The 144,179-nt window shown below is 43.2% G+C and overlaps 2 protein-coding genes across 4 annotated transcripts in view; both read left to right on the top strand.

The window, feature by feature from the left end:
* The window catches only part of DGKG (diacylglycerol kinase gamma), a 226,662-nt gene extending 205,684 nt beyond the window's left edge, over positions 1–20,978 (top strand). For all 3 annotated transcript variants that reach the window (XM_040252643.1, XM_040252652.1, XM_040252636.1), the window contains 3 exons: positions 4,061–4,181; positions 6,493–6,553; positions 17,858–20,978. In XM_040252643.1, coding sequence (XP_040108577.1) covers positions 4,061–4,181; positions 6,493–6,553; positions 17,858–17,956 — 281 coding nt within the window. In that variant the 3' untranslated portion in view covers positions 17,957–20,978. The remainder of the gene's footprint in view (positions 1–4,060; positions 4,182–6,492; positions 6,554–17,857) is intronic.
* Positions 20,979–56,411: 35,433 nt separating this feature from the next.
* Positions 56,412–115,665, top strand: ETV5 (ETS variant transcription factor 5). The gene is made up of 13 exons (XM_040252630.1): positions 56,412–56,565; positions 59,660–59,777; positions 59,899–59,986; positions 60,120–60,167; positions 60,259–60,309; positions 84,087–84,216; positions 85,118–85,408; positions 97,337–97,596; positions 99,876–99,932; positions 104,725–104,793; positions 104,948–105,117; positions 109,736–109,837; positions 113,188–115,665. Exons 2-13 carry the CDS (start codon positions 59,733–59,735, stop codon positions 113,407–113,409), a joined length of 1,533 nt encoding a protein of 510 aa, XP_040108564.1. The 5' UTR covers positions 56,412–56,565; positions 59,660–59,732; the 3' UTR covers positions 113,410–115,665.
* The last annotated feature ends 28,514 nt before the right edge of the window (positions 115,666–144,179 follow it).

Here is a 144,179-nt window from a genome sequence, read left to right as displayed (position 1 = left end):
AGAAAAGTGCTGAAAGACCTAGCTCTATGGTTGCAACAAGTTGATGCCCAGCCCAGAGACCCTCTTTTGATAGTTTTATAGAAAACAAATCTCTAAATAGTAATTCTAACTAGGTAGAAATACCTTTTTATATTTTCCAGTGACACTGCCAAGTGAGTTTATTGCTAAATTAGTTTCCTTGTGCATCCGGTGACTATCCAGTCCTACACGTAATCATCCCTGTCCCTGAAATGTCCTTCTTTCTTCTTAACCCAGCAAATTATCTTGACATTCATCCTTCAAGACCTTCCTTAAGTCTGTGGCACCTTCCTTCCATACCTTGCCCAGAATCAGCTACTCAGGCATCCTTCTTCCTATAGTTTACTCACAACATTTTGTATACCTAACACTTTCTCCCTCTTGGCTAAGAGTCCTTGAAGAGTAGAACATTTTGTATTCCCAGTTCTTAACACAGTGTCTGGCACATGGTTGTCACTCAGTAACTGTTGAATGAGTGAATTAATGCATTCCTGTTTTACTAAGGTACACGGACATTCCATCTTAAATACAAGTGACTTGAGTACAGAAACAATATGGAGATGATATGAATTGCCGAAAACCACTCTCTGAGTCATTCGTACCTGAGGTAAAACAGGGGGCTTCCCGGGTAGCTCAGTTGGTAAAGAATCTACCTGCAATGCTGGAGACCCCGGTTCAATTCCTGGGATGGGAAGTTCCCCTTGGAGAAGGGATCAGCTACCCACTCCAATATTCTTGGGCTTCCCTGGTGGCTCAGATGGTAAAGAATCCACCTGCAATGTGGGAGACCCAGGTTCGATCCCTGGGCTGGGAAGAACCCCTGGAGGAGCTCATGGCAACCCTCTCCAGTATTCTTGCCTGGGGGGCTACAGTCCATGGGGTTGCAAAGAGTCGGACTTGACTGAGCGACTAAGCACAGCACAGCAAGGTAAAACAGGACACCCAGTATAGCAGATGTCCTGATCCTGGATTCTATGTTCTGAACATTAAATGTTCTGTGTACCTGGTCATTGACTTGTAACTCTGTTTCTGTTTCATTTTAACTCCAGATTTAGTTTCTGCATAAGTATCTGTGTGCTAAAGGAAGTACAGGGAATTAAGTGATGCCAGAATTTCCCAAAATGTGTTTCAAAGAAAACGACCATAGATACCTACAAAACTGTTTTATAGATGTCACACAAAAGAGTCTCGTGGTCCAGCAGGTTTGGGAAGCAGAGTTAAATATATTTCTTTATCTCGGAACTTCCTGGTAGGCATTTTAAGCTGAAAGATCAGTCGGGCAAGGGTAGAGAGACAGAAGAGCAGTCAGTCTTCCTGCAGTAGCAGTCAGGAGTCATCCGAGCCTCTTAATGCCAGGAGAGATTCAGAGTCAAAGGCAGAGTGGCCAAAAGTATGACAAGATCCTTGCCCATTCTCCTGCACTCATCCCCTCTCCGCCCCCCAGTCCCACATCTGTGTAAACCCCCTGCCCCCCACCCCCCCACCCACCACACTGATGAGATCAGCCTGGATTACATCTCTTCTAGAGCCAGGAAGCAAGGTAATGTGTGGGAAGTGATAGCTGCAAGGTAATGTGTGGGAAGTGATAACAAGTTTTCGAGTTAAAGCCATTCAACAGGGAAATTTGTTAAAAGACCAAGACATTGTAAAAGCTGAAACACTTGAGTCTAAGTCCCCTGCTTCTTAGAACATTTTGTTACGAGGGAATGTTTCAAGGAGGGAAAACATTGAACTGCCACAGTGCTGTCAGACACCAAAGCCTAGTACAGAGAGCAACATTTTAAAAGACATCCGTCTCTCTGCCAACAGAGAAACTTCTGCCTCTCTGTTCTCCTTTTCCCCACCCCAGTACAACTCCCCCGCCCTCCTCACCCCTAAACACTCTCTCCTCCCTCCTCCCTCTCCTGTTCTTCCTCTCCTCCCCTTTCTTCTCCTCCTTCTCTCATTCACAACCCTTATGGATATCACGGACACTGTAAAATGACACAGTAAGCTAAACTATCCAATGGTTATTCAACACGCTTGGGTAAGAAGGGAATTAATTGACTAGAGGCTTAGACGTTCACTATTTATTGGATCTAAACTCCTGGAGCATTCTCCTAAACAAACTTTGCCCTTTTGTGGCTTGTTAAAGTCCAAACGAGATGGAGGGTTTAAGGAGACTGTATCTTTTCACACATGTGAAAAAAAAGGAGTACCAGAGAAGAAAAATGGGAGTGTCAGTGGGTATAAAAGAGGCAACCTACGTGCCATCACAGAGAAACTAACAGTTTGTGTATCTGTTGGCAGCTGATGTTCATCGGTGATCATCAGTAGGTTAGCAAACTTTAGCAACGTTTACACATTTGTGGGCAGCCCAATAGTTTACCTGTCTTCGTTAGAAGAATATCCATAAAGTCATATACAGGATTTCATTAACTTTGGGAAAGATATATTTAGCTCCTTCCACTCAAGCTTCCATTCTAACAGAACATTTCTCCTATGATCTGTTTATAAGTTTAAATTTATGTACATGACTATTTGTATATACGTCTTATCTCCCATATTAGATCCTACACCTCTTATAAGCTGAGTTCCAAAGAGATAGAAAAGTGTCTTGCACACAGTTTGTATTCAATAAAAATTGGTAGAAAGAATGAAGTGAATGTAAAAAAGAAGTATATTTGTCAAGAGAATGTTTTTTAATCAATAGTCTTCTAAACAAGAAAGACAAACCCAAATATCCCCTTGCCAGTCTTAATAAACAGTATCACGTTATACCAGGAGACACCGTAGAAGACAGGCTTCCCCAGTGGCTCAGCGGTAAGGAATCCGTCTGGAATGCAGGAGACACAGGAGATGTGGGTTTGATCTCTGGTTGGTGAAGATTCCCTGGAGGAGGGCATGGCAACCCACTGCAGTATTCTTGCCTGGAGGACAGAGGAGCCTAGCGGGCTCTAGTCCATGGGGTCACAAAGAGTCAGACACAACTGAAGCAATTGAGCATGGGTGCCTTAGAAGACAGAAGCCATCTGCCAAAGAAGCAAAACATTAACATAGAGCAGTTTTCTACTTTGTGAATATTAATAGGATGTTAGTGATTAGCCACAAACTATGAGAGAATTACACTTGCTTTGGTAGGCAAAGGAGGAATGGAAGCTTTTAAAGAATCTGCCTTTTTATTTTGCTTCTGTTTTAAGTAAATAAAAGTTGTGTTGTAAAAATGAGTCTTTGGGCCAACATCAAACCTTAATCCTGCCGTTGCTTTCCCCAGAAGTTGGACAGGCACAGTCCAAGTCCCAGGAACTTTGGAAAGAAAGGATCTCTTCTAGGTGCTGAATCAGAAGCAACTGCCACTGTGGGAGGCCATGGATCCTATGCAACTCTGAGCCTGAGACTCATATTTTCTGTCCCTCTTTTTGTACTTTGGACCCAGGATAATCTGATGTAGGTGAAATATTCTTTTCCTTGGCTCAGATTAGGCACCTGGTGTCCTGAAAGAGGTCACTGACTTCCCCCAAGGATGTCCAAGGAGGTTGGCTCACCACTGGCTTACCGCAGGCCAAATATGAAGTTAATTAAGCATCAGTCATCATCAGTAGGGCCAAGATGTTATTCAGGCATTCAGGGAAGAGAAACCTGATCCAGCTCTGGATAATGACCTTCATCAGCATTCCTTCCTATCCTAATCCCAAACCACTGTGTCTTTAGCTGCAAGGTGGGGGCGGGGGGCGGGGTATTTCAGAAACAGATGGTTCATCCTTTACATTACTCTGCCTTTGAAGAAACTTCTGGATATGTCACTCTATTCAGTGCATGCATGATCATGCAATCTGGAGCAAAACCTTTTTTCACTGGAACCAGGTTTCTGTTTATGAAAAGGTACATTTATTGACTTCTGGGGAAATGCCCTATTCAGAATGAGAGTGAAATGCTGTTTGGTGGGAGCTGAAAGATACTGACAGTTCTAGGTTGGCCATCTGGGGACTAGCCCTTCTGGGCCAAACCACCCTGGGGAACAGAGACATGTGTACACACTAGTTCTGCTTGTCTCACTCCACAGACCTCAGTGACCAGCTTCTTGAAGTGGTGGGGCTAGAGGGAGCCATGGAAATGGGGCAGATCTACACTGGCCTGAAGAGTGCAGGCAGGAGGCTAGCCCAGTGCTCCTCTGTCTCCATCAGGTATGTTTCCTCGTCACCCAGCAGGCCGTGCCCCCCCACCCCCACCCGGATTCCTACAGATAACATCTTGAAAGCCCTCTTTAGATTTCAGTGCAGCGAGTGTGGGGGCAGGGTGGGGGTAGAAGTTCAATAACATTTATAAAGAATGTTTTTGGAGATCACTTTCCAAACCAGGTATAACAACCATCCAGGACATCAACTGGAGGGTCCCACCACAACCAGTTTGCCGTTCTCTTAAAATGAATTGATGAAATTCTAGAAATACGATTGTAAGATGAGGTCCAGAGAACCAGAGATCCAACTCCTTGCCTTCCTTATCTCCATATTGAAATGCTTAACGCATGCCAGAGGGCAACTTTGACAAAAACCAGGCTCTCTGCTCTGGATGGCATCACCGACTCAATGGACATGAGTTTGAGTGAACTCCGAGAGTTGGTGTTGGACAGGGAGGCCTGGCGTGCTGTGATTCACGGGGTCGCAAAGAGTCGGACACGACTGAGCAACTGAACTGAACTGAGACTCTCTGCTCTATACTGCTCATTCTTGGATAGCGGTCTCAGAAACACTTTTATTAAACAGTCCCATATACCTTTGTAGAGCTAAACTGATGTCAGCAAACCCGTCATAATTGACAAAGAGGATGACAGTTTTTTAGAGTATGGACCACGTAGGTCAGCCAATACAGGCTCCTTACCAGATGGGGTCTAATGGAGGGGATCTTCTGATTTTTGGTTGCTTCTGTTTAATAAATGCAACTAGTCACAGATTTTTCTCCACATTATTATTTCCAGAGTCCTTATTGCTTTCCATTTCCCATTTAATTTCTATAGTGTGTCTTGGGATCTCCTAGAGGGGACTTCCATGTGCAGGTTTCCCAAAGTTATTTAAACACAGAACCCTTTTACCCCTTATCCTGGGTGAAATGTCCTCAGAGTTCTTTGGGGGAATCTCTGTTCTTAGCGCCACCCTGCATCCTTCATAGAGGTCCCCAGAGCTGTTCCCCGATCTATCCCACTAACCCCCTTTCTTCATTCCCTCTGTGTCTCCTGTCCTTTCTATTATTCCCCAGATCTTTGCTTCTCTTTCCTTTTGGTCTATTGTATTGCTGGGACCTGTTTTCCAAGTTCATCTCTTTAATTCCTTTCTCCATGACTCTTAACACCAAGTAGGTCCAGTCTGTTAGAACATCTAAGCCATAACATATGTGGACCAGAGAATTTTGATTCCTGAAGAATTTGGGGGAAAAAAATGTGTAAGAGAGGATATTTTCTGTTTCCACATAAAAATAGGGGTTGAGTCAGGAGCCCTAGCCCCCTGGGCATTCCCTAGATAACCTCCTCACACCACAAAAGCAAAATTCCACTCTTTCCTTTTATTATTTGTTTTATTATTAGGTTTATTGGGTTTTGTTATTAAATATCCTCAGGGTCAGTTGGGGAATCATCTACATCAAAACAGCTTGCCTCCCTCATTTTATAATTTCAGAAACAGGGCAGATGCCAGACCCAGGTGAGGGCTTTCTGGCCAGTGCCCGGCAACTGTTCCTGGCTGGCCCAGACCGGAGACCTCCAAAAGGACCTACCTTTTCTCCATTGTCTCTCACCCTTAACAGTCCATAAGCCAAAGAAGCCTTGACCCAAGAGAGAAAATAAGGCTTTCTCCTCTCCCATAGGGATCACATTCCCAATGACCCAGCTTCCCCAGCTAAGCCAGGCCCACAGTCCGTGCAACCATAATGTCTACGGTTGTTCAGGAGATAAAAGAGGGGATGGTTGAGGACTGGGGGCAAGGCAAGACACACTCAGACCTGAGCTGTACCTCATATAAGTAGGAGACATTACCTCATTGACATTATGCAACTGCTCACTCAACATAGAACCCAGGCCTTCCCCTATTTCATAACCTTTCCCATTTCACAGTGGAGTTTTTGGCACCACGGGCAAGCCCTCTGGCTGGTTGTTTGACTAGGGGTCCACTTAGATATGGTGCTGCCATACTTGTTGGCCACTTCTCCCCAGACTCCTGTGGACTTCACTGCTCACTCGGGACCATGTTTCTCAAAATAGTCTGAGGACCAGAGCAACAGAGATGTCCATAGTGCTTATGAAAACACAGACCCCTAGGCCTGACTCAGACCTGCCACACTGGGACCCCTGAGGTGAGCTCAGAAATCTGTTTTCAACAAGCCCCCCAGGAATTCAGAACCACTCCTAGGTGGCTCCACTTTCAACTTCTGTTTCCCTGGAAAGGACAGCCTTCATTCTCCAACTCCAAGAAGCCCACTGTGCTCTCTCTGTTCTCCGGTCTCCAGGACAAACAAGCTGCTGCCAATGCAAGTGGACGGAGAGCCCTGGATGCAGCCACCATGCTCGGTGAGTTATATCAATCTCTGAGATGAGGGTGAGAAGTTTTATTTGGGATCCCTTTGGAGCACTGACTTAATATGAAATTCTGAATCTCTGAATTACAGGGGCTTTGGGAGATCATCCAGCACAGCTTCTCTTCCACTTAGTTCATCCATCCATTCATTTATCTGCTGAGCTTTTATTGATTAGGTGCTATGAGCCAAGCACTGGGAGGCACCAGTTCCAAAACCAAAGGAGACATAGACCTGTCTTCAAGGAGCTTATAGTTCTAGGTGAACTCTGAGGCTTCATCTACAGTATCCTTGAGAGCCTCCACTTGAATTGCTCTAGTGGCAAGGAACTTACGACCTCAAAAGGAAGACTGTTACACTAATGAACAAGCCTAATTACTAGAAAATGCTTCTTTATGTGGAGCAAAATCTGCACGCTTGACCTTACAATTCCACCTAGTTACTATGACCACCGGGCTCCTGGGGAAGAATTCCCACAATGCACAGGCATGCTGTACCCCAGATGTACCCACAACCCCGAGGAACTACCTGAAAACTCCCCTAAAAGTGTAACCTCATAGGTTATCTATTGCCTCTATGGCATTTCTGTGACCCATATTACCCATCCCCTAGAACTGCGCCTGTTTTGCAATAGTTGCACAATAATATTTGTTGAAAGGTGAATAAAGCATTGAACAAATGAACAAACAAAAATAAAGGGAACAATCCCATTCCCTGCCTTACCAGTTTGTTGGCAGTTTGTTCTCAGAAACCCAACTAGGCTCTCTATGGCGAAGAGAAACCACTGTCCTGGTATTTAGAGCCCAGGGTGTTAACTGGAATATGATGTTAGCAACATCTTTGATACTGTTGTGAGTGTGCGAATTTCAAAAGACAGAACTTGTGTTTCTGAGCTTCCTCACTCTAGTGGAGTATTCAGATACCTCAAGAACCTGCTATTTGGAGCCCTTCAGAACATCAGTTCGTCTTCTACTAGAGAAAGGATTTTCACGAGATAGCTACTGGGCCTGAACTGTAGGTTTATTTCTATAACTCTTTGCTCTGTGTAACTTCTACAAATTGCAAAGTTAGTCCTTAGAGACAAAGACTTTTTAAAATGGCATCTTTTATAAAAGATATCAAAAGTAGAACTTTTTCTGTAAAATCTTACCTCAATCTTTTGGCTTCTATGAAGTCTAAGAAAAGGATGAATACACTATAGCAAAATCTAATAATATCTTACCCTCTTTGGGAAGGATGGAGGGAATTTGTACTATTTTTAATTTTGATAGAATTGAATTAAGAAAACTCTATCCAAAGTCCTCCTGTCTCCTAAAAGGAAAAAAGAAAAAGCTGGAAGAAAGCAAACCCTTGGCTACCCAGCTCAGTGATATCTAGAAACTGAACCGCCATTCCTCCAGATCCAAGTACTCGTTTTAAAGTAGCCAAACATTCCTCCAATCCCTGCTCTCTCTCCATGCCACCCTTCAGACATTACTACTTACTATGAAAAAATAAATAAATAAATAAAACCCAATGATTTTGTGGTGTACAGTCATATGTGAAGGTATGTTAGTCAGCTCAGGCTGCCCTAACAAAATACTACAGACTGGGTGGCATAAACAGCATCGTTTCTCATAAATCTAGAGCCTCCTAGTCCAACATTGAGGTGTCAACAGGGTTGCTTTCTGGTGAGGCCTGTCTTCCTGACTTGCAGATGGAAGCTCTTTCACCATGTCTTCACATGGCCTTTTCTCTGTGTGCATTTACTCCTGATGTCTCTTCCTATTCTCGTACGGACACCAGTCCTATTGGACTAGGGCCCCACCTTTATGATTTCATTTAACCTTATTTACCTCCTTAAAGGGCTTCCCTGTTGGCTTAGTGGTAAAGAACTCGCCTGACAATGCTGGAGGTATGGTTTTGATCCTTGGGTTGGGAAGATCCCTTGGAGAAGGAAATGGTGACCCACTCCAGTATGCTTGCCTGGAGAATCCCATGGACAGAGAAGCCTGGCGGGCTACAGTCAGATATGCCTGAGCATGCAAGCACCTCCTTAAAGGTCGTATCACCAAATGTAGTCACCCTGGGGATTAGGGCTTCAACACATGAATTTGGAAGGGGACACAGTTTAGTCCATAGCAGAAGGTAACAGAAGTCCTTCTTAAACTTCCAAAAGTTAAAACACCCTTTTTGAAACGTTTTCCTGAATGAAGGCACTCACTAACTGTGAAGTGATTCAGAATTGAAGGCTTAATGATAGGACATCACAGCAACAAAAGAATGTTTGATGAAAATTAAAACCAGTTAAATTAGAAAGAAAGCTATGACAAATCTAGACAGTATTAAAAAGCAGAGACATCACTTTGCTGACAAAGGTCCATATAGTCAAAGCTACGGTTTTTCCAGTAGTCATGTATGAATGTGAGAGTTGGACCATGAAGAAGGCTGAGTGTTCAATTGATGCTTTTGAACTGTGGTGTTGGAGAAGACTCTTGAGAGTCCCTTGGACTGCAAGGAGATCCAACCAGTCCATCCTGAAAGAGATCAACCCTGAATATTTATTGGAAGGACTGACGCAGAAGCTGAAGCTCCAATACTTTGGCCACCTGATATGAAGAGCCAACTCATTGGAAATAAGACCCTGATTCTGAGAAAGACTGAAGGTAAAAGGAGAAAAGGGTGACAGAGGATGAGATGGTTAGATAGCATCACTGATTCAATGGACATGAGTTTGTACAAACTTCAGGAGATGGTGAAGGACAGGGAAGTCTGTCATGCTGCAGCCTAATGGGGCTGTAAAGACTCAGACATGATTGAGCAACTGAACAACAACAGCAAATTCGAATGAAGAAAAAAACTGTTGAATATGGTTATGCAACTAAATCAAGATGGCAAAAATCATTTTTTGAAAGAGAAGATAGTGAAACATTCGTAACTTGGATCCCAAACCTAAAGTGATATTCACCAAGACTGAAAGCATGTGGGAGACCTTGTTGAAGGAACAGTAAAAGTATGTTAAATTTGATAATTGATAATTCACTTTGCATTGATAATTAAAAAATGTAAATCTGAAGAAAAATTTAGTAACTAGATAATTACTAGTGAAACTAAAAACAGGGTAGACACCTTCTAAATCTGGGAGCATTTAAATTTTATGAACCCTATCAGTGTAACACAAAAAAGAGAAAAACAAGCAAACATTTTAAATGCTTTAAGATAAAAAAAGTTAGGACTAAATATATCAACAATGACAAAATACCATAAATGTGCTTATGTTCCCTGTTAGAAAAACAAAACTCCCACATTGGGTTAAAATGCATCGATACATTTCTTGTAAAGAGATACATCTAAAGCAAAATAACATAAATTTTTATCTTATCCTTTATCGAGCACAGAGAAATTAAAAGTAAAATATGATAACTTGGGGCAAACTAACCTTCCAACATGCCAAAAGCATAAAGTGGAATAAAGAAGGTCGCTTTTTATTTAGTAAAAAGTACACTCAATTTTGAGATCTAATGGTCATAAAAATTTATTTGTCTGATAATAGAATCAAAATTTATACTGTGAAAAACTGTATAGTGTTCTTAGTAGTAGTAGTGTTAGTCGTTCAGTCGTGCCTGACTCTTTGCGACCCCATGGACTACAGCCCACCAGGCCCCTCTGTCCATGGGATTCTCCAGGCAAGGATACTGGAGTGGGCTACCATTCCCTTCTCCAAGGAGTCTGTCCAACACAGGGATCAAACCTGGGTCTCCCTGCACTGCAGGAAGATTCTTTACCGACTGAGCCATCAGTGAACAGCCGGTGAAAAACTGTATAGATGTAGTATATTCTGAGAATAAATATACATAAGAAACTTACGAAAAGACAGTTATTGAGAGGCTTTAAAATATTTGTTTCTGTCTTTAAGGTCAAGTTGTAAAAAAAAAACATAGATGACATAAAACTTGTATTTTTAAAAAACAAGCTCAGAGATACAGAGAGTAGACTGATGGGTTTTCAGAGGTGGGAGCAGGGAGGGCAAGGTAAGTGAAATGGGTAAATGGGGTAAAAATGTGCAAACTTCTAGTTATAAAATGAAGGAGTCCTGAAGATGTAATATACAGCAGAGTGACTATAGTTGATAATACTGTATTGCATATTTAGAAGTTGCTAACTTTGGCCACCTCATGTGAAGAGTTGACTCACTGGAAAAGACTCTGATGCTGGGAGGGATTGGGGGCAGGAGGAGAAAGGGATGACAGAGGATGAAATGGCTGGATGGCATCACCGACTCGATGCACATGAGTCTGGGTGAACTCCGGGAGTTGGTGATGGACAGGGAGGCCTGGCGTGCTGCGATTCATGGGGTCGCAAAGAGTCAGACACAACTGAGCGACTGAACTGAACTGAACTCAAGTGAGTAAATCTTAAAATTTCCTATCACAAGAAAAAGTAATTTTGTAACTATGGTGACAGATGTTAACTAGACTTATTGTGATGGTCATTTCACATTATATACAAATATCAAATCATTAACCTGTACACCTGAAACTAATATAATGTCATATGTCAATTATATGACATTCATTCAAAAATTAAACTTGGATGAAATAACTGTGCCTTAAACAAATCTAATTTCTTCAAGGTCCACAGGATATTTACTAAAATAGACTATAAACCAGTTAATGAAGAAAAAAACAAAATCCAATAGCAGATATTATAAAGGTTGTTTTATTTGACCACAAAGCAATAAAACTATAAATTAATAATAGATTAAATGATAAATGAAATCCAATCAGATTACTATATTCTCCTAAAGAATAGATTTAAGAGGGTATCAAAGCCAATATTATTGACTATTTAAAAAATAATAAAATTAGAAGGCTCTCATTCAAAAGTTTTAGAATATAGCCTAAACTATATTTGGAAACCTGGTGGGCTGCCATCTCTGGGGTCGCACAGAGTCGGGCACGACTGAAGCGACTTAGCAGCAGCAGCAGCATATTTGGAAATAAATTCAAAGTCTCATATGTTACCATCATTTGAAAAGGGAAAAAATGTAATATATAATCCCCAAATTAAAAGAACAGTAATAAAACAAAGTTAGGAGAAGCAGAAAAAAGAAAACAAAAGATATAATTAGAAATTAAATAATTAAAAAAACAGGAAAATATAGAACTAGTTCTTTAAATGTGAAATGTTTGAAAACATAATTTTAAAAAGAGATTAGAGATAAATATTTAAAATATATATAATATAAATATGAATGTAGTAATGGTTTTATTTAATTATAAGACATTATGTGACATTTATAGTTATCTTGATTCTAATAAACTTGAACATCTGATAAAAATCCTAGGTAACCATTGGGGGAAGAGTGGGAGGAAGGGCTAGTTAGGGAGTTTGGGATGGACCTGTACATACTGGTACATTTAAAATGGATAACCAACAAGGACCTACTGTATAGCACAGAGAACTCTGCTCAATGTTACATGGCAGCCTGGATGGGAGAGAAAACTGGGAGAGAATGGATACATGTATGTTATGGATGAGTTACTTTGCTGTCTACCTGAAACTATGACATTGTTAACTGGCTATGCTCCAATGTAAAATAAAAGTTTTTAAAAAATTCTAGGTAACCCTTAATGAAATGAAAAATATTTGATCTTACTGGTAAGTTCTTCCATACTGTTATGAAATAAATATTTATTTGAAGTCTTTGTTCCATAGAATAGACAAAGATAGAAAGCTATCCAATCCATTTCATAGAATTAAGACAGATAGAAAAATCTAACAAAAGCTGTGCTTAAAACTAGAAAGCTACTGGGACTTCCTTTGTGATCCAATGGTTAAGATTCTGTGCTCCCAATGCAGAGGACATGGGTTCAATCCCTGGTTGGGGAAAGAAAATCCGGCCTGCTGCATGGTGCAGCTGGGAAAAAAAAAAAAGAAAGCTACAGATCAATCTCAAATATGAATGATATAAAAATTGTTAAAGTATTGGTAGATAGAATTGAACAACATATTAAAAGAATCAGTCACTCCTCAAGAAGAATATATCAAAGAAATGTTCAAGAAAGTCTTTTTTAAAGTTTTTTGTTTTTAACAAAACCAATTGCTTTATTTAATATAAAAAGCATTTCCCACCCCAGTGGTCCACTGGATGACTCTGAGCTCCTGATGCAGGGGCCTAGCTTCTATCCCTGGTCAGGGAACTAGATCCTACATACTGTAACTAAGACCTAACTCAGCCAAATAAATAAAGATTGGGCTTCCCTGATGGCTCAGATGGTAAAGAATCCACCTACCATGCAGGACACCTGGCTTCAGTCCCTGGGTCGGGAAGATCCCCTGGAGGAGGGAATGGCAACCCACTCCAATATTCTTGCCTAGTGAATCCCCATGGACAGGGGAGCCTGGTGGGCTACAGTCTATGGGGTCACAAAGAGTCAGACAGGACTGAGTGACTAAGCATAGCACAAAGTTATTAGATACAAAGGATAAAAACTTTTACATTAATAGGCTTGGTGTGTAGCAGGATATGTTAATTCCCTTCCCTAAGGAAGTCTCCTTAATAGAAGTTTAGATAGAAAAATTACATGGTAATATGAATGCTGCTGCTGCTGCTAAGTCACTTCAGTCGTGTCCGACTCTGTGCAACCCCATAGACGGCAGCCCACCAGGCTCCTCCGTCCTTGGGATTCTCCAGGCAAGAACGCTGGAGTGGGTTGCCATTTCCTTCTCCAATGCATGAAAGTGAAAAGTGAAAGGGAAGTCGCTCAGTTGTGTTCGACTCTTAGCGACCCCATGGACTGCAGCCTACCAGGCTCCTCCGTCCATGGGAGTTTCCAGGCAAGAGTACTGGAGTGGGTTGCCATTGCCTTCTCCAGTAATATGAATAGATGACCCAAAATACTCAAACACATTGAACATTTCTGATTTTTAAAGATTAGAAACTCTTGCAAAACTCAGATTAGGAAGACACTTCCTCAAAATAAAAAAATTAGTTATTAAACCAATAACTAATACTTAATGTAAAACAGTAGTACAATTCTCATTAAAATTGTGGATAAGACGTATGCTAATGTTGTTTGGAAATTCTAACCAGCGCAAAACACATGAAGCAGAAAAGAGATATAACTATTTGGAAAAGAATCAAAACTGTCATGATTTGCAGGTAATATATGTAAAAGAAATCTAATAAAATCAACTGAAAACCTCATAGGTTAAATTATTTCAGTGAAGCTATATAGAAAGAGACAAAAGTTAACAGCTTTTGTACATACCAGCAATAACCAATCGGAAGAACATAATAGAAAAAAGCTGAAATATTATATGGCAATAAATTAAAACAAAATACCAAGCCAAATTGTGAAAAATAGATGAAGAAGACTGCAAGACTTAGTTAATATTTTTTTTTAAGATTTGAATTTAGACACATCCCATGTTTCTAAAAGGGACCCCCAAACAAAATTCCAATGCAATTTTTTAACTTGACAAAACAATGCCATAGCTAAGGCATTTTATAAAAGAGCTGTGAAGAACTTCCCACAAGATATTAAAATAGTTATATAGCTACAATAATTGGCCCAATATTGGATAGGTAAATCAATGATACAGAAGAGAGCCCTAAGAAACTCTAGTGTATATAAAAGGTAGTGAAGGAAAAAAGAAAGATCATAAATTAATTTGAAAGTAATGGACTATTTAACATATGGTATCCAAGAAATTGCCTGTTTGGGAAAATGCCATTATACAATCAGACCTCCACATCCATGGGCTTCACATCCTTGGAGTCAACCGACATTGAATAGAAAATATTCAGGAAAAAAAATCCAGAAAGTTCCAAAAAGCAAAACTAGAATTTGCTCTGTGCTGGGAACTATTTACATAACATTAACATTATATTTACAACTATTTACATGGCATTTACATTACATTAGGTATTTACATTGCATTAAGTAATCTAGAGATGACTTAAAGGATACAGGATATGCATAGGTTATACCAAATACTATACCATCTTACATAAGGGGCTTGTATAAAACCAGCATCCATGGATTTTGGTATCCCCAGGGGTCCTAGAAACAATTCCTTATGGATACCAAGGGATGACTATATACTAACCTCTCACCTCTGTAGTACTAGAATCCACAAACCACAAAACCTCACATTGCCCAGCATCTCCAAACTCCTACTTTATCAAGACATTTCTCAAAACTGCTGAAAACCCAAATGGGAGGGATTTGAGTTTCATTTCCTCCTCTTTGCCCAGGAGGTGCTAACAAGCAAATAAATTGGTCAGCTAGGGGGAGAAAAAGGAGAAGCAAAGGTCTTCTATGGTCTTAAAAAAATGGGCTCCATCAGCGGGAAATGTAAGCAGTGCACCAGCTGCCACTCTGCCCCAGGCACATCCAGCTCCACTGACAGGATATCCCTCGTCCTTCTTGGCTGGGCTAACTAGTCAGTACTTCCATAGCAGATACCAGTTCTGTGCTTTCTCAGGGAATACCAAGGTGAATAGGATGAATTTCTTGCCACAAATCACTGCCATCAGCTGGGGCTAAATTGCATGTCACAGATGAGTAGTATCAGGGCCCCCTGTCATCTGCGCCTCACTTCCCTGAATTCTGAGATAAAGATGATGCCATAATCAGGCAAAATGGTGCTTGAAGTGTCCTTGGTGTACTCCCCTGGGGACCACCCCAAAGCAAAGAGACTTACTATTCACCTCCTGTATCTCCAGGCTGGTGGAAACCAACCTAACAGTCATTTAAAGCTTCCTTCCCCCAGGTTAAGCTCATTCTCCACAGCGTCTTTTGGTCCCATCTTTCTCTTTTCATAACCTGCGGCCTTATAAATTTAAATCCAGGTTGCAATAGCACTTCTTAGCCAGACTCTTCCCCCACTCCAGCTCATCCTGACAACAGCTATTGAATAATTCCTTTCAAGGTTTTTTTTCCTAGTGAATTCTCCAGCTTAAAAAGTTGTCATGGTTCCCATTACCTCATATTAAACCCAATCTCTGCCACCTCCCCTTTAAAGCCCTTCACCAGCTTCCCCTCCAGTGTCCCTGATTTCACTTCTCATCCTGTGGTCCACACTCAACCAGTTGGTATGTAGCCCCTCAAACTAGTGCCTTCCCTTTCTCTCTCACCAATACATTTTCTTCCCTTCCTTACAGATCTTAAAATGCTTCCTCAGTTGCTCCATTCAGATTCTTCTCATTCCTTACTGAACTTTCTTTTTGACACCACTTGGTTTATCCTACATTAATTTAAACATGTTGATGAGTCTGTCTCTTCAAGAACTCTTCCGTTGTTCTCTGGGATCACACTTGTCGTTTGAATAGGTGGTAAAAACCATGAGAGTGGGTTCATAGACTGTCTCTTTTTGATAGTTTTTTAAATTAATTTTTTTAGAGTACAGTATAGCTTTCCAGTGTTGTACAGCAAAGTGAATCAGCTGTGTATATACACACAGCCCCCACTTTTTTGGATTTCCTTCCCATTTAGGTCACCACAGAGCTCTTAGTAGAGTTCGCTGTGCTACACAGTAGATTCTCATTAGTTATCTATTTTATACATAGTTCAGTTCAGTTCAGTCGCTCAGTCATGTCCGACTCTTTGCGACCCCATGAATTGCAGCACGCCAGGCCTCCCTGTCCATCACCAACTCCCGGAGTTCACTCAGACTCGTGTCCATCGAGTCCGTGATGCCATCCAGCCATCTCATCCTCTGTCGTCCCCTTCTCCTCCTGCCTCCAACCCCTCCCAGCATCAGAGTCTTTTCCCATGAGTCAACTCTTCGCATGAAGTGGCCAAAATACTGGAATTTCAGCTTTAGCCTCATTCCTTCCAAAGAAATCCCAGGGTTGATCTCCTTCAGAATGGACTGGTTGGATCTCCTTGCAGTCCAAGGGACTCTCAAGAGTCTTCTCCAACACCACAGTTCAAAAGCATCAATTCTTTGGCACTCAGCCTTCTTCACAGTCCAACTCTTAGATCCATACATGACTACTGGAAAAACCATAGCCTTGACTAGACAGACCTTAGTCAGCAAAGTAGTATCTCTGCTTTTGAACATGCTATCTAGGTTGGTCATAACTTTTCTTCCAAGGAGTAAGCGTCTTTTAATTTCATGGCTGCATAGTAGTGTATATATATGTCAGTCCCAATCTCCCAATTCATCCCACCCCTCCTTTTCCCCTCTTGGTGTCCAGATTCTGTTTGACATACATCTTTCTCCTTATCCAGTATAGGGTAAGTTTTTAATTGGTGCATTCCATTGTTTACACTGGGTTTTCATTGACTGTCATTTCATCTTCACAACTTTGTGAGGAAACTAGAACAAATGTTACTATCATTTTACAGTTCAGCAAGCACTGATTATAAAGGCTAAATGATTTGTCCAAACGTCCACAGCAAAGAAGGGGGAGTTCTAAGACCCAAATCCAGGTCTTTGAATCCTAAATGCCTCTTGTTCCCACATCATCTTCCTATTTGATAAATGTTGATAAGACTGAGAGTGCCGATTATCAACGTATCAGTGTCACTAGGCCACATTCAAATAGGTACCAAGCATTTTGAAGCCACACCCTGAAGGTAAGGTTGGCAAGAAAGAGAAAAAAAGACTTCACCAGTGTCTTTCACTTCCAATTGCAAACTTCATATTTGCAGGAGAAAACACTCATTAAACCTAAAAGTGAAAAAAAAAAAAGAAAGAAAGAAAGCTTTATATAAGAAAGTTGGGTCTCCCCTGGAAGACTAAGAAAAGAGGAAATGCCGAAGACTCACTTTTAAACTATCCACATGAGTGGCGATTGGTTCAGAGGTCAGATTCAAGGTCCTAGGTCAGTTTGGAGTTCCTGGTTTATGTCGCTATGCTTGGGCAGGAACGGCCAGGAACTGAAAGAGTGGGACTCTGGCTGTTCTGCCCCTCTCTGTGCAACCTTAGGCTAACCTGAGGCTCAGCAGAGCCTTGGGGGTCTCCATTCCTTTATCTGTCCTACAGAGGGCTTGACTGAGATGGTCCCTGAGGTCTCCTCCGGTTGTGACTTTCTGAGTCTATGAATAGCAAGGACACAAGACAGGTGCGAGCTGATCACCACGTGGGAAGCTCACACCTGTCTCTCCCCAGCGTTTCCGCCCCTTGCTTCCAGCACCATTCAGGGTCCAGTTGCCAATTGTGAAGCTGTTCAAGGACAGTCGTCCTTCTGCGTGGGGCTCCTTCCAGCTCGAAGCTGGCCTCCCTTCCTCTCTCTGCAAGTCACTCTCCCATAGGCTCCTGGGGTTTGCAGGCCACTAATTCACTTCTCCCTCTTTACTTTTAGATTAAAATTACTCACAAGAACCAAGCGCCTATGATGATGGGGCCCCCTCAGAAGAGCAGCTTCTTTTCACTGAGGAGGAAAAGCCGTTCAAAGGACTAGACACTGTGCCCAACGCCAGTTCAACCAAGAGAGAAGACAAGAAACTGAAACACACGCACACACCCACACGCACACACACACAAACTCCATACTCTTCTCCAACCAACGGAAGCCAAGCCACCCTTCAGGAAGAAAGCTTCATCCACTCTGTTTCAACCATGGATGCATCCCCATCAGAGCCAGTGCCACCAGGACATTTTGAGTGGACTTGGGATTCTCCAGGGTGTGGCTGGCTCGTGCAGCAACCTTCACTTTCCCAGAAGGCCTTGAGTGGGACTTTCTGAGACTGAAGGAGAAACCCCCCTTTTTTCCACCAGCCCTGCAAGTTTCCTCACGGCCACTTGCAAGGAGCAGGCTGCAGGTTTCCTGCCTATGCTGAGGTCGGATGTGGCCAAGAAAAAGAGTCTGTGTTCCAGAAAACTCGCACAAAGATCCCTCTGTGCGGAGACAGGACGGCCTCGGACTCTCAGAGCGCAGCCCTTGGCAGGGCTTGGCACCAGCATGCTGGTCTCTCAGTTGTCCTTCAAGCTTCTCCCTGAGCTAGCTGAGGAGGCAGAAAGGCTGTGGAAAGCTGTGTTTCCCTTCTTGGTTCTGCACGTTGTCAGTGGGCACTAGTGGTTCTCCTGAAGCCTTCTGGTGACTGTGTGCTTGTTTAGAGCCGGCTCCAAGATCCCCTAGAGCTGCGTGCGCAGCACACCTTAGATGTGGTATTTATTTTCTTAGTTCTATGAACACCTGGGAGGGAAAGCAGAGAAACTGGGATTTATTTTTTAAATCGGTGTCATAATATTGTGTAAAAAGGGAAGAGGGAAAAAAAAAAAAACACCCCCAGCTTCTTTCTTTTTCAAGCCAAAGCGTGTTTCCTGTTTGAGTTCCAGGGCCTGGTGGCAGACTATTCCTGAAGGCAAAGAAGATGGGAGGGAAGGGCCTTTTGCTGAGGAGACCAGGAGACAAGCCTTCAGGCGGTTCCCTCCTGCCTCTTTGTACTTGCCACTCCCAAAGCACGACCTGAAGACCCTTCTTCAGGTCTTCAGTGTGTGTACATATATGTAGCATATATATATATTTATATATATATAAATATTTATTTACTGATGGATTTTTCCTAATTGAAAAAAAAATGCAGTAAGAATTGAAAGGGAAAGAAAAAGAAAAGCTTGTTTCTGCCATTTCATTGTCAAGACACATTTCTCCCTGGTGATCATAGGATTCAAGGGAAATTGAAGTATCTCCTTATACAGAGATTGAAAATTTCTCTTCTCAGAACAACTATGAAAGCTATGAGGGGCAGGATTTACTTTCTCATTTGTCAAATAAGGAAACTGAGTCCTAGGAAAGTTAAGAGACTTGTCCATGGTATCTTGGCTAAAGTGGTTTGGAACTCGGTGCCACTAAAAAGATACTTAGTAGAGAAAAGAACCTACACATCTTGGAATAGGGTCATTTCTGGTCACTGAGAAGTGATTCCATTTAGATCCAGGTTGCCAGGGAGGAATGAACATGTGGTACACATGTGGATGGGACAAGCCCATGTGAGAAAATAAGGGCCTCCCCCGTGCTTGTGGAGACTCTCTCAGGTCTGAGCGGGTCAGTGTGTGCATGCATGCTCCGTCGTGTCAGACTCTTTGTGACCCTGTGGACTACAGCCCAGCAGGGTCCTCTGTCCATGGGATTTTCCAGGCAAGAATTCTGGAGCGGGTTGCCATGCCCTCCTCTAGGGGATCTTCCTGACCCAGGGTTCAAACCCACATCTTCCGCATCTCCTGCACTGGCAGGCAGATTCTTTACTGCTGAGACACGGGGGAAGCCCTAACCTGGTCAGTAGACCGGTTAAACTCTCCACATGTCACATCGTCATAGCCTCTTAAATCTGGAAACACTCCTGGCTGCAGGAATGACCTCAGCAGAGAGGCGCAAGGAGGACAAAGGCACCTTCAGCAAGGAACTGCCAGCCAGTGACCAGAGGGGTCTTGGCAGAGCTCAGTGAGCTTCATTCTACTGGCACGAGCATCACTGCCTTCCCCAAGGGCAAGCCTGTGGAGAGCTTCGTTGGTAGAAAGAAACGTTCACCTTGTCCCCTATCCCCTCTGAGATTTCTGAAAAGCAAACCTGTACCCACTTGGCATCACCCCACTAAACTCCCTCTCATCTCCTTGCACTGGGTCAGGAACTTTGTGCAAAGAAGGGAAAGTTAAGATTGTATGTACAAACTGTTCATAACTCTGAAGGAAGCAGTCATCTAGGACCGCCTCAGATAAGAGATCTAGAACCATCCTGTTCAACCTAACAGCACAGAACACCAGACAAAGGGAAACCCCTGAAGAATGTCCTGAATGATGGGCTCCTTGCGATGGGACCAACAAGCTCCAGAATGACAGCAGGTACTCTCTTGGAAGCCACTTGCTTCTGAAATGAAGGCAGGTTCAGTTTGGAGGTCACTGATTGTAAGACATTTATAGAAGTTATTGCATGTGCTTCCGCCCCAACCCCCCAAGATTGGGGCTGTTGAGACACTGCACTGCTGTCAACAGATGAGACTTATCCTCAGAGATTCACCCGTCAGAGACTGGCCCCTGCCTGCCCACTCGGATGCACAGGACTGGCAATGTTGCTTGAAAGACACGTCCCATGTCCTCCTCCTTAAAACCACAGAGTATAACAAATGTTGGTGGAATTGTACTTACAGTTTTGTAACCTGAGTCTAGTGATGTTGTTTAATCTGACTTTGCAACTCATCTTTTAACTAGTGGGACTGTAGTTTCCAACTGTGGAGTACCTCATCATAGTGCTCCTCACAGCAACCCCTGAGATTGATGGAGAAGGTATTATTAACCCCATCTAAACAATGAGGAAAACAAGGCTTAATATAACTTAGTGACTTCTCAAAATTAGGCAGTCAGGGGAAAATCCTCCCTTATTCCTCATCTTATCTGATTCTGACCATGCACAGACATGTTCTCACCTGCCCCCACACACTTCTACCCTTCTGGCAATAAAAATGAAACAGGAAATCTTCAATACATTCTGTGTCTCTGGACTAATGGATGAGGTGTTGCATCTTATTATAACTTGGTCTTTGTAGGTTTCCTCCAGTGAGTTGAGAATGGAGATAGACTTGGTAGAACGATTATATTTCAGGTCAGAGACCAGCTCCTCTCAAGAGAGTTCTTTCCACAGATGGAAAAGATATGTTGAAATTGCCAAATAAATTAGGAAATACTTGGCAGAATCTGGAAGAGCCTCCAGACTGGCGTTACATAACATGCATATACATTATACATATGCACATTATATAAGGTGACATAGTACTTAATGTGCTGTATATATTATGTAAATTACATATTTGTGAGTAATCATGATAAATATAGAGACCCACTAATCACTTTTTACACATACCCAGTGACAGATTAGGAAGTTGCCTTGCCAGAGAGTCTTAAAACTTACTCTCTCCTGCTGCTTTGGTTCCAACTCCTGCCAAAAATAATTGCATCAACTTTTCCCATCTCTAGCCCCCTCTCCTCTTGGCCAAAACCCTTAGTTACCTCCTGTCCTAGCTAGGTTGCACCTACCATGGAACACTACCATGACTGGGATCCATAAAAATAGATTCTGGGGATGGGATGGATCTAGACCCCCAGACCCCCTGTATCGATGTTCCCAGGTAGGTGGATGCCTAGTGCTGATATTAAAGGGAGAGGTGAGGAGAGAGAGGAAGAATCTACCAACCATCCAAGGAAGGAAACCGTGTTCCTTGGCCACCAGTTCCAGGATCTGACCACCAATTAGGAAGTTATTCCAAAGTCTAGTCTAAGCTTCTGTAGCACATCTGAAACCATAATTTCCTAAAATGTGTTTCATGCAATACTGGTATCTATGCTCCATGCACAAACAGTTCTGTGATCAAGTACTAGATCCCCTTCTAGAAGAAAGAAGGGGATTTATTTGTCAACATCTGTAAGTTAGAAACTTGCCCTAACCCCACCATTTCTTCTTTTTGTTCTCTAGGGATATGGGAACATGTAAGTTACCATCCTCTGCGATATTCCATAAAGTACTTTTCCAGGACAAGGAGTCTCTACTCTTAAGACACTCTTTCTAGTTTCTTCTGTGATTGTTTAACTGCTTTTATTGTTCCCATCTACATGTCTTCAAGCAAGAATCAAGGATCTGGCCTCCTTGTTTCCTGAATGGAGAAGGGATTGGGGGGAAATTAAGGGAAAAACATGATAAAGGTCAGACTATGTTGGTCCAGAGGAGTGAACCAGGTCTGAAGAACACAGTTGTGGGAAGAGTCAATGTTTATTCAATTGAATGACCACTTTTGAAGCTAGCTGGCAAAACATGGAAAGAGCTGTTTTGTGAGAAGTTGAACAACCACCTGTTCTTATAGAAAGAACCTTGACCTAGTTGGGGAGGAACAAGTAGTGATTGATCTACCTTGTTGAAAAGCTGTTGAAACTATTTTTATAGGCATCAGTGTTAAATCAATAGTTAAATCTGCTACTTCCTTTTGAGGAGCAAACCTCAGTGTCCATCATTTTCTGAAAGAGTGAAAAATGACTCCCAGAGAGGTTTCCGGATCAGTGGGTACTGACCAGTTAGACCACACTGGTACCTGGCGAGACTGACCAAAATTGTTGGTGCCCTCAAGGGCAACTAGTGGTGGTGGTGATCTTTCCTCAGCGGTTCTGAGTTAAAGGAAAGAGTTACAGTGTTAGGCCCAAAAGAGAGCTTGCATTTCTGTTGGTGTTCGTATTAGCAGTTTGGAAATCTCTTAGTCATGAATACCAGACCTGCATCCAACTTGGAATAAATAGCAAGAAAAAAGAAACTATCCCATCTCAAATACCAATCCAGTTTTGCATAAAACAGGTGAATAGAATTGTGTAGAATTTCACATGAGACCATGGTTTTTAGTTCACTTTAACGTCCCACCATACTCAAATACGTCTTTTAACTTTCTACTATAGGGAGAAAACAAGAAAGGGAATTCTCCTTTCTGGCTTGCTTGGTGAAAGTGGAAGTGTTAGTCACTCAGTTGTGTCTGACTCTTTGCAACCCTATGGACTGTAGCCCGTCTGTCCATAGAATTCTCCAGGCAAGAATACTGGAGTGGGTAGCCATTCCCTTCTCCAGGGGATCTTCGCAACCCAGGAATTGAACCTGAGTCCCTTGCATTGCAGGCAGATTCTTTCTATAGGAACCATCTGAGTCACCAGGGATGAGGCACTATGTCAAGGCCTTTTCATGTGCTATCCTATTTAATCCTCAGAACAGCCCATGATCTGGGCATTTTGCTTCTTTCACAGATAAAGGAGTTAGTACATAGAAAGATGAAGTACCTTGTTCAAGGTCAAACAGATACAAGTGGTAGAGCAAAGACTTGACATGGGTCTGACTTATATCAATGTTGATGCTTTTTCTACTGTATTTTCGTGTCTTTAACCTTTATATCTATTTCCAACTCATCCTGGGTGAGATTACACAGATAGTTGATGTTCTATCTGGTCAACCTCTGCATGGCCATCTGCTCATATTTCTACTGAAGAGCTTCCAACACTTGCTCATATTGAAACTCAGCAGCCTCCGTGGGCAGCTAGAACCCAAAGCCTCACCCTTGCAATCAAACTTAATCCTCAGTGTTTCAAATTCCAGCTGAATGAGAATTGTTTCCCAAGGCCCGCCTAATAAATTTTTCTATTCAGCACTGAGTGAGAGCAGCAAGCAGCCTTCTCAGACTCAAATGCTATGGTCAGCAGTGACTGGCCTGCACAGGGAAGGAGAGCTAGGGTTGTGGAAGGGAGCCTCCAGCAAGAAGGCTCTGCATGTGATCATCATTAGTGATAGGCGTGGGCTGGGCCATCTGTGTTCCACAGGAGAACAGAATGGCAGACTGCCTTTCAGATGCCAAACGATGCTATCTAATGGCAAGATCCAGGGAGCTCAAAAAGCAGAGAGGCATTTTCCTCCTGGGCATCTCTGTAGGAAACCAGGGACACACAGAAAACCAAGGGGTTTTGGAAACTAGCAGCTTAATTGCAGGGCATTTTGCCTTTGCTACCACTTCACCCTTCATGTCCATGGTGCAAGACAAGGAGACTCCCAGTCTCATCTGCTAAGTTAACTCCCTTACATGGATCCCAAGCTGAACCTATTATCCTAGAATCTGTAGGTGCAATGGCAGATGCATTATAGCAAGGCACCAGGATTTGGAATTAAGCCTCCAAGTCTCCCAGGGCTCAGGAAACACTATAGGTAGAAGAGACCATTTAACTGGATGTTCAATGCAGATTCTAGGGGAATAATCAGAAAATTTGGAGGACTTGTCTAAATGGGTCAAATTAGAAAATGCAATTTGGAAGCAAAGAGGATAACAACTAATGCTGTATCAAGCACGTAACAGGTAATAAGCAAATATTTACTAAATGAATGAATAGCCAAAGTGGTATCTGTCCTTCTACCCTGGAATGGGTAGGGGAGGAGGGATGGGGTAGAGGGGATGAAAGCTTCTTAACTAACAACTCGGGAACTTGAAACCACAGGATGTAGAGGGAGCTCATAGGGGCCTTTAACTACTCAGACATCTGTTGAATGATGGATACAGCTAAATATGGATCATCAAAGGGCTTTCTAGGTCACATGGAGGGCAGCTTCATGATTCAGAAAATATAAAGTTCAACTTGGACAAAAAGAAATGTTTGCAATCTATTTCTTAGAGATCAGGTCTGAACTGACAAAACCAAAAAGACAGCACAGAAGTGGAATTACAATAGAGTAAGAGATCAGCATGATAAGATACAGACTCATGAGATGAAAAGAGAGAATTCATAGGATAGAGAAGAGATGGATTTTTAGCAGGTTTATCTGGGCAAGGGTGTTAAGCCTGGGCAAAATGGAAGAAAGAACTGAGAAATTAAAAAAGCTTAACATTGAGTTCATGGTAAAACAGAAACGTCCAGGCATTGACATCTATTAAATAACAACGATCATTTATTGTCCAGTCCAAGACCTATAGCTTTTGTGGCCACTTTCAAACTTCACAAGAACCTTTTGAGGTGAGGGCTATATGGTTCCCCACTTCCAGTTCCCCAGATTCCAGAAAGTCTGCCTTTGCTGTTGAAGGACTAAACAACAATACTTTCAAAGTCATGAACTTTATAATTTTTGCCTTTTTAAAAAAATGTATATTATGGGAGTGGTTCTGGTAAGATCTTTCTATTGTTTGTTCTAATCTTGTTTATTTAAGATTGTGGGAGTGGGTCTGAAAAAAGTATATAAGGCCTTGATAAGACCAGCTAGTGGGGCATTCATTCTCTGTTCCACCTTCTGATGTCTATGTCAGAAGCTTTCTCTGTCCCTTTTCTTACTTTAATAAAACTCTACCACACACACGCACGTGCGCATGTGCGCACACACACACACACACACACACACAAACTGGTACCAGTTGGTTACCAGGAAATGGCATGACATGACCTGCAAGAAAAAAAATTTCCTGGTGAATACTTCCTCTCTCCCCCAGAACACTGAGGTAAAAAGATTGAGAACTAGACACACGAAGAAACTCAGAAAGGGAGCAAATCCCATGAGACAGATCTGGGATTCAGGTCTGTCAGAATCTGCCTTTCAGAGTCCATGTTCGTGGCTGCAGTGCCCTGGCTGAGGCCACTGAGCTTCAAGCACGGTGACAGGGATTTACTATTCCCAAACCCACCCCGTGTGCATGGTCACTTCCATCTCAAACTTGAAATCCAAGTCCCCTCCCCTTCCACAGAGCTGGAGTGGGAAACAGCATTCAGCACTGGCTTGGGTGCACTGGCATGCTTGGAAGAGCAGGTCTGGACTCAGCAAGTCCACACATGCCTTGCCCACCTCCTTTCCTAGGCCTTTGCTCCCAGGCATGAGGGGAACCTCCTCAAACACCACTCAGAGAACAGAGTGCCAACGTGAACACCTGGTGAAGAACTCAGCCAGATCAGAGTACTTGCAGGATATTAAAGATCATGTTAAAAAAACACACCAAGAAACCACATCAAAGGTCCAGTGAAATGAGGTTGGTTAGTCAAACATCAAAATTCAGTACCTGATACCTAAAGGTGGGATGGAGACTTGAAGTGTCCTTTTAAAAATGTGTTGAGTGAATCATAATTTGGAGTAAAAAGACTGCTTCTAGAATAATGCAAAAAAATTTTCCTTTCCAAAAATATTATTTTTAAAATGGAATCTTTGCAAGAATTACAAGTGAGGGGTAATAAAAATGGTAATTTCTTTTTATGTTAGATAATACCAAAAAAAAAAAAAAAGAATTTATAAATGTCACAATCTAAGTGGCAATCCAGAAAAAGATTCCAGAGAGTCTGCCTTTGCTGCTGAGGTACTAAACAACAGTACTTTCAAAGTCATTAACTTTATATTTTTTGTATTTTTTTTTTAAGAAAACTAGTACCAGTTGGTTACCAGAAAATGGCATGACCTTCAAGAAAAAAATTTTCCTGTTGAATATTTCCTCTCTCCCCCACAACCTTGAGGTAAAAAGACTGAGAACTAGAGCCTTTAATTTAGAGAAACATCCATGCATGGAAGGCGTTAATGATAGAAGATGTCATTGTATTGCTATATGGAGTCAAACACATCACACTGTACTACTACCCGGCATTAAGGTAATGATCATAAACTTAAGAGGATTAAGCAGTTCCCAATCCCATGCCCCCCTTAGCCTCCTGAAGCTCCCATCCCAGTTATATATGTCCTGAAATTAGAACATCTGGGAATAATTTCTTTCCATTACGACAGTTTTCAACCATACACAAAACTAGAGCCATACATATAACAAGAACCCATAGACCCATCATTGAGATTCAACAGTTGTTATCATTTTGCCATATTTGCTTCATCTTTTTTTCCTGCTGGAATACTTTAAATAATAGGTGTCATGACACCTCACACCAAAATACTACATATACATCATGGTGAGGGTTCCTTTAAGGGTTCAAGTTTGTGCGTATCATCAATGTTGCTGGAGGGAGATTTCAGGGTATTGTACATATGAGCTCAGTCATTTCTCAACTGAATTGAATCCAGTTGCACAAGTAGAAGTTAACCAGGACATCATTTTGTCACTGATAGGAGAAAAGTTTGGGGCTGGAAACCAAGGAAGATCTTAGCTGCATTCAAAGCATACCCAATTGATTTGGAAAGAGGAAAAGAGGAAGATAAACACATTAACTAAATTCTCAAAAGACACTAAACTGGGGAGTATTAAAGCATTAATGATGTCAGAGAAAATGCAAAGCATTTGGAGGACTTGGGAATTTACCTGAAGGATGTGTATCCTTATTTTTGAAATAAATATTGTTTAAAACATTAGGAGTTACAAGAAGACAGGGCACGGCATTAGTTGGGACGAATAAAACAGTGAAACATCATACCTGCAGATTCATTTGATCACATAAAAACCAATTCTAGTTATTGCCCCACCACATGAAAAGGAGGAAGCTAGACTGAGGGACAGGGCAGCTGCTGAGCTGTACAGACAGACCCTCCCCACCACACACACTGGGGCAACTGAACTGGGGTGTGTCGAGCCCTGAGAAACCATCTGGGAGGCCTAGTTGGCAGGGCAAGTTATCATTTTCAATGAGCAAAGGGTAAGGGGAGCAGGCAGCATTCCACATGCTCTGTGTTGGGCTGCTGGTGTCAGGGTGGAATGACCGTAGATGTTCTGGACAAGAGGGTGGGCAATATAGTAGGCTGGCTTGCTCTCAAAAGTGACTCTGCCCAACAAAAGGGAAGATGACAGAGTGAGTGACAGCAGGTTCCTGAATACTCAGCCCACCAATGAGTAAAATGGGTTTGTTATTCAAGAACAGCCTAGGTGCAGCAATACTTGGAAAGCAAGGCCTGATTTTCACCAAGGTGCAATTCCCAGCCTGTGGCCAGTGGACCTGAGCACCCATCTGACTTCCCCACGCATCAGGAGAGAGCACTCTTAGCCACAGTCCCAGCGCACTCTTGCAGACCTCTCACTTATTAAACACCCCAGCCCATCACCCCATGCCCCAAAACCATGGGGCTCATAAGACCACCACCACCTCCTTTCCTGACATAGCTGCCATGAGAAATGAGAGTCAGTGTTGACTAGGATGAGAATGAAAATTGTTTGCATCATCCTGCCAGTGGGGGCATGTTTTCTTCTCAGAGCACCCCGTCTTTAGAAGAACACCATCTCTTCTGAGCTCCCTCCTCTAGCCTAACCCCTGGCACCCTAAAGCCCAGGATCCAGTGATGGAAGTGAAAACATATGAGCTCCCTAGGGCTTAGAGAAGAGTTCTTGGCAGACCTTCCTGCAGACAATGGCAGGCTGCGTTTACTCACCCGTGCTGCCTCCTCTGGGCCACATGACTTTCCTTTCCCCTGTCTTCTCTGAACCAGAGACCTGGCTATACTGCTGCTCATGAGTGGTTTTGGTAGCAGGAAGGAGGAAGGACAGCATCACCTCCTATATCCCAGGGATCAAAATTGACACAGTTTCCTGGGGAGGGGGGAGAATAACAGAGAAAGTTCACTTGCAGCTGTTGAGCCTTCTTCATGGTGGCACTGCCCTTTGCTTGGCTCTTTTCCGTTATCAGCCTGTACTGCTTAGTATGTGGACAGAGGAGCAAGAAAAGAAATAAAATGAAATCAGTGGGAGGGGAGTTTGGGGGAGAATGGATACGTGTGTGTATATGTAAGGCTGAGTCCCTTTGCTGTTCACCTGAAACTATCACAATATTGTTAATCAGCTATACTCCAATAGGAAATACTTTAAAAAAACAAACAGGATCAGAGGACAGGACTTCTTGGTGACTCTAAGGACGCCAGTTCAAATGTTCCTTCTGAGATGCTGGTGAGCAGGGTCGAGGCCAGAGGGAGAGACAACATGGATGGGAATTCTATACTAAGACTGTGGCTATACTATATTCTATTCAGTATTCTTGCCTGGAGAATCCCCACAGACAGAGGAGTCTGGTGGGCTGCAGTCTATGGGGTCCCAAAGTGTCGGACACGACTGTCTAAGAACATCCTAAGTCTGCTGCAGTTTCCCTCCCGTAACTGTTTTCATGGTGGCTCAGACGGTCAAGAATCTGCCTGCAATGAAAGAGACCCAGGTTCAATCCCTAGGTCAGGAAGATCCCCTGGAGAAGCGAATGGCAATCCACTCCAGTCTTCTTGCCTGGAGAATTTCATGGACTGAGGAGCCTGGTGGGCTACAGCCCCGTCCATGGGGTCCCAAAGAGTCTGACACGGCTGAATGACTGACACTATCACTATGACTGCAAAAGGAGATGCTTGTTGTAAAACTTTCAAGTATGCTTGTAGAGAGTGATTCTGAAAACTGACTTCTACAAGGTAAAGCCAAAGGGGCCCTGATTTGACCCCTGTATGGACATTTCTCTAATTTTCCTTTGCTCCCAGACTCCACCACATTGTATCTGTTCTTGTGAGATGTATCTTTATGGAGATCTGTCAGATGTTCTCAGAAGCAGGCTATCTGCAGGAAATTGATCCTGCCTCCACTTGACTTGGGAAGAATTCCCACCCTTGTCCAGATCCTGTTTTTCTTGAGGTAAGAAAGAAACTTGTGGGAACTGTACCCAGGAGGCTCGAAGGGAAGTGAGGAGCCAGAGGAAACAAGGGAAAGCTGGGAGCCCAACCTCCATATCCAGCAGGTGTTTCACATGGCTCCCAAGAGGAGGGTGGAAGATGTTAGGTCAGGGCTTGGTTTTTCTGCTGCCATTTCTTTCTTTCAAGGAAAAGAAAGGAGTGGGGAGGACCCTTGGCAGTAATGAGTTCCATGCCGTGGCCTTGGTTACTCCAGGCCTGGGCAGCTGGAGGCAATGCCGGAGAAGACTGGGGTCTCAGCCTGCCTCCTGCTGACCCAGGGGCACCTCCTCCCCATGCAGCATCACTGGGAGCAAGCACTCCTCGCCCTCTGCTTAGCGCTGTGGTGCTCCTCTCATGGGCCAACGCCCTGTCCTGCCCTGACACCAGTTCATAGGAAGGACTAGGGCAAGTCATGTTATATCTCAAGCTTTCCACCTGTGAAATGGGGCTGGAGAGGATGTTAACGCCTTTATTCATGTACTCAAAGTATTTTGTGATTAACCAATGTCTATTTGCTAAGTATGTACCTTAACCTAACATGTTGCAATGCAATAATCTTACTTTTTCTCATATTCTGCTTCTCTCAACCTCCACCCACCCCCAGAGCCTGTTGCTTCTGCTTTTTCTTCCTCTTTTTAGCCTCATGATATTTCTCTTCATTCCCATGATTCTATTTTTAGTGTTTTTACATAAAATCAGAGGATCAGGGGGATTATAAGGGGATATCTCCCTACTTTGTTATCTCCAGGCAATTCTGTGCTCAAAAGATCCGAGGACATAGTCCAGAGCCCTGTCTCAGGATGCATTCCAACGTCTCAGCTTCTCCCATCAAGAACTTGTCCTCAGTCTCACTTATACACAATGCTACACTCCTTTTTCTCTTTACATTTTGAGTCACTTCTCAGCCTACAGCACCTTTCTGGGTACAGAACTGTTGGGACATTTAGCACAAAATGACATTGTTCAACATCCCAGAACATAAAAATATTAGTTTCAGTGTAAAAACAACAGAATCAGGAACAAAGAAGGAACTAGAGACCGTGACAGTTAAGAGGGTTTGGCTTCTATCAACAAAAACAGAACAAATAAGCCTAACCCTCTGGAGTCACAATTTGATATATGATCTCAACTGATCTGAAAATGTCATTGAACAGGGAGTTCTGGAATCCTAGGCCCCTCCTGTTGGAAAGCCGTTGCACAGAAGTCATCAAGTCCAACCTTTCACACTGAGTCGGTCGCCTGCATGGCGTAATGTTTGTGCTCTGTTGATGGTAGTTGAACGATGGATGGTGGTCATTCAGCCTTAGTTCCTATGTCACCATAAATAGAAATCCTCTCCAAAGCCATTTTCTCAGGCCCTCGGAGAGGGAGCAGCCCAGGTCTACACGTGAATAAGACCCGATGCTCCAGAATGTGCCTCTTTTGGTCCATATGAACCTGCCAAGGTGGCTTATGGTCTTGATAGAGGCAGTGTGGTCTAGTGAGCAGGTCACCGGACAAAGAGGCAGATTTCAAAACCTGTGGCATCTTTCCTCTTTCTTCCCCAAATGAAGAGAAGAGGGCCTGACAATAAGTCACCAACCTAGCCTACAGGACAGCTGCCTTCTCCCATAGAATGGGAAGAAATCCCCTGGTGTGCCTTTCCATGCCATCATCCTCAGCGCTCGGGAGAGATCCCAGGGGAAGGACTGTTGATGGCAAGTAACTATAACTCCAAGAAACCACCTGCTAAGAATGGTTCTTTTAAGGATGGATATTTTCCTCTTTCTGCAGAAAACAAGACCCTTCTCTCTTAGAAAAATCTGGCAAACGTTCCATCAAGGCTGCTGAGGAAGGAAGCCATGCCCTGTCCCATGATGGTGTGAAGAAAGAAGCTCTGCCTGGGAAACAAGAGCAAACTGGGGAGGCCTTGTGGCCTTGGACATGTCCTTTAGCCTTTTGGGAGTCCTCTTGAGTAAACTCCGGGAGTTGGTGATGGACAGGGAGGCCTGGCATGCTGCAGTCCATGGGGTCGCAAAGAGTCAGACACAACTGAGTGACTGAACTGAACTGAACTTTCTCTGTGTATCACACAAGGGGTCTCTGAAGACCTTCCCACTTTACCAATCTTACCTTCACCCGGAACAAACGTTGCTTTGCTTATTCTCGTGGGTCTTCCACAAGCCCTAAGTTCCCCTCCTGCCCTGCCAACCTCAGAGGGCTACTTTAGCCTCTCAGCCAAGAATCTACCTTCCTTCCTTTTGGAGGATTGATAGTGCTCAGAAATCAGCTGATTTGGGGGGCCAAAATGAAAAAAAAAACACTACAAGGAAATTTTTTTGATAATCCCTCCACCTGTACACACACACACACACACATACATACAGATACACATATTCAAACCCTGAAGTGTAAACATTTTCCCTTCTTTGTACCAAGTCTGTATTACTTTTTCTAATTGCCAGTGTGTTAGGAGAGAGTTCAGTCCCACCAACAAAAAGCACTGCTTCCTCTTATGGAACTTAGCCAAACCTCCGTGTTTGGGGGTAACCCTGGGCTCAGGTTGAATGAAGCTAAATGTTCTAACACCCCTCAACTGCAGCCCCTAAATGCAGACTCTACCAGCGGAGACTGGGGCAGCAACCAGCTAGGCAGTGCCAGGGCCCAGATCCCTCCCTCCTGGCTCGTCCACCTCCCCTTCCTCCTCCACCCATAGATATGCTGTTCTGCCATGGCGGGTGCCTGCTCCAGCCTGGCTGTCTGCCAGCCCAGAGTGCCGTGGACTTGTTCTGTAGCGTACCGTGTGTATGTGTGTCTGATTCTGTGGTTTACTGTAAATAAAAATGACAGCTGGCTGGCCTCTGACCTCCTGGTAGGTTTTTTCCATGCCATGGCTTGAGAAATCAGGATTGTCTGGTCAGTGAAGAGCACTGGAGATGCGCATGGTTCTCTAGACTATTCTGTAGCCTCTCCCCAACTACCCACTGCCAGGGGAGGTGGGTACCACTGAAATGCCAGGACCAGGAAGAATGGAAACTCTAGGTGCCACTTTCTTGATACTGAAGGAGGCAAAGAGGAAGCCAAAAATTCTGTTAAATAAGCACCTGTTAGATGTTTCATGTAAGCAAGCTCACTGACATCTGAAGAGTCCCTTATGAATTGGTTAGCATTTTATAGATGAGGAAACAAAGGCACAGAAAAAGGAATGAGCTTGCTCAATAATTAACACATAAGCATCCTGGTTCTGTCTCTTGCATACCCCCAGATTCATGTTCTCTTCTCTAGTGTTTCTCCAAGTATGGACCATGGACTGCTTACAGCAAAAACATTCTCCTGAATCATGATCTCTGAGGCTGAGACCATGAGATCTGATATTTACAACCTGGGGTCATTTGTCTGTTTGTTTGAGAAATATTTTTATTGAAGTGAAATTTGCATAACATAAAGTGAACCATTTTAAGTGTTTTTTGGTGGAATTTGGTATAATGATGATGTTGTACAACCACCACCTCTAGGTCCAATGTGTTTTCATCCTATAACCTGGGACTATTGATAGATCCTTGTGCCCCCGAAAGCTTGAGAACCACCGTACCACACCTGCTAGAGGGCAGGGCCGCTCTAAGAGGAGACTGAAGAGGAGCATTCCTTAGACAGAAGAGTCCTAGAGAGAAAGCCGGTCTGCACCGACAGAGCGAAAGGAAGGGAGGCCCCGGACTTCACATCAGGGTAGGCTGCCCCTCACGCCAGAATTTAGACCCCCAAAACAAGATCTTCAGCTAGGCTCTAGGTGGAGGCCGTCCTGAGCCACAGGGTTCAAGGTCGAACCAGGGTGGGCTGGGCAAGGAGGTGTGGGTCCAACACAGGAGCCTCGGGCCCGGGCCCTGCCAAGCCGTGGGGCAGCAGCCCCGGAGGGCGGGGCCCCGGGCGCTTGGCCACTGCTGGCGGGCTCCTGCGGCCTTCTCAGCCCCACCTCGTGGCCCAGCCCAGCCTGACTGGCCACTCCTTGGTGTTTAAAAAGCCATCAGTGTCTACTCTCTAGGCTCTTTCTGTCACAACTGACCGACAAGGTTCCAACAGCCCCAGAATTCACTCCTGGACCCCTCAAGTCTTCTCTGTGTCCCTGCCATCATCCTCAGCGCTGGGCAAGGACTCCAACCTCAGGGAAACTTCCCAAAATGTTACTCACTCCTACCCATTCCCCTCCCCATCCACCTGGATCTGCCGAGTTCTATTTTGTGCCTCTGAGTCTAGGTAGAGGTTTCTGAAATGTTGGTTGGGATGTTTGAGGTGGGGCCACTGAGACAGATGTGTAATTGCTACTTGAGGGCAGAAGAAAGTTCTGGAAATAGCTCAGCTGCCCACTCAACTTTGGGGAGATTTAGCTCTCACCCTCCCAGCTGAAACACTAACTATGCATGAAAAATATTTTCCTCAAGAAAATGGCTTTTCTAGAGGCAAGAATTCAAGAAAACCCCTCTGGTACAGAATCTAAAGTTACCAAATCAGCAAAACACTGAAATTATGAATATGGAAAGTCGTTTATAATACTGAACTCTTATCGTAGAGTTTTCTTGAATCTCTGTAGCTAACAAAAGAATTGGGTAAACAAAGAAAATGCTGGTCCTTTCAAGAACAAAGGCTTTTGGCAATTGTGTTTGCATTTTCAACAATAGCAAAGAATGAGCCATTTGCTGTAATATTGACAAGATTTTCTAACTCAGGGGACCATGTTCCTACTCCTCCCACCATGCAACAGGTTACTGTGTGCCCTGAAAAGTAACAAAACTGCCTTTGTTTTTAAATGTTCTTCCCTCCCACTTTCCATTAACCCAAACTATCAATTACAGACATATTTCTGAATCTAAAATCCTAAAGCCATTCACAGTGGGAGAAAAAGTCAGAAAGCAGGGCTTCCTGGTGGCTCAGTAGTAAAGAATCTGTCTGCCAGTCCAGGAGACACAGGTTTGCCTGGTCCAAGAAGATCCCACATGCAACAGCGAAACTAAGCCTGTGCATCACAAGTGTTGAGTCTGTGCTCTAGAGCCCGGGAGCCGCAATTATTGAGCTCACGTGCCGTCACTACTGAAGCCCACACACCCTAGAGCCCGCGCTCCACAACAGGAGAAGCCACTGCAATGAGAAACCTAAGCACCGCAACTAGACAGTAGCCCCTGCTCACCCCAACCAGAGAAAAGCCCGCACAGCAACAGAGACCCAGCACAGCCAAAAATAAATAAAATTATAAAAAGTCAGAAAGCAGCAAGAAGTGGTCCTAGGAGCAGCTAGGAAAGAACAGTGAGAGCATATGGATGTGGTCACGGTCTCAGCATCAGAGTACTCTCAGAGAACACTTAGCCTACCCTCCAGCCAGAGCTGGACTCCCCAGGACCATACCTCTCTGTATGCAGCCACCTCTGCTTGAGGACTTCTGCTGATGCGCGGCCCACCACCTTCCCAGGAAGAGTGGTTTTCTGAGCCTTAGTTGCCCCTAGCACCCACATCTGCCTGCCATTCACTCCCGTTGGTGGGCCCTGACTTGGTCACTAGAAACACAAAATAAATCTCTCCTCCCTTCTGCAGGACAGCTTTCAGATGTTTGGAAACATCTGTCCTAATTTTTTTCCCCCTCCAAACTAAACATCTCTAAATCCTTAAATCGTCCCTTATATGGGTCATACCCTTAGGTAGGGTCACCCCTTATACAGGATCATGACTCTCAGACCCTAATCTATTCTTGCAGCTTTCTCTGGAATGACAGCAGCTTGTCCACGTCCCTCCTAAACTGCGGTTCCCAGAACTGAGCACAGCACAGGATCGGGTGGACAAGTACAGAGCCACCTCCTTGCTCTGGATGCCACGCTAGCTTTCTTTGGCACCTGTGCCACCCTGCTAATTCATCTTGCCCTCACAGCCAACCTCTCCTAGCCTCTAACGCGTGCTAATAATGACCACTGGTGCAGTGCTTCACAGATCACAAAGTCCTTTCAGAAACACGGTCTCTTTTACTCTTCACTACAAGCCAGTGAAGTTGATTAAAGATGAAGAAACTAAGGTTTTTCCAAGGCCACATTGCCAGGCTCAAGCCAAATCCATGCTCCTCCAAACACACCCATGTTTGTCTTTTCACTTGAACCTCTGTTAAGCCCAAGAAAGTCTCCCTGACATCATCTGTTAGTGTCTATTTAAAATCATCTTTTCTGTTCCATTTTGTCTTGTTAATTTCTTCCCACCTTCACCCTATCTCCATCTTTTGACTCCCATTTCTACTGCCCCTCAGCTTAAAAGGAAGACACCACACCAGAGAGGAAAGACAGCAGAAAAGGACAAAGTGCCAGTGAGAGCCTTTGGGAGGGCGGAGCTGGAAGAAAGCCTCAGAATGGGCAATGTGAGGTGGCATATGTGTGCTCCACAGGGGGTTTGTGGGAGTGCGTTCCATGTCCCAATCACCTTGTCTGGTCCTGACCCCAAGGCAAGCCACCCAGCCTATCAGAGTCTCACTTTGAGGGGCGGGCATCTCAGTGAGACTAGTCCATTTCCAAGAACTTTCTCAGTTCTGTGAATCTAATAGGTAGAAAAGTTACGTCTGACTCTTTGCAACCCCATGGACTGTAGCCCACCAGGCTCCTCTGTCCATGGAATTTCCCAGGCAAGAATACTAGAGTGGGTTTCCATTTCCTTCTCCGAACCCAAGTCTCACGTTTGGCAGGTGAAGCCCAGGTTGAAAAAATTTTATTGTTAATTCAACAGTTCTTTTATTTCAACTCAATGAAGATATTGAACATCAGATATTGCACATGAATTTCTTTTGCTAAAAGAAAAGCAAATATGGCTAAGGGTTGTGGCAATAAACAATGTTTATTTCACCTGATTTCCAGTCCCGAGTTTTCTGGGGGGAGGAGGAGAAAAGGATTACAACAGCTACCTCTCAAGAAGCAGGACCCCAAGACTAAGGAATCCTCAAGCAGGCTAAACAAGAGGCTCTGCAGCTGTCACCTGACACCCTCTTCACAGTGTACTGAGGGCCCCACAAAGAACAACCCTTCCACTGTGACCACTTAGATGATGTGGGAAAGGAAACCCTTACTGGTTAAGCAACTCTTGTGTGCCTTTCTGGGGCAGTCACATGATAAATGTTCTTAGATCGTTGCATTAAGATAGGAAACATCATCCATGTCTTTATTCTTCCAGAGTAGAGCTGTTCAATAGAATTATAATGTGAGCCACATATGTAAGTTTAAATTTCCTAGTAGGCACACAAAAGGAGTAAAAAGGAACAGGTGAAATTAACTTTAATCAAATATTTAACTCAGCATATTTCAAATGCTATAATTTCAACCTGTACTCATATAAAAATGAGTTACTTAACATTATTTTTTCATACTAAGTCTTCAAAAGCTAGTATTTAATTTACATCAGCAACTAGCCTGGGCTAAATGGCTACCATATCAGACAGAGAAGCTCCCATAGTATCTGGTGCTTCTCCATCACAGCACTTCTCAAACTACACCTCAACTGTCTGCTTCATGGTCTGCACGATCCACCAGACTGGAGTTCTGGGATGCCAGGGACAGTGCAGTTCACTGATACATTCCCAGCTCAGTGCTTGGCGTGAATAAAATAGACCCTTGACGAATATTTGCCAAGAAAGCAACGAAGAGAGGAATTCAAGCTGTCATACCCAGTCAGTAAATGGAAGAGCTTGGGTTTAAAACTATGTCCATCTGATGATAAAATATACCATCCCTTCACTATATCATGCTACCTCCTAAACTTCAGGAAGTGTTATGAAAAAAGCATGGTCTTTAATGCCAAACAGAAAAGCTTCAGCGAGGAGACCAGTAATGGGGAACTCACTACAGAGGTTATCAGAGCAATTTTGTGTTAGTTACCCTGCTTCTCTTAGCCCTAATTTCCTTACCTGTAAAATAAGATGATAATATTTACCTCTCAGAGAACTGTGAAGAGGACATGTATCTTGCAAACATTAGACTCTCTATCAATGTTAGTTTCTTTTCCTTGTCTGATTAAATGGAAATAAAACATTCTTATCTGGCCAAGGTTTAATCACGCAGCAGCTTTGACCCTATCTAGAGAGGGGAAAGTAATGAAAAGCAAACCAAAATTTGAGAAAGGGAGCCAGCTCCTACCATCTGCCTCCTTGTTTGTTCTTTAAAGAGCACCACAAAATGCAGATCTAGCCAGGGCAGCCCTGACTTGTGAGAGTGCTGGAGAGCCCCATGCTCTGCTGGCAGGTAGCTTATACACAGCATGTCCTTCCAACCTTCACTCAGGAGCTCTAGCATTTGCCCAGTGGAATCCACCTTCACCACCCTGAGACCTCGGGAGACTGGAAACTGAGAAGCAGCACAGGTAGAGAAGGGGCCCAGTCAACGCTGAGAGAGTCGGGCAGGAGGCCTGACTTCTTGCTGGGTCTGACCCTCAGGGAAAGAAAAAGCTCCTTTACCCAAGGTCCTGGCAGGAACCTAGGAAGAAGGACAGCTGGTGAATGCCTAACGGCCTTTGTCTTGATCCGAAAACACTTATCAAAGTTAAACACTCCATCCTAGCTTAACTCCTACCACCCAGCCTCCCCTTGTACGTGCCTCCCGCCCCACCCACCCAGAGTTGTCCCACCTGCATGCCTTGCTGGCACAGTCCCTGCCTGCTGTGCCCCCTCCTCCATCTGCACTTGTGTAGGCCTTCGCTCTCCCTCTCCTACAACCACCCTCCACAGGGAACCCTGTCTGCCTATGTGTGCACACACATACGCACACACACACACATATGCACACACACACATATGCACACACACACCATCTTTTTTCTACCCGTCCCCCTTTGCCCAAGTCTTCCCTACCTCATTTCCACCACCACCATAATCAATACACACACTCACTCTACCGCTATCACACACACACACCCTCCACGACCACACTCACACCCACATTTACCACCACCATTTAATATGCTTACTCCTGTTAACATGCACACACTCAGGGTTGCAAAGAACCGGACTTGACTAAGCAACTGAACACCACCACCCCCACACATAGAGGCACATACACATCGCAACTGACTGTACCACACACCTTCTGCTAGTCACCCCCCCCTTACACACACACACAGAATAATGACCCACCTCAGAATGTTTGATCTCCCCAGTTCTGAAGACTTAAGAGTCATTCATACACAAACACCTCTTATCTCCCCTACTTGACTATGAACCCTTGAGGACAGGATCTGTTTCTCTGTTTATTTCTGAAACCTGCACAGTACTTGGTTCATGGCTGAGACTCAGTGATTATTTCTGAATGAATCAGTGAATCAGTGTGGGTCTCTCTGGCCTAAGTGAGCAGATAGGGGAGAACCACCATGTAGGCCCTGGGGGCCAGGGGTTCTGTTTTTGGTGGCCAGTCCTGCCTGATCCTGTTCCGCTGCCTCGGTTTCATTCCAAAGGAAATATTTGCTCTGGGAACACATAAAATGTGAATATGTTCTAATCTGTTGCAAAGATACACAGAGCCTTCAGTCTGACACTTAGCTTTCTGAGGGCACTTCAAAGAACTGTGAAAATAAAATGTCCAAGCAGGGAACAGGAAGAGTGTAACCCTTTCCTCCCCAGAGAGAAGAGAAGATGAAGCCAGGGTGATAAATTCCCCTTGGAATAGCTCTCAGTGAAACCTCTGGAGGGGTGGGGGGTATCAGCATCCTAGACACGACCAGTGATCAACATTTTCTTTCCTATCATTCTACAGATTTCTGTGATCTGAAACCACAACAACATGCTCACACCAGAAACCTCTACTTGATGTCCACGGTGAGCTAATGGAGAAATCTACCTCCCAGGAATGTGTGGGAGTTGACCAAAACTCTCTCCAGCTCTCCGGTCTCCTGGAACTATCCTTCTGCCCACCCAAGCCTCATGTGCCCTGTATCTGGGTACCTATATTTTAGCAAAGATGGAGCACAGTTGGAAACATCAGAAAAATAAAAAATTCCTCCCGGCAGAAAATTCGAAAGAGATCTTTGTAGTTTGTTTGTTTCCTGCTAAGGAATTCTTAGAAGTTCAGAACCTTCCATAATAAGCTGTCATAGGATACAGTTGTTTCCGAATACGGCCTCAGGTTTGATTGCAGGGTTTTAAAGTGTCTGACCGAGGAATGCGATGTTTCAGTGTTTAGCCAGCCCTGTCCCTATTACAGGCTGGGAGGTGGGGGTGGGGAAGCACAGCATTGAACTAACAGTTATGGAAACCTAGTGTGTGCAAATTAAACCATTTATTAAACACCTGAAGAGAAATCATTTAAGATCCCTGCAGTGGACTCTGAAACTATAACCCAGGATGCCCACTTCATTTCCATGTCTTGTAAGTGTGAACCTTTTAGATTGGGCTATCCTGGGGGGACAGGCATATCTATTTAGAATTCTGGGCTGATCACGCCTCAGCCCCTCCTTAGGGCACAACTCAGCCACCATTTCCCTCTCCTTACTTGGTGTTCAAATCCTCTCAACAAACTGCAGGTGAGCCTTGATGGTGTCCTCATCTACCTCATTTTGTAAGTGGAGAATCTGAGACTCAGAGAGGTCAAGCAACTTGCCTGAGATAGAAGTCAGAAGTCCAATTTGCTGACTTTAAAGCTCCTTCCCAGGGGATCACTTCACCAAGGGAGCCAGTCTGCACAAAAGCCAAGGTCTGCCTATTCCTACCAGTTGTTTTTCAAAGCAACTGTTATTCTCTACTCATTAAATTCTCTGTCTTTTAATATATGTAATGCAATTTAAAAGGTACACAATAATAACCTGATCAATTCAAACTGAATTTCAAAAATTCAGACATTTTTTTAAAATCTCTATATTTCTTTTGAAAACTGCCTTTTACATTCCCCCATTACAAAGTGATGTGTTGACAACACCCCAATGCTCTGAGTCTTACTGCCTCTCCCAGGAGCCAGATGGATGCCTCTGACGCAGTCCTCCCTTTGCCTGACAGCTGTCATTCACAATGAAAGGGAGCCTTTGACCCTCATCTGAAATAAGCAATGAAGTCTAGCCAGATCTCCAACAGTCTGATCTACACTAATGCACACACACATAGTGTTCATGGTAGTGCTGTTCTTAACTTCAAAAAACTGGAAACAGCCTAATATCCAACAGCAGGGAACTAAGTAAGTGTTATAGCTGTAAGAAGGTGTATTAGACAAACCTTAAAAATGGAACTCATGGAGAGTGTTTAATGCCCTAGGGGGACATGTCTAGGATATAATGCTAGGCAAATGAAAAGTTATGTTTAAAAAATATCTCTAATATACAAAACAGACCTCCCCCCCCCAAAAAAAAAAGACAGGGAAGAAGAAAAAGACAGTATTCATTTATAGAATTATGGGTGCCTGTTCATTTTGGGGTTTTGTATTTTCTTAACTGTACACTATTGGAGAAGGAAAGGGCAACCCACTCCAGTATTCTTGCCCGGAGAGTCCCATGGACAGCGGAGCCTGGAGGGCTACAGTCCATGGGCTCACGAAGATTCGGACACGACTGAAGTGACTTAGCACACTTGCATGCAATTGTACACTATGCATATATAATGATTTTATAATCTGAAATATTTTTAAAATTTTAATGTCTGATTTTAAAAATTAAAAACTTGGGGGAAACTACAAAAATGTATTAAATATCTGAAAATTCTGATTGGAATTAGGCCATAAATTTAAAAAATTTTTTTGAGTATCAAGATAGATATGAATGCTTGCCTGTTAGAAAGAACAACTTCTACTTCCGATCCTACTCCCTTACAAGTAAAAATGTACCAAGTCTTTTAAAATAACAAATGTAACAACGTGCAGGATTCTGTTACTTGTCAACCACGGACTTGGGTGGAAAATAGCTTGAACTGACCTCTACCATTCGTGGTCAGGCTTGATGAAGGGCACCTGGAAGAAATCCCTGGTGTGTGGGGGGTGGAAAGGAGGCAAGGGCAAGCAAGCCTGCACCTCCTCCCCAGCCTACTGTGAGCTTAGTCACTCACTCACTGAAAAAATTTACACCGGTTCTCCCCCTTCTCTGCCAGCCAGCAGAGGCAGAAAGCCGCAGCAGCAGCAGCAGGGCGTGCTGGGTTGACACCAATCATTCCGAAGCTCTCGGAACACTAGCAGCCCATAGACAGCCTTCCCCATCCTGCCTGTGGACTTGGTCCTGTTTATTTGCACTTTGGGGTGATCTGACCTAGGATGAGAAGGCACCTAACAGATGCTTTGCTGACCTTATCTTTTCATCTAGAAGCCGCACAGTTTTTCTCTCACCTCTCTGCTCTGAGGCACTTAAAGCCACCCTTCACCCATTTTGATTGATCTTCTGCAGCTCTTTCCACTTGTCCCTCCCTTACTCCAGAACTTCCCCTGGTTCCCTCTTGCTCAAGGAATCAGATCCAGACTCCTCAGATTTCCAAGACACAATCCCTACTCAACCCTCTCCAAACCCATCTTCCTCTGACCTCCACCTCCCCCACCCGCCCTACCACCCACCCTAGCATCCAGCTCAGCCCTCCCATCTGGCAGGCTGCACATCAATGGCCTTCCAAAGTCCCAACCAGTGGAAAGAAATGTTCCTTTACTAAAATAGAATAATGGAGTCTTGTCCAAACTGTGCTCAAAGATACAATTTTCCCCAATGTTAAGTTTTCTCCCATCAACTTCTGTTAAACCTTTGGCATCAGCAGCTCTGCCTAGCGCTAGTGAGAGCCTACAGATGGCAAAATGAAAAAACAAGTCCCTGGTGAAAATTCATGGAAAAGCCTCAGGAACAGCCCATCACGTGTCTTTAACAGCTTGTTTATTTCACAGACATGTGCTCACGCTTGTGGTTTTATATGTACACATAAAATAAATTTCCATTTTCTGCTAATAAAATTGTCATTGGTTCATGTTATAGAATTATGTCTCACATACTTTTATGATGGTCTTTTTTTTTAATCTACATGGTCTGCTAAGAAAATTATGTTTGCTGTGAGCCAGGACACTGGGTGATTTTACAAACCACTGCTTTGAACACACGATGCCCCTTTTCCAACATATCACACACACAGACCCATTTGTGCCTTTGTCATCTATGATCTTTGAACCCCTCTGCATTCTGCAAGGTCTCATTGCGCAGCCTTCATGAAGGCTTTCTGCCCTGTCCTGAGATCCAACAGAAGTCCTTTAGTTCCTCTAGAAATCCATGAAGAAAAAACACTAGACGTCAGAGAAAAGTAGTTAAGAAAATACTAAGTGAAATCTACAAAAGAGGAAATAATACTGAGAAGCAAAATGTTGGGAACTCTTTAATTTACTGAGGTCGTGGTGTAGGGGGGCGGATACTAAAAGCATCAGTAATGGTCACGAAAGGTTAGCACCTAGTGCCTGTATTCATACAGAGAAGAGGGGAGGGAGAAGATGTATGTTTTCACTCTATGTCAGACATTGTTAGGTGCTTTTTGAATATTTATCCCTCCTCAGAAATCTTAAGATTTGCATGATCCTCTTTATTCTACAAATGATATGACTGTGTCTCAGCTAGGTTGAGGTTGCTCAAAGTCACCCACTTAGCAAGTGGCAGAGCCAGGAGGGACACCCAGGTCCACTGCCCACACCTACTAGGCACTGGATATTCACTCATGCTCTCCCTGAACAATCCAACAGCTCTGTGAGTCAGGAGTTGTGATTCCCATTTTTTCAAGGAGACTAGAGTACAGAGAATTGAAATGGTCTGATGACAGTCACATAGTTATGATGGCGACCAGGGTTCTTGGCCTTTCCTAATCAACAGAAATTGACTAGCAGTCAGACATGGAGAAGGAAATGGCAACCCACTCCAGTATATTTGCCCAGGGAATCACATGGACAGAATCCCTGGTGGGCTAAAGTCCACGGGGTTCCAAAGAGTCAGACACAACTGAGCAACTAATATTACTTCTACTAGAGGTCAGACGAGAAATTCAGACGAGGCTTGACTGGGGCCCCTGCTGCAGCAGAAGAGGAGCAAAAACAAGTAGAAGGTTCCCTTGCTCATTCCCTAACAGGGGCAAGCTGTTTCCTTACATAGGGTGAGGGTAGGAGTGGATTCAGGGGTCAGGCCAGAGGTGTGGCCTAGGTATTTTGTCCATAAAGCCTCTGCTTGCATTGCGGGAGACCTGGGTTCAATCCCTGGGTCGGGAAGATCCCCTGGAGAAGGAAATGGCAACCCACTCCAGTATTCTTGCCTGGAAAATCCCATGGACAGAAAAGCCTGGTAGGCTACAGTCCATGGGGTTGCAAAGAACAGGACACGACTAAGCGACTTCACTTCACTTTGGTGATATTGAGTGCAGGGGGCATGCACAGCACCCTGCTTTTTTGCTCCCGACATCCTATTTTTGCTCCCAGCTCTTCAGAAGTGGCAAGTGGGGCGGGGAGGTGGTCTTTTTGTATCTTGCTCTCCAAAATTTGCCCCAACCTCGCATGCACGTAATTATTTTTTATCCTTTATGGTTTCTTTGTATGTTGTTGCTGTAGAAGACATTTGTCCAAGTGCAAGCATGGCAGCAAAGGGTCCCGGGTCCCAGCCTGTGTCAGTTAGCAGTGATGGAGGTGAGCTAGGAAATGGACATTTAACTTCATGTCCACCCTTGATTCACCAGGCAAAGAATACAGGTATAATTTAGTAACTGCAAGTGAAGGCAATGAATCTGGGGAGCAGGGGGAGCTAATTTAACCCACTGAAAATCTTTGAATAAATAAAAAACTGCTTCCAGACAGGAGTCTATAGAGCTATTACCATATGGATTACCTAGTTACCATTTACATTTGCAAGGTGTACACACAGTTGTAAATGAATGCTGCCCGCATTCCAGTCAGGATGCGTGGGTTGGAAAGGGTAAAACATGGATTCCGTAAGGAGAAATTACATCTTATCTTTGAAGGAAATTTAACATACAGGGCGGAAGAGGAAAACCATATTTAGTTTTGATATTCTGCTGCAGCTGAGACTACCTTGTCGGGACAGGCCCTGAGGTCAGTTTCCAGTTCAAGATGAATATTCCTAGGTGGGAAGGTCCAGATGAAACCCAGATAAATATCCAAAGCAATTAGGTTATGGAGAAAGGAGCAAGGAGAGTGAGGAAAAGATTTTAAAAGCAGTTCAAGTCAAAGGGTACATGAAATCCTCCCAACTAGGATGCTACCTGGTAAAGGAAATTCCTCAGTGGTCAGGCTGAAATGTTTATCATTCTTGGCTGCCTAAAGGAGACAGACAAGGTGCCCTGGGGGTTTATCCCAGGAAGCTGGCCACCTGAGGCCCGAGGAGAAAAGGAATGTGGTTCTTCTAAGCTGTTCAAGATTGCCCGCCCAGTGGGCAAGGGGGCGCCTGTCGGGTAGCATCTGGGTTGAATAAGTTGATAAGGATGCCGATTCCCCTCCTTCTAAACAAGGTCTGGACTTTCAAAATACAAATGGGAGATTGGGGCATTCAGGAACATGGTTTGCTCTGGGTTGCTAAGGGCCAAGATAAGGTTCCCACCACGCTCCATGCCACCCCAGATCTGGATAAAAGGAAACCCAGTGTCCCAGGCCCAGGTGCTGCTGCTAAGAAAATGCAGCGCCTCCCTCAGCCCACACCCTGAGCTATCACAGAGCCCAGGTCATCCACTCCTTGTTCCTTACCACCAAGTGGGCAGGCTGAAGCTGGCCATGCATGAAACAAATCCATGAAGAGAGGGTAACTCAGCACCCCCTTTCTTGAGCACAGGGTTTTGCTCTGCAGTAGAGGTGGCTCAGTGGTAAAGAATCCAACTGCCAGCACTATTTACAATAGCTAGAACATGGAAGAAACCTAGTTGTCCATTTACAGATGAAGGATAAAGAAGTTGTGGTACATATACACAACAGAATATTACTCAGCCATAAAAAGGAACACATTCGAGTCAGTTCTAATGAGGTGGATGAACCTAGAGCCTATTATACAGAGTGAAGTAAGTCAGAAAGAGAAAAACAAATATCATATACTAACACATATATACGAAATATATGAAAGATGGTACCAAAGAATGTATTTGCAGGGCAGCAATGGAGAAAGACATAGAGAACAGACTTATGGACATGGGGAGAGGGGTAGAGAGTGTGAGATGTATGGAGAGAGTAACATGGAAACTTACATTACCATATATAAAAGAGATAGCCAACAGGAATTTGCTGTATGTCTCAGGAAACTCAAACAGGGACTCCACATCAACCTAGAGAGGTGGAAGATGGGAGGGAAATTCGAGAGAGAGAGAATATATGTATACCTATGGCTGATTCATGCTGAGGTTTGAAAGAAAACAACGAAATTCTGTAAAGCAATTATCCTTCCATTAAAAAGTTAATTGATTAAAAAAAGAATCCACCTGCCAACTCAGGAGCTGCAGGTTCGATCCCTGAGTTGGGAAGATCCCCTGGAGAAGGAAATGGCAACCCACTCCAGTATTCTTGCCTAGAATATAGTATGGACAGAGGAGTCTGGCAGGCTACAGTCCAGGGGGTCGCAAAGAGTCGGACATGGCTGAGCACACTTACACAAGAAGTCACTCGCACCTTCACATGTTCATTCATTTTTAGTGACCGCCTGCTAAGCCACAGGTGCTGTGTTTGGGGCTGGGTAATTCACAGGCATCCAGGAGGGTCCCTATTAGAGGAATTTCTCCCTTGGGCAACACAGCCACACAGACAATGTGATTGATACACACTCTCCTGGAGGACAACACAGGAGAAGTCGTCTTTGTGTGTCTTTTGGTTGATGTCTAAAAGCACCTGTGTGTATCCTGTGATTTCAAAATGTGAATGATCCCTCTTTAATGACTATATAGGGTCCTTGATGCCCTGTCCCCAAGTACTCAACTAGCTCCCCTCCTAGTCACCTCTCCTCCCAGACCAACCATCTACAGTTTAGCTGCACCCCCCAGAGACCACCAGGCCTCCGTGTCTGTGCCCTGTTCTCTCTGCCTGGAAGGCTCTTCCCTCCTCGCTCAGCCCAGCAAAGTTCTAGTAATTAATCACTCAAGGGTTGGCCCAAATGTCAAGCCCTCTAGTTCTTCCTTAACCCTAACAGGAAGTACTCACTGCTCCTTCGTTTGTACTCCCAGAATCCATTTACAGGCCTCAGTTATGACACCTGTAAATACTGTATAATGGCTATTTGTTCCTGTGCCTTTCACCCACCTCCCACCAGACTGGGAGCTCTTCTCAGCAGACAAGCCCCACGCGGAGGACACTGGTCAGTCAATAAATGTTTATGGACGTGGAAATGAAGTTTACGGCTGGGTAAACCCCCCTGTGTCTTACCTTAATAAGGTAAGGGCCTATTAAAAGTGATAGCCCAGCCTTGTCTAACAGATGGGAAGTGCCGTTCACCTTCCACGGCCAAACACTCTGACCTCCTTATTGCTGAGCCTCCATAGTGCTGGGGTCAGGGGGAGGGTATAGTGGGGTGGGAAAGGGCAGGGGGCAGAAATACAGGGTGGTAAAGTCCAACTTGTATTTTTTAAAGGCTAAAATGCATATACTTAGGTATGATTGTCTAGGCAATAGAGCATATCTAGAAAGTGTTACTAGTGTAGGATTTTGGAGAAGGAGTACAGGCTAGGAGATGACGTGGGGAGTTTTCCATTCTGTACCTTTCTGTGATTTGAGATTTGTCATGAGTCTCTGTCACTTTTCAAACAAATAAGACATGAAAATGAATCCTGTGACTATATCTTAAATGAACAATGAAACTTAGGTGGCGGTTTACCAAAGAACATACACTAGAGTCTCACTGGAGTGTTCATGGGCTTCCCTGGTGGCTCAGAAGGTTAAAAAAAAAAAAAAAAATCTGCCTGCAATGCAGGAGACCTGGGTTTGATCCCTGGATCAGAAAGATCCCCTGGAAAAAAAGAATGGCAATCCACTTCAGTATTCTTGCCTAGAGAATTCCACAGATAGAAAATCCTGGCAGGCTATACAGTCAGTCCATGGGGTTGCAAAGAGTTAGATAAACAGCTGAGTGACTAACACACAGAGTGTTCACAGCAACGTCATTAATAGCAAAAAAAAAAAAAAAAAAATCTGGAAACCACTCAAGTGTCCATTAACAGTTATATGGAAAAATCAGTTATAATGTATTCATACAATGGAATACTATACAGCAAAGAGAATGAGCAAAGCACAGGTACGCACTACGAAATGGATGACTTTTCCAAACATGATGTTGAAGAAGTCAGATACAAAAGAGTATGTACTGTAGGATTCCACTTATATAATGTACAAACCAGGCAAAATTGATCTGTGATGATGGAAGCCAGGACAGTAGCTACCCTTGTTGGGGGCGGGGTTAAGTTAGTGACTAGAAGGGGGATTGAGGGGCCCTTTTGGGAGGGGTGAGCTGAAATGTTTTGTAGTCTGGGTCCTAGATGCACAGAAGTGTTTGCTTTGTGAAAATTCATTAAGTTCCACACTTACGATCTGTGTACTTTCCTATATGTACATTATACATCAGTGAAAAGCAAACAAACGCATGAAATAGGCTGCAAATGAGATGCCTGAGCATTCCATTACACCAAGCTGACAGCCCCCTTGAGAGTCAGACGCCAAACTTCCAGCTTCCTAGATGGCCAGTTGATGGCATAGCAGTGGGAAATGGGATCTAAACCGTGGTTCCCTAATGGTTTTATGAGCACCTGTGCACCACGCAAGGGAAAGCCTGAGTGCAGAGCACCTGAGCACCTCCAAGACACACAGCAGCCCGAGTTTCCTGGAAGGAGATGCTGTTCTCATACTTCGCCTTTCTAACCCAGTAGTTTGGCTTTTTAAGGGCTTCCCAGGCTGCACTAGTGGTAAAGAACCCGCCTGCCAGTGCAGGAGACTCGAGAGACAGAGGTTCAATCCCTGGGCCGGAAAGAGAAGACCCAAGTGACTTAGCATGCAAGCACAGGGTTTTTGATGGGCAAAAAGGGAGAGGAGCAGGGGTAAAGAGAGGTTTTCAGGTGGGCTCTGCTTTAAATGGAAGCTGTCTTACATCCCAGAGATTAGGTGTCAGAGACAGACAGTAAGAATCAAGAAGGGGAAACATTAGCAGAGGCCATCTGTTATTTGTGCAGTCACTAAATCGTGCCTGAATCTTTTACAAATCCAGAGCCCATGGACTCTAGCCTGCCAGGCTCCTGTGTCCATTGGATTTCCCAGGCAAGAACACTGGAGTGGGTTTCCATTTCCTCTTCCAGGGGATCTTCCCGACCCAGGGATTGAACCCATGTCTCCTGCACTGCAGGAGGGGTCTTCACCACTGAGCCACCTGGGAAACCCGAGAGGCCACCTACGTGGTGTTTTTTTTTTTTTTCCACCTACGTGTTTTTACACACTCTGTTTGGCTTCAGGTGACAACAGGCAGGAAGACTGCTGGACGCCTGATTTGAAGCTTGGGATGGAATCCACACTGGGGGATTATTTCACCTGCAGGCTCTATTACCAGTCAGGCACAGTTGATCTCTTTGTCTAACTCAAAATAAATACAACCCCTCCCTCCACAGGCCTGACAGAGCCAGGGCGGGCACTCACAAAACAAGCCAAGAGCCGAAAAAGACTGCCCTCCTCACCACCCGCTCTCCGCTGCCATGGTGAAGCAAGTCCATGAGAGGATGTGCCTCTCAGCCCACCATTCGCTCAGCCTGCTCACCCAGCTCGGCCGGAGCAGACTTCAGAGCCTAAAGTCTGAGCCTGCCCAAGCAAGGGTTAACCTTTGGCCAAGGGAAACTCTCCATTAAGGGTGCAGAAAGAAGCAAAAGGCAGACTCCGAAAGGTCAAAATAGTTTTTGTCAAGTCTACACATTCAAGTTCATTCACTTCCTCATTGGAGGGGGCCTTTTTACTCTCACTCAGAACCCACGGGCACAGTTTCAAACTCCCTTGGGTTGTGGGTTTCCAAGGTCATGGTCCATCTGAGGCTGAAAATCCTGGCAAATATGAAGAGTTGCTGGAAAAGGATATTCTTAATGTACTGACAAGTTCTGATTGACAACCTATCATGGAAAAGGAGCAGGAAGACGCTAAAGATCAGACACGGGATTCCCCAGAAGCCCATCAACCTGAGGCTGCTTCACACAGGAACCCTTCACAGGCCTCAGAGGTACAGTAGGATGCTGATAGGTGACTGGCAGCTGTGTCCTGCATGGCCAGACCCAAGGGCCCAGGAGCCTCAGGAGTGACTGCAGGGCCTCCAGGGTGCAGTAAAGATCCTGCTGCTGGGCTGGACTCCTTTCTGAAGGCAACAGGAAGCCACAGGAAAGCTTCCAAAGATTGACACCCACTGTTTTGAGAAGGTTTGAGGCTTAAGGAAGAAATTCCCCAGTCATCAGACAATCTAAATATGACATGTGCCCCCAGGTTTTCTTGATAGTGGATGTTTTATAAAGTCCAAGAATTGACAGTTGAGAGAAGGAGTTAGGAGAGAGGGTGTCCTTGAGCTCAGAAAACGAGCCAGGAGAGGAACGAGGGGCCACTAGGCCATGAGTCACAGGGTCAACCTGTTGGGTCAGAGACCCTGCTTGCTCCTAAGAGTGAAGACTCAGACATCAGCTTTTAACTTCTTGCTTTGTTTTCACATCTGCAAATTGGGTACGATCACCACCTTTGAGGAGGAACGGGAGCACTAAGTGACCATGTATGTGAAGGGTCTTAGCACAGAGCCTGGCATCTAGGGCATCCTTAGTACAGGGGATTTCCAGTCTTTCTTCTGTGACTGATAAAGACAAATTCTAGCTGGCCCGGAATAACAGTGCAGAAGTCTGCCTGGGATTGCTGGAGCACGTTCCTAGGAAGCAGAGCAACTCTCGTGGGAGAGGCCAGGAAGCAGCCAGAGCCCCAAAGGCAAGAGGAGGAAAACCGACAGAGTGGGAGATGGCTGGAGTGAAGACCGTATGGTAAAGTAGCTCCTAGCAAGGGCTGCTCACGATCTGAATAGGGCTCCTGACTACAACTCTTCCTGGCTGTGTGATCTTCAGCAAGTTACCTCTCTGTGTTTTGTCATGTATGAAATAAGGACAATAATGGTTATCTACATCACAGGGTGGTTAGGGGGTGAGTATAGGCAAAGCCTCTAAATGGCCTGGCACAGAAAAAGATCTTTCTGTGTCAGCTATTGTCACTAAGCATACGTGCCTTCCCTGGAGCTGAGATGGCCGGGCTCCAGAGGGGGCCCTGTGGGTACCCTCACCCTCTGAACATGTGCTAGCCACATAGCAATTTATGTAACCTTCCTGTACCTAACCTTCCTCCTCTGTGAAAAGTGGAGGTGATAATAATAGTACCTCCCTCAGAAGGTTGTTGTTGGGACTAAATGTGCTAATACGTGTGAAGTGTTTAGAAGTGTCTGGCTCAAAAAAAAAAAAAAGAAGTGTCTGGCTCATATGAAGCACTCAGTAAATGTCAGCTATTATTATTCCCTGACTACAAAGAACCCTGAAGACAATATGGCACCTGGCTGTTTAAAGAGACATTAAAAATCTAAAAGATTTTCTTTTCTTGCCTCAGTTTTTAGGGTATTTATATCTGAATTCTACAGAGGAAGGTGTGCCAGCCAGATAGAATTCTTTATGCCGTGAGGACAAGAAACACATTGCTGTACCCTTTAGATGTAGTCCTCAAGTTCCTTCGATCATCCTGAACAAAAATGGAAAAGGACTCCCCGCAACCCAGGGTCATGAAGCCCACACCGTCACATTCAGACAGGGTTACACTCCTCACAGCATTTTTTAAGGTTGTTTTTTTTCCCCATGTGGACCGTATTTACAGTCTTTATTGAATGTGTTGTAATATTGTTTCTGTTTTACGCTTTGGTATTTTGGCCACAAGGCGTGTGAGATCTTAGTTCCCCCACCAGAGATCAAACCCTTCCCCCCTGCACTGGAAGCTGGGTTCTTAACCACTGGACCACCTGGGGACTCCCTTGACACTACTTGCAAGAGAGGAAAGGGAGGCACTGTCCCCTGTGAGGGGCGGACATCGCCCCTCTGCCACAGTTCCCACTGCCATCTTGGTGATCAGCTCAAGGCAGGGTTACCTGCCTTATACTTAAACATGCTTTGGGGGGGTTTAGAGGAAGACTTTAAAACCAGTCCTCTAATGGGAAACAGAAGCTTTCAGGCTGGGGGCAAAGGACTCGATTTTCTATCCTTCCATGTTGTTTCTCTGAAGACATACTGCAAATTGAAGAACAAGGGGCTAGTTATCCTACCGTGACTGAGTTTTGCTGCTGCCAGAGAACAAAGGCTAGATTGACACGACATGAATGTTTCTGAGGGCTGGTGTCTTTTTGTTATCTTTCCCAGCCCTGTTTCTCTCCTGAAGAGAGAGTATGTTACATCAGAACACAGGCTAGAAAAATCCTCCAATGTAAGTGATGTTCTTAGGAAGACACACTCAGTGTACTAAACAAATAACTTCAAAATATTGACCCATATTAACTCTTTCAAAGGGCTTCCCAGGTGGCACAGTGTTAAAGAATCACCTGCCAATGCAGGAGATGCCAAGTGACACAGGTTCGATCCCTGGGTCTGGAAGATCCCCCAGAGTAGGAGATGGCAACCCATTCCATTGTTCTTCTGGGAAATCTCATGGACAGAGGAGCCTGGTGGGCTACAGTCCATAGAGTCAGACACATCTGAGCGTGCACACAGCTCTTTTTAAAGCAAAGTTCATTCAAGCAGATGGGGGTGGGATGGGGATGGGAGTCATTAAGAAGGAGAAGCAGGAGAAAGAGGTGAAGACAAGAGACATGATAAACGCTTATCAGTGAGGAACCAACTCGGCCCAGGAGCCAGTCGGGCAAGTGCATCACGAGTAATACCCTCACATTTCACAGCAGAGCCAAGATGCCTGAGCCCAGGGCCTGATCCCCATCTAACACAAGCTCCTAATCCTCAGAGTCATATTCTTTGATCTGGAGCAATCTTCTAAGTTCATCTAGCCCACCCAGTGTAATAGTCCCTCTGCACTGAATCTTTCTACCCTAATGCCTCTCGTGATAGAAGACTCATTACTAGCAGCAGCATTCCTTTTGGACCCACTGCACACATTCCAAAGTCCTTCCTAACCCTATACTGAGTTAAAAATCTGACTCCTTATGACTTCAACCAGTTCTGCCCTCTACGATTTGGGGTTCAAATTATATTTCCTGGTGGTTTTCTGAGCAGAGATACATGCTATGTCTGCCACACATGGGGTCTGAAGCCTACTTGCCTTAGTCCTATCCAGGTTCACAAACCTACAAACTGTGCAACTACTGGCAGATTACTTAATCTGTGCCTTTGTTTGTTGTCTATTGTTAATATCTGTACTTTATAGAGACCAGTTCTATTCTTACGAGGATTAAATGAGAGACTCTATAGAGAATGGTACATGGCGTGCACAAGTTTCACAGTAGGTAAACTCAAGTCGTTGAACGGTACAATAGATGGTGGGCTCCTCCAAGACAAGGACTGGATCTTACTCATTGCTAACATTTTTGCTGCACACAGGGTTTGGCTGAGTATTGGGTACAAAATAAATGTTTACTGAATGACTAATTAGTTGGCAAGAGCTCTGCTCTGGTGCAAATCCCTCCATGATCTTCTGTCAATGACAATCTTCTCCTAAAAATCGATCCTCCAACTCCTTCCCTGCCCCCAATCTAGCTGCTGTTACCACCTGGGCTTCCCAGATGGTACAGTGGTAAAGAAGCCACCTGCCAAAGCAGGAGACTCAGATCCCCTGAAGGAGGAAACGGCAACCCACTCCAGTATTTCTGCCAGGATGGGCTACAGCCCATGGGGGTCACAAAGAGTTAGATATGACTAAGCTCGCATGCATCATTACCACTTAAACACCCAGCTTTCCTTCCCAAGGTGGGATGGAGAGCCTTGGCTTGAGGCATAGGTCATCCAAGTTATACTTTAGGCTTCAAGTCCAACCCCATGGAGGAATTCACTGAAGTGTCCTGTATATAGTTTCCCTGTAGCCAGTGTGATTGATGTGCCAAGGCTTATATGGTAAAGGACATGTGGCCCCATGGGCTGCAGGCCTACCCAAAGGCTGGGGCCTGAAGACAGATTGAAGAGGAGTTCTGAAGGTCTTCTGGAGAAACTAGATCAAAGGGCAGTACAAGACGGGATGAAATGGGGCAGGAGGAGGGCAGACAAGCTGGGGAGGAGGAGGACTGGAACCTGGAACTATCTGGGCCTTGAGTCTAGGGAGGGAGACAGCCCTCAGCAAAACATAGGGAGCACAACTGCTCTAGGGCTGTGCTCTCTAGGGGAAAACTTCACTGCAGCTGGGGTGGGTAGCATATTGCTCTCCTGCTACTGCTAAGTCATTTCAGTTGTGTCCGACTCTGCGCGACCCCATAGACAGCAGCCCACCAGGCTCCCCCATCCCTGGGATTCTCCAGGCAAGAACACTGGAGTGGGTTGCCATTTCCTTCTCCAATGCATGAAAGTGAAAAGTGAAAGGGAAGTCTCTCAGTCATATCCGACTCTTAGCGACCCCATGGACTGCAGCCCACCAGGCTCCTTCGTTCATAGGATTTTCCAGGCAAGAGTACTGGAGTGGGGTGCCATTGCCTTCTCCGATTGCTCTCGTAGGACACTAGATATCATGGAAGTGAAGTGAAAGTCACTCAGTGGTGTCCAACTCTTTGCAACCCCATGGACTATACAGTCCATGGAATTCTCCAGGCCAGAATACTAGAGTGGGTAGCCTTTCCCTTCTCCAGGGGATCTTTCCAACTTAGGGGTTGAACTCAGGTCTTCCACATAGCAGGCAGATTCTTTACCAACTGAGCCACAAGGAAAGCCCAAGAATACTAGAGTGGGTAGCCTATCTCTTCTTCCCAACCCAGGAATCTTCCAGCAGATCTTCCCGACCCAGGAATCAAACCAGGGTCTCCTGCATTGCAGGTGGATTCTTTACAAACCAAGCTATCAGGGAATCCCTAGATATCATGGAACTGCTTGCTAAAAGTTCAGAGCACTTTCCCACCCACCCAGCCATGTCCATCCCATTCTTTTGCAAAGGTTCATGCCTTGTCAGCACTGGGCCTAGGAATTACAGGTTTCCTTTGGTGAATTCAGATCTTTCTTGGCTATAAACGACAGACGAAGGCTTCCCTGGTGGTTTGGATGCTAAAGAATCTGCCTGCAATGCAGGAGACCCAGGTTTGGTCCCTGGGTCAGGAAAATCCCCTAGAGGAAAGCATGGCAACCCACTCCAGTGTTCTTTTGTGGAGAATCCCATGGACAGCAGAGCCTGGCGGGCTACAGTCCACAGGACCTCAAAAAGTGGGACATGACTGAGTGACTAACAAGAACCTTAAGTGGAAGCAGAAAAGAAAGTGGGAAAATTTTGACTTAAAAAAATTTTTTTTCTCTAAAATCCACACTCCGGCCCATGGTGGTAGGAGGCAGCCCCAGAGTTGGCTAGGGCCCCCTTTTATTAGGGGCTCTCTCTTGATATTTGGTTTCTTTCCTCTCCACCCCTGGCACATGGGGTGAATGGCAGGGCACACAAACCAGAACAGAACTCCCTCACAAGCCCCAGGATCCTGGGAGAGTAGAGAGCCGCCCCACGGCCTTCACAGGAGGGGACAGAGGGGGCGGAGAGGGGAGAGGACTGCTTATTTGTTTCCTGGAACACTGTGTTAAGAATCTCAGCAATTGCAGTTAGTGCCCGGTCGTTTGGCAAGCAGAGTAGCTTCTCATCGTTCCCAGCTGCACGGGATCTAATTCGCAAATACACCATCTTGCATTCAACACTTAAATGGAAAACAGCAGCCCCAGGAGAGAGGCAGGCGATCTACCTCTGTAAGCCCCTTTCGGAGGGATTTATGTTTCTAGGTCGGCTGACTGACTGGCGTCGTCTCTGGAGAGGATTTCTTTGAGCGCCGACCCTCTCTCATCTCGGGTCCTAAAACCCACCCTGGCGGTTATAAACTACAATTAAACGTGAGGAGAAATCGAGATTTGGTTGGGCCTTGGCCTGCCAGTATAAAATAGTAACTAAAATCTGTTTGAGAGCTCAGATTTTAAAAGGAAGATACTGCTTATTCTTCCCCCACTGGAAACCTAGTTAAAGGAAATTAAGGCCTCTCTTAAAGGTAACTAAGATTAGAGAGCTCGGTTTCCGTTTTCTGTGTTTCTGTGGGCCGAACGCCCAGGTCGGTCAGCGAGTTTCTTTCTGGGTGGAATGACGGATTCCTCTCGTCTGAATCCTAAAATGATAGCTTCTTTTGGTTCTGCAGCTGCGAACGACTGGCGCCCAGTAGCCCTATCCTGGCGGGGGTGTTGCTGGGAGTGGGAGGTTTGGGGGGAGAGAAGCAGCAGTGAATGGGAAAGAGGAAAGAGCCAAACCTCGGTAAAAAGTTGAGAGAGCTGCGAGGAAGGAACGGCAGCTCCTCGAGGTTCTCTGCCCCTTTAAGTGCTTCTCTGACTCAGCTAAGCTTCCCCCTCAGGTCGCGTTTTTTATGAATGAAAAACGTCCTTATATTCATTATATAAACAAGCCTTAGCTGATTGGTCAATGGTCCCCCACTGCATAAATTATGCAAAACAGACCCCTGGGGGGTAGGGAGGGACGCGCTGTTGACCAATGGGAATCGGAGTTGATGGGGCGGCTTGGCTGGATTTGCCCGCAGACAGGGTAAACAAGAAGCGATGGACAGCCGCTGGAGCGGCCTCGGGCCAATGGGAACGCGGCTGGGCTACAGCCGCGGGCCAATAGCAGAGGGCGGAGCGGCAGGCCGCTGGGGGCCGGGCCAGCGCTCCAGCCTGGTTGGCAGCTGCGGCGCAGAGTCCAGCCGCTGGTGCGCGGAGCGGTTCAGTGTTCTCGGAGCGGTTCAGCCCAGCCATTAGCCTAGGCTCCCAGGCCCGGTGCGCGCGTGCGTGAGCGCGCCTGCGCCCCGGGGCCGCTGCAAGGGGAGGAGAGCCACCGCCTCAGGTGAGGGGGCGTCAAGTGGACAACGGGGGCTTCTGAGTGCGGTGTCCAGGAAGGGCCCAGCTGGCTAGAGTTCACTGGCTGATTCAGAATCTTCAAAGTCGGGGTGCACTTTTTAAATCGAGGTTGGGCCACCCCTCCCTCGCGGAGCTCACCGCTCCCCTCTCCTCCCGGGGCCCGGTCCGGTTCGGTTCCTGGGAGGCGTCGGACGGGGGCGGCTAACGGTTCCGGAGCGCGAGGAGAACGGGTTTCCGCACGTCGCGGGGGAGGCCGGCGGGAACGCGAGGTGCGGGGGCTCCTGGGTGGGGATGGAAGGGTGCGGAGTTGCGGTCTTTACAGTCTCTGGAGATCTGAGAACCTCGAGGGGACTTGGAGGCTCGCGAGAAGAGGCACTCCGCCGATCTTTGCAGTGGGGAGGAGGCGGCAGAAAGCAGCTTAGGGAGAAGATTTGAGAGGTGATGCGCCCCCACCCCAGTACCAGGAGGGGTAAAGTGACATAGGCATGTGCAGCGTGTGGCGTTGGGGGTCGGCCAGGAACTTATGCAGGCCTTGCAAGTTTCAGGTTGTGGAAACCGGACACCCAATCCCCCCATCCCACCCCCAGCAGACAGGGCGTCAGGTTGCCGGCGATTCTGGAGAAATCGGGGAACATAAGAACCGCGGCCTGGGGATGGTGGAAAAGAAAAAGATGGGTGCGGAGGGGGATGGAGAGACGTTGGAGCTTCGAGCTGGATTTGGGATCTGACCGAATTTTCAGAGGGGAGGGGACCTCTAGGGGGGAGCCGAACTCCTGATTGAGGAGGGGTGCCAAAGAGAGATGTTTGGAAGAGGTTTTGGGGTGGGGGAAGGATTGCAGGCGGTTGGTAGCTCCCGGCGCCGCAGCTCGTTTTTATGAATGTGGGTGACTTTATGAATGAAGCGGGTTTCTTTCGTTGGCTCGCTGCTCCCTGCGGCTTTTTTTTTTTTTTTTTCTTTTCCTTTTTTTGTGAATGAAGCATTGAGCTTTCTTCCTAAAACGCTGGGGTGAGGGGCCTGCGTCGGAGGCAGGGCTTGCGTTGGGAGTGGGGGCGGGGGCTCATCTGAAGGAGTTTTCATGAATGGAGAAGGCTGGGAATTGGGTGGAAGTGTGTCTTGTTTTGTGAATGGGGCCCAGTGCGAGGGATCCAGTTACAGCCTTTACCTGATGTGGCGGCTGCGGCTCGCTCTCTCATTCATAAAACCGGGCCCGCTGCGCGCCGCGGGGGAGGGGCCTCGATCGCGCCGCTAAGCTGTGTTAAAGTTTTTCCTGGGGGTACCGGGGTGGGGGGGGGGCACAAAGGAAGTGGTCTAAACTCCTGGATGAATTCGAGCTTTCCCTTCAAGCTTAAAAAAATATGTATACTTTGAACGCGATTTTTCTAGCCCTTGAACTTTGAGAGCTGCTTTAAAGAACTTTGTTACCTCTTCTTTTGGGTTTGCTTATAACAGCTTCTTTAATTTTTTAAAAACTATTTTTGCTTTTCATGGTGAAGTATTTTTGCGTCGTATTTCATTGTGAATCTCTGAAAGTATCTACCCCTCCGATCTCCTACCCGTTGTCCACTTCTGCTATAGACGTTTACAGACTTTCTAAGGCCATGACTTATTTAAACTGACAAATTTTTGAAGGCTACAGAGAACTCGTTTTCTTGCCCTTCAACTCGCTGCTGATGCCCTCTCTGATTTTGTTTACGGGTTGGTGACATTTGGGAAGAAAACTTTATGTTGAACTTTTTAGCGCTTGTTTGGAAGGCATGCAGGCAAGCTACCTGGAGTGTTTTTCTAGGAAGTTACGAAGTGTGTAGTTTTGCTCCTCTCCCTCTGACTTTGAAAATATTTTATTACCTGGACTAAGGTGCGGAGGGGAGGCTGGCGGTGAAGGGTTTCCTTGTATACTAACATACAAAAATTTGATATGCTTCACACAGTATGAAAAACAAATTGGATGCCATTGCCCACTGAGAAAAGGTTCCCTATTTAAAATTTGTATACTAGTTAAAAAGATTTATCCTTAATTATTTTGAATTGCTTAGAGCTGGGGTGAGTGAAATTAATATTTCTCCCATTTTATTGACCTAACTGAATTTTTATTTGAAGAATGGTACCTTCCTGACATTGTTACTTTATACCTTCCAAATTAGAAACAGTTCCCTCCTGTCCATTTGGATCCCCAGCCTCTCTTTCCAAAACCCAATACTTGACAGTACTGAAACAGTTTAATTTTCTAAATCATGTAAGAAAAATTGATTTCACTATAATAAACAGATTTTTCTTTCCATGAAACTTTTACTTTTAATGATTTTTAAAGATCTGTGGTAGAGATGCATTTAAACTATGTGTAATGGAATTTAGTTAACTTTATGCATTAGTTTTCTTAGCTATTTTATTCTTTTAAAAGTTGGAAATGTTATAGCTTTCTTTGTGAGTTGCCATGGAGATATCTGTGACATTATCAACACTATACCTGTTTGGACAAAAGATTTAAGTTTTAATGAAGAGTTGTATCTGAAGATAAGTATATCTCTGGATCCTTATATTCTTGGAACTATATATAGTTTTTTACCACTGACCTACAAAATACTTTTAGAAGCACTATGTATGTCAGATTCTTAATTGCAAATAATTTGGAATGCTTAAACCCAGTTTCTCTACTTCCTGTCACTGTACTATCAAAAATTAAATTGTCTAAAAAAAAAAAAACCTAACACTACAAACACGGTGGGGAATCTTCTTACAGAAAGAATCTTGAAATCATCTTTTTAGATGAAAATAAGGTCTTTTTTTTTTTTTGGTAGGAGACAGACGGTAGTAAACCTATAATCTTAGTGATTAAATAAAAAAGATTAAAAGAATGACTAGGTGAATGGATTTGGCACTAAGTGTTCCATGAATCTTTGATGCCCTTAATCAAGCCCAGGTTAGTCTATAAAGCTTACACCTTGAGTGGTGGTCTTTAAGTACCTCAGAGTAAGTGAGTGATTTCCCACAGAAAAGAACATTGCTAAAAGAACAAGCAATATAAAATCACTTCACTTCTTTCCCCTCACCTGGGTTAAAATCTCCCAAATTCCTGTTACAGGAGGACCCCTTCCCCCTAGAAATTGCTCAATGCTGAAACCTTCCAAAGTGATATTAGAGACGTTGGAAGCACCATGGATGGGTTTTATGATCAACAAGTCCCGTTTATGGTCCCAGGGGTAAGTTTATGTGGCTTTTGGTTTGTTTTGTCTTCCTTCTTTGAACGTGAGTCTTATGGCACAGCCCCCTTTGGACCCCTTTACTACACTTACGTCTTAACTGTCTATTGGCCTCTTTCAGAAATCTCGGTCAGAGGAGAGTAGAGGGCGGCCTGTGATTGACAGAAAGAGGAAGTTTTTGGACACAGATCTGGCTCATGATTCTGAAGGTAGTGCAGCTCTTCCCTCTGTTGTGGCTTGTTCATATGGCTCCCTGTGAAAACTGCAGCACACAGCCAGCTTCTTCCCTCTTCCCCCTAGGAGAATTCTCCTCATTCTGGTGTCTTCTGTTTTCAATTCCAGAGTTGTTTCAGGATCTCAGTCAACTTCAAGAGGCTTGGTTAGCTGAAGGCAAGTTTCTTGGCTGTTGTTTTCCACATAAAACATTTTACTGTGCTTTTTAATAAAACTTAAAGATCTAAAATAAAAATCTCTTTTCTAGCACAAGTTCCTGATGACGAACAGTTTGTCCCAGATTTTCAGTCTGATAACTGTAAGTACCTCTCTGGTGGTGGCACATGTGTTCTGGGAGTGTTTGGTCCTCGATCATCCATGTCTAGAATACTTTTCAGCTGTAGCCAGCCTCTTTGGACAGTGGTATGTGTTTGGTTTCTTTTAATAATTCAAAATTAACCCCCTCCCCAAACTCTCGTTCTGTTCCTTACTGAAGTTATTTCTAAAGTACTTTTATTACAGGTAAGGTTTACCAAATATGATTTTATCTTAAAATTTTTGCCTAAAGAATTTTGCAAAACTTCAAGCTCAAAAAATCCTAAATTCTTAAGTTAACTAAAGTTATATATAAGTTACTGGACCAAGCATCCATTAATCAGACATTCTCTTCCAGTGGTTTTTGGGGGTTTTTATAAATTAAGTCCTTGACAGAAATCATGAGCCTGACGTTTTTTTTTCTTTTAAAGGTGCAGAAAATAGTTAATGAAAGATTCCAGTTAATTTGTGGCTTCACCCAACATGTTAATTTCTTTTCTAGCTCAAAGTTGACCAAAAAATGGTCACAGAGTGACCTGGTTTACACTTATTTTTCATGTAGTTGTCAAGACTATCATTCAGAGAAGAGTAAAAACCTTTACTTAAAATGGTTTTTAAGTGCTCATATCACTGAGATAACAAATGCCATGGAAGCTCAGAAGACGGCTCTAGGGTGCTGGCAAGGGCACAGTTAGCTTTGCACTGATCTTTTGGGGGCTGTCCTCAACAGGTCTGGGAGCTTTTATGGTCCAGTCAGAGCTATCAAGGACAAAGCTGGCTGATGAAATTTGAGCAGCACAGGGCAGCTCTAGAGAGCATTAGTCACTGGCGAATGAGCAGGTTTAGAAGAGAGGCCTGGAGAAAATGCTGCCTCTTGAGAGTTGCATCATAGAAAAATTTGTGTCTTAGTCATAGTTTATAATAGCAAGCACCTGAGCCAGGCAAGGATTTGATTTCTCATTTTGCACCAACACATTTTCCCCAGCTTTGTCTTATCTTGTGTGTGTGTGTGTGTAAAAATGCCACTGGGAGAGAGGATATCTTTGGATCTAAGTAAAAGCTGCATATTCTAAATCAATACATGAAAGGCCAGAGGTACTAGCTAAACATTCTTTAATGATAGGCCTCATATTCCTGGGGAGATGCTAGGAAATGTGAAAAGGGAACAAACTGTAACTCACAGATGCAGGGTTACCTTAGCTTTGTCACAGCTTGGTGTGGATGTTTTCTATCGGAAAGTAAATGCATGTTAATTATTGCCCTCTGATTGCTTTCAAATGATTGGGAAACTTGCCACTGAAGGGCTAAAGAAAGATAACCTAAAGAGAGAGAGAGAGAGAGAGAGTGTGTGTGTGTGTGTGTGTGTGTGTGTGTGCACGCGCGCGCGCGCACAAGATAAAAGACAGGATTGTAATTCGACTTTGTTCTGTGTTGACAGTTTGGCCCAGCCTTTCCAGTTCTTGCTCAGAGCAGCATAAACTGCAGTCTGTTTGGGAGGCTTTCTTGGCAGAGGTTCTTTGAAATGCTTTTATGACACTTTTGTTTGTTTCTCTATAACCCAAAAGAGTTAGAAGGGAGGTGAGATGACTGCATTCAGATAGATTTCATGTGCTGAAGCAGAGGTAGGTTCCTTAGAGAAAGATGTCAGCAGACAGGATATTTGGATAGATATTTATCTGCAGGAAGAGGCTTCAGTAAAGGAATCAATAAATGTGTTCTGGCTCCTTAGAAATAATTCCAGCTCGGCAGATAGAATGTGCTAAGTTCTTTAAAGTGCCATACCTAAAATGGAGCTGCTTTGGGAGATGTTTCTGCTTACCAAGTGTGATGTGTTTCTTTGTTTGCTTTTTGCTTTAACTTAAGGTTGGGGTTTTCTGTCTGTTTGAGTAGCCTCAGAGAGTCTTTGAGAATTTTCCCCCCTTCTCTGACTCTTCTTTCTAGAGATGCAGCCAAAAGAAGGATAGATTCAGACAGAGGTTAGGCAGGAACACGGATGTGGGGAGGTGTATTCTTGAACTATGTCTCCTTGCTGTTATATGTGTGACTTTTCACTGCAGTTGAGACAGACAGTATAGACTCATGGGAGCTGGCAGAGCCCAGGGCTGGGCAGATCCTTTCTCTGTGAGTGCATTTCACAATCTCCTATTGAGGATCAGCTTCCACTCCAGCCCCCTTCTGGAAGAGCCCTGACTGTTCCAGGGAAGGAGGAGAAGCTCATGCAACTTTAATAAAATCTTTCGAACCAGTTTAAATCACTGGATCAATGAACTGGAAACCAAACTTGCACTTGCCGGGTAAAGCAAATCCCTCCCCTAGGGTGGCTGAAACATTTGTAACAAATACTCTTATGTGACCTGCCATGAGCAGTAGTCTACCTTTCCTGTTACTGTTGACTTGACTAGTTTTCCATGTTGTATGTGAGAGTTTTGGTATGTATGTGAGAGAAAAAGAAATACCAAGTAATGTGGGTAACTTATTTTAGAAGGTCAGGTTTGAAGATGATGGCTTACTTTTTTTGGTAAACGCTGTCAACTCAGCTTCTAAAGATGTTTTTTATATTTTCCAGATTTGGGTTCCTACCCATAGGCATCCATTCATAAGTTTTTTTTTTAATAAATGAAACCACTGTTCTTAAGAGTTAAAAGAGAGGTGAGACATTTAAGTCTTATAGAAATGCCCAGCCTACTTCTAGTTGTATAGGTTTCCCCTTACTTCACAAATACAGAAGTTGGTTAAGTATCCCGCCCAGAATCTCTTAAAAGGTTATGTTCAAGGGAATAAAAAGTGCCACCTATAGACATAGGGGTTCTGCCTTTGCCACCCATTGTCCCTTGATCCTGATAAATAACCCTGAAGATCCCAGATAGTTTGAGCTACAAGTCCCTTTTAGAGATGGTCTTGCCTAACCCTTTGATTTTATTAAGAGGATAATATAAGGTCCAGACAGCTGGAGACACACCGGTGATTAGGGGCAAATGGGAGGGGTTAAGTGAAACGAGGGAGGAAAAGTATATAAAATCCTATCCTTAAAGAAGCTCTCACAAAGCTGCAGAGCCAAGGGCACTGTCACACTCAGAGGCTCCCTCATGATTTCAGATGCCTGGAGCTGGCCCTTAGGAAAGCCTGGTTGAGAGTGGGCTGCCCAGTCTAACCCATAGTTCTCTTCATTCTACAGTCCCAAGAAACTTATTCAGTACCTTGGTGCTTTGAGTTTTGTGCATAGGATTTGGAAGAAAGAGAAATGATAAAACAGAAAAATCAGAAAACTGGCATGTTTTCCAAAAGACGTTTGTGTGTGTACACACCGTGTATCCTGTGTGTTATAAATGTGTTTAGCTATGTGTGCAGTAACACACAGAGCTACCAAGCCACGGAATCTGGGCCAGTAAATAAGTGTGTACTACATTTTACAGAATCAGCTGCAAATCGAAACCAAGGATAACAATCAAAGTGCTTAGTGTTGGGTTAGGGGTGGGAGTTGATCATTCAGTTTTCTGAACTGTTTGTTTGAACACCTTAATATTCATTCAGTTTTCTGAACTGATTGTTCGGGCATCTTAGGGTATTACTCTCTTTTCTCAGTCTGATTCTTTAGGAACCATGGACTATAGCCCACCAGTCTCCTCTGTCCCTAGAATTTCCCAGGCAAAAATACTGAAGTGGGTTGCCATTTCCTCCTCCAGGGAGTCTTCCTGACCCAGGGATTGAACCTGTGTCTTCTGCATTGCAGGTGGATTCTTTACCGCTGAGCCCTCAGGGAAACCTAGGGTATTACTAGGTTCTAGCATATATACATAGCGTTTTTAAATGCAGATTTAAGTTTTGATTTTTTAAAATTTCACTCATTTCACTGTGATATTGTGACTGTTATACCTGTCAGCATTTTGAAGAACTAAAATATTTTACATTGAGGAAAAGACACGGTAAAATCTTATTTTAAAACATGATCTTAAACAAATATAGTTTAAAGAATGGTTTTAAAATCCAAATGGCCGTGTTTTCCCCTTGAAGTGTTCTTAGATCTGTGCTTCAAAAAGAATGGACTTACTGGAGGAAGTAAGGGTAATTTCCTAAGACTGGCTAATTAACTGATAAAATCAACTTTTCATAAAGGCATTTGCAATAGATGGCTGGGAAACAGGATTAACTGTTATGGCAGCCCTTGAACCTAAAGTATATTGATCTTAATCCCATTTCAATATGAGATTATTCATCTGGATTTTTTTTTTTTAACTGCTCAGGAGGTTGATATGGTGGGGGAGGAGTGACTTCCTCTGGGAGAAGGCCCCAGAAGTACTGTAGCAAACTCTCCGTTTACTTGCTTTCTGTTCTTGGGCCATTTCTATATGAAAGGAGCATCCTAAAGCCTTTCTTAACACAAGGTGAAAAAGACAACAGTAGGCACTTTAAAAATAAGAGGCTTGAGGGAGTTGAGGCTCTTATTTAATCCTTTTCCAGAGCCTATAGCTCTGAAGGTAGAGAGGAGAAACAAGAGAGCTAAAGCAAGAGCAGGAAAGCTAGAGGTTATTTGACTCCAATTTTTACAAACCTTTCAATGTCTTTGTTAGCTAGCCCACTCCCTACCTTACCACTGAGAAAGGGCTACATGATTTGAAATCCTATCCTTGATAGCATCCAAAATCCGTATAATGCAGGACTCCTAAGAACCAAAGCCCTAGCATTCCCATTTATTGAACAGAGCCATGTGTTTACACAAAATCTGTTTTCATCTAACTTTAATTCAGTTAGGCTTATTAAAAACAACAGACTTTTTCTCTTCCTCTTCTATGTCTCTCTGCTCTCAATCCTCTAATAAAACCCAGTAACCCTTCCAGTCTTCCATGTTTGGTGCAAAAGACTTAGGATAGAAAATTATACCTGTGTCTGCTGGGCAGATCACTTTTGTAGATTCCAGAGGTAACAAAATCCCAGCATCATGAAATTACAGTCTATACCCTGTTTTTCAGCATTCTTCTGCCTTAAGATTAAGATGTGGGTAGTCTGATAAAGCTGAGAATTTCTATTATCTGCCATTTCACCCATCTAGTATCACTGTTTTAACTTCAGTCCTAGAAAAAACATTACCACTGGTGGGGTGGGGTAGGGTCGGATGTGTAATCCTCTACCCAGAGACTGTTCCTCCACATGTTTCTGGGGTTTTAATTGTGATAAAGCTCATGTGGGCTCAGAGGCTGACAGCCCCCCCTCGGGCACATGGCTGCCCTTGAGGCAGCCTGGGCCCCATCTGTGCCCTGGCACATAGCGCTTCTCCACTTGCAGTCCAAGGAGCTTGGAGTCTTGTCATGTTGCAGCTCCCAGCTCTTGGACAAGTGCCAGGCATGAGGATGCCAGTACCGGATTAGGTTTCTTTTTTAAAAATTCATTTTGTGAACTCATCAAGCTCTTTTGACAGAGGCTTTGGTCGTCAGTTTTTATCATTGTCCCATTCCTGTAAAAGACTCAGCTTAAAATAAAGGAGACACAAAGACACTAGGCCCCTAGTGTGCCTGGGTGGGTGCACACATGAGTGTGCAGGTGTGTAACCAAAAGGTTAAGTCCACCTTTGAGTGTGGCAGGTAAATGACAGTGGACTAGCAACTCAGAAACTCGGATGTTACAGTTGAGAAGAGTCCCTTCATAAAGGGGCCCTGCCTAGCAAAGAGGCACCCCTGCCTAACAGGAGGAGCATCTAGACGAAAGCTGCAGCTGAGGGTGAAGATTCCAGGGAGCAGGATAAGATCTAGCCAGCAGTTTCAGGCTGTTCTGCAGAGCAGCCAAGGCACTGAATGGAGAGTCTGGTTAGTTGGATTCAGAGAAATGCTTCCAGCGGTCAACCATCTGAGTTCACTGGCTTGTGGCAGTGGGGGCAGGCAGTGAGAAGTGGTCCACATAAGACATTTGAAAATAGTCAAATATGTTTTGAAAAAGAAGGAAAACCCACGTGCTAACATTTATCCCCTGGATCTGGTTTTCCTGCCGCAGCATATTCTTCCCTTGAAACGAAGTCTACACTAGACTGGCTTCATAACATCTTCCTTAGGGTGATTATTGAAGGTTTGAAAAGAATAGAAACCCAATCAGTTTTTAGCCTTGTACTTTGTGTTGCCCTTGGAGTAGGTTTCACTCACAGACTATAGATCTCTTCTCTTTTGATGTCTCATGAGCATTCAGGGGGAGTATTATAAACCTTTCAGGCCGGATGCAAATCCAGGAAAAGGAACTGTGAAACTGTTCATAATAGGTAGCTTGACCCCTCCCCCCTTTGCAGCCAGACTCCTGTAGTGTCTCCAGAGACCCACTCCCTTGGGGAGGAAACCAGGTGGCTCCCAATACTGTTATTGGAATGGAAAAGCTAGGAGTCTGGAAAGGCTGAGCTTCCATGGAGAGCTGTCCTCTAATGCAAACCAGCTCACCCCTGGGGGCAGGAGAAATACCACTGAAGTCTGTTTCAGCTGGTAGCTACAATCAGTTTCTGAAGTGGGCAGCGCAAGATAGATTCTTTTTGCCAGAGGGCACTTGCCGACCTCACTTAGAGCTGACTTGCACACCCTTGCAGATTTCAGCCAGGGACTCGGCCATCTGAGTCTTAGGGAGAGTGTGGAGCAGGCAGGCGCCTGCAGTGTCTGAATTTCTTACATAAACACTGCGCGCTGGGCGAGCAAGCGTCCCTGCAGCGACAGCTGGGCTCTGCTCCGTCTGCCCCAGCGAGCTGAGCTGCCGAGTTCCCCACCCCCCTTGCCTGAATGGAGCATTCCAAATTGGTTGTGAATGGAGGGCGGGGCTCCCTTGCAGACTTTTTCAATGAATAACCAGACCCCATTGTGCAGCCTGTGGAAAAACAACCAACTCAAACAACACTGGGACTGTTAGAAATATGCTTGTGATTGGCAGTTTGGAGAACCTCCAAAATTAGTTTCCTTTGGCTTCCCTGCTGCTCCCTGTTCTCCAAGCCTGGGCTTAATAGGGTTTGAGTTTTCTTTTAAGTGCTGATTTTTAACCCTCCAACTACCAGGCTGGTGGCCTGGGTTTAGGCCGAAGGGCTGCTACTGACCCTCCGATCTGCCCCCACCGCTTTGTCTCTCATTTTAGACTGAAGTTGTCTAGAGGAGTGATAATAGAAGAGGGTGGTTTAGCTTCCCTGGAGAGAGAGGTGTTGAGACTTGATCTGAGGATATTAGCCTTTTATCTCTTGGTTCCCTTGGGGCTGTGGCTTTATCTCTCCACTGAAGATTCCTGCCTCCTCTTCTCCAGTCTTTATTCCAGTCCTGAAGAACTGGTGGGGTGTTTGCCTGCCACAGCACTCACATGTATCTTTTAACATGGGAGGACTCAGCTACAACTTCTCCACTCCTTGGCAGTCTCTCTCCCATTTAGTTTCCCATTGTGGCCAGAAACATATCATTTTAAAGTGACCCTTCCCAGACTGCTCCTCAGGTAAACTCTCCCACTGGGCACTCAAATGCCTTACCTCATCAAATGAACATCTCAGGAAGTGCTAGAATGAACCCAGCCTCTGATGAACCCCCAAATCAGAGTGGCCTCCTCACTCCAAAACTAGGCCAGCTTCTAGGGGTACACTTGCCTCAATATTGCCCACCCTAAACATCTCCCGGGCTCTTGGCTAACAGCTCACAGACAACCCCCAACCCCAAAAGGTCTGTGTGGGCTAGACCATGGCTGTCTTGATAAGCATAAAGGACAGTCCATTAAAAACCAAAACAAAACTTGATAGTAATGATACAGTGCCATTTTCTCAGGGTTTTCAACTAAGATCTCTTAGTTTCTGCTCTTCATCCTCACAACCTAACGAGGCTATTTGCGTTTGTGTTTTGCTGTAAGGATTTTTTTTTCTGAAATATTTCCCTTGCTATAAATTGGTTTTCCAAGGATGTCTTCCTTTCCCTATAAAAAAAAAGAACAGGCCTGGGCTGATTGTCCTTTTGTGAGAGTTTGAAACCTCTCAGGAGGTAACCCTAGATATCTGCTGTGTAAGAGGATGCTGATGTTTGTGCTGCTTCTCCAGAGGGGCTGAGGAGGACTTAGCTTACATAAACACTTTTCAGCCGAGTGCCTGGAAATGCTTTGTAATTGCCTGAAAGGGCACTTAATGAGGGTCTCTTATACTTTTCCCATAGAAAAGGTAGAATAGAAGGAGAGGGGGGATGTCTCCTCTACTCAGCTGCCCACAGTAAAGACCAGATCCTGGAAGGCCTACCCCCACGTTTCCTAATCTGAGTTTTAGTAGAGAATAACTCAGTGATGATCATGTCACTGTGCTGGGGGTACCCTCAGAGTCAGAACATTTCTGCTCCTCTCCAGCTTCCTTTTCTTTTCTTCCCCACCAGCCTTGAAATCTTTATTTCTTGGGGAATAAGGAGATAGCAGCATAGGGCTTTAATGTAGTCTGTATTTTGACAAATTAAACATAATCCCTGCTTCTCAATTTCCATTCTTGTTGAAGCAAGAAGCAACCAGTTTCTCTTAGGCTCTCAGTGTCCAAAAGCAGAGAACCCCCGTCTTTTGTTTCTTCACCCCTGCCTGAGCCACAGCGTCCTTCTCTTTGCACACCACCACTCCGTTCTGTTCCCTCCCTACCCTGTTGTTCAGCAGCCCCCAACACCAGCCTCCAGCCTGCACGGAGGTAAGTCTGTAACATTAGTTCTAAGAGTCCTTGGGGTGACCTTAGGAGTGAATAGAAAAAAAATGAGCTAGGGCCATTTTTCATTTTCTGATTCTTCTTTTAAAATGCAAACTCTACCCAAGTCTTTCCAGGCTGCCTCTAGATTTTGTGCATCTAACGCTGTACCCCAGTAAGACTCTGTGCGAGGGGTCAAGTCACGGTGTAGGCACTCCTCACACACTTGACACATTTCTGCCTTTAGGAGCAGCAGAGCTGTAGATAGAGGGGAATGATTCTCTCGGAGGGGAAGCCACTTTCCTTAGGGTTTGAGTTTCCTCCTGTTACATTTTTAAGATGAATTTTAAACTTGAAGGTAAAATTTTCCACAGTGATTAAATCCCACTTCAAGTATTGTTGCTGCTTTAATGCCAGTTTGGATGAGAATCAAATGAATTGGGAATAAATTACAGAAGGGCTGTTAAAGAAGGCTTGTTTTGCATTTTTTCTTTATTCAGGAGGATTGCCCTGTTTCCCCCTTTCCTGACGGTGTGTTCCATCGTGAGCAGCCCCTCATGCTAGAGTCTGCTGTGGCTGACGAAAAGCCTACAGTGCGGGAGGCCAGCCCTGCGCCTCCAACAGAGCTGGGAGGACAGGGCTCTCTCTAGGCCTCTCTCTTGATGGTGAAAGATAAAGAAGTTGTCTATCATATTGGTTTCTCCACAGCCCAGAGTGTAGGGATGTGACCCTGATGCAATTAGAATACACGTGCTGTGCAACATTCTCTGATGGCAGAGCCCCGAACCTACTAACACGCAAGCCGTACTTCAGTCAGAGTTGGGCCTCTTCTTTTCTAAGCTCCTTTTTCTCCCTTTCATTTCTAACTCTTCAAGGCCTCTGGGTTTCCATTTTCGGAATTCTAAAATAACAGCCCTAAATTGTTAGGATAAATGAGTCGCTGGAAGAAAAGAAACTACACAAATCCAAGCTGTTTCAAGGATAATGCTGAAGTGTGGCAAGAGTGTGAACTTGAAGGAAGTCAATCTGAAACCAGTTCATCTGGGTCAAAAAAATCAACCTGTCTACTACCATTGGCATTAGATTATCTTCCCTGTTTGAGAACACCCGTTTTCTGTTTGGAAATGACGATTTGAAAGATGCAGTTTTGTGCTGAGGACATGTAGCTGTTCAGTAATACGTCTTCTTTCTGACCTGCAGTTCCCTTCTGTGAGTCAGGACATTCCTGACTTACTACATTCATCCAAGGTGGGTCCCTCTTACTAACATGACCACTTCTTTGGGGAGGAGAAAAAAGTATTAAAGAGTCTTTTTCCGTCTATTTTAGCCATACTTAGAATAGAAACCCTTTAAAAAAGAAAATCACCTGTCATTACTGTTAGTACTAGTAGAGGTGAAGAAAGGATAAGGCCAATATCCTAAATTCCAGTTAGAAACTAGTCCTCCTAGTCAATAACCAAGGACATGAGCAGTAACCTCTTTACCCTGGCAGACTCGCCCCTGGCCCACAGGTCCCCCTTGAGGACTCCTTGGCCATTCAGGCTTCCCTGTGCTTAGCCCACCACTTTGACCTCTTCCCAGCCTCTCCCAGCGTTTTCAGCCCCCTTGCAGAAGAAGAGGTAAATGGACGGCCTTGAGGCCCCCTTCTCTTCCTAGCCAAAGCTATGCCCCCTGCCCACCCTTAAGGACTTGGGCATCTTCCTTGACTTGGGTCATGATTTTTCCTCTCTGGAGGGGGGAATAAAGAGGTAGGGGGAACCTGGAGCACCCCCTGGAGACTAGAGGACCCCACACACATTTTGAGTGGTCAGCCTGGGTGGTGCAATTCTACCTTTTGGGTTGCAAGTGTACATTAATACCTGCCAAACTGACTTCCATAGGCGAAATTTAGTTTTTCATCTTTGCCCAATGGTATTTCAGCCAGCGGCTGCTGTTGCTGGAAGAGGCAGTGGAAGAGGAAGGAAACTTGGTGGGATGATGTAATTAGTCATCGAGCTGGGCCTAACAGAAGCAAACCTCCAAATCACCCACCTCTCCTCCCCATTATATGAATTTACTAGAAAACATAAACGTGCGTGCATACTAAGTCGCTTCAGTCTTGTCTGACTCTTTGCAACTCCTTGAACTGTAGCCCACCAGACTCCTCTGTCCATGGGATTCTCCAGGCAAGAATACTGGAGTGGGTTGCCATGCCCTCCTCTGGGGAATCTTCCAGACCCAACCCATGTCTCTCATGTCTCCTGCATTGGTAGGCGAGTTCTTTACCACTAGGGCCACCTGGGAAGCCTCTAGAAAAATATAAACATTCTAGTTCAAATAAGATCCCAACCTAATAAAAATACCCCCAATATAAAGTATAACCCCCTTGTTCAGTCAGTTCCTCTTTTCCACAGAGAAATTAAAATCCCTTTATAAGTAAAACTGCCACTTATCTTTTCCTGCTTTTACCCTAGCCTCAGGGCTTTGTTTGGAGGTCTAACAGAAGCTACAACCTGGGGGCCCCTGAAGCTGGAGCTTTGGTATCTTCAGAGCTGGAGTTCTCCATTGAGAACTCCAATATATTAATATCTAATATCTCCGAGATATTAATATCTTGTGTCATATATTTCACATTCCAGGAAACAGTAAGAGCGTAAAATACTGTAACATCAGTCCCACCCAAACACAATTTAGCACCACGTTACTCTCCAGAGAAGGCAATGGTACCCCACTCCAGTACTCTTGCCTGGAAAATCCCATGGGCGGAGGAGCCTGGTGGGCTGCAGTCCATGGGGTCTCTAAGAGTCGGACACGACTGAGCGACTTCCCTTTCACTTTTCACTTTCATGCATTGGAGAAGGAAATGGCAACCCACTCCAGTGTTCTTGCCTGGAGAGTCCCAGGGATGGGGGAGCCTGGTGGGCTGCTGTCTATGGGGTCGCACTGAGTCGGACACGACTGAAGCGACTTAGCAGTAGCAGTACTCTCCAGAGCCAGTATGAGCATCGCAGCTTCTTGTCACTGAAGCACAACCCAATGTGAACCCTTTCCCTGAGAGACAGCAGCGTTTGGCAAGCCCAGTGATTGTCTAGGACACAACCTAGACCCGTATCACTCTTTGTCAGCTTGAGTCCATAGCAGAGATTTAGGGTCATCCCTGGTAAACAAAATGGAAGAGGGGCTTACAGAGCATGGTTTTAACTTCTTCGTGGTATCAATTTTGTTGTCTAATTTAAAACCCAGGTGGGAGACATTCTATCAATAACCCTTAATTCCTGTCTCTCAGGAGAAATTCCACCGCCTTTGCAGGTGACCTCTCAGGAGTTTCAGATACTGCTCTCTACTGATGCTATTTATACCTTTTCAAAGTTGGGCCATTTTTTTCTTTTTGAGCTCCTTTTCCTCCCTTTCATTTCTAAACTTGTATTCAAGACCTCTAGGTTTCCATTTTCAGAATTCTGAAGTAATCTCATGTCCCTGCTAACCCTGTTTTTCTGCCCATCCCATTTGTGAACTGATAGGGGTCTCTCTGGAGACAGTCTCCATACCTTTGTTAAAAACTTTTTATTTTATATTGGAGCATAATTGACTAACAATGTAATGTTAGTTTCAGGTGTACAGCAGAGGGATTCCATTAGACATATACATGTATCTATTCTTTTTAAAATTCTTTGCCCATTTAGTTTATTACAGAATACTGAGCAGAGTTCCCTGTGCTATATGGTAGGGTCTTGTTGGTTATCTGTATTAAATATAGCAGTATATACACATCCAATCCTCAGTTTCTCCAGTGGCTTAGCAGGTAAAGAATCTGCCCACAATGCAGGAGACGTAGGAGACTCAGGTTTGTTCCCTGGGTTGAGAAGATTTCCCTGGAGGTAGAAATAGCAAGCCACTTCAGTATTCTTGCCTGGAGAAACCCATGGACAGAGGAACCTGGCAGCTACAGTCCCATGGGGTCGCAAAGAATCAGACATGACTGAGCGACTACTCATGCGTGCACACACACATGCATTAATCCCAAATTCCCAATGCATACCATCTTTCAAAGATCATTTTTTATATAAACTCACCAACAAAGTATTCCTGGACTTAAATTCCCCCAAAGATTCCTGCCCTAGAATTTCCAACTATTGATACTTGGTATAACCTCATTTACTCTTACGAGTAAGAGAATTGTCTTCTTCCCTCACCTCTTTTTCCACTGTAACAAAACCTAGCTCTACTTCTGCAGGTTATTATTTCGCTCTGGTATTCCCTAGCCATCTTCATGCAGAGTTGTCAAGATTCAAATCTTGCTCTTGGGTTGTTCCTGTTCCAGTACTGTGTAATTCTAACCCTATTTGTTGAGATCTGATAGCCTTTTCCCGATGTTCATACCACGATGATAAGTTCAAAGACGTTTTTCTCAAGCTGACCATATTATCCCAAATTTCTAGCTCTAAATCATGAAAAGTAGAGTGGGTTTTTTTTTTTTTCGTCCACACCCCAATTCCCAAAGCCTGTCTTATGCTGACTGTAGGTTTTTTCCGCAGCATGGAAGAAATCTGATTCCTGGCACCAGATGTTCTAGGAACTAGCTTTATCAGTTTCTAATTTGGCTCTTGTGTTATTTATTGTACAGAAGATTGTATTGACCATATAGGGAGGACTTCCATAGTTGTTAATTGATGAATTCTGCTACTTTAGGGTTGATTCTTTACCCTAGGGTCCCAAGATATACCACCAGGGTAATTAATATCCAGTCCTTTGGTCCTCACTGAGAAACAAGGAAGTAATAAACTGGAATAATCAACACCATAATTCCTACCACCATGATTAATCTCTAGTCTAAAACCCTGAATATTATTGCTACTTACCATAAACCTTGTAGTTGTATTTGATTTCTTAAACTATGTAAATTTATTAGTATGATGGAAAACAGATTACTTAAAATCATGAATACCATTGCTATGACAATCATGAAGAGATCTTTTCCTATACCTACTGATACTAAATTCTATCCCAGAAGAGAAACCTTGCTTTCTCCATGTAGGACTTTGCCCAGGACAAATAGAGCTGTTCTTGCTGTTTGAGATTCAGAATGAACCTACCCGGAAACCTCAGCCCCTAGATGTGGTCTGCTCACCCAGACGTTGGCTGCACCAGACGTTTGTCATATTTCCCATGAGTTACATGGAGAGCCTTGTTTCCAGCCCAGAGTCCTGCTGCCATTCTTGATTCCCAAGACAAATGCACAGAGGATTCTCCAAGCCAACAGACTTAACACAATTTAGGTCTTAAGCTCCACTCTTTTCTGATCCCTTATCCTAATAAGCTAGGTTGGGCCAGTTGGAGCCCCCAGAAACTCTTGTGCCTTTCTCCCCACCCCCAAGTACTCAGGGCCCCAAAAGACCAGGTCACCCGTTTCCAACCTCCTCTCTGGGCCCTGGCCATGCTTAACCTCTTTGGGCAGAAGGAGCCAAACCAGCTGCTTAGAGGGAAGTGTGAAGGAGAGCATTGGGGAAGAGAACTTTCATTCCTTCTGTCACCAGCACAGGTTGGTGATGGCTGCAGGGTGCCCTCCTGAGGACTCAGGCGACGAAATCTGAGTTGTCCTGTCTTCTGGTTGTGTTCTAAACCAGTCATGCACAGACATTCACAAGGAGTGGACATTCTCCATTTTATTGTTTCCAAAAATGCTTTGTGATCTTGAGTTGAGCTTCTGTTTTAGTTCCTGTTGAATGTGTTATTAATGTGTATACGGAACTACTGGTCGATTTTACTTTTGTTACTATTTTGTACTCGTGTAATTGCGGCCTTTTTACCCAGCAGCTGTAGAAGTGGCATGGACCGTCGTCATGGTGATAACAGTGGCAGTTTATTTTTCCCTCTCCGGTGTTCCCTTCTCCTTTCTAAGTGGGCCAGGGCCAAAAAAATATTTGAAAACCACTGGCTTAGATGTTAGAGTGTGACAACATTTGTCCTTGTGTAATTTTAGATTCCTGGGGCTGTATTATCCAAACATGGTAAAAGGTACAGATAAACAGGACAGTCTTCTTCAGGTTTGGTAATAGGCCAGGGGTGACTTCCTTCATGTGTAAGGGCATGGTTTTGAAGTTGTTAGCACGTTTGCTGACCTGTTTAGTCAACCATAAGATAGGTTTTTTTTCTCCCAAGTATCTCAGAGGAGATGATATAATAGCCGTTTTATTGATTTTTTTTTCAAGACATATTGCTACATTTACTTCATTTCTCTATATATTCTTTCCAAGTTATTGGAAAGTTGCAAGCTTTATCACATTTCGCCCCCAGATACTTCAGTGTGCATCTCAAAAGACTGAGGACATTCTTCTACATAGTCTAAGAAAATTAACTTTTATTCAGTAATACTCAGAATTCCCCAGCTGTCTTTTATAACTGATATCAATATTGTTTTTGATCTAGGATTGAAGAATCGTACATCAAGCTTATTGTTACATCTCTTATCTCGGACAAGAATCTGCCCACCTTGCCCTCCTTCCCCCAGTAACACTGACTTTTTTTTTTTTGAAGAGTCCTGGCCAGGTGTTTTGTAGTTGACTTTTTAGGGTACATATTTAAAGGATATGTAGAAACACAAACATACAGAAATGCTGACCTTAGGCATGGAAATTCCCTATGTTGAGGGTTTTCTCACCTCATATCCATGTTATTTTGTTGACCTTAAAACACTGGTGAAAGAACAGAGTGAGTCAAATGGAGAGGTTTGTGCATGTTTGAAGAGAAGGCTTTTGAGGGACTTACAGTCTTTAGCACAGCTTACTAAATAGTTGATTTTTTACTATTTATGGATGATTTTTGCTACGTTCAATTTTTAAATTTATGCTTAACAAAGGTTAGCACTGTCAGATATTAGAGAAAATGGCAGTCCCCTGTATCTCCACCAATTCTACTTTTAGAACTTGTGCCCCTAAATTTGATAACATTTCAAATTTTTATTTTTAGAAACTGTTGCCAGGCAGAAACAGTGCTAACCATCCATTCAAACGGGTTTGAGCATGTCTCTTATTTGGTTTAGAAATCCAAAAGGCATCCAGATATTTTTCCAGATATTCTTTAAGTGCCAGAACCTGTCCACTTAATCTCCCTTGAACCTCTTTTGGTTCCCAGAACAGGGAATTATAGCCTGTCCTTGTCATTTGCTATAGCAATTACAAGAAATACCAAGATTAGGAATATGTTTTATGTTTGAAATGGTTTCTAATCTACTCAAAGTAGTAGTAAACTAAAATAAAGACTTATTTCAAACTTCCAGTAATATAGTAGAACTTAAATAAACCTCAGCCTGCCTATCCTTTTCTTACTAACTGGCTGACTATGCTTTGTCTCAGAGTTTGTCCAAGGAAGGCCAGCACTAAGGAAAGTCAGCAGTATGTTGGAAAGTAGGTCTTTTGGGGTTTCTTTGTGTGCAGAACTCAAGGGACACCACATCTAGTGACTTAAAGCCCCCTCTGGTCTTTGCCAGTGGGCACCCTGACAAGTTAGGAGTAATCAGGGGAGTAGAGACCACACGTGCTCTATTTTGCCAACATCATTTTTAAGTTGACATGTCCCTCTGTCTTCTTTCCTGGTATTCTACTCGCCACCACAACCAAAGAGCAGAATAGGCAGATATATCGGGCTCCCCCTGCCACCATTCTTGGAACTACACTGTGTGTATCTCTTCCTCCAGAGGAAAAGGAGGTGAGGTGGTAGTGGTCTGAGAAAGGAACAGTGACCCAATGTTGGTGGCAGAGAGAACAGTAAGCTGAGGGATGACGCTTCTTTGTAGGATTATGGCTCTGGGAATCCTGAAAAGTCTCTCAACCATGGCCGTGTACATCCGCACCACATTTGTTTACAAGTGCTATGAGAGGCTCTAGAGACATGGGCTGGCACTGGGACATAGCCGCAAGGATGTGCCACGTGGAGGCAGATGTTAGTGTTCTGGTCAACTTGCATCATGAGACACAACCTTCCATGTACAGTAAGATCATGGCTGTCAGGCCTAACCAAATAAGGTCTGCCCTGAGGTCAGGCCTGCTCGCTGATTTGGGACAGATGAGTCTGCTCTAGAGGAAGGGAATGAAAATGAAACTGAAGAAGGTGGAGAGGAAAACCCAAAACAAAACCTTAACACCACACCTAAGAGAAGCACGCAGAGCCTCTGTGTGAAGCCAAAGACGCAGGACTGGCTTAGTCTCTCCCTGGTCAGACCGCGCTGTAACTGATTGGCAGTTTCTTTAACACTCAGTGTCTATTACATAAATGCTGTATTACATAAACGTATGTATTCACAACAAAGGCTGTGGCGAATTGAAACTTTGACGATCATGAGGCACCAAAGGAAAGGCTTATTAGACAAGGTGGGTTTTGTCTTTCTGAAAAAATTCCTTTTGACTCCAACTGTCATTTATCGTAACATTCAACAAAAGTGTTTTCCTTTGTTTTGCTCCTCTGCGCTGAAATAGTGAAGTTCACTGCCAGCACTGGCATCGTAGCTGCCTTGGACAGAATCCACAGGCCTGTACTTGTGGGCAGGAAACAGATTTTGTCAGACGGAATTATTATTTCTCTTGAATGGGTTAGTTTGTCTACTTTTTTCTATTTTGAAACAATTGGGTTATTTCTTGAAAGGCTGCTTCTGCACCATCACAGAAGAAAGATTTTCCAAAGCTTGAAGAAATCTTAGTGTTAACTCAGTGGTGCTGTTTGACCAGGACAGGAGCTGCCTTCTTTGGCGGCCGGGCCCCAAGGCATGTAGGATCCTAGGTCCGCAACTAGGGATCAAACGTAGTGTGGAGTCCTGACCACTGGGCCACCAGGGAAGTCTCAGGGCTGTTTAAATAGAAACAACTGAAATGCATAACAAGAGTAGCTTGATAAATTTTCACAAATGGTACAGGCATTTAGATCAAGACCTAGAATTTATGAGAGTGAGGAGACTCTGCTACTGCTACTGCTAAGTCGCTTCAGTCGTGTCTGACTCTGTGCGACCCCATAGATGGCAGCCCACCAGGCTCCCCCATCCCTGGGATTCTCCAGGCAAGAACACGGGAGTGGGTTGCCATTTCCTTCTCCAATGCATGAAAGTGAAAAGTGAAAGGGAAGTCGCTCGGTCGGGTCTGACTTCGAGACTCCATGGACTGCAGCCTACCAGGCTCCTCCATCCATGGGATTTTCCAGGCAAGAGTACTGGAGTGGGTTGCCGTTGCCTTCTCCAAGGAGACTCTACGTGCCCCCTAAAGAGGCACCACCCCTAGAGACAGGAGTAACCACCATCCTGACTTGAAACACCATAGAATAATTCTGTTTCCTTTTGAATGTTATTGTAAATGGGGTCATGTAGTATCTGGCTTTTTTTATTTTTGTGAGACTCCCTGGTAAAGCTTGATTGTAATTTCTTCCTTCTCATTTCTGAGTACTGAGATTTAGTTTGGGATTATACTGAGCCTATAGATAAATTTGAGAAGAATTAATATCTTTGTAGTATCAAGCCTTCCAGCCTGTGAACTGATGTATTCTTCTATTTATTTAGAATTCTTTGATTTTCCTCCGGGTTTTATAGTTCAGTTTAGCTACCTTGCATGTCTTTTATTGGATGTGTTCCTGGGTATTTGATGCTATCTGTTGCTATTTCAATTTCACATTGTTTAGGTTACTGTGTATGTAAGTCATTCTTTTTATGTACTTGCCTTGTAGCCAGTGATCTTGGTAAGTTAGCTTATTGATTCTCATACTTGGTGGATACTTTCATATTTTCTATGTACCCACCTTGGCAATAAGTGATTGAGTTATTTTTCCTTCTTGTTTTTCCTTTTATTCATTTTTCTTAACTTACTGCACTGGCTAGGATCAGGCTTGATTTTTGATCATGGTGTCAGATAGAAAAATCTTCCAAGGAGTTTCCTAGTAAGAAAAGAAACTATGAAATTAAGTTGGTTGATTTGTGAACATCCTATCTAAAATTTAAAAGGTGTTATGGTGGTCTACAGAGCAACACATTGTACTTTGTAGTGCATGCCCACGGATATAGACATATCTTATCAGCCAGCCAACCCGTCTTTCCTGCCCCTGACAAGTGGAGACTCTCATTTGTGTATGGATCCTTAACAGAGTTCTGATAGTCAAGTAGAGGTCCAGAGAGCTCACTCACAGTGTTTTTGTCTCAGAGGTAGCATTTAGGAGGGAATTGTCAAGCAGCAGCTTCAGGAGGGGCAGGGCATATGGGGGTGCACGAGGGTATCCACAGCAACAGTGTGGCATCTAACTGGTCAGTGACTGGCTGTAGATCAGCTCTTCCACGGTGCCTTCAGCTGTCTGAAAAGATTTTGATTAGCTGGACAATAGAAGGGGGAATGAGATCTTATTAGATGGAATACTAGGATGGGAGGCAAGGACTAAGAAGTAGGAACCACTAGAATCAAGAGATGTTTGTTGCTAGTAGGAGTGAGGGAGGGAACCTGAGCATTTGGGGGACCTAGAAACAGGAGGAAGTGTAAGTCCTTGAGTGGCTTCAGATGTGGCAGGCATGTCAGCAGCTAGAGAGCACAGAGTACTCGAGGACACAGACCCCGAGAACTGGCAAGTAGCATTCTTCTGCTTCTCTGCAGTTGTCTTCTTTCTCCATCTCTTTCCCTATTTGTTTTAATCCCTTTTTGATTTAGTCCTTTTTGCTCAGATTCCATTTGGGAGGCAATATAATGGAATGACTGACAACTGATTGGTATACTGACCACTTAGAGCTAGGAGACTTTGCCAGATTACCTTTTGAGCCTTGATTTTTCTCATCTCTAAAATGGAGACAATGAAAGCAGCTTTCTCACTGGGTTCGGAAGATTGGATAAAATACTGTTAAGTAAACTAGCCACGGCCAATAAGGGATCCGTCTGGTTGCCTCTTTCTTGGTCTACCTGGTTCTTTTCCAGAGGTATTAGTTATCCATTGTTCTTTTGTTCTAGAACACTTTCTCTCAATCAGGTGTAATGTGGTATTTTTGTTGTTTTCCTTGAAAACAGGGTTTATGTCCTCTTTTTGATGAGCATAGTGGGTGAGTGCATTATCGCCCATTTCTGTCAGTGTGGTAGATGACTGAGATGACAGGTGGGGGCGCTCTTCCTTCCTTTCCTCCCCAGTATCAGCAGCTTCAAGACCTTAAGCCATTCCTTTAACTCCTCTGGGCCTCAGGGTCCTTATCCATAACCTAAATTAAGTGGACTATCAGACAGACTCTAGTCCAACTCTGATTACATTTATCGGAAGATGCTAAAAGTCAGATCCCTCACTAAATTATGCATGCCATGAGGAAAAGGACCACTGTGTCTATTTTGTTTACCAGCGTATCCCTAGCACCTTCAGGAACCTGACCCATGGAAGATACTCAACAAATGAATCAATGGACGCTTGAATGAAAGAAACCTTTGCAATAAGGAAGGTGGCCCATATTTGCCAGCAATTGGTCATAGGACATCGTTGGCTTTATGGGTCCATCTTCTGTAACTGAGCTTAATTAAACTCAAGTTTTCTGTTGTAGAAAATGTTTATCAATTCAAATAGTCAAACAGCTTTTTTTTTTCCTTAAACTTCTTCAGGAGTTCATGCTCCTCTTTTATTTGGGATTCATTGCCATGGTTTATAGTCCTCAGTCTCTGTCATGGTTTAGTAAGTCATCTGTGTGAAGGTAAGTACTCTATTTTTGAAACCATAGTGTATGATTATACAACATCATAGCACCATCTGCAAGGTGCTGTGCCATCTTATTTCTCAAGGCAGCATGATATATCTCATTTTACAAAGAGGGAGCAGGTTAAAAGTTACAAGCATTCCTTGGCTTCTACTTTCCTGCTTAAAACACATGCACATGACTGTCAGGCTCTTTCATACATCCTCTGACCCAGCAACCTCTCTGTGGAGACTGAGCCTCCTTCCTTACCCCTCACACGGCCCCCTCCTGGCTTTCCTGTCCATTATCTGTGAAACTTCCAAATCTCATTCCTGCCACATTCCACTCTCTTCTCCCTGCTTTGAATGGTTGACTCCCAAGGGGCGGGACCGGGGGGGGGGGGGGGGGGGGCGGGCGGAAATATGACTAACATCACATCTAGCCTTGAAAGGTAAATGTGGACCCTGCCATCAAATTTTAAAAATTAATTGGGAATATAACCCCTGAATCTTAGTAGAGCTTGAAGGGGAAAATTGAAGGCAAAAGAAGACAGCAGAGGATGAGATGGTTGGATAGCGTCACTGACTCACTAGACATGAGTTTGAGCAAACTCCAGGAGGTAATGAAGGTCAGGGAAACCTGGCAGGCTACAGTCCATGGGGTTGCAGAGAGTCAGATGCAACTTAGCGACTAAACAATGATACTACAAACTGGGGAGTTAATAGACAACATAAATTTATTTCTCACTGTTCTGGAAGCTAGAAGTTTGAGACCATGGTACCGAGGGCTCCCCTTCATAGACTTGTGTCCTCAGATACCTCTGCCCTCATGATCTAATCATCTTCCAAAGGCCCCTCCCCCTAATATCACATAGGACATTAGAATTTCAACATATGAATTTGGGAGGTTACAACAATTCAAACCACAGCACTCAGTTACTTCTCGAATTCCTCCTTTGGATAGAGAACATAAGAGTCCAGGTATAGGACAGTTATGGTATAATAGAAGGTACCATATAATGTGGAGCCAAAATGGTGTGGTACACACAAGGAATGCCATGTAGATTTGAGGAAATTAAGACATCAGAATTGGGCTTCCCAGGTGGCAGGAGATGCAAGAAACATGGCTTTCTTCCCTGGGTTGGGAAGATCTTCTGGAGAAGAGAATGACAACCCACTCCAATATTCTTGCCTGGAGAATTCCATGGGCTGAGGCACCTCATGGGCTTTTATATAGTCCATGGGGCCTCAAAGAGTCAGACACAACTGAGCGCTCACAGGTATCAGAATTAGCCAAAACTTAAAACTTTCAAAATGGGTGTATGGTATTTCTGAAGACATTATAAAAGTTTGCTTTCTGGAAAACTCTGGTTTACCCTCTGGTATTAATCTTATCAGTAGAACTGATAACTTTTATAATACCATGAAAATGTCAAAACGTTTCTGAAGCCTGAAATGAGAAAACTGAACAATGCCATTACTGTTTACTCTCCAAACTTAGGAGAAACAGTGATTATAAATGATTTTCTTTAAATAAAGTCAGAAAAGTACTTTCTAGAACATGTAACTGCTGCTTACGTAGGGTCATCACCACCAGTCCAGAACTTTTATGGCAGAAAATGGGTAAGAGGAGAAGCAATGACCCAGGAGCAGTGCCGAGAACCGGAACATCCCCTGCATACCCCACTCTCCCTTCTCGTTTACCAGCAACATTCTAACGAGAGCAAGCTTAGCCATTTTCTGTGTCTGAATGTCTGAAAACATTTGATAGCAATTGAGGGTTGGCTGCCATGATGTCACCATCAAAAAAATCACGAGAGAGACTCTAATGACTTCTAAATATAATCTGCCAGTTCCGAACTTATTTTGTGTGTTTGGGAAAAGCAGTTGGCGTTTTGTAGGAAAGGAATTATGAAAACCTGCCCTTGCCAGTCAGTCACTGGCAGGACTTTGCTTTATAAACTTGTCGTCTGTGATCAAGTCTCCAGTCTCATTTGTTCACTTCTGAGTCCAGAATTCAGGGTTGGAGGAAGCACCTGAGAAACCAGTTGGCGGGAAGATCGTTCAGTCGTAGAAAAGAATTGTCATTTCACTAATTCTGCCTAATATAAATCACTAAGAAAACCAAGCTTCTGGAAGATGGCTCAGGAGTAAACATTGAGTGCAACAGAAAAACTCGGTGGGTCACCAGAGCACTAAGCACTGTTAGCCATTTAATGAGAACTTCAATCCAGTGGGTAACAGCTGGTAGAGAAGCTTAACTCGTCCCTTTCCCTCTCCCTCCCAGACACCCGGCAGAAAGTAGCAATTCTAGCCCACAGCCAGAAAACAGTCCTTACAGTACAGCGTCTTCTAAGAGTTTGCTCTTCTACTTTGGGTAAAGCACCCTCTTTAAAATGAGTTAGCCCCTAGATACATTTGAAAAACTCTTAACTCCTCTGCCATCTCAGCATCACATATGGAATGTTCGATCGACTTCCAGACAAAGCAGCAGCTCTGTATACTATCAATTTAGGAAGAGTAATTGGCACCATCTGTGAAAGGATTGGTTATGAGTGCCTGCCCTTCCTGGAAGGACACTGGAAAGGCATGAAGCAGACACAAGCATGGAGGTTTTCCAGGCCTCCCGTATGCAGCTAGCCTCTCATTTGTGGTTTGGGGTCCATTGTTGTATTCCTTTGCTTTTGAAAATTTGAGATTGACATGTACACACTGCTGTATTTAAAGTGGATAACCAATAAGGACCTACTGTGTAGCACCGGGAAGTCTGCTCAATGTTATGTGGCAGTCTGGATGGGAGGGAAGTTTGGGGGAGAATGGATGAATGTATATGTATGGCTGAGTCCCTTTGCTGTGCACTTGAAATGATCACAACATTGTGAATCTGCTGTATTCCAAGATAAAGTTTAAAAGTTTTTGAAGTGCCCCTAAAGATTGGGTATTTCTTACTCAGAGCTAATATTGAGTTGCTTGAGGAAGGACTTTAAAATCATAGTTTTTAAGTCATATTTAATTTGTATATACCTCTCTTTTTTTTCTTTTTTTTTTTGCCATGGCAATTTTAAGCCTTAGATAAGCTAACGTGTAATGTAATGTCTACCAGTATATTTTTGGGTGTTTTGTCCTTTTCAGAAACAGAATTGTTCTTGTCTGCAATCCTTAGTATTCTTATCACACCTGTGTTTTTCTTGAAGCACCGTCACCTGCAGGATCTTTAAGGGCTTCAGAGCCTCCAGGCAGTGGACCCAACACAGAAAGAGTTTGTGGGGGGGGTTGGGGGGAACATTGGCTAATTCAAAGCGTCAGATGATGATTTCTGACTTTAAAGAACTTTTCATTGGTTATAGATGGAAGGCTCTGTGTTAAGTGTTTGGCTTCCTCTGGCGTGTGACTGGACATGAGTTCCAAGAACAATCAGCTAGTATAGGGTTTGCAGAAGGAAGCATTGTGCTCCCTGTTAATCACTGTTCTCTCTGTCCCTCCCCTCATCCCTCTTCTGATTTCAGTGGTGCTTCATGCCCCACCTCCAACCAAGATCAAACGGGAGCTGCACAGCCCCTCCTCTGAGCTGTCGTCCTGTAGCCACGAGCAGGCTCTCGGTGCTAATTATGGAGAAAAGTGCCTCTACAACTATTGGTAAGTGGAGCCAGAGAAAGGCTGGCCAGGAAGTGGCCAGCACGTTGATTGTTTCCAGTATTATTCAGCAGACGCTCAGTGTAGCGCACCCGTCTCTGGTGGCAGTATAATGATCCTCTAGCTGTAGCCAGTCCAAATGGGCTTTGTCTGCATGTAACGTGCAGAACTGTTAAATCAGCCCTTCAGGGGACTGATTTCATGGAGCCCTGAGCCCTCCCAAGGGAAAGAACCCTGAATGCTGGGCTATTTTATCTGTGGCTTTAGGGGAGGGACTATATGCTCCTTTGTGTCTATCATATGTTAATGTGAACTTTAAGCACCAAAGAAGTAATCTTCACATCAGAATATATGAAGAAAATCCCCATGCCAGTGCCCTTTACTTAAGAATATCCATGCCCCAGGAATGAAGCTTTAATTTTAAATCATTCTTTGCTCTAGAAGATAAACATAGATCTGCCTGAAAAGGGGAGGAGAAGCTTTGTTAAGTGACGTTACAGCAGAAATTTGTCTTTCAAAGGTTCTTGTTCCTGGGAACCCTGGAATTCTTGGGAGAGGGGGCCAGAAAACTCCCCCAGGACCTAATTTCTCCCCTCATCCATCCACCCCTGCACGCGCATACATGGAGAATTCTTTTAGAAAAGGGGAAAAAGGAAACCGGAAGCTGAGGCTAAAATTATCTTTGAGAAGAATCACTAGAAGTGTTAAACAAGTCCCTGTGACGCAGTGTGTTTGTCACTTTTCAGAGGTACAAATATTCCCTCGGGGCTGCCAGCAATTTAACTATGTTAATGCTGTCATTTCCTGGCAACCGTGGGCTGCAACCTCGAGTTCTGCTGGACCTGGTGACCACGCTAATGGCTTCATTGCGGCTAAATGGTTCCTTCTCTTTTTCTGTTTACAGTGCCTATGATAGGAAGCCTCCCTCTGGGTTCAAGCCATTAACCCCTCCCACCACCCCCCTGTCTCCCACCCATCAGAATTCCCTATTTCCCCCACCTCAGGCAACTCTGCCCACCTCAGCGGCACATGCCCCTGCAGCTGGCCCAGTCCCAGGTGTGGGCCCCACCCCCACCCCTCATTCGCTTCCGGAACCTGGACCACAGCAGCAAACCTTTGCGGTCCCCCGGCCGCCACATCAGCCCTTGCAGATGCCAAAGATGATGCCTGAAAACCAGTATCCATCAGAACAGAGGTGGGTGCTGATCTGGGCTTCCTTTACCACCTCCTCCCACCCCTCCATCTCCCAGGGAGAGGGGAAGTAGTAGTCACTTACCAGGTACCTATAAAGTTCTCATTCCACTGAGGCATCTTTTGAGGTAGGACTACTAATAATATGAATATGACCTCTTTATATTATCACCCTGGGGCTTCTCTGGTGGCTCAGTGGTAAAGAATCCCCCTGCAATGCAGGAGACTAGGTTCGATCCCTGGGTCAGGAAGATGCCCCAGAGGAGGGCATGGCAACTCACTCCAGTATTCTTGCCTGGCGAAGTCCATAGACAGAGGAGCCTGATGGGGTCGCACAGAGTCAGACATGACTGAGCGACTAAACAACGATCACCCTGCTCCTAAGGTACTGCAGAGGGGATAGAGGCCTTGCAACACCCTTATGAAGTAGGAAAGGGAGAGGTGGCTGGTACTCTTCCCCACTGTAGAAGCAGAGGAAGACGGACCTGCTCAGGATGTTGACCCTGTCTGTTGACCTTGGCTGAGGGCAGCTTTGCTGGTTCCTCATTGGATACCGCCTGCTAGAATCATGCCTTGGTTTATGCTACCCATTAATACTTTATTACCGTTTTACTTACGTATTAGGGAAGATTGCTGAGTTTTCAGAGGTGTTATTACTCATTTGATTTTAATACATTTTCAGAATAGGGGATTACCTGAGGACTGTTTTTTTTTTTTTTTTTAGGACTTTATTTTAATTTTCTACTTTTGAGATAGAGATCTGGATTTCACTCCAGGTATTTCTGCATTCTTAATAAGGAAATAGAGGCATCAGAATAACTTGTCCAAAGTGATTCACTCTCAGAAAAAACTAAGATGTAAAAGGAATCTACTCTGCAAGCACCAAACTTAACCTCTTAGGTCCCGGCCTTTGAAGTTCATTATCTGTGGTATTCTAGAACTTTGCATGCTTGTGGCCTTCCCTTAATACAAGATATTCTGGGGGCCTTTTTTATTTCGGTCCCTCTGGAATGAAGTGATAACGTAGGCAGGTAGTTATCTGTGGTTACCAATGGCTGCAAGGTGGTGACCGTTGTTTGTCCTTTCTTGCTCTGCTTGGGGGAGAGGAAGAATATATAAGTTATCTTCCTCTGGCCTGGTCCAACCCAGATGCCTGCTGGTATTTAATTGGAGGTCACTATTTCTAGATGAAATGCAGAAAAAAGCAAGTGCTCTTGTCTGGTTCCAGTTCCCTTCCCCCTTTGCGGTGAAAGTCACCGTAAAGAACCACATAATTTGTCTGATTAGTGTTTATCCCCCTACTGATCCAGGGGCCATGAACACCAATGGTAGACAGGGCCTGAGAGGGGAGAGTGTTAACTGTGGGCTGGCTTGGTGGTGGGCCTCAGTTGCCACAGAAAGTCACTTCATCTGAAGGAGGCAGGTACCTCAAAGTGTTGGCTAGTCACTAGCTTGTAATAACAGTTGTACTTCTTTAAGAGAATTTGGAAATTTGGAATTTTAGTGTAGAAATTCCAGGGGTTTTGTTTTTTAAAGCTGGCAACTAATTCAAATTTAAAACAGCAGTAATACTTTGCAGACTAAACAAAATCTGTGGGCAGAATCACCCCCGAGGCCTGCCAGTTTGTAAACTCAGGCCTGGATACCATTTTTATTTCAATAATTTTGGTTTTGTGTTTTTAAACTGTCTTTTCTGATTGTATGCAGAGATTAGTAATTGAAGGGGTGGGTTGGGGTGGGGTATATATTTTGTATTTGAAATAATTAGCCAACTTTAATTTGTTATACCATATGTAAAGGAAAATCACTTTGTGTTAAATCTCTTATTCATATTTTCCCTTAATCTGTTTCATGTCCAGGGAGCCTGTGTAAACAGGTTGTGTCAATGGCTCACTGAACTGGGGGAGAATCTCCTATTACTAATGCTGCTAGTAGTTATTCATCTTCCTACAGCCCTAGAAGATAGGATGCCTTAGTCTCAGTGATGGAGTAGGTTTGTCTCCAGGCTACCCAGCCTCCTCCCAAAAAGAGGACATTTGATCCCTGTGATTTGAGTGTCTGTCCTCAGGTATCCAAAGGCAGGAGCCAGAAAGTAGATATTTCTTTTAGGGGGCGATTCTTCCCTGAAATCTACCTTCCTCTTGCACTCACCTCCCCTTACCCTCCGCCTTTAGGAGTGGTGGGTCTGAAATCAAGACCTCACCCACACACGGAGTGATACTGAGATCCTTGAGAGAACTGAGGTGAAGGGCAGGTGCCTGCATAGATAAAACACAAACAAACATGGGCTCTTGGGCTTCTGTACCAGAGCACTGTATTATCAAATCTGAAGGTGTACTAGAGGAGTCCTCAGTAGGGGATTATTAGTAGTATAGGCTTCTTGCTCTACTCCAGAGATGGAGCTGTGGGTCTGGGGCAGGACCTGGAAATATTACTGTCGTACTTTGAGAAATCATGGTGCACCCCTGTCCTCTACCCCCACACCTATTCAACTTTTTTTTTTTCCTAAGAATCAAGTGCCCAGTACTCAAAATTTTGTTCTTACTGTGCTTGTCTATTATTGAGATAATGATATCTGTGTGATGCAAAATACACCAAAAACATGACAAGCGATTATGCTTGTAGATATAGGATTGCACAGAAAATGAGACAAACTAAAATCCCTAGTCCGATCCTGGCTCATACTGTAAAGAATCTGCCTGCGCTGTGGGAGACGCAGGTTCAGTCCCTGGGTTGGGAAGACCCCCTGGAAGAGGGCATGGCTACCTACTCCGGTGTTCTGGCCTAGGGAATTCCACGAACAGAGGAGCCTGGCAGTCTATAATCCATAGGGTCACAAAGAGTCGGGCACAACTGAGCCACTAACAACACAATAGAAATTGTAGTCAGGTATGATAAGCTTAGTAACTACACATTTAATAACTTATGCCTGCTTGAAAGTGGAGTAGACTAGTTAGAAACTAGAGTTTTTCTTGTGATTTTAAGTTAGAGGAACTTCAAAATTAGCCTCATAACAAAAATGTGGTATTTTGCAGGATAGAAGGAAATCAGTCTTATCTGAGATTCTCTAAATACCTCTGTAACAAAGGCAAGATAAAAACAAACAAACAAACAAAAACCCTATCTAACATGTTAAAAAAAAAAAAATCAGACCTCAGAGCATCTAAAGGACTTCCTAAAAGTCACATAGCCAAATACCAGGTCCTACCTTTAGAAACCAAAAACATAAGTACCCCACTTTGGTTATGCTTACAGGAGAGGGGTTGCTGACAATGTACTAAAAGCTAAGTAAGAGACCTTGAAAAATCCATTTCAACCTTGAATTTTATCCATCTGTTTCTTTAAACTATCAGGACTTTCTCTTAAAACTACAAAATCCTACTTAATTCCTACATCATTTATCTAAACCCATGTTGTCACACCTTTATTTTTTGTTTTGCTGAGTGCCTTATTCCTTCAGTTGAGTAGAACAAGCTCTTTTGAGGTTTAAAAACCATGATGTATACCCCTTTCTTTAGACCATATTTCGCTCAATATCTTGTCTTCAATGTGTTTACTGACAGTGATTGTTTGCTAAGACTATATAATCTAGTCAGTTGTATTCTTAATGTTTTATATAATCAGTATATAATTCTTTACAACTCAAAATTTGTTTTAGGAGATAAATACTAAAAAGCCATGATTTATATTCATGATTTCCTCCCCCCAAAGAGGAAAAAATGCCATGTAATTTGGCATGTTCAGACATGTTTCATTTACCCTTAAAGACCAGCTACTCCTGGAAAAAGAGCACTGCTTCTCATTCAACCTTCCCACTCTCATAGGAGTTTATTGTGCTTTTTATAATGTGTACAAAAATCTTCCTATGTTATGCCCATAGTACTGGCCAGATATGGAATAAAGAAAAACTGTTATTCCATCTCGTGTTGAGTTCCCCACAGTTCAACTGAAGAGACTCCACTAAGAAATGCAGCATCTAGAAATTTTGGGAAAGATTGAAGGCAGGAGGAGGACGGGGAAACAGAGGATGAGATGGTTGGATAGCATCACCAACTCAATGGACATGGGTTTGCGCAAACTTCGGGAGATAGTGAAGAACAGGGAAGCCTGGTGTACTGTAGTCCATGGGATCGCAAAAAGTTAGACATGACTTAGCGATTCAACAGGAATTTTGAAATCCACTGCACACTCACATGACAGCAAGAAGCAAAAAATCAAAAAGCAAAATCTAAGAAGATACCCCTGATGGGGAAATCGTCTGCTTCGGGCTTCCATGGTGGCTCAATGGTAAATTCACCCGCCAGTGCAGGGGACATGGATTCGATCCCTGGTCCTGGGGAGGTCCCACACGCCTCGGAGCAGCTCAGCCCCATGCACCACAACTACCGCAGCCCACGTGCCTAGAAGCCTGTGCTCTGCAGTGAGAAAAACCACTGAAATAAGAAGCCCATGCACTGCAAGAGAGTAGCCCCTGCTCACTTACAACTGGAGAAGGTTCTCGCACAACAATAATTTTTTTTTTTAACTCCCTTTTAAAAAATCCTCTACTTCTTGATGCTCCCTACGGGCATTAGTGTTGCAGTAGGCTATCACACTGAAATTGATAGTCAGAACCCAGTCCCCAGAGTCATCAAGAAAGGGTCTGTTGTGTGAATGGCCTATTTGAGAAGGTTCTCTCTATGGTTGTGATCAAAACTGTAGAGCTTAGAGGATGAGCTTACATTTTCTAGAATTGTGATTTAATAGAAAACAACTTATTCCCTAAAGATGCTAAAGAGACATAATATAGGTTTTTGTCTTCTCCTTCCTCTCAAGTCTACCCCTAATTGTTCATTTTTGTCCTTCACAGTTTGTAGTTTTTAGACAGGGCAGAACCTGACAGTGAGTCACACTTGTAGCCTGTCAGACACATGCCTTTCCAGGCACTCCTGTTAATAGTGTGTTACGTGTGACAGCACAGATTCACTTTACTGTCCGAAACCGAGTTTCATAGATGCTTAATGGAACCTTCATCAGACTGAGCTGTGTGCTTCTAGTCAGACATGACTTAGCAACGGTTCAAGTATGAGAGGTTTTTTGGGTTCTGCATCTTAAGAGGGCTCATTTTCTGCATTTCCTTATGTTTAAAATAGGGTTGTTTTTGTTTTACCTTTTATCAAGCTGAAGAAAATTTCCTTCTATCCATAGTATGCTGGGTTTTGTTGTTTTTCTTTTTTAATATGAATACATGTTGAATCTTATCAAATGCTTCTTCTGTCTCTATTGAGATCAAATGAATAGCTCTCCTTTAATTTTTCTATGTGGTGAATTATACTGTTTTTATATGAAACCAATCTTATATTTTTGTGATAAACTAAACTTTGTTATGTATAATTATTTATACATTGCTGGGCTAGGAGTATTTAGGACTCCTGCATCTGTATTTATGATTGAGAATGATATATAATTTCCCTTTCTTATATTATCCCTGTTGGGTTTTAGCATTGAGGTTATTCTCACCAGATGAGTAGTGATATTTTCCTTTCTATATATTCCAAAATAGCTTGTGTGAAATTGGGGTTTTTTTACGACTTGAAATTTTGGAAGAATTTACCAGTACAGCCATTGGGGCCTGATATTTTCTTTGTGGGAAGATGCTTAATTACTGGTTCAGTACCCTCACCTTTTATGGTTTTACTCTGGATTTCTGTTTAGTTGAGTGAATTTAACAAATTTTTCTAGGAATTTGTTTCACAAGTTTTAGAAATTGGCATATGGTGTACCCTGGTGGCTCACTGGTAAAGAATCCGCCTGCCAGTGCAGGAGACGTGGGTTCGATCCCTAATCTGGGAAGATCCCACATGCCACAGAGCAACTAAGACCATGTGCATTAAAAATAAAGAAGTGAAAATTGGCGTAAAGCTGTTCCTAATGTCAGCATGCTGCCATCCATGGGGTCACAAAGAACCAGATGTGACTGAGCAACTGAACAAAAGTGCCCTTTTAACAATCTCTATAGCTTCGCCTCTTTATCCATCTTTCGTTTTTTATTCTATTTATCTAGACTGTTAGTCTTAGCAGGTTATATCACTTGTCTTTTCAGTAAATCAACTCTAGATTTGCTTATTCTATTGGGTATTTTCTATTTCATTGGTTTCTGCTCCTACTGAAATTTTCTATATTTTTTATTTATTCTGTTTTAGCTTCTTTGGTTGGCTAACTTGTAGCTTCTTTATACTCTAAATACATGACCAAATAAGATTTCTCCTAAGGCTGGGGTGACCATACCTTCAGTTTTTCCTGGGTCACATAGCTTGTGAAAGTAATTCCTGATAGCTTTTCTTTTTACTCCCCAAAATACCCTGGTTACAAGTAATCGATTATTTGATCTCCCTATACCCAAGTCCTGCTTTAGCTATACCCCACAAGTTCTGGCCTGTGGGATTTTAAAAATTCAGTTTCAAGTATTTATTATTTCTTCAGTCCTAGAGTTCTTCAAATGTATATTTCTGAATTTCCAAACTTAAGTATTCTAGTTGCCTGGACTGTATGATATTTAAATGTCATCAAGAAGGTATTTAAAAGTAATTATAGAAACAATTGTATGAATAATGTAGGCTCTGGAGTTGAACGGATTAACAGATCTGGAATTGAATCCCAACTCTGCTGCTTCCTATCTGTATGACCTCAAGGAGGCATTTAACTTTCCCAAGCTTTGGTTTCTTTATCTGAAAATGGGAGACTACTATATACTTACCACATAGAATCATTGGATGACTTAATCACATTGGCATAGGGAAAGTACTCAAATGTTAGCTTCCATGACAATCTTGTTTGAAAAATCACTTTTATGTTCCATAAAGAAAACTACTAAAGGAATCTTCCTAAAATGATATAGATACTATTACCTAGAAACTTACTTTTAGTTCTTTGTTTAAAGTTTTAAAAATGTAAAGTTCTCTACCCCTAATCTTTTCATCTTTAGACTCATTAATGTTGTATACATAAAAAAACTAATACTTTTACTATCTAATCTCCTGGGAAGATCTTGTATTTACATCACCTTCCATATTTGATCTTGAAAAATCAAATATCTAGGCCTTTAAAAGGCATACTTGGTTCCTCATCTCTGTGTTCTATCACAGTTTGGATGGGTCAATTTGAGTTTAATTGCCAACAAGGCCTCACACAAAGTTCTGAGAGCTGTTTCAGAGCTCTTTGGTGGGCTTTTAGGGACAACGTTTGGGTTTTCTTTTGCAGCAGTGCCTGGCTCTTGGTATATGGCAGGAAAATAAATATTAATTGAAATTGAGTGGCACAATGCCACCTGGAATAAAAATCAGTATTCTCTTTCTGAGAAAGGAGACTAGAGGCTGTCTAGGTAGCAAGGGAACTCTTGTGTGTTTGAAGGTCTCCCAGTTCCTTAAGATCTTCTCTATCATTTTGCATAATTTCTGAAAATAGCTTGTGGCAGGCTGTGGAGAGGAGGTTGGATAGTTGATGTTTGAGGGTAATGGTATCTAAGAACCTAGCAGTGTGCTGGGACCTTTTACATGGGTTGTCTTATGTAACCTTTACAACAGATCTTTGGGACAAGTAACCTGATTGTTCTTACTTTCCTGATGAGGAAACTGAGGCTCAGAGCAGTTATGTAACTAGCTCTGTGACCTTGGGTCAGTAAGTGATAAAGATTGGATTTCAGCCCAGGATGCGCCAACTTCGCAGCCAGAGCCTCTTTTACCGAGCTGTGCTGCTTTGCTATTTTTGATTTTTCCTTTGCTCTAATGGGAATATTAAGTACGTGGTGGTTGTTTCTTGGCCAGTTTTCCATATCATTTCAGCTGGCCTCTGAACCGCTCACTCCTTCACTGGGCACCCAGAGCCACTGTGTAGCCTTCGTTGAATCCACACTTCTCTCCTTTTTCTCTCTAAGTATTGTGTTTACTCTGTGTTGGCAGCAGAAACCAAAAAGGAAATGCAGAAAAAGCATCTAGCGGTTTTCATAACGTAAACCAAATGTTGGTAGCGTGGCTGAGCTCTTGGGAGGAAAGGCGCTATACAAATCTGACAAATAAATAAATAACCGGTTCTTTAAATAAACTGGCACTGAGGAAGCCTTAATCTGTAACCTATTGAATATAGGCTTGCTCAGTAGTCAGAAGTGTCCTTTGGCTCACCAACTATGAGTTCATGATGGCCTGAGCTCTGTTGGGATAACGGATGGGGGTGGAGGGTGGGGTGGCTAGTCAGGGGAGGAAGAGGTCTGTTAGGAACCAAGCCTTCCCTCCTTGGAAAATGATTGCCTGCCTCAGTAAACAACAGGCATCTCTGTCGTAGCTGTACTATGTATACAACACATTCTCAGCTACTTCAAAAGGATTGGGGGAAGGGGGTTCAAATGAAGGTCAGTGGTTGAAGTGCACAGAGTGTATTTTGAGGACAAGAACTGAATTACTTTACTAATCTCTGCAAATAAAAGCTGTTATCGGCAGCAAGCTCGGAGAGAAATCTTTCTTCCAAATATGCTGGTTTTATGACCTACCCCCTTAAGCTGCCCTTTGCCACTCCTGCTCTCTCAAAACAAACCAGGACAAGCCAATCCCAGTTGTAGAATGTGTTCCACAGATCCCAAGCCTGTAAGCTTCATACATCCTTAAAGTTATGCTGCAGGGAGGGGATGAAGGTTGCTGGCTGGTACCCACATGGAAGCACCTTTTCCTGAGGGCATCGGACTAGGCCAACTCTAGAGTTTCATTCTGGAAAGTGAGAAGATGAGCGCTGAGCGGAAGTGAAGTGATGGGCCGCCAGCTGCCCTGGCTCTGGTTACAGAGCGGAATTGGTTCCGTGCCATCTCAGAGCCATCAAGGAAGCGATTTGGGGAGGTCACCTTGGAAGGTGCTAGGAAGCCTGCAGAGGCAGGAGGGGAGAAAACATGGACAGTGGGTGCCCTTGTTACTGTTCTTGCTGGCATAAGCTCTGGGTACTTCAGTAAAAATAAGCCTAAAGAATATCTTTACTTTCCTGCCCATTTCAGAATTTTCCTTACAAAATCAGGTTTGCAGCCTGTTGCTGGTGCCTGTATTCTAAATATCAAGCCTAAACACAAGTTCCAGATTTATACTTCAAAGACCATGCGCAAGGAATGGTAACCTTGAAACTCAGCATTCCTGATTGACAGTCCACTGTCACAGCATTCAGTACCCCCTGGTCCTTAGAGTTCATAAAACTTGTTTCAGTAATTTCATCAGGCAGATCCTGATGCTTTTGGTATAAAGGGATAAATGTATGTAAAATAGTTTGGGGATCTTCCTGTTATAAAGGATCTTGTAGTACTGCTACTGGTAAGATAGTAAAGACTCAGAGAGCGAGCCCTGATTTAAAATGTTTTATTCTGCACACGAATCTCTTCACTAAAATTTTAAATCTTGATGTTCTAAAAATCTGTTGGCCCTTCAGTTCAGTTCAGTCGCTCAGTCGTGTCTGACTCTTTGCGACCCCATGAATTACAGCACACCAGGCCTCCCTGTCCACCACCATCTCCCGGAGTTCACTCAGACTCAGTCCATCGAGTCGGTGATGCCATCCAGCCATCTCATCCTCTGTCATCCCCTTTTCTTCCTGCCCCCAATCCCTCCCAACATCAGGGTCTTTTCAAATGAGTCAGCTCTTCGCATCAGGTGGCCAAAGTACTGGAGTTTCAGCTTCAGCATCAGTCCTTCCAAAGAACACCCAGGGCTGATCTCCTTCAGAATGGACTGGTTGGATCTCCTTGCAGTCCAAGGGACTCTCAAGAGTCTTCTCCAACACCACAGTTCAAAAGCATCAATTCTTCGGCACTCAGCTTTCTTCACAGTCCAACTCTCGCATCCATACATGACCACTGGAAAAAGCCTTGGCAAAGTAACGTCTCTGCTTTTTAATATGCTGTCTAGGTTGCTCATAACTTTTCTTCCAAGGAGTAAGTGTCTTTTAATTTCATGGCTGCAGTCACCATCTGCAGTGATTTTGGAGCCCCCCAAAATAAAGTCTGACACTGTTTTCCACTATTTCCCCATCTATTTGCCATGAAGTGATGGGACCAGATGCCATGATCTTCGTTTTCTGAATGTTGAGCTTTAAGCCAACTTTTTCACTCTCCTCTTTCACTTTCATCAAGAGGCTTTTTAGTTCCTCTTCACTTTCTGCCATAGAGTGGTGTCATCTGCATATCTGAGGTTATCGATATTTCTCCTGGCAATCTTGATTCCATCTTGTGCTTCTTCCAGCCCAGCATTTCTCATGATGTTCTCTGCATAGAAGTTAAATAAGCAGGGTGACAATATACAGCCTTGACATACTCCTACTCCTATTTGGAACCAGTCTGTTATTCTAGGTCCAATTCTAACTGTTGCTTCCTGACCTGCATACAGGTTTCTCAAGAGGCAGGTCAGGTGGTCTGCTATTCCCATCTCTTTCAGAATTTCCCACAGTTTATTGTGATCCACACAGTCAAAGTCCCTTAGATGTCACAGATTGATTCAGATCAAGTTATTTGCTTCAAGCTATTGATAGGATTCAAACTAAAAGTAGAGAGTAAGACCTTATAGGCTTACATTGTTGATTTTTAGACTTATTTTGATTACTGATGAAGTTGAACTTTATGACCATTTGCATTTCTTTAGTGATTTCCCTATTTGTGTTCTTTATCCATTTTTTTCTGTTGGCATGTCCATCTTTTATTAATTTCCCCCACTGCAATCTGTATTCTTTTATTCTCTTGCTTTGCAACATTCTTGAATTGGGAGTAGGTTTTCTTTCTATAAGCTACTAAGAATACAAAGCATGGCCCTTATATCAAACCGTATGAACATTGCTATAGCTGCTAGAGATTTTCTGTTTAATTTGGGGTCTTATTTCTCGTATTTTCTATTACAGAATTATTCCCACAGTTTGTTTTTCTTTAGGTTTTGTTTCTGGTGTTTGACTTACAGAAATTTATGCAAGGATACATACCTATGTTTATCTTGATTTCTGCTATTGGTATGATATGTAGAAAGGTTTTTCCTCTGCCCCCCCCCAAGATTATTTTTTCTTCATAAATGTTTACTATCATGGTTTCACATTGAAATCTTTATATAAAATTTATTTTGGCATATGGTATAAAACAGGGATCTTTCCCCAAACTTATTTGAAATGCTAACCTTGACAAGTAGAAAATTTTGGAATATTCTTGACTTATTCTAAGTTTGTGACTTAGTCGATCCTTTGACATACATTTCATTCTTTGTATTCCAATTGTTGTGGCTTAATATTTGTCAATATCTAGTAGAGCATTATTTCACAATTAATCATTTAAATAAAATTTAGAATCATTTGTTGAATTGGTTGGGAAGGCATTGCTTTTATAGAATAATTTTCAGTGAGTGAAAACTTTCCAAGTCCTAAACATTTTATCTTTAATTAGATCTGTTGCTCAGAAAAGTTTTAAGTTTTGTTGTATAGCCTACACATTTTGTGATTTTTCTTAGGGATTTTGTTTTTGATTGCTATTACATATGGCTTTTTTTTTTTTAGAACTTTTTTTTCTAACTGGATATTTCTGGTTAAATGTTCTTTGGTCTTTAAAAATTAATTCTGTCTACAGATGAGTGAATGAATCAATGAACAAACAATCTAATGTTAGTGATATTTGCAAATAGTTGTTTTATATATTCAGATACATAATTTGGCTCAACTATACACATAGACTATGCATGAAGTAAACACGCACGGAAAATAAACCATGATGTAGTAATTTTTTTTTTTTTTTGCTGGTCCCTGACTCATGATGTTTAAAATGTGTGATATAATTTTGGGGAAAAGGATGAAATATCCAGAAATAAGCATTAATGAGTACTTTGAATTTGTAATCCTCAATGCTAAAATCATAGTAGGTATTCATCCTATTCTTAAACAGTGTAACTTCTTCTTGCAGATTTCAGAGACAGCTGTCTGAACCCTGCCACCCCTTCCCTCCTCAGTCAGGAGTTCCTGGAGATAATCGCCCTAATTACCACCGGCAAATGTCAGAACCTATTGTTCCTGCAGCTCCCCCACCCCCTCAGGGATTCAAACAAGAATACCATGACCCACTCTATGAACATGGGGTCCCAGGCATGCCTGGTCCCCCAGCACATGGGTTCCAGTCACCAATGGGAATCAAGCAGGAGCCCCGGGATTACTGCGTTGATTCAGGTGAGCATAACATCATACGATTCCTTTCTTCATCATTTCATTCATTTGTCTGGTTGTTACTGAGTGCCTTCTGTGTGCAGGGCTTTGGGGACTAGTTTTCTAAAATTTGCCCTCAAAGAAGTTAGGAGCTACTAAAGCAAATATGTTTATGCATAACTTAATACAAAACAGAAAAGTCATGCAAATGGTAGAAAGCACAGTAGACATTCAGATGTCAGGCAGAGTATACCTGAGTCCATACCTGAAGATTGCTGGCACCCAGCCTTCAGTTCAGTCACTCAGTGGTGTATGACTCTGCAACCCCATGAACTGCAGCACGCCAGGCCTCCCTATCCATCATCAACTCCCGGAGTCCACCCAAACCCATATCCATTGAATTGGTGATGCCATCCGACCATCTCATCCTCTGTCATCCCCTTCTCCTTCTGCCCTCAATCTTTCCCAGCTTCAAGGTCTTTTCAAATGAGTCAGCTCTTCGCATCAGGTGGCCAAAATATTGGAGTTTCAGCTTCAACATCAGTCCTTCCAATGAACACCCAGGACTCATCTCCTTTAGGATGGACTGTTTGGATCTCTTTGCAGTCCAAGGGACTCTCAAGAGTCTTCTCCAACACCACAGTTCAAAAGCATCAATTCTTCTGTGCTCAGCTTTCTTTATAGTCCAACTCTCGCATCCATACATGACCACTGGAAAAACCATAGCCTTGACTAGACGGACCTTTGTTGGCAAAGTAATGTCTCTGCTTTTTAATATGCTATCTAGGTTGGTCATAACTTTCCTTCCAAGGAGTAAGCGTCTTTTAATTTCATGGCTGCAATCACCATCTGCAGTGATTTTGGAGCCCCGAAAAATAACGTCAGCCACTGTTTCCCCATCTATTTGCTATGAAGTGATGGGACCGGATGCCATGATCTTAGTTTTCTGAATGTTGAGCTTTAAGCCAACTTTTTCACTCTCCTCTTTCACTTTCATCAAGAGGCTCTTTAGTTCCTCTTCACTTTCTGCCATAAGGGTGGTGTTATCTGCATATCTGAGGCTATTGATATTTCTCCCAGCAATCTTGATTCCAGCTTGTGCTTCCTCCAGCCCAGCGTTTCTCAGGATGCCCTTTAAGGCCTGTTATCTTAAAGTCCCTGAACAAAGGATATTTCTGCATGTTAGTCCTGCCTCTAGTTTTGTGACCTTTTTTGAATACAATGACCCATTGAACTCCCAATGTAAGTATAGGAGAGTCCACAGGTAGGACGGGACTCTATTGTTGAATAGTGTTCTGAGAAAGTATCTGGTTTGTCACGGCTGTATGGGATCTGGGTATGCCATGGAAAAGTTTGTCCTGTTGGTTGCTTCATAGGAGTCACTACTCTGTTGCGATACTTTCATCTGGGAAAATTCCTGTGTCCTTCAGCTGCCAGTATACACAGGGAGAGATGTAACATCTTGAAACACCTATTGTTTGCTTTTGGGCTTCTTGTCTAGAAAGTTAAACACAAAGTTCCAGCTGTCTTTGGGGGTCCTCTTTACCCCCACTCACACATTTACTGATTACCCATCTTGTAGGCCAAGCTTATCAAATGAGATCATTAATGGAAAGAGTGGGAATTTTGCAGCTTGCACGTTTAGAAACTCTTTCCTCTTCTTTCAGTTCAGTCGCTCAGTGGTGTCCGACTCTTTGTGACCCCATGAATTGCAGCACGCCAGGCCTCCCTGTGCATCACCAACTCCCAGAGTTCACTCAAACTCATGTCCATCGAGTTGGTGATGCCATCCAGCCATCTCATTCTCTGTCATCCCCTTCTCCTCCTGCCCCCAATCCCTCCCAGCAGCCAACTCTTCACATGAGGTGGCCAAAGTATTGGAGTTTCAGCTTTAGCATCATTCCTTCCAAAGAACACCCAGGACTGATCTCCTTTAGAATGAACTGGTTGGATCTCCTTGCAGTCCAAGGACTCTCAAGAGTCTTCTCCAACACCACAGTTCAAAAGCGTCAATTCTTCGGCGCTCAGCCTTCTTCACAGTCCAACTCTCACATCCATACATGACCACTGGAAAAACCATAGCCTTGACTAGATGGACCTTTGTTAGCAAAGTAATGTCTCTGCTTCCTTATCTTTATTTCCCCTTATTTTAGATTTTTTTTAGTGGGGGGCACAAAAAGGGATGCTACCCCTTTACCAAGACAAAGCCAGAAGGACATGATCTTGGAGCTGGAGGTTTAAGGGCTTTCCCTCTGCCACTTTCAGCTGCAGAGACCATTGACAGGAGTGTGTTTCTCTTTCAGAAGTGCCTAACTGCCAGTCCTACATGAGAGGAGGCTACTTCTCCGGTAGCCATGAAGGTAAGTAGCTCTTTAAGAGATTATAATATTCAAGGAAGCCCAAAGTGGCTCAGTTTCCAAGCTAAGATTTGAGATCATAGTTCAAACCTTCCTTAGCTCGTGAACATGAGCGCTCACTGATTGTGATCCCCAGTCATCTTGCACACAGAGTTTGAGGCACACTCCTGACCTGTGAGGGTTGCCATCCTTTTTGGTAGTAATGACCCCAACTTTTGAGAAAGAAAGTGAACTGCCTGGTTTCTACTTTTCCATGCAAGGAGGACCTACAGCTGTAGATAACACTATCTAAACTGGAACTTAGGAACCACGTCATGATCTTCAGGACTTCTTTCAAACATTGAAACAGGGAAGGATTTCTTTCTTAGAATGGTTCCTCAGAAGTATGTCTTATTTTCTGTCATGCACATCTCTGTAAGTTGTCTAGAGCAGTGTGATTCTCCAAACCTGCAGCATCAGCTTCACCTGGGACTTGCTAGACATACAGATTTTCAGGCCCCACTCCAGACCTACTGAATCAGTCTCCAGGGGTAGGGCCCAGCTCTGTATTCCAACAGGCCCTCCAGGCAACCATGATGCACCCTCACATTCAGTTCAGTTCAGTCGCTCAGTCATGTCCGACTCTTTGCGACCCCATGAATCGCAGCACACCAGGCCTCCCTGTCCATCACCAACTCCCGGAGTTTACGCAAACTCATGTCCATCGAGTTGGTGATGCCATCCAGCCATCTCATCCTCTGTCGTCCCCTTCTCCTCCTGCCCCCAATCCCTCCCAGCATCAGGGTCTTTTCCAGTGAGTCAACTCTTCGCATCAGGTAGCCAAAGTATTGGAGTTTCAGCTTCAGCATCATTCCTTCCAAAGAACACCCAGGACTGATCTTCAGAATGGATTGGTTGGATCTCCTTGCAGTGCAAGGGACTCTCAAGAGTCTTCTCCAACACCACACTTCAAAAGCATCAATTCTTCGGCACTCAGCCTTCTTCACAGTCCAACTCTCACATCCATACATGACCACTGGAAAAACCATAGCCTTGACTAGATGGACCTTTGTTGGCAAACTAATGTCTCTGCTTTTTAATATGCTGTCTAGGTTGCTCATAACTTTCCTTCCAGGAGTAAGCGCCTTTTAGTTTCATGAGAGAGCTACTAGAGCTGTAAGGCTTAGGTATGGCTGCACGTTAGGATCACCTGCATGCATGTGCACTCGGTCCCTCAGTTATGTCCGACTCTGCAACCCCATGGACTCTAGCCTGCCAGACTCCTCTGTCCAACGAATTTTCCTGGCAAGAATACTGGAGTGGGTTGCTATTTCCTCCTTTAGGGGATCTTCCCGAGCCAGGGATCAAACCCACGTCTCTTGCATCTTCTACTTTGATAGGTGGGTTCTTTACTGCTGCACTACCTGGGAATCCCTAGAATCACCCGGGGAGCTGTTAAAACTTCTGGTGTCCAGGCTTCACCCAGAGCAACTAAATCAGAAATTCTAGGATGGAGCTTGGGCATTAGTAATTTGTGAAGCTCCCTGGGCGATTCTGTTGTGTCCAGGGATGACAACCACTGTTCTAGAGTTTTGAAAGAGCTAGTTTGAAAGAGCTGGTAAGTAAGCACTGGCTGGTTATTATGAGTGATTTGGTTCACAAGAGTGATTTCTATGGGTGGCTGCCTCCCAGTGACTTGGTTGGAAGGGAGACCAAGTGTGGCTGCCATGGGCACCCAGGGATATTCTGAGTGGGTGTCCAGCCCTGGGAAGGAAGGGCTGTCTACTGGACCTCTGTGATGGGCACACATGTGTAGTAGGGCTCTCTTCCAGGTTCCCAAATGTGTCTGCAGCAGGTGAACTAGGAAAGAGGAAAACACTTTGCATAATTACATTTAAAGAGGCTCATGCTCTTAAAGGAAATACTTTTAGTAAGGCATTGGGGCTGCTACTACACACAATATCTGGCGAGCTTGTGTTTTCCCCCACTTCTTCCCTGACCCCACACACATCGAAGAAGTTAGTTTCAAAGATATCTGCATTCTTAATTGCTCTAAATTACCCTGACACAGTTTTTCTCTCCTTATACAGGCTTGACCACAGGTGCCTGTGAAAGTTAGTGAGACAAGTGTTTCTGATTGGCATCTGTGATTACTAAGATAGCCATCCTGCCTTAGCATTCACCTGGAATCTTTACGTACTATTTTGAATCTTTCATTTCCACTTTGCCCCTCAAACAGGTTCTTCCTTCCTGCCACCTTTGAGTGATTAGATGGTTGTGACCACAACTGATGCAACTGCTGTGCAAATTCAACTGACAAATTCACTTAAACCAACAGCATCTTCCAGATGTTTTAGAGAACCACATGTGGCAATGACTAGAAACCACAAAATATACCAGAACGATACTCATGGGCAGGGCTTCATCTGATTAGTTTGAAACCAAACCTAGAATTTAATCTAGGTTTACATTTTTCCCCCTATATACTGTGAGTGTATTATGCTCTAAATATAACATAGCAATTTTGGCAGGTGTGTAAACTTTGTAGTTTACTTTTGACTTTATATTAAGGCTGTTAAAACATCAGAGTAGCAAAATTCATGTAGAAAGTCGGGAAATACATAGCTTCCCAACAGCCAAGGCAGAAAATATGAAGCATGATGGATTATGCAATTCTTAATATAAATTATGACAGTTTGTTGTAAGTCAGTTTCCTAGTACCAAACTGGAAAATTATAGGTGCCCCTGAGAAGTTAGCATTGCATTCTTAAATCTTTTAATGGAAAACTGTAGATTCCTTCATATTTATTTCAATAGTTATAGAGCAACTTATGTAGTAGGTGCTATAAGGATGCTAAGATATTCAGAATATGGTCCTTACCCTCTAGAAACTTAGAATTCCATGACAGAATAAGGTAAGTGCTGTTAAGAGATTAACTAGAGAGATTTATCATAATGTTCAAGTCCTTACTGTCTTGATTTCTTTTAACTGTCCTGCATTGCACACCTATGTACTGGGAGCTATTCTTAAGCTCTCTGTTGTAAGAATAAATCAGTCAATGAACAGAATATACATCAACTCATTAAATTCTCACTAACAAGCCTGTAAGATAGGAATTATCTTCCACAATCCTTAGATGAGAAAAATGGAGCACTGAGAGATTAATTTGTTCTAGGCCACACAGTTAACCTAGGTCCAATCAGTCTGGCTTCAGGGCCCATGCTCTTCACATTACATCATGTTTGTTTGTTTTTGTTTTTTTTTTTTTTGCCTACTTTGTCATCTGTCTCCACCAGTTGGGATGCAAGCTCCATTAGAGCAAGCACCGAGTCTACCCTCTTCTCTAGCACAAACGTGTGCCCAGCATAAATATCTATTGGATTATATAAAAATATACTTCTTTGTAGTTAAGCAGAGAAAAAAATGCTTGGGGCTGAGGAAACAAAATGAATAATACGAAACCTGAAAAGTCTGTTTCCAAGTTGGGCAGTGTTTTCCCAACCCCAGGCCTCTTTTAAAATTGTGCTGATCCTGCCAAGAAGAACTTGATCCAAGCTGATTGTGATGAACAGATTATTTCTTGGAGCCTTTACTCAGGGAGTTTAAGTCATAGAAAATCCCTCTCAAAAATCTAGTGCTCATTCTTCACTGCAAATGACCTCCCCTGCCTGCCGGGACCACATACTTGACACTCATAAGCCTGGTCCACATGCCAGACGAGTTGACCGGAGAACTGAGCGTGGGGAGTACCGCTGTGCAAACAGGAGCTCCTGGTGCTTCCTCTGGAGAAGCATGTGGTTAGAAGGGAGTACACAGGGATGCTCACCCCTGAAATAGGCTGGACCCCAAGCAAGGGTGTGGTCCCACCATGCCTGTCTATTAACTGGCTTTGCTTTGAGCTGCAGGCCTCATCAGGGTGCCTGCTGACCTGGTAGTCAGCACTGAACCTTTATTAGGGGTTAGTGGGTTTACTTTTTCGGCCCTATCATGTGGCATAGTTCCCCAATGAGATTGAACCGGTGTCCCCTGCATTGGAAGCCTGGAGTCCTAACCACAGGACCACCAGGAAAGTCCCAGATTAGTGGGTTTAGAATGCCAAGCCATCATCCTTCCCTCTCCTGGACACCTTCTTCTTTTTGCCCTGCCTTCCTTTCATTTCCACTTACATATGTTGTTGGTCCAGTCAGTTCTCCTGTTTTCTTAACAATGCAATAAGTGCTACTGCTGGAATATCTCTTCATATTCCTTCCACAGTGTCTGGAGAAGATGATACCTCCAACTTATCTTTCAAATTATTGTTTGTCACAGTCTTTACTCATTTGGCATCGTTTTCTACCTTCCAAGCTCTTTCATAATTGAATGAAGTGTGTGGGCAGCATGGACAAGCTGTATGAAAGATTGAAATTAATATTTGCTAAAAGGGAAATGGCAAGACCATGTATAGATCAATTAGATCCCCCCCAGTGAGGCCAGCTGAAATAGGTGAGATGTCATTTCAGATATAAAGGCTTAGTCACTGACCCATGCAGACCTCAGGAGTAAGATGTGCAGGAACGTTCTGGTGATTCAGTGCCTCCCTGCAGTCTCGGCTCTAATAGCAGGAATCGATGCTGTTCTGACTGCAGAGCGGGCAGTTGCATCAGAACACAAACACCTAGGTTCTTGTGAAGTTCTCTCCCAAATTCAATCTGGCATAGATACAGCAGTTCATTGGACTGAGGACCTGAAATGGTAGCAAATTCTGTTTTAGTCCTTCAGAGTTTTCATAGAAGAGATCCATGTTAAGCAACATGTTCTTTCTAAATTCTCCTTCAGGTTTTTCATATGAGAAGGATCCCCGGTTGTACTTTGACGACACTTGTGTCGTTCCTGAGAGACTGGAAGGTAAGTAGCCCCATCTGGTTTGGTGCAAAGCTGGAATTCTTACCATGTCAGAGCACCTTCGTCAGTCATCTTGATGCCAGGTTGGCAACATTTGCCCAAATCAGGTAAGAAAATTGAAACTAAAGTACCAAATATGTATCTTTATCTGGAACAGGCAAAGTGAAACAAGAGCCCACCATGTATCGGGAGGGGCCCCCTTACCAGAGGCGAGGTTCCCTTCAGCTGTGGCAGTTCCTGGTTACCCTTCTTGACGACCCAGCCAACGCCCACTTCATTGCCTGGACAGGCCGAGGCATGGAATTCAAGCTGATAGAACCCGAAGAGGTAAGCACTGGGTGCTAATTTTTTATTTGCTGATGTTTGTTCCTATTTAGTTCTCCATCTAGCCTTTTTACTGTGTCAGATATGCTCTTCTCATTCAGATTCTGGCCTGGCCAATGGGCTTGACAGTGCTTTTTTTTATTAATGCGACAGGCAAAGTTCTCCACTGCAAAACATGTAAAAAGTATTAGTAACCCTTCTGCAAACTGTAGAGAGGGAGACCACAAAGACTTACATTCTAAAAGGGTCTGCTTTCTCTCTTAGAAAGTCTTTCAAGTGTTCTTTCAGTGATACCAACTCTTTTTTGGTGTAAGCCCTCATATGTCATAGCCTGTATCAGAGATTATGTGAACAGATTGTAAGACATTTTTAGTAATATAGGTTGCAACTGTCCTATGGTGTATTTAAAATGGCTCTAGAGAAATAACATTATCAGAGATGAGTCAATCTCAATCTCAGAAACCTAGTGTTTTGTGTTGTTTTAATGTAATATCACAGGAGCTTCCCTGGCTTGGTGGTAAAGAATCTACCTGCCAATGCAGGAGACACAGGTTCAATACCTGGTCTGGGAAATCCCCACATGCCACAGAGCAACTAAGCTCTGTGCACAACAAGTACTGAGCCTGTACTCGAGAGTCAGCCATAACTGCTGAGCCCACAGGCCGAAACTACTGATGCCTGAACAGTCTAGAGCCTGTACTACACAAAAGAGAAGCCCCTGCAGTGAGAGGCCCAAGCACTGTAACTAGAGTAGCCCCTGCTCACCTCAACTAGAGCAAAACTGGCACAGCAATGAAGACCCAGGACAGCAAAAACAAAAAAGTTAATGTCAAGTTCTTACTGTTTTTTAAAGTACCACAATGAGATAGCAAACCTTCCTTATTTTGTTAATAGAAAAAACCTCCCTTATTTTGTTAATAGAAAAAAACATTGTTACCATCTTTTTGCCAGATTGACAGAAAGGCCAGTGGACAGAACCAATGCCATTTCTTCAGAGGAGAGGACACATCATAGAATCTCCCCTTTCCTAAATATCACAAAGCAAATTAAGTCAGGCTCTGGGCTTGCCATGATTTCAAAGGGGTTGATTTTTGTTTGATTTAGAATCTAGAGGTTAGAAATGGAAAAGAAATCACTTCCCTGAAAGTCTGACATATGCTTCTTTGGGTAGCGTATACTTGAGCGTTACACATTAAGCCAGCAGAAGAAAAAGGTATCTTTGGGTTGGTGTGATTAGAATGAGAACAGTGCTCTTGAAGGCCTCTGAATAGGAGCTGCAGTTGTAGATGTTATTCAATCAGTTGGAGGCTCACTTTAGTACACCCAAGGGGACAGGTGGGCACGGGGGTTGATGGCAGGAAATTGGAGGAAGAAAATGGCCTGAAAGTTAAGATGAGCAAAGGAAAATGTGTGAATTGGAGGCTTAAGGAGAATCCTGACTGGTAGAGGAAGGCAGGTTTCCTTAAAGGCCGTTAGAGAAGATATAGTTACCAGTCAGTTCAGTCGCTCAGTCGTGTCCGACTCTTTGCGACCCCATGAATCGCAGCACGTCAGGCCTCCCTGTCCATCACCATACATATACAATTTCTGTTAAGACTTGTTCTACCTTCAAAGCCAAAGTTTGGTACTGCTGTGTTCTCCTGAGGGTGTCTTTTGGCTAAGTCGTGTAGAAATGGAGCCATGTTTCCAGCCACACTGAAAAGCATCCACCCCACATTCTTTTCCTCATAATGTGGCCTGGTTTGTATGAGGCTGGAGGAAAGCATGTCGCCCAGACTCACTGAGGCTTTTTGAAAGTCAAGTCTGTCATGTGAGCAGCCCTTTTTGATTTATCTCATTTCACAAAAAGGAGCTTTTACGACTTTTTTGCCACTGCCTCGGGCCTAAGCAGAGGCTGTACAGCTGCAGGTAAACCTGGTTATGACCCTTTGTAAAGCCATTATTGAATCTGTTGCTCCCCAACCAATGGTAAAGAAAATGATGAACAGATGGCAAAGGACCCCGGCTTTCTTAAAGAAACTAATGTTAATCCAGAATGCTCACATAAATGCCAAGCTGCCCAGTCACAGGGGAGTCTCCTAGTGGCCTTGCACCTCTCTCAGCTGATTAAACAGCTCTATTTCTTCAGAAAGTACTTCTTGCCACCGCAGCTTGAAATCCCCGAGCATTCCATGAACTCTGAAATGTTCCATTCCCTTAACCCCAGGATCAGCTCTGCTCCAGTGTGCACTTTGGCCCCAGGACATGCAGCACTTTTTTCCCCACTCTCTAATCCTTGTATAACTTGGCAGGCCCTCCTCTTGGTAGTGTCAGGAAGATACCAACTCCTCGAAAAATGCTATAAGAAGTTGTCATGGGGGGAGCTTGAAGGGTGAAGCGGAGGAGGAAGCTGTTTGGGACGTAATTGTAGGCAGCTGTGTGGCTGAGTAGTGCACTCTGGGTAATTATCCATAATATCCATTACACTGTGCATGGAAATTGTGGTTTTAGAACTGCGTTTTGGCAGGCCCCCTAATCAAATGTCTTTTGATAGTCATCCAGCTTAGCACCCTCTCAATTATGACTGACTCGGCTTTAATCTGGAGCCATTTTAACTGTGAATCTGCATTAATGAATATTTTGGGGGGTAGGGTTGTTTGTTGAACATGTGGCAGATAACTGATGCCATGGGGAGGTTTAAAAGGACGTGCTGCTTAGAAAGAGCCGCTCCCTGTGCTGTGGCTGCGCTCTTACAAAGAGAGGGAGAGAGATGTGAGCTTTGGTTTTTGTTTTGTTTTTAACTCCTTCAGCCTCTATCCTCAAGATGCTATCAAAGTAACAAATGTGAAAGATGAAGGAAAGGAGGAGCTGGCAGCGAGCTATTGCCTGCTCCCTCCACCCCCAAAAAATGGGGCAGCCGTTCTTCCCAGCTGCTTTGCAGTTGTGCCGCGTCATGGTTACTGCATTAAGACCAGCCCCAGTGAGGGCTACTGAGTCACAGGGCCCTGGCCCAAGAGATGAGTCAGTAACTATGGCTACCAGAGCTGCTCTGAAGTCTACGCATATACAAAACCTCTCTCCAGTACAGCTACTGCATATGCAAGTGACAGCAAAGAAAGGTCATGGCTGAAGTTAAATAGTCAAGAACTGTTTTCCACTACTGCAGGCCTCTTTTAAGGGTTCTTGCATTACTTGTGGCCAACAGCAGTTCAATAATACCTTCACGGTATTATTTCTTTTGGGAAAAAAAAAAAAAAGGACATGTATTGATTTACCAGCTTTTCTTTCTTAGCACTATTTCTATTGGCTTAAACTGTTTTTCTCTAAACAGGGGATGTGTTTTTGCTTAATTTTGCCTTTTTGGTCATTGTAAAGAGTTGAATGGGTGCAATATGGAGAAAGGCGGAGAACCAGGGTATCATGTGCTATGGGGCACAAAGCAAATGAATGGAAATTTAACTTTCACATAGTTTCTTACAAGGGAAAATAGAATCATGGCTGTTGAATTTTTGTAATATAATTAGGACAGATACATTTCTTCCTTATCAGATCATTTCTGATATTTATTAAAGGTCATCTTGAATCCTGAGTTGAGATGTTGCTTTCATTCTGCCTCAAATACTTTTGAATAATACTTTAAGTGAAACGTGGCTTTATGATCCACTTTTTCACTTGCAGTCTCCCTACTTCTCATTCCATGTTTACCTTTTTTTTTTAAATGAATGTAGTTATTTTGGTTACGTTTCCAAAACTGACCCAGAATGTTCCAAGTACGATCGCTGGTTTGCATGCATTTAAAGGCCTCATATTTCCAAGGTTAATCTACCTTGACAGTCATCCTAATACATAGGGTTTGGGATGTTGAGATAGATACTTGAGCAGAATTGCTTGACTGTCTTTGCTGAACTCCACTAGTAAGTGTTCTTGCTTTAAGGCTTCTTTGCCCAGAGTTCCAATTACATCCCCCCATCACTGCACCTCAGGTGGATCGGGTTTAGATATAATGCACTTCACAACTGTTTGGGAAGCCATGTTAATTTTTCATTAAATGGATAATGGTGCTACATGTTTTAATGTCCATTCTGCAAGTCCACTGGGAACAGGGGATTGGATGGCAGCAGGCTGAAATGATCTGATTCCCTTTTACTCCATGAGCTGCAATACGTAAACATCTCCCAGCCCCTCTCCAATCTTATTAGAATTGAACTTTTGCTCTGCTGGCCCATTAGCAACTCACTAGTGTGTTTCTAATGTTTCAGGAATGACCATTCTAATTATTCCTTATTGACTGCTACAGAAACCATAGCACTTAATGGCAACATGTTAATGGTCTATGGGTATTGGTCAATAATTCATATGTGGAGAAACAGTAGAGAGCCTGCTTCCTCTGGGATGCTAGCCAAGCCCTCTGCAATCTTAAAATGCTAGGATTCTTCCACCTCCAGGTCTCACCTCTTAGCATCTATGACTAAATCATCACCTTTGTTGAATGTTGGTCTTAAGGGAATTAAGTGCTTTTCCATTCAAGTCAGAGAAATGGATCACTGACCAGAGCAGTTGGGTTCTAGAATGCTCTCCTGGGATTGGGAAGAAACCCACTAGACCCAAGGAATGAGTTTCCATTGCTTTCCTGTCTCTTCAGGTTGCTCGGCGTTGGGGCATTCAGAAGAACCGGCCAGCCATGAACTATGACAAGCTCAGCCGATCTCTACGCTATTACTATGAAAAGGGCATCATGCAGAAGGTGAACAATTATGAGAGACAATTAAGATCACTCTCAGAGAAACTGTCCAGGGCTTCTATACTAAGACTAATGGCTTCAAGGAAATGTTAGCTTCGTGATTCTGTGGTAGGAAAAAATCTTGGGAAAATGAGTTAAAATGAGATACAAAGAGCACCTTTAATACTCTCAGGTACCTCAAAACCAGAGGTTGTGGAAGATTCTGTAGGAAAATTAGCCTCCTCTGCTTTAGAGAAATAAATAAACTGTCTCTACTTATAGAAATGTCCAGATAGGACTTCCCTGATGGTCCAGTGGTTAAGAATCCACCTGTCAATGCAGGAGACAAGGGCTCGATCCCTGATTCAGGAAGATTCCACATGCTGTGGGGCAACTAAGCCCTTCCGCCTATAGCCCATGCTCTTCAGTAATGAGAAGCCACCACAATGAGTAGCCGCCGCCCCCCCAACCCCACCCTGCCGCAACTAGATAAAACCTGCATACAGCAACAGAGACCCAATGCAGCCAAAGAAAAAATTTTTTAAATTGTCCAGATACTTAGGCCAACTATTATATCCATAAAGGAGCCAGGGAGAGAATCAACTTAAAGGTCTCTGCTCCCACAAGAGCTTAGTTGAAGTCTTTAGTTGTTAAGACACCAAGACCTCCAAATATGTTGGTTTAATACTCGTAAGTGTTAGGACTAAGAAAATCTTTTTCAAAAACTGGAAACTACAAGTTAAAAAGCCAAGATTTGCAAAATGGGAGCAGAATAGCCTGATGACAAGTTGCAGAATAAAGGATGAAGCATATTTTGAGGAAGCCAGAACAAAATCCTTATTGTGATAGGTGGTGAAAGACCAAAATCTTAAAAGCCGTGTATAAGCAGAAGATGAAGATGGCAAATCTTTGGTTTTTCTTAACCAGATTTTATACTGTACTGTTACCCAGATTCTAGCATTTATACATTTAGGCAGTCTTTACATGGTAGATGCACTCAGAATTATATGGTCATTGTTGCTGAGAACTTGTCTTGTGCTAAAACCAGGCTTATCTTCTCATAGGCAGGTGGTAATATGACCCCATATTCCTCTCATCTCCTTAAATTATTAAAACTTTTCATGGATGGTCTTCTGGATAAAACTCAGACTTTAACCCTTCATACAGGCTCTAAGGCACCATCTAACCCTCATTTCCTCACTTGCACTTGTCTGCTTCCACTACCACAGCCATCTGTCTCTTAATATGTATTGTTTGTAAACAAACACTATCAGTCATGTAAGTTATCGAGCATATTATAAAATGAAAAAACACCTATTAAACTACCATCCTACTTAAGAACATTCCTAACACCTTCATTACCTAGCCAGCTCCTTCTTGTTTCTCAGTCACCTGTTTACTCCAAGAATCTGAAGTTCTCAAGCTGAGTTACGTGGTCTCATCTGCTTCTGAGAGCACCTGCGTTCATCTCCATCACTCCATCTCCCTACTCTCTATATTGTAAATCACTCCCTGGCTTGTCAGTATCTGCCACAGGAATATCAGCTTCTTTGGGGCAAAATTGAGAACTTGACTTCAGTGCTTGGCATAGTTAATAGATACTCTAAAATGGGTTATCACCCCACCCTACCTATTTCCTCCCCCCCCCCGTTTTTAAAGGTACAGTTCAGTGGGGTTTTAATATGTATGCAGAGTAGTACAACTGTCACTCAAAACCAGTTTTAGAACATTTTGTTGTTCAGTTGCTAAGTCGTGTCTGACTCTGCAACCCCATGGACTCTATGTAGTCTACAAGGCTCCTCTGTCCATATGGTTTTCCAGGGAAGAATACTGGAGTGGGTTGCCATTTCCCTCTTCAGAGGATCTTCCCAGATCAGGGATTTCACCCATGTCTCCTGCACTGGCAGGCAGATTCCTGACCACTAAGCCATCAGGGAAGCCCATTAGAACAATTTATCACCCTAAAAAGAAACCCTGAACCCATTGGCAGTCACTACCCCTTTCCCACTGCAAGCTTCACACACTCTCCCCATTCAGTGTTAACACTACCAGGTAGAATTCTAAACTTAGGAAGGAGGGCCAGTAGAAAACAAAACACTGGCTTTGTGGTTCCCAACTAAAGACCCAATCCAAGGGAATGTAACCAAGACAGTTAACTTGAACTAATGGCAATGAATTACGCCTATGAACTTGTTCCTAGGTTTTCTAAGAAAGAAGAGAACTCTGAGAATTAAGCATAAAATAGTACAGAGGAAGGCATAGGAATGAGACTTGGGTGGGCTCAGATCCTAACACTGTTATTTATTTATGCTTTAAGGAAAGTCAACCTTTCAAAGCTTGTTTCCAATGAAAGTGTAGCTAATAATTCTTGATCTAATCTCAAAAGGGTAATATATATGTGAAAATGTCCTAGAAATAGTAACATGCTTTCCAGTGTAAGAGATCCTTGCTTTATTATGTGACCTATGAGTAAATGAAAACTAAATGAAAGAGGAGTGGTAGCATACTGATCTGGGCAGGGACTCAGAAAAGCATTAGTTCCATACCCTCAGGTTTTGAAAGGGAACACTGAGATTCATGGAGATTGAGACTTGCTAGTGACCAAGCCAGGGCCAGAAGCCGTTCGCTCAACTTTCGGAGCTAGTATTATCATCACCGTATCCTCCTGCCTAGCTCTTCCACATGTGAGCTGACTCTGGCTGGGGAACCAGAGATTTAACAGTAAACTGGCTTTTAAAAAACCCAAATAGGAATGAGTGATTGTATACACCTGCCACCCTTGATCAAGACTAGTTGGTTCAAGTAATGTTATAATGCATAAAATTCATATAAAGGTAGTTTGCAGTTTGTTCAGTGTAGCAAAACCATGATATTAGTCATTTTCAACTGCAGGTAAGCCAAAAAGCAGTTCTTTCTGGTTTTGGAACAAGCTTATAAAATCCCACATAGCTTCTGAATTCCTAGCCCTGTGGGACAACAAAGCTGTCCTGTGAAGACTGTAAACTTGAGGAAACTGAACACATGGGCTGACTCCTGCATCTTTCAATCCTTATATCTCATAACACCAGCCTCAGCATAACCGTTGTTTCTAGACTGATTTTAACAGTGAGGATGTTCTTTTAAGAAGAACCTGAGTTTGATATTCATATATTCTTTTCAGCTGTTAAGCTGTGGTGTCAAAACATTCAGCAGGTAACAGGTCCCCATGGTTTATCAAAATAAATTGAAGGATTTGGATAATCAACTACCATTGAGCCTCTTGGCCCCAGGCTGCCCAAGAGCTTGGTGGCTTAACAGATATCTCATTCTTCCCTTGGTGCCCACACCCCATGCCCTGGTCCAACCGGGCCTCATAAGGTGCATTTTCTCTCTAGGTGGCCGGGGAACGATATGTCTACAAGTTCGTCTGCGACCCCGATGCGCTTTTCTCCATGGCCTTCCCCGACAACCAGCGTCCGTTCCTGAAAGCAGAGTCTGAGTGCCACCTCAGCGAGGAGGACACCCTGCCACTGACCCACTTTGAGGACAACCCTGCTTATCTTCTGGATGTGGACCGCTGCGGCAGCCTCCCCTATGCCGAAGGCTTTGCTTACTAAGTTTCTGAGCAGCTGAGCGGCCAAACCTTAGAGCTAGCAGTTCCCATTCAGGCAAACGAGAACAGTGGTTTTGTTTGTGTTTCTGGCTGTTCCTAAAGCTTGCCCTTTGAGTATTATCTGTCTCCGGAGAAAGAGAATCCAATCTGTCTCCGGATTGGCACCCTTAAGGACAGAAACTTTGACGGGGGAGTGGGAACAGGGAGGGGTAGAAAAACCACCCAAAAGCTGGTGCCTCAGCTCTTGATCCTGACAAGGTTTCTGGGAAGCGATTGAAATGGAGCCTCCTTCCCATGGACAATATATATGCAAAGCAATACCTTGTTCAGGTTGGTACCCGCAAACCAGGACAGAGTATGTGACAATCTGCATTGATCAAGGACTACTAAATGCCTTTACATAGAAGGGCTCTGATTTGCACAATTTGTTGAAAAAGTGAGTCACAAAACCCATAGAACAGGAGGTAGGCTAAGTTGGGGAGGCTCAAACCACGAAGGGTTGCCAAGTATTACCTTAAAACTTGGACAGCTCTTGCAGCTCGCTGAAATGTTTCCCCTTGGTCTACAAAGAAGGGGAAAAGGATGAATAGCTATTACCCACTCCACGGTTCTCAAATAAACCATTGCTACTCTTGGGAACCTTCTGGCCATGTGGTCACCAAGTAGAGCAAGCCCCCTCTCTCTTCCCAGTCACATGGCTGTGTGTGGATGGCTTTAATTTTAGGAGAAGGTGATTAACACTTTTGACAGTATTTTGTTTTGCTTTGATTCGGGAGATTGTTTTGTTTTGGAAAACCAGTTTATAAACTGATTTTTGTAGTTTTGGTATTTAAAGCAAAAAAAAAAACAAACCTTTTGGTAACTGAGCACTGTGCCCTATAAACAGGACAGTGCCGACTTCTGAAGACGCTGCAGCTTGAAAGGGGCTTTGCTGGGGGCATCCCCTTGGCTGAGTGCAAGCCCTCTTTATTGCCTGCTTTGTGCTTTCTGCACCAGACAGCCTGACGGAACATTTGCACCTGAGTTGTACATTTTTGAGGTGTGCAGGGCAGCCTGGACACACCGTTTAGATTCTATGTGTATAGTCCCCAATGTTCCCTCTCATGCCCTCTCTGGAAAGCATATGTACATAATACATGTCATGTCCATTTGAAACCTGGTCACCTGATGGAAACCCTAGGGCGTCTTCCCTGGGCATGACTGATGACAATTTCCATTTCATCCATTTTTGTTTTTCCTTTTTCTTTAAATCCTCGGACTTTAAACCCTGCATATGATTCAATAGGGTTTGAGACGTGTGCGCGACACCAACAGGTAAAACTGTACTAGCGCCTTAGTTTCCTGCCACTTTACAAAAGAGTTCTGATCGCTGAATTTTATTGGAAAAGTTTTCAACAACCCAGCTAAAGCTACATGAAAGCTCAAAGTAGAGGAAAAGGCGTTAGAAAGTGGTAGCACCTTGGTGCCTGCTGTTGAGAGAGTTCTGTGCTTCCCCTGACACTGAGCACGGAAACGATGATGACGCTACTCTTCATACACAAAGGACAGTGCTTTGTTTTTCTACTGATGGAATGCTCTGCAGTCTCAAACAGTCCCCCAGGTGACCAGGAACACATTTGTGAAGAGGGTCACAGATAAGGGGTGCATTTCATAGCTGTGGAAATACAAGGATTCCCTCTTGGAAGCTAATTAGCCCACAAAGGTATTGCACCTATAGCTTGGGCCTTAATTAGCATTGTATTCTAATCAAAGGACTCTTTCCAAATGGTATTTATAGCTTTCTAACCTACACATAGTCTATACATAGATGCATATTTTACCCCAAGCTGGCTAGAGGTTAATTTGTTGTAAATGCTGTATAGGATTTTTTTTTTCCTTTCTTATCTGGGTTTGGGTTTTGTTGGGATTTTTTTTTTTTTTTTTTTGATGGATTTATGCTGTCTTAGCAAGTATGAAAAGAACCGTCTGTAGCCTGAGCTCCCCTCCCCCGCTATGGCCACGTGGCCCGTGCGGTCTCGGGACACAGGATGGCGGCGTCACCCTTGCATTCCCATCGGACTCATGCACCTCCCTGATGATTTGGGGTTTTTCGGTTTTTTGTTTTTGCTTCTTTTCCAGAGTGTGGAAAATCTACAGTGCAGAAAGGCTTTAACCTGCCAGTTGATTTGAAATACTTTTCCCCTGCGCAGGGCTGTTTGCATCCTGCCAAGCTGCGTTATATTCTGTACTGTGTACAATAAAGAAGTTTGCTTTCAGTTTACCAAGTGCCTGAAACCCGCATCTTTCTTGCCCCCATCTTAAAGTAAGCAGAAGTCACCTGGCACCTTCCTCTCCCTCTCTGTCTCTCTCCCTCTTAGCTATCTAGCCTTACGACTGTAGAATTGAGAGTCAACTTGCGCACAGCTTCTCTCTTCTAATCTCTCAAACTCTGGCTAAACATTTTATCCAAAAGAGTAGAAGGAAAGTAGAAAACAGAGAGGTTTTCCCAGCCAGTGGGGAGCTGACACCATCCTATCCCTCCTGTCGAACCCACCTACTCGCCAACTCAGGTTTTTTTTTTTTAAAGCATAGCTCACTTTCCTTAGGCCCTGGGTTCATTGTGAGAAGATCACTAACTAGGCTAGGACTATTGAGTTCCAGGATGTCTGGCTCAGCCCCTTAGATGAATTCTTGGAAAACCAGACAGAAGACGACTACCTCTTTTCCTAGTTTCTCCCCAAATTTTGACCTTAAGTAAAAATTTTACTAGTAGTTCCCTCAAAAATGATAGCTTAGGAAGGTCGTGGCTCTTTTGTTTTTTCCAGCCATAGAGAAGCAAAAACCTTTCTTCTGAGTTTGAATCCTGTTACCGAACTAGGTTCATTTTGCCTGATGCTCAGCAAGCCAAAATGCCAAAATGCAGCAAAAAGAGGAGATAGGAAAACAAGCCTGAAAACTGCCTCCTGGAAGGCTTAGGAATAAAACATCAGGGTGGAGTGAGATGTGGGGCGCCTGGGGAAAGGTGATTGGGGAAAGATGTGGGATGGAAATTCTGCACAGGTGTAACCAGGATGCAGGCACATTGTGAGGGGGGAGTTTGCAGCCTTCTGAAGTCAAAAGGTCACCCACTTGCACATGCCCAGTGGGAAGGCAAACATGTTTAAGCCACATGCTGCTCGGGGACATTCAGGTCTTTAAACAACCTTGATTAGGGAAGGCAGATGAAATGAGTTGAACCCACAATTTTAGGTGCATATATATCACTTGGAAAAAGTTTGCAGGACTCCGTGTAGTAGTAAGCTTTCAGTGCTCTTATTTCACCCTTTTTCTGCACCTTAATTTGGGCTTTTAAAGGCTCCTTTTACAGTAGAGAAACAAGTAGATCCTTTTTTCTAGTCTATAACAGAAGGCTTTCTGTGAGTTATCTGCATCTTTCTTTCACTGTTTTACAAGCCCTAAGTGTAGAAACACCTGAGCCTGAATCAGTGCACAGCCGCTTGAATCGGAGCTCATGAGGAATGAATGCCTGCCACATAAACCCATTGGCTTTGACAGCTTAAGAGATGCTTGGGGAGAAGGCTGGGGAGCCAGGACAAAGTAAGCCCTGCCACTCAGCTTCACTATGATTAGACGTTAACAATCGGCTCCCCATTCTTCACGGGATCATGATCCTCCTGGGCCCAGATCCCGATTGTTAACCTAATGCAAAAGGTCACCAAACACTGGGCCGCCCTTCTGTAGAGTGCTAGGATAAGAAAGCCTAGAAAACAGGAAGTTTACTCTTCATCGATGTCCCCTTTCTTGAGCCAGGCCAGTAAAACAATGCTTTTTCAGTGGTTAGATGACAGAGAAGTAGTGTGAGGGCAAAAGAATGTGGTTTTGAGAGCCAGGGTTTGCACAGAATCTAAATTCTAGTGCAGCTGGGACCAATGTAAACTAATGTGGCAGAAAAACATGCACACAGACAGTTGGAAATCTTGGAGCGCCGGTCCATGCCCAGTGGTACAGGTGGCTGGAGCTTAGTGTATGGCTTCTAAAACACAAGAAAAAGGGGAAAAAATCAAAGTCATCATCATGTGTTAAAATCATCTGTTTTAACACATCCATAATGTAAGCATCCATCTATCTTACTCAGCAAGAGTATATTATACTTGGGGAGGGGGTGAGAGACAAGCCCCTGTGTCCTGGTCCCAGCAAAGACACCAGTGTCCCATTTGGAAGGGGCCCTTGAATGACCAACTTTTGTTTTGCTCCTCTGATTTAAGAACTGGCCCTACACCCAGGTCTTGTTGACCTTGGCAGTGGACCTCAGATAACTAACCTTTGGATAGCACTTCACAGTTTACACAGTACGTTTTCATCTGCATTATCTTTCTGGCAGGCTTTCTTAAATGGTAACACTTTGCTGAAATTAAATCTGAAAATATCCATGGCTGTTAGCCTCCAAAATTATGTTCTTGGAATGTTCTCAGTGGCTACTATGGAAAGAGAGCTAGACACTGGGAGGCGGAACATAGGGGTTCTGGTTCCAGCTCAGAGATTGATTGGATTTGACAAGATGATCTCAGAGGGCCATCCTGGCCTAACCTCCTACATCAATGAGGCCACTGGTGAATTGTTATTTCCCAGATCCCTTAGGAGATAAAGGAGAAAGGAGTTCCTTGGGAACTCAAAGCAGGGGTTGGGGGTTGGGGGGATGGGTGTGTGTGTGTTGGCAGATTTAACAGATATCTCATCTTTGAACAAACCCTGAAAGTTGCTCAGCCCCACCATTAAAGGCATATATTTGTTCATTCCCTAAGGCAATGGCACCCCACTCCAGTACTCTTGCCTGGAAAATCCCATGGACGGAGGAGAGCCTAGTGGGCTACAGTCCATGGGGTCACTGAGAGTTGGACACGACTCAGTGACTTCACTTTCAGTTTTCACTTCCATGCATTGGAGAAGGAAATGGAAACCCACTCCAGTGTTCTTGCCTGGAGAATCCCAGGGACCGCAGAGCCTGGTGGGCTGCCATCTATGGGGTCGCACATAGTTGGACACGACTGAAGCGACTTAGCAGCAGCAGCAGCAGTAAGCATCCCCTGAACACCTACTAGATGCCAGGCACCGCTGGATACGGAAAATGAAAGGTTTGGGATGACATGCTGGCATAAATCCCTGTTCTTGACCTTATAAATGTTTAAGTGCTCTACTCACTAGCTGCTATTGCAGCACTACTGGCATCACCTTATCCAGAGGCTGAGGAGGCTGGGACATTTACCCAGCAACTCCTGCCCTTACTGGTTAAGGGTCACCCCCGGGGAGGCCAAGGAGAGGTGAGGTGAGGTGAAGTCGCTCAGTCATGTCCGACTCTTTGCGACCCTGTGGACTGTAACCTACTAGGCTTCTCCGTCCATAGGATTCTCCAGGCAAGAATACTGGAGTGGATTGCCATTTCCTTCTCCAGAGGATCTCGAACCCGGGTCTCCCACATTGGAGGCAGACGCCTTAACCTCTGAGCCACCAGGGAAGCCTCCGGGAGGCCAAACCTTCAATTAATTCCTACAGGAAGGGAAGAAGAGCAAGTATTCAGTGTGGTGGGCAGTGATGGCGGGTGCAGTAACTCAGGTGGGCTGAGGAGCAGGCATCAAGATCTGTGACACTTAACACTAGTATGTCCTGGTTTCGTCATCCTTAAGGTGGGTGGGTGATTCTTTGCTTCCATTATTCCATTAATAAACATATATTAAGTGTCTATTGTGCAGGGACCACCCAGTGGGTAGGGACTACCCAGTGAAACCCCCCACCCCCCTAAAGAGCTCACAGGCTAGTGGGGAAACATTTGTCCACCTGAGAGTAGAATACTTTGGAGAAGGAAATGGCAACCCACTCCAGTATTCTTGCCTGGAGAATCCCATGGACAGAGGAGCCCTACAGTCCATGGGATCACAAGAGTCAGACACAACTTAGCCACCAAACCACCACCATCCGATACATAGTGCCTATTCTATGCCAGGTACTGCTCTAGGATTACTGGAGGGGGAAAAAATAGATAGAAATCTGTGTTCTCAAGGATCTTACATCTGGGGAAGGGAGGAAAAAAATGAAACAAATAAATGATAGCATTTTTTAGATAATGTTGAGTAACTTATGGAGAGAAATTAAGCAGAGAGGGGATGTGATGAGTGGTGGGGATGGGGGGTTGCAATTTTAAATAGGAAGATCATGGAAGACCTCACAGTTGAGCAAAGACTTGACAATAGATAAAGAGCCAGATGGTTATCTGAAGGAAAATCATGTAGACAGAGGGAAGAACAAAACCCTGAAACTTTAAACATGCTTGGACTATTTATGGAATAGCAAGGCCTGTGAAACAGGGTCAGAAGGAGTGAGACAGGGCACAGTAAGAAAGCTGAAAAAGTAACTGGGGGTGGTGGGTATCATCTGGGGTCCTGTGGGTTTTTTTAAGGACTCTGGCATTTACTCAGTTAACGTTTAGCTGTTAGAAATTTTAAGCAGAGAAGTGACATGATCTGACTTATATTTAAAAGGATCACTGGCTGCTGAGTTGAAATCAATTGCAGGAGAGTGAAGAAATAAGCAAGACCAAGGAATAGGCTGTTGCAATAATCCAGGTGGGGCGAGATAATGTTCTGGATCACAGCACATGGAGGGCATAATCTGGATTTATTTTTAAGATAGAGCCAATAGGTTTTGAATGGGTAGAGTGAGAAGAATGGAGTCAGTTACGACTCCAAAGTTCTGGGCCTGAGCACAAGGAAGTGTGAGGCGCCATTCACTGAGATAGGAAAGCCTGGGGAGGACAAATGCAGGGTGGGATAGGGGGAGGAGAGGCACTCTGTTTGGCACATAATAACTTTTGAGATGCCTATTAGAAATCCAAATGGGAATGTCGACTTGGATATACAAGTCTGGAGTCCAGGGGAGAGATCCAGACTGGAACGAGAAATTAAGTGCCATCATTGTGGAGAGAGTATTTAAAACAGACTGGATGAGATCACTAAGGCAATAAGTCTAGATAGAAAAAAGAAAGCCCGGAGACACTCCAAGATTAAGAGGTTGGGGAAATGAAGAACCATCAGAAGAGACTGCGAAAGAGTGGCTGGTGAAGTAGGGATAACCAGGAGGGTATTTCCAGGAGGCAGGAGATCAGCTACAGCAGGTGCTTCTGATGTGTCAGGCACGGTGAGGATGGGGACTCAGTTGACAACTCGGAGGTCATGGGTCACTTGCACAGGCCTTTTCTATGGAGTAAGAGAGATAATAGAGAGAGCTGATTGATGCTACTAGAGAGCCAAAGGAGGCTTGCATTTAGTCTCCGTTGGGGGCAGAGATCTAAAAAAGCTCCATTGATTGCAAAATCCTGGGTTTGAGTTCAGCCCGGTCTCTCTCACTGCTGCTGCTGCTAAGTCACTTCAGTCGTGTCTGACTCTATGCAACCCCATAGACGGCAGCCCACCAGGCTCCCCCATCCCTGGGATTCTCCAGGCAAGAACACTGGAGTGGGTTGCCATTTCCTTCTCCAGTCTCTCTCACTAAGCCCTTCCATTCTCAAACTCTCAAAATCTGAGAGGCTTAGGAATCCTGGCCAGTATCCTGCTCAGAAGGTTTAGGGTGAGCCATTTGAGGATAAAAGAGAAGAGATGAAGATGCTGTTACCAACACCTTTCCCATCCCAATGGGACTCTATTCTTGTTTTGTGCTCTTAAATTTCTTTTTCTGAAATGTTAAGTGTTTTTTTAAATAACTTTTTTCATATTACACAATTAGCATATGTTCCTTGTAGAAAAACAGAAAAAAACCATAGCCCAAATTTAAAACTACTCTGAAAACTCAACATGGAGACCATAGCTAACACTTTACATCTTTTCAGAAGGCTTTTCTCTGTAATGTTATTCAAATGGAAAATGTGGCTATACCATATATTGTACATAGTTTTGAAATTTATTTTTAACCATATATTTTAAACATCCTTCCATATCATGAAATATTCTCTTATAATTCCTGACCACATCCTATCCCTAACTTCACAAGTCTTATGACATATGTAAGCAATCCCCTTCATTGGAGATTAAGGCACCACAAATATATATCCAAAATCAAGCCAAGTGATGTCCAAATTGGACATCAAAATCAAATTGACAAAAAATAATAATTTGAGCTTTTCCTAGTGTTCCCAATTAGCAGCCAACTCCTATTAATTTTATCTTCTATTAAGAACTACTTCTCAAGCCCATCTCCATCGTCACTGTCATAATCACTTCCCCATCACCTCTCACCTGCACTTTTGCTGGCACCCCTTAACAGGTCTTACCACATCTACTCCTATCCCATTGCCACTCTTCTCCATATTGTAATCAGAGTGATTTTTTTTTTAGCCCAACTCATTCCCTTTCTTGAGACTTTAATGACACCCATTGGAATACCTAAAATTTAAAAGACTAACCATATAAAATGTTGGCAAGTATGCAATGCTGGTAGGACTGTAAAATGGTACAGCCACTCTGAATATCTGTTTGATAATTCCTTTTTTTCTAGAAACAAGTAATATTTTGAGTTGGTAAAATGCTTTTTTGAACACACATTTCTGGTATCTGGGACAGAGAACAATATCCATTTTTGTGCAACTCCTGCAGCACTGGTTTCATCTACACCACCTCTCTTACCTAAGTATTAAAAACATTTGACATTGTTCTTCTATGTCTTCACAACACACCCCTGTGCGGTAAGTAGTATTGACCCCATTCTACAGAAGGGGAAGTCGAGGTACAGAAAGATTTAGTGCCTCCTCGAAAGCCGCGTGGCATGGCGTGATGTGGCAGCACTTCAATGTTTGGCAATTTCTTATCAAAATAAACATGCATCTACTCTGTGATCCAGCAATTTCAACTTAAAGTATTTATGCAAGAGAGAGATAAATGTGTTCACAAAAAGACCTCTGCAAGAACATTTGTGTAAGCTTTATTCCCAATTACCAAAATAACCCAAAAGTCTACCAACAGGAGTGGTATCCATATCCATACCACAAAATACTACTCAACAATTAGAAAGAAAGAATGAACCATGATATTCTTAGTTGTAGCAAGGTAGCAAGGGATGGGTGGGCATTTTATTTTATGCTAATTTCCCCCCCAAAAAATATCTCTAGTCATTTCTTGGGATAAAACCAAAATCCTTAACTTGGCCTTACAAGACAAGTCCTTGCCTATCTCTTCAGCTTCACCCTACACAATTCACTCCATTATGTTCTATGCTCCAGTGCCCCAGCCTTCTTCTGTACCTTGCTCCTTCTTGCTCTAGCCTTGATACAAACTGTTCCCTGGACCTGAAATGTTACACTATCTCTGCATGCTCAGTCCTTTGCGACCCCGGGGACTGTAGCCTGCCAAGCTACATTTCCTCCTCAAGGGTATTTTCCTGACCTAGGGATCAAGCCCACGTTTCCTGCATTAGCAGGCAGATTCTTTACCACTGAGACACCTGGGAAGCCACACTGCCTCTGCATCCATCCCTAACCTCCACCTAGCTCAATCTCCACACATACTTTAATCTCACTTCTGAGGTCTCCCCAGAGGCAGACAATCAGCTAATCCTGCAAACAAATAAATAAGTTTAATTTCCTTGCCTTCCTAGATGTGTTCTTTTCTCCCATTATATACCTTCCAGCACTCATTATCTTTTTTTCACAGCACATCTCACAATTCTTAATTATTCACTTATTTGAAAAATTAGTTAATCTTCTCCAATAGGCTGTAAATTTCATGAAGGCAGGACGATACAGTTTTGCTGCTTTCTCTCCAACATAGGTGATTTTAAAACATCTGTTAAACAAGTAAGCACTGTAAGGTATATATTTATTCATTTATGACTTTCAGGACAATTTCTTAGATGGATTGTTTGGGCAAAGGGTAGAAACAGTTTAAGGATTTTCATACGTACTGCAAAAGGCTCACCAAAAAAAAAAAATTATTAATTTGTATCTGTATCAGTAGGAGACTACTTGGTTCTCACAACCTTTGTCCACACTGGGCATTATTTACGTTCACATGTCTATTTGCCATTCCTATCTATTCATTATTTATTCAAACGTTATTTATTGAGTACCTATTACATATCAGGTACCAAGCTGAGTGAATTAGATCAGTAGTTTTTATATTTTTTGTTTATACATCCTATAAAAGAATTTTGAAAAGCAAGGTAGCCTTTAGCATTACTTTAAGTTAACATTTAAAATTTCCATCATATTATTAAAAGTTGAAAATACATAATTTCCAGTATATTGTAAGTTCTGACATTTTGAAGTGTAATTATTTGCATTTAACCACAGCCTTGTCTAACTCAATGAAACTATGAGCCATGCTGTGTAGGGCCACCCAAGACAGACAGGTCATGGTGGAGAGGCCTGACAGAATGTGGTCCACTGGAGAAGGGAAAGGCAAACCACTTCAGTATTCTTGCCTTGAGAACCCCATGAACAGTATGAAAAGGCAAGAAGATTCGACACTGAAAGAGGAATTCCCCAGGTCAGTAGGTGCCCAATATGCTACTGGAGATCAGTGGAGAAATAACTCCAGAAAGAATGAAGGAATGGAGCCAAAACAAAAACAACACCCAGTTGTGGATGTGACTGGTGATGGAAGTAAGGTCCAATGCTGTAAAGAACAATATTGTATAGGAACCTGGAATGTCAGGTCCATGAATCAAGGCAAACTGGAAGTGATCAAACAGGAGATGGCAAGAGTGAACGTTGACATTCTAGGAATCAGTGAACTAAAATGGACTGGAATGGGTGAATTTAATTCAGATGACCATTATATCTACTACTGTGGGCAAGAATCCCTTAGAAGAAATGGAGTAGCCATCATAGTCAAGAAAAGATTCCGAAATGCAGTACTTGGATGCAGTCTCAAAAACGACAGAATGATCTCTGTTCATTTCCAAGGCAAACCATTCAATATCACAGTAATCCAAGTCTATGCCCCGATCAGTAATGCTGAAGAAGCTGAAGTTGAATGGTTCTATGAAGACCTATAAGACCTTCTAGAATTAACACCCAAAAAAGATATCCTTTTCATTATAGGGGATTGGAATACAAATGTAGGAAGTCAAAAAACACCTGGAGTAACAGACAAATTTGGCCTTAGAGTACAGAAAGAAGCAGGGCAAAGGCTAATAGAGTTCTGCCAAGAGAATGCACTGGTCATAGCAAACACCCTCTTCCAACAACACAAGGGAAGACTCTACACATGGACATCACTTTGCAGCCAAAGATGGAGAAGTTCTATACAGTCAGCTAAAACAAGACCAGGAGCTGACTGTGGCTCAGATCATGAACTCCTTATTGCCATATCCAGACTGAAATTGAAGAAAGTAGGGAAAACCAATAGACCATTCAGGTATGACCTAACAAATCCCTAACAATTATACAGTGGAAGTGATAAATAGATTTAAGGGACTAGATCTGATAGACAGGGTGCCTGATGAACTATGGACAGAGGTTCATGACATTGTACGGGAGACAGGGAGTAAGACCATCTCCAAGAAAAAGAAATGCAAAAAAGCAAAATAGCAGTCTGGGGAGGCCTTACAAGTAGCTGTGAGTAGAAGAGAAGCTAAAAGCAAAGGAGAAAAGGAAAGATATAAGCATCTGAATGCAGAGTTCCAAAGAATAGATAGCAAGGAGAGATGAGAAAGCCTTCCTCAGTCATCAGTGCAAAAAAATAGAGGAAAACAATAAAATGGGAAAGACTAGAGATCTCTTCAAGAACATTAGAGACACCAAGGGAACATTTTATGCAAAGATGGGCACAATAAAGGACAGAAATGGTATGGACCTAACAGAAGCAGAAGATATTAAGAAGAGGTGGCAAGAATACACAGAAGAACTGTACAAAAAAGATCTTCACGACCCAGCTAATCACGCACAATGGTGCGATCACTCACCTAGAGCCAGACATCCTGGAATGTGAAGTCAAGTGGGCCTTAGGAAGCATCACTACAAACAAAGCTAGTGGAGGTGATGGAATTCAGTTGAGCTATTTCAAATCCTGAAAGATGATGCTGTGAAAGTGCTGCACTCAATATGCCAACAAATTTGGAAAACTCAGCAGTGGCCACAGGACTGGAAAAGGTCAGTTTTCGTTCCAATCCCAAAGAAAGGCAATGCTAAAGAATGCTCTAACTACCGCACAACTGTACTCATCTCACACGCTAGCAAAGTAACACTCAAAATTCTCCAAGCCAGGCTTCAACAGTATGTGAACCATGAACTTCCAGATGTTCCAGCTGGTTTTAGAAAAGGCAGAGGAATCAGAGATCAAATTGCCAACATCTGCTGGATCATGGAAAAAGCAAGAGAGTTCCAGAAAAACATCTATTTCTGCTTTATTGACTATGCCAAAGCCTTTGACTATGTGGGTCACAATAAACTGTGGAAAATTCTGAAAGAGATGGACCTACCAGACCACTTGACCTGCCTCTTGAGAAACCTATATGCAGGTTAGGAAGCAACAGTTAGAACTGGACATGGAACAACGGACTGGTTCCAAATAGGATAAGGAGTATGTCAAGGCTGTATATTGTCACTGTGCTTATTTAACTTATATGCAGAGTACATCATGAGAAATGCTGGGCTGGATGAAGCACAAATTGGAATCAAGATTGCTGGGAGAAATATCAATAACTTCAGATATGCAGATGACACCACCCTTATGGCAGAAAGTGAAGAGGAACTAAAGAGTCTCTTGATGAAAGTGAAAGTGGAGAGTGAAAAAGTTGGCTTAAAGCTCAACATTCAGAAACAAAGATCATGGCATCCAGTCCCATCACTTCATAGCAAATAGATGGAGAAACAGTGGAAACAGTGGCAGACTTTATTTTGGGGGGCTCCAAAAATCACTGCAGATGGTGACTGCAGCCATGAAATTAAAAGATGCCTACACCTTGGAAGAAAAGTTATGACCAATCTAGACAGCATATTAAAAAGCAGTGACATTACTTTGCCAACAAAGGTCCGTCTAGTCAAGGCTATGGTTTTTCCAGTGGTCATGTATGGATGCGAGAGTTGGACTATAAAGAAAGCTGAGCGCCAAAGAATTGATGCTTTTGAACTGTGGTGTTGGAGAAGACTCTTGAGAGTCCCCTGGACTGCAAGGAGATCAGTCCTGGGTGTTCACTGATGCTGAAGCTGAAACTCCAATACTTTGGCCACCTCATGCAAAGAGTTGACTCATTGGATAAGACCCTGATGCTGAGAGGGATTGAGGGCAGGAGGAGAAGGGGACGACAGAGGATGAGATGGTTGGATGGCATCACTGACTCAATGGACATGAGTTTGAGTAAACTCCAGAAGTTGTTGAGGGACAGGGAGGCCTGGCGTGCTGCAGTCATGGGGCTGCAAAGAGTCAGACATGACTGAGCAACGGAACTGAGCACAGGGTCAATCCCTTGGTCAGGAAGATCCGATCCCCTGGAGAAGGAAATGGCAACCCACTCCAGTATTCTTGCCTGGGAAATCCTATGGGCAGAGGAGCCTGGTGGGCTACAGTCCAGGGGGTCACAAAAAGTTGGACAAAGCTGAGCAACTGAGCACACATATCATACGTTGTATACGACACACTAAATAACTCCCTTTGGCGGTAAGCCTTTACAAGTTAGAAAATTATGCTGTATAGAGTGATTACTACAATTATTAGCTCATAACTGATCAAAACAGCATAAATATACAGCCAAATCTGATATGTAATTATGAAACATAAAAAGTAAAAATTTGTCAGAAAAGAAAAACTCTCAGTGATCTTGTTGGGATAGAAGTGTTGTTTTTTCCATTTCTTCACTTCAAGAATGAGACAGGGTTTAACATCGGTTTTGTTCCTAATTTTCAATTTAAAGTAAATGCTAAGAAATATCATGTGACAGAAAGTGCTAGCTGTCCACCAAAACAAGATTTCTTCTTCCTTGGTAATAGATTGCAGGCAGACAAGTGGCTGGAGTACATTTCCCAGTATCCCTAGTAGTGGGCTAGGCCAGTTATCAATGTATTACCTCTCAGCTCAAATTCATCCTTTTTGTTTGCTCTGTGAAACAGATCTGGGCCCTTTAAACATCTTTCCTTTGTTAGCTGGCACTGAATCTCTGTCGACAGAGGGCACAGGTGTGACATTAAAGGGGAAGAGGGTTTAATTCCTAGTTTGTGTGTGCAGTCTCTTGACATGATCAAGCTTCCCCATTGTCCAGCTGCTGCAGGGCACAGTAGCCAGCTTCCAGCAGCTTTCTATGGCACCACTTATCTTGGGTGATTTTGCAGCAGAGTGCCTCTGACTCCTGCCATGCTCAGAGCTTCTCCAGTGCCTGTGAGGATTCCTGCAATACACAGCAGTCAGCAGTACCCAGGAACCAGCAGCTCCTTTGGCATCATTCCCTCCCAGGCAGTTAGATAGCGTAGGGCAAAGGCAGATTTCCAAGTTCCACCAGTCAGACATTTGTCTGGCTTTTGGTGAGCCATAGCCATGATCTCTATTGCAGTTTTACATTGTCTGAACCCTGCACATTCCAAAAAAAAGTTTCACTTTTGCTTGGCTTCCTTCTGGAAGATAACCTCTAAGCTTAGAAAATTCTGCTTGAGAAGGGTGACTCTGTTTACCTAGGACCTTGGGCCTTACTGGTGGTCTGTGCTAACATTGTGACTTATGGTGGGGTGGAAGGGGGAGGCCTTGGACCACATAGTATCAGTTGGCCTCTGGAGACTCAGTAACCAAGGTCACCCATGTGGGCAGTAAGCCTTAGACAGCAAGGCTCAGGTGATCTTCTGTTATTGGCAGTACTTCATAAATATATTCACACATCACTGCTGGGAGAATTAAATGCTGTCCATATGACTGCCCTGGAACAGGACAAGTGGAAGCTTGCAACAGGGTCTCCCCTAGACTCTGCCTAGTGCCTTTTTCCTTGCTGATTTTAATCTATATTCTTTTATTCTCATAAACCATAACCCAGAGTACAGTAGCCTTTCTGAGTTCTTTGAGTCCTTCTCACAAATCATTGAACCTGGGTGTGCTTTCAAATACATTTCTCCAACGAGTGTGACTCAGCCCAGAGGGTGGAGAAGGAGGGTCCCTTCCTTGGGCACTCCATCTCAGCTCTATGAATAGTATCTGCTCTTTATCTGCTATTTCTTTACTTCTGAATGACCAATCTCATTATTTCAATCTCCTGTCACAGTTAATAAACTCTTCCTATTCAAATTACTTTGTGGGTTCTCTCTTGAATGGACTCAGATAGAAACGGTGGTCATGTTACTTAGTTCTCTCTCAGGGGGAATAATGTGTGCTATTTCTGGACTGGGCTTCCCTAGTGGCTTAGCAATAAAGAATCCATCTGCAATGCAGGAGATGCAGGTTTGATTCCTAGGTCGGGAAGATCCCCCTGGAGGAGGAAATGGCAACCCACTTCAGTATTCTTGTCTGGGAAATCCCACTGATAGAGGAGCCTGGCGGGCTACAATCCACGGGGGTCTCAAAGAGTCAGACATGACTTAGTGACTAAACAACGATTTCTGGACTAGGGCTATTAAGAAAGCATGTGTGCTTCCTCCATGCACTATTCCAGTTGGATGTAGATGATGACAAGATACTGTAGGATGATGGAGGCACAAGGTGGGAGAAGCCAGGGTCTCTGATTCACCACCTGCAGAACTCCTGCCAACTAAAAAATAGCAGTGATGATGTTTAAACCATGTTTGAGTCTATTTGTAATAACAGTTTAACTTACCCTAATTAATTCACCTTGGTCACTTAAACAAGTACTGAGGAATGGAAGGGGTTGTGTGTGTGTTGCTGCTGTTGTCATTTTAATAGAAGTGCCATTCCATTCTTGGAGGTAAAGGTGAAGTCACTCAGTCGTGTCCGACTCTTTGCGACCCCATAGATTGTAGCCTACCAGGCTCCTCAGTCCGTGGGATTTTCCAGGCAAGAGTACTGGAGTGGGTTGCCATTCTTGGAAGTCTTTTCAAATTCTATGCCAAAATTCACACACTGATCTTTCATCAGAAATTACCTATCAACTAACAGCTCTATTAGGCTCTCCTACAATTGTTGAAAATAAAAGATTGAAAACAATTTAACTTGACAAAAGTAAAAGTTACCAGTTATTAGAATCTAATCATTTTTTCAATTTTTAATAAGTATACCAAAAAGGTTTTACCAAATGCTTCTGCATCAGTGGTTCTCAAAAATGTGGATTTCAGATGAGCTACATTAGCATCATCTGGCAGTTTATTAGAAATGCAGTTTCAGGCCCCACCCCAGGCCTGCAGAATCAGAAACTCTGGAGGCAGGACCAGCAATCTTGTGTTTTACCAACAAGCCCTCTAAGTGTTTCTGATGCAAGCTGCCCCTTATGTCTATGATTCTTTCACCTGGACTCGTATTTAATCTGACAATTTCCAACAGGGTTCAAATATTGAAATATGAACCTCAATGTATCTTTACCATTTGTATCAGGTATCCATTAGCACACAACAGTATTACCACAAACACAGTTGCTTCAAACAGCACACATTTATTTTCTCCTAATTCCTGTGAATCAGGAGTCCCGGAACAACTGAACCAGGTCATGTACTTCAGGGTCTCACATGGCTGCAGTCAAGTGTCAACTGGGACAGCAGTCTCCTCTGGGGCACACTGGGGACAGGATCAACTACTAAATTCATGTGGTTGTTGGCAGATTTTATTTCTTTTAATTTAATTGACTAATTTAATTGAATTGAAAATCTTTTCCACAAGCCATGGGTGGTTTGGGGGATGATTCAAGGGCCTTACATCTATTGTACACTTTGTTTCTATTATTATTACTTAGCTCCACCTCTGATGATCAGGCATTAGATCTCGAAGGTTGGAGACTCTTGATTTAGATCATTCAATACTAGACATTCTGAAAAATGTTTAACAGAACATCTTTGGCAGAGCTGGAACTCATGATCAAACCTATCAGCCAAACATGACTATGTACTACTTTCTAGTGGAAATGGTATGATGTCATTTTTCAAATCAATGTGTCAATAAATAAGAAACAATATAAAAAGCTTGGAATATGTTTTGTAGCACATAATGTAAGAAAGATTACTAAAAGATCAAGGTCAAGATCAAATTGATGCAGAGCTAATATAATTAATCATATCAGTTATCAAAGCAGGATGATAATGGTAGAATTCATTATCTTCTAATTATCTAGTGTAATATGTGACTAAAGTTATCAGTTATTATTAATGGGATGAGTGTTACTGACAGCAACGTGCTCTTTCAGTAAATGTGTGTTCATGTGAATGTTGAACTCTAGTGGACAGTTTTTTGGGATAATGCAATCAAATAATGCATTAAAAAGTCAAAATAGCTCCATTTACTTCATTAGACAATATGATTAAATTTCCCATGTATTTAATTAAAAAGAAAGGTATATATTGCTAAAACTAATTGGCCTGGCAGCTAGCATATAATTTTATTTTTAGTTAATAGCAGCTGGCAAATCTTATTATAAGCTGAAATAAGATGAGTATTGACTATAATCGTAATGCACATTTCACAATATGATTTGACAAAATAGGTTTTAACTATTTAACTGAATGATACATACCAAATTTGCCAACATGTGAGATTTTTCATAAGAATGTATTTTGTGGGCTTTGAGATATTTCCTTTGCAAATTTGTCTTATTTCAAGTCTACGAAAAGTTGTAAAAATAATATAATGAACATAAGAACATACTTCATTTAAATTCATCTATCCTTCTACCTACTTACATACTTTTCAGTGAAAAGTGTATGAAGTGCAAGCTCTTAAGTGAATGGACATTTTCTGAGCCTGTTGTCTAATAGATTGTCCCACAAGCTGAATTTGATGTTTTCTCATGGTTGCATTCACATTAAACATTTTTGGCAGGACTGCTACTTACGTGTTATTATGTTTCCTACTACATCACCTCAACAGACACATGACATCAATTTACCCTGATGTAACTGATGCTGAGTTTTGTCACTTGGTTAATGTACAGATGCCAAAACAAAAGGTACTATAAAAGTACTTGGTACCCTACTCATAATTAATAAGCAGCCTGTTCCTCAACTAAATTTCACCTGATTTTATTATCCTCTGATAACCTGGCTGAATAAATAAATATACACATTGGTTTTTGCCTAATGTTGATTTTCTAGTGTGTCTTGAAAGGTGAGTATATCCAGAAAACTTTGTAGATACATTTAAAAAATTAATATCCTTAATCTGCATTGCTTCAGTTGTTAGAGAGGCAACTCTTTCCAGATAGTGATTGATCCTAGGAATGAGAGTTGAGGACATCTGAAAAGAATTCCCTCTCTCTTAGGTCAGGTCCTCCAGAAGCAGAGCCTGAGACTGGGATTCTGTGCAAAGGATTTATTGGGAAGTTTTCTCAGGAGAGAAGTAAAGGCAGTCGAAAAGGGCAAGGGGGCAGGCTAGGCAAGAATGCTCTAGAAGAGCGGTCCCCAACCTCTGGGATCTAATGCTTGATGATCTGAGGTGGAACTGATGTAATAATAATAGAAATAAAATGCACCATAAATGCAATGTGCTTGGGTGCATGCTCAGTTGCTCAGTTGTGTCCAACTCTTTGCAACACTATGGACTCTTTGCAACCTTATGGAATCACCAGGCTCCTCTCTCCATGGAATTTTCCCAGCAACAATCTGGAATGGGTTGCCGTTTCCTCCTCCAAGGGATATTCCTGACCCAAGATCAAACCCATGTCTCCTGCATTGCAGGCAGATTCTTTACTACTGAGCCACCAACAATGTGCTTGCATCATCCCAAAATCATCAGCCCCTCCCACCCCCTGTCCTGGTCCATAGAAAAATTATCTTCCACGAAACCATCCCTACTGTAAAAAAGGTTGGAGACTGCTGCTCTAGAATATAGTCTTACTCTGAGAAAAGAAAATTGCCCTTTTTCAATTACACGACAGTCAGTCACTAGCAGAGTCGGGGGGGCCCAGGGAGCATAGCCTCCCTGGTAGGAGGGCTCTTCTGTGTGACCAAGAGCAATTCTCCAAAGAAGAGGGCAGCTAAAAATTATTACCAGCCAACACTCACAGCACATTCAAATTCAAAATGTTTAAAACATTGAGCCAACTAAGCAAAAGTTACCTGAAAATAAATTTCCTCTAATTAATGAAACTTGGAACAGATAAATAGGTCAATGAAAAAGATTAGAGAGATACACTCATATCATTTTATATATGATAAAAACATTATTTCAAGTCAGTGGATTTTTTCAGTTAGGGGTCTTTTGCTGGCAAGTGAAAACTATAACAGTGTATGTATAAATTGGCTTAGGTCACTGAAAAGTCCAGGGGTAAGACACAGTTGGATCCATAGGCTAGGATATTTTCATCAGTATCTAGTCTCTTTCCATCACAATGCTTTTTCATTTTATTAGTTTCATCCTTGGGCTACACATGGTGGAAGTCCCTGAAAACCCAGGCTTACACTTTTACAGCTTCAAGTCCAACAGAAAAAAAGTGTCTCTTCTGAACTAATACCAATGAAAGTCTTAACACTGAATCATCTTGTCTCTGATCTTCTTAGCTTGGGTCATGCCGCAGCCCTGAACCAATATCCGTGGGCCAGGGAGACGATACTAAGGTGGATTTACATACCCAACCCTAGTGTCAGTTCCAAACAAGCCATGTGGACTAAGAGGAGGTTCCCCAAGGAAACTCAAGGGGCTGCTATTAAAAAAAGAGGCAAAGGATTCTGGGCAGGAGGCAAAAACAACAGATGTTTCCCATAAACTGATTATTCAGTAAAGATGTTGAGACATCTGATAAGCCATCTGAAAAGACCAAGGTTGGGGAGCGCAGAGAGAAGAGAGGCACCTACTTATTCTTTACATCAAAATAAATTCCAGATGATTTTAAAATTTTTATGTAAAAAGGAAAATCACAGAAGTACATGACTAAGTAATTTTAAAAGCTGAGAGTAAAGACAGTCTATTAAAGCATGACACAAAACACAGAAACTATAGAGGATGATACTGATAAAAGTTGACCACAAAAAACCTTAAAAGCTTTTGTACATCAAAAGTATACTGAATGAGATAAGATTCACAATGAAGGTATAATAGTTATGAAAATCTAAATACAATGTAATGTAACAACAGCCATTATATACCATAAATTATAAAAGATATAAGAAATAAACACAAACATATTAGTAGGAAATTTTAATTTACCTCTCTCAGTCCATGACAGGTCAAGAGGCTAAACAAAGATGGATAAGATCCTTTATATACATAAGTATTAGTAAAGAAGTCTGATAGACAAAATTTCAACTCTGCACCCTGAAAAAAAGAATACTTTCTCCCTCCCCCAAGGGCCCATGAAACATTCACAAAATTCCATGAAGTGTTAGGCTGTAAGAAAGCATACTCAGATCAATACACAATTTAAAAAAAAAACAAACACTACAGCAACAATAAGAATCAGAAACTAAAAATCCTTCCACCTTAAAAAAAAAAAGAATGTTAAAATTCTATCTTTAACATTTCTTGGGCTTAAGGGAGAATAACAACTAAAAGTGCACTCTGTCTAGAAACAATAATAATGAAAACAGCATATCGGAACCTAGAATTAAGCAATGTGCAGAGGAAATTCCATATCTTTATTTGTACTGATAAAGAAGATAGAAGAGAAACCAATTTAAGTATATGACCCCAAAATTATAAAAAGAACAAGATAAAGAAGAGTAGAAGAAGAATAAATCAATGTGTTGCATGCGTGCTAAGTGGCCTCAGTCGTATCCAACTCTTTGCGAACCTATGGACTGTAGCCCACCAGACTCCTCTGTCCGTAGAATTCTCCAGGCAAGAATACTGGAGTGGGTTGCCTGCCCTCCTCCAGGGGATCTTCACGACCCAGGGATAGAACCTGCATCTCTTATGTCTTCTGCATTGGCCAGGTGGGTTATTTACCACTAGCACCAGCTGGGAAGCCCAAATCAATGTGTTAGGAAATTGAAAATAGTAAAAATAAGAATAAGTCAAGATGAAATGAATAAAAGAAAAAATGCTTAAAATTTAACCAATCTTATTAAGAAAAAAAAAGAATATGGCAGACAGAATAATGACGTCCCAAAGATGCTCACACTCTAACCGCTAAAACCTGTGACTATGTTACCTTACGTGGCAAAAGGGACTTTGCAGATGTGATTAGGATGAAGGACCTAGAGATGCAGAGAGTTTTCTGAATTATCCAGGTGGATTAAACCTAATCTATGAGTTCTTAAAATCAGAGGACTTTTCCTGGTTGTGACCAGAGAGAGAGGTGATGGGTCAGAGACATGTGAGACTTTGTCCTGCCATTACTGGTTTTTGAAGATGGAAATAGGAGACCAGAAGCCAAGGAACACAGGTGGTGGCTAGAAACTGGAAAAGGCAAACAATCGGCTTCTCTTCTAGAGCCTCCGGAAAGAGACACAGCCCTGCGGACATCCTGATTTTTAGGCTGGTGATGACCAAGTTGGATTTCTGACATACTGAAATTTAAGATGATGAGCTACTATGCTTGCGGTAATTTGTTACAGCAGAAAAGCAGCAGCAACAACAACAATAAAACTAATTCAATGAGAAAGTGAAACTTCACAAAATAAGAAATGACAAGAGAGAAATAAACCTGGCATTAGAGAAAATTTAAAAATCATGAAACTGATTTGTTAATTCTATGCAGATAACTTTGAAAATGTGAATGAAATGAATACATTTCTAGGAGAATACAATTCTCTTAAATCAACTCCAGAACAGGTAGAAAATAAATATAGACCAGTTTCTACAAAAAAGAGCTGAGAAATTTATCAGTGAGCTACTCGCTCAAAAAGCAGCACACTCAGAGAATTTTGTAGGGACTTTTTACCAGCCATTCAAGTTGATACTGCCAGTGTTATTTAAACTATTCCACAGCTTAGGGGAAAAAAAGAAAACTTGTAAATGTTTTTCATAATAAAAATATAATATCAATACACCAAGACAGAATGCACAAGAGAGATAAATCTAATAAATATGAATGCAAAATACATAAATAAATATTAACAAATAGACCCAGCAGCATTTAAAAAAATAATAATAAAGCCTATGTGAGTTTTAATCTGTGAACACACAGATGGTTCAATACTAACAGACCTATCAGTATCACTTCACTTCACTTCAGTCGCTCAGTCGTGTCTGACTCTTTGTGACCCCACGAATCGCAGCACGCCAGGCCTCCCTGTCCATCACCAACTCCCGGAGTTCACTCAAACTCACGTCCATCGAGTCGGTGATGCCATCCAGCCATCTCATCCTTCTCCTCCTGCCCCCAATCCCTTCCAGCATCAGAGTCTTTTCCAATGAGACAACTCTTCACATGAGGTGGTCAAAGTACTGGAGTTTCAGCTTCAGCATCAATCCTTCCAAAGAACACCCAGGACTGATCTCCTTTAGAATGGACTGGTTGGATCACCTTGCAGTCCAAGGGACTCTCAAGAGTCTTCTCCAACACCACAGCTCAAAAGCATCAATTCTTCGGGGCTCAGCTTTCCTCACAGTCCAACTCTCACATCCATACATGACCACTGGAAAAACCATAGCCTTGACTAGACGGACCTTTGTTGACAAACTAATGTCTCTGCTTTTGAATATGCTATCTAGGTTGGTCATAACTTTCCTTCCAAGGAGTAAGTGTCTTTTAATTTCATGGCTGCAGTCACCATCTGCAGTGATTTTGGAGCCCAAAACAATGAAGTCTGTCATTGTTTCCACTGTTTCTCCATCTATTTGCCATGAAGTGATGGGACCGGATGCCATGATCTTTGTTTTCTGAATGTTGAGCTTTAAGCCAACTTTTTCACTCTCCTCTTTCACTTTCATCAAGAAGCTTTTAAGTTCCTCTTCACTTTCTGCCAAAAGGGTGGTGTCATCTGCATATCTGAGGTTACTGATATTTCTCCCGGCAATCTTGATTCCATCTTGTGCTTCTTCCAGCCCCCCGTTTCTCATGATGTACTCTGTATATAAGTTAAATAAGCAGGGTGACAATATACAGCCTTGACGTACTCCTTTTCCTATTTGGAACCAGTCTGTTGTTCTATGTCCAGTTCTAACTGTTGCTTTCTGACCTGCATATAGGTTTCTCAAGAGGCAGGTCAGGTGGTCTGGTATTCCCATCTCTTTCAGAATTTTCCACAGTTTATTGTGATCCACACAGTCAAAGGCTTTGGCATAGTCAATAAAGCAGAAATAGATGTTTTTTCTAGAACTCTCTTGCTTTTTCCATGATCCAGCGGATGTTGGCAATTTGATCTCTGGTTCCTCTGCCTTTTCTCAAACCAGCTTGAACATCTGGATGTTCACAGTTCACATACCGCTGAAGCCTGGCTTGGAGAATTTTGAGCATTTCTTTACTAGTGTGTGAGATGAGTGCAATTGTGTGGTAGTTTGAGCATTGTTTGGCATTGCCTTTGGGATTGGAATGAAAACTGACCTTTTCCAGTCCTGTGACCACTGCTGAGTTTTCCAAATTTGCTGGCATATTGAGTGCAGCACTTTCACAGCATCATCTTTCAGGATTTGAAACAGCTCAACTGAATTCCATCACCTCCACTAGCTTTGTTCGTAGTGATGCTTTCTAAGGCCCACTTGACTTCACATTCCAGGATGTCTGGCTCTAGGTGAGTGATCACACCATCGTGATTATCTTGATCATGAAGATCTCTTTTGTACAGTTCTTCTGTGTATTCTTGCCACCTCTTCTTAATATCTTCTGCTTCTGTTAGGTCCAGACCATTTCTGTCCTTTATCGAGCCCATCTTTGCATGAAATGTTCCCTCAGTATCTCTAATTTTCTTGAAGAGATCTCTAGTCTTTCCCATTCTGTTCTTTTCCTCTATTTCTTTGCATTGATGGCTGAGGAAGGCTTTCTCATCTCTCCTTGCTATTCTTTGGAATTCTGCATTCAGATGCTTATATCTTTCCTTTTCTCCTTTGCTTTTTGCTTCTCTTCTTTTCACAGCTATTTGTAAGGCCTCCTCAGACAGCCATTTTGCTTTTTTGCATTTCTTTTCCATGGGGATGATCTTGATCCCTGTCTCCTGTACAATGTCATGAACCTCATTCCATAGTTCATCAGGCACTCTGTCAGATCTAGGTCCTTAAATCTATTTCTCACTTCCACTGTATAATCATAAGGGATTTGATTTAGGTCATACTTGAATGGTCTAGTGGTTTTCCCTACTTTCTTCAATTTAAGTCTGAATTTGGTAATAAGGAGTTCATGGTCTGAGCCACAGTCAGCTCCTGGTCTTGTTTTTGCTGACTGTATAGAGCTTCTCCATCTTTGGCTGCAAAGAATATAATCAATCTGATTTTGGTGTTGACCATCTGGTGATGTCCATGTGTAGAGTCTTCCCTTGTGCTGTTGGAAGAGGATGTTTGCTATGACCAGTGCGTTCTCTTGGCAAAACTCTTATTAGCCTTTGCCCTGCTTCTTTCTGTATTCCAAGGCCAAATTTGTCTGTTACTCCAGGTGTTTCTTGACTTCCTACTTTTGCATTCCAGTCCCCTATAATGAAAAGGACATCTTTTGGGGGTGTTAGTTCTAAAAGGTCTTGAAGGTCTTCATAGAACCACTCAACTTCAGCTTCTTCAGCATTACTGGTTGGGGCATAGACTTGGATTCCTGTGATATTGAATTGTTTGCCTTGGAAATGAACAGAGATCATTCTGTTGTTTTTAAGATTGCATTCAAGTACTGCATTTCGGAGTCTTTTCTTGACCATGATGGCTACTCCATTTCTTCTGAGGGATTCCTGCCCACAGTAGTAGATGTAATGGTCATCTGAGTTAAATTCACCCATTCCAGTCCATTTTAGTTCACTGATTCCTAGAATGTCGACATTCACTCTTGCCATCTCCTGTTTGACCACTTCCAATTTGCCTTGATTCATGGACCTAACATTCCAGGTTCCTGTGCAATATTGCTCTTTACAGCATCGGACCTTGCTTCTGTCACCAGTCACATCCACAACTGGGTATTGTTTTTGCTTTGGCTCCATCCCTTCATTCTTTCTGGAGTTATTTCTTCACTGATCTCCAGTAGCATATTGGGCACCGACTGACCTGGGGAGTTCCTCTTTCAGTATCTTATCCTTTTGCCTTTTCCTACTGTTCATGGGGTTCTCAAGGCAAGAATACTGAAGTGGTTTGCCATTCCCTTCTCCAGTGGACCACATTCTGTCAGTATAATTTATATTAATTCTATCAGTATAATTTATATTAATAGACCTAAAGGGAAAAATAATATCATTTCCATAGACACTGAAAAGGTATTTGACAAAAGTAAAAGAGCATGCAATTAAATCATAATAAATGTAAAAGGAATGAAGAAATTCAAAAATAATCATTTGGGAATCATTAGGGTAATATAATTAATTCAAGCTAAGACTCATCAAGAATGCTAAAATTAGTACATGAAATGTTTGAGTACCTACAGGATATTTGCAAAGTCTTAGTGTATTTCCCCAAAGATAACAGCAATGGAAAAACTTGGAAAGACGTGGTTAACACCATGAAGTAATGAACTTTAATATCACAGATAATAAGGCAAATCAACATCATGTGCCTCTTGGTATGATGCACGCAGAAAACACAATACCACTTCTGTAGTATTCCTGCCAAAGAAGTATAACCTTAATCTAATCATGAGAAAACGTCAGACAAACTTAAACTGAGGAATTTTCTACAAAGAAGAAAAAAAAAAAACCCAACAACAAAAACCTAGCCTCTACTTTTTTTTTTTTTCTTTAAACATTTATTTATTTGGCTCTACTGGGTGTTAGTTACAGCTTGAGGGATCTTCGATCTTCGTTGAGACGTGCCGAATCTTTAACAAACTCTTAGTTGCATCTAGTTCCCCGACCAGAGATCCAACCCAGATCACCTGTACTGGGAGTGCAGAGTCTTAGCCACTGGACCACCAGGGAAGTCCCTCTACAGTTTCTAAAATGTCAGTGTCTTGAAACACAAAGAAAAAACTGAAGACTGTTCCAGATTAAAAAAAAACAAAAACAAAAATAATTTCTACAGGAACATGACAAATGAATGCAAAGCATGCATGATCCAGAATTTTCCTTTGCTATAAAGGACATTATTGGGACAGTGGGTCAATCTGAATAAGGTCTGCAGATTAAATAATATTATGTTTATATTAATTTTCTTATTTTGATAATTATAATCACATTTATAAAAAATGAAGTATTAATATTTAAGGGTAAAGGAGCACTCTACATGCAACAGCTCAGTAAAACATACATATGAACAAATCCATGTGTAAGAAAACACAGGGGGAAAATAATAGAAATAAGAAGTCAAAGATATAATGAAGGAAATAAAGGGAAAAATATATACATATTAACATATGTTTATGCATTTATATTAGAGAAAGCAAATATTATAAAATGCAAGCATTTGGGAAATCTGGGTAAAGATTATGTGGGAATTCTCTGTACTATTTGTGTGATTTTTAAACAGATTTGATTGTGATAAGGGGAGAGAGAAGTTGATCAAAGTTTGGAGTTTGTTTGGTTTATTTTTTTTTTTTTTCAGTTTTCTGAAGGAGAGAAACTTGAGCATACTTAAATACCAACAGGAAACTGCTGGTGCCAGGGGGAGAGAGAGCAAGAGAGCAAGAAAGGGATAGACCAAATGAAAGATGAGGCAATGGCTGTGACTGTGAAAAACAATACGTGTGGAATACATATAGACTGCAAAAGGGCTTCTATGAAAGAATACAAACCATGACGTCAAGAGCTAAGCACCAAGGCTCACTGATGGAGGCGTTTCAGGAGAAGGCAAGCCAGGAGGCTGGAAGCACGGAGGAATGGAGGAGACCTGAGAGGACCTCTGGACCTGCTCCCTCATTGCTTAGATTCGGAAACGAGGGCCTGGAGACATGAAATTAAGTTCTTTAGATCATAAAGCTAGTTAATGGCAAACATCATTTGCTAACCCCCAATAGTCCATAGTGTCACAAGGAGTCAGACACGACTGAAGCAATTTAGCACTAGCACATCACTGAATTTGTCAACAGGGGAGGTACTGTACCCTTGATGCCATGGAGTGTGTGGGAACCTTTTTGACTGTCATAAGACAAGAGGATGCTGCTGCCATTTAGTGGATGGGGAACTGATGTTAAACTTGCTACAGCAGCCAGAAAGATGTGCACAACGAAAAGAGCACTGTCCAAAACACCAACCGCCCCTCTGTCAGGAAACCTTCCAGAAGTTGTGCCTAGAAATCAGACTTTTGGAGTCAAGGTTCAGGCCACCAGTATTGAGCTATGTGACTGGGCAAGTCACCAGTCCTTCTCATCCATCTTCAAAATGAGCATTTTATAGCAGAAGGAAACTCACATCCTTCAGTCTTTGATTTGTCCTCACATGGGGTTGGCCCCTCAGAGAAGGCCAGCAGCAGTGATGGAGCTGATTCTGCCAATGACACACAGGTGCAGGCAGAATATTACTAAGTCCCCAAATCCTCCACTTTGTAACCTCCTGCGGCTGGGCTGGTTCACAGATTCACTAAGCTAGGCATCTAGCATCTTAGATGGTAACTGTTCTCTTGTTTGTAAAACTCTTTGTAGTTACACAGCCTTTTCATATGTGTTATTTCATTCAATCCTCCCATTAACCTTATGAAATCATTACTACTACAAGTCCAGTTCTATAATTGAAGAGAGAGAGACTAGGTTCAGAGTACAAATGACCTGCCCCAGTAAATGGGTCAGTAGTTGAAAGATGGGGCTTCCCTGGTGGTTCAGATGGTAAAGAATCTGCCTGCAGCATGGCAGACCTGTGTTCGATCCCTGGGTTTGAAAGATACCCTGGAGAAGGGATAGGCTACCCACTTCAATATTCTGGCCTGGAGAATCCCCATGGACAGAGGAGCCTGGTGGGCTACAGTCCACTGGGGTCGCAAAGAGTCAGACACGACTGAGGAACTAACACACACCCACATTTGAAAGACGGAGCTGAGTTGAAGCCCTGTCTCCTGAAATCAAATACACAGCTTTCTTCAGGTCCCCTCACACTGTCCCCCATTGCCTTGTGGACAAGGGCCAGTCTCGAAACTTTGGTCAGGCTGGGTAGCACCTTCTCTTTCCCATCCTCCTTCTCTCAGACCACTCCTTTCACTTGAATCAGAAATCAACTTAAGAACAAACACAATGACCTCAAGCCTGCTCTCAGCTTCCTTATGAAACAGTTTTCTGACATGAACAATAGATGGCCAACTGATTTGAAAGGTAGTGAGCTCTCTGTCACTAAGGGTGTTTAAGAAGATATTGGAGAACTATCTAGCAAAGATGTGGTAAATTCCTGATTTGCAAACTAAAAAGATCTCTAAGGTCCTTCCCGAATTTGAAGCAGAGGCCTCTATGCTTGGGAAGACAGCACTGTTCAGAAGCTGGCTGGGCAGAGGACCAAGCTGTGGAATAGAGACAAGTCTGGAGAAGAGAAAGAAAAAAAATCTGAGAGAGATGGTGAAGACGAAAGCAGAGTCTGGTCTTCCAAGAAAGAGACAGGATACCCAACAGGGATGGGAAGACAAACTGGGTTGATGCCTAAGGAGGAAGCTAGGGGAAATGTCAGTATTTCTCAAATTGCCTTGCCCAGAAAACGTGTCCACGAACACCCAGCCAAACTTCACTGCCTACAACTCAGGCACCGCAGACCAGAAACAGAGGAGCAGTCTCTTGAGAGAGAAGCACTTAAATTGAGTTAAAAATATATTAACTTCACAATCAATCAAAAACGCTAACAGCTCAAAGAGTATCTTTGGATGAGACGTCTTCCATTTCCCTGAGAGTAGGTGGTGTGGGCTTCTTTTTAAAGCATTACCTGAATCAACATGCGGGGGTGGAGGGTGGGGAGGACTGGCCTTTGGTGGGAAATATGCATTTCATCTTTCAGTTGGAGCCTTGTTTTGAACACACTTCCAGAGTTCTGGGACTACTGCTTTTCTTATACTGGACACCAGGCTCAGAATGTATCTTGGTGGCCTGGAGTCATAAACAATTTCAGGTGATAAAAGGATTCTCATTTACAGTATCCTACAGAATGTCCTTTCCACAAAATCCTTTAGAAATTCAATTCCTCTTTTAACCAAGGGTGCAAAGACTTTTAATAAATTTACAAAAAACTTTAAAAAGTAACTCCTTTTCTTACACATATAAAATACAGATGTACCAAGTAAAGGAAATACCTGTTTCTCCACCACTTAAAAAAATAAGCATTTTGGTTTGTTTATTAGAATCTTTTTTAATTTTAGTTTTTTGAATAGTTCAAAATCAAAGTGGTATTAAAAAGATATTCCTTAAGAAGTGTTGTCCCTAACCTACCTCCATCTATCATGTTTCTTGTGCACTCCCACCTTTTTGAAGTGTTAGTCATTAGTCTTATGGACTATAGCCCACCAGGCTCACACTGGCCATGGAATTTTCCAGGCAAGAATACTGGAGTGGGTGGCCATTACCTTCTGTAGGGGATCTTCCTGACCCAGGGATTGAACCTGCATCTCCTGATTGCAGGCAGACTCTCTACTGTCTGAGCTACCAAGGAAGCTGACTCCCACTCTTTTAGGTGAACGCTTTTTGATCGTTTGTGTATCCTTCCCATGTTTCTTAATGCAGATACAAGTACAAACATAAAGTCTCATCTTACACCTTCCTTCCTATAAAAAGCAGCATATTACATGTACTGCATCTAGTGTTTTGCACTTGACAATATATCCTAGTTCAGGTTTTTTCCATGTGTTTATGCAAACATTCTAGTTTTTTACTAAAATAAGATCATACTTTTGTAATATGCTTTTTTCATTTAGGAATTTTTTTTTACGTAAATGTATTCTACAGCCTGATTTTTAAGGGCTATGACATCAGGAAAAAAAGTCTGGGATACTAATGTGGCTGTCCCAGGTGGTGCTAGGGGTAAGGAATCCACCTGCCAGTGCAGGAAACAAAAGAGACCCAGGTTCCATCCCTGGGTTGGGAAGATCGCCTGGATGAGGGCATGGCAACCTATGCCAGTAGTCTTACCTGGAGAATCCCAAGAACGGAGGAGCCTGGTGGGCTCCAGTCCATGGGGTCGCAAAGAGTGGGACACAACTGAAACAACTTAGCACGCACGCACAGGATAATCTCTGGAATAATAGGGAAGAATGTTCTGGCTCCTGTAGTCAAGAGGCTTATGGGTGAGTTCTGGCTCAACCAGTTACCAGCTGTGTGCACATAGGTAACACTGAGGCTATGAGCATCGATGAGTATTTATGCCTTTCACTCACAATACTGCCAGTCTAGCCTCTAACCCAGGACCGTTCAGTTCAGTTCAGTTCAGTCTCTCAGTCGGGTCCGACACTTTGTGACCCCATGAACCACAGCACGCCAGGCCTCCCTGTACATCACCAACTCCCAGAGTCTACCCAAACCCATGTCCATCGAGTCAGTGATGCCATCCAACCATCTCATCCTCTGTCATCCCCTTCTCCTCCTGCCCCCAATCCCTCCCAGCATCAGGGTCTTTTCCAATGAGTCAGCTCTTCGCATCAGGTGGCCAAAGTATTGCAGTTTCAGCTTCAACATCAGTCCTTCCAATGAACACCCAGGACTGATCTCCTTTAGGATGGACTGGTTGGATCTCCTTGCAGTCCAAGGGACTCTCAAGAGTCTTCTCCAACACCACAGTTCAGA

This window comes from Oryx dammah, unplaced genomic scaffold, assembly GCF_014754425.2.
Source record: "Oryx dammah isolate SB20612 unplaced genomic scaffold, SCBI_Odam_1.1 HiC_scaffold_2, whole genome shotgun sequence".
In the NCBI taxonomy this organism is placed as follows: domain Eukaryota; kingdom Metazoa; phylum Chordata; class Mammalia; order Artiodactyla; family Bovidae; genus Oryx; species Oryx dammah.
This window is presented reverse-complemented; position numbering and strand designations above follow the sequence as displayed.

Excerpts from the sequence above, each read along its gene's own strand:
- ETV5 (XM_040252630.1), top strand. The coding sequence starts at position 59,733 with ATGGATGGGTTTTATGATCAACAAGTCCCGTTTATGGTCCCAGGG. Across the intron at positions 59,778-59,898 it reads TCCCGTTTATGGTCCCAGGG|AAATCTCGGTCAGAGGAGAG; the intron begins GTAAGTTTATGT and ends GGCCTCTTTCAG. Across the intron at positions 60,310-84,086 it reads AGATTTTCAGTCTGATAACT|TGGTGCTTCATGCCCCACCT; the intron begins GTAAGTACCTCT and ends TTCTGATTTCAG.